At 36.3% G+C, this 144,179-nt stretch overlaps 6 protein-coding genes, 1 long non-coding RNA gene and 1 other non-coding gene across 10 annotated transcripts; 4 read left to right on the top strand and 4 right to left on the bottom strand.

The window, feature by feature from the left end:
- The first annotated feature begins 6,975 nt into the window (after positions 1–6,975).
- Positions 6,976–7,082, top strand: LOC133820771 (small nucleolar RNA R71). Its single transcript, XR_009887170.1, has one exon. It is a non-coding gene; the product is annotated as a small nucleolar RNA R71 (small nucleolar RNA).
- Positions 7,083–12,164: 5,082 nt separating this feature from the next.
- Positions 12,165–20,736, top strand: LOC133819640 (uncharacterized). Its single transcript, XM_062252939.1, has 10 exons — positions 12,165–12,416; positions 13,884–15,851; positions 15,961–16,098; positions 17,294–17,365; positions 18,165–18,206; positions 18,342–18,431; positions 18,777–18,884; positions 18,984–19,076; positions 19,238–19,317; positions 19,403–20,736. The coding sequence occupies exons 2-10, from the start codon at positions 13,968–13,970 to the stop codon at positions 20,112–20,114; spliced, it is 3,219 nt and encodes a 1,072-aa protein (XP_062108923.1). The 5' UTR covers positions 12,165–12,416; positions 13,884–13,967; the 3' UTR covers positions 20,115–20,736.
- Positions 20,737–39,164: 18,428 nt separating this feature from the next.
- On the bottom strand, positions 39,165–42,359 carry LOC133815629 (uncharacterized). The gene is made up of 2 exons (XM_062248446.1): positions 42,051–42,359; positions 39,165–39,608 (listed from the first exon to the last, which is right to left on the bottom strand). Exons 1-2 carry the CDS (start codon positions 42,057–42,059, stop codon positions 39,165–39,167), a joined length of 453 nt encoding a protein of 150 aa, XP_062104430.1. The 5' UTR covers positions 42,060–42,359.
- A 53,023-nt stretch (positions 42,360–95,382) lies between these two features.
- Positions 95,383–96,385, bottom strand: LOC133816763 (uncharacterized). The gene is made up of 4 exons (XR_009885453.1): positions 96,251–96,385; positions 96,128–96,158; positions 95,994–96,041; positions 95,383–95,623 (listed from the first exon to the last, which is right to left on the bottom strand). It is a non-coding gene; the product is annotated as an uncharacterized LOC133816763 (long non-coding RNA).
- Positions 96,386–97,942: 1,557 nt separating this feature from the next.
- On the top strand, positions 97,943–100,117 carry LOC133819638 (large ribosomal subunit protein bL28c). Its single transcript, XM_062252938.1, has 2 exons — positions 97,943–98,269; positions 99,673–100,117. Exons 1-2 carry the CDS (start codon positions 98,038–98,040, stop codon positions 99,903–99,905), a joined length of 465 nt encoding a protein of 154 aa, XP_062108922.1. The 5' UTR covers positions 97,943–98,037; the 3' UTR covers positions 99,906–100,117.
- Positions 100,118–100,312: 195 nt separating this feature from the next.
- Positions 100,313–105,173, bottom strand: LOC133819637 (protein NPGR2-like). Of its 3 annotated transcripts, none has more exons than XM_062252937.1 (6): positions 104,836–105,173; positions 103,838–104,121; positions 103,089–103,341; positions 101,606–102,822; positions 101,202–101,355; positions 100,313–100,987 (listed from the first exon to the last, which is right to left on the bottom strand). In XM_062252937.1, the coding sequence occupies exons 2-6, from the start codon at positions 104,093–104,095 to the stop codon at positions 100,671–100,673; spliced, it is 2,199 nt and encodes a 732-aa protein (XP_062108921.1). In that variant the 5' UTR covers positions 104,096–104,121; positions 104,836–105,173; the 3' UTR covers positions 100,313–100,670. The 3 variants fall into 3 exon arrangements, with proteins under 3 accessions (XP_062108921.1, XP_062108919.1, XP_062108920.1); XM_062252935.1 differs by having other exon boundaries at positions 104,736–105,172; XM_062252936.1 differs by lacking the exon at positions 104,836–105,173 and adding an exon at positions 104,433–104,686.
- Positions 105,174–119,750: 14,577 nt separating this feature from the next.
- On the bottom strand, positions 119,751–121,811 carry LOC133819636 (glycine-rich cell wall structural protein). The gene has a single exon (XM_062252934.1). The coding sequence runs from the start codon at positions 121,619–121,621 to the stop codon at positions 120,005–120,007; it is 1,617 nt and encodes a 538-aa protein (XP_062108918.1). The 5' UTR covers positions 121,622–121,811; the 3' UTR covers positions 119,751–120,004.
- Positions 121,812–138,887: 17,076 nt separating this feature from the next.
- LOC133816762 (uncharacterized) lies at positions 138,888–140,274 on the top strand. Its single transcript, XM_062249084.1, has 3 exons — positions 138,888–139,069; positions 139,193–139,560; positions 139,642–140,274. Exons 2-3 carry the CDS (start codon positions 139,201–139,203, stop codon positions 140,104–140,106), a joined length of 825 nt encoding a protein of 274 aa, XP_062105068.1. The 5' UTR covers positions 138,888–139,069; positions 139,193–139,200; the 3' UTR covers positions 140,107–140,274.
- The last annotated feature ends 3,905 nt before the right edge of the window (positions 140,275–144,179 follow it).

The following is a 144,179-nucleotide window of genomic DNA, read 5'->3' as shown; positions in this document are numbered from 1 at the left end:
TCTCGTGCATCACATGCATCACACTTAATCACCCAGCATGCCTCAATAACAACCATATGCAAATGGGCAAGATTGCCAAGCATTCATTATGCTATCCATGTTTACATTTAAACATCCAACATGCATCAATCATATCCATGCATGTCACATATGGGGTGCAGTTTTCTCACCTTGGGTCCAAGCACAGGTTACCAACAAATGAGTCACAAGCACAATCCTGATCCAAGCCTCTAGTGTTAACCTAGTCACAACCACAAATGGTGATCCAATGAGTTCAAGTTCTAAAATCAACCCTTGAACTAAAACTTAGCCTCCAAGACATCAATCCTCACTAATCCGGATAGTAGGAATGATCCCGAGGTCCAAAACCACGTTCCCGGGGTCAAAACGAGCAAACGGGGTGAAAACAGGGCAAGGGCTGCGGCCCCCAGGGTTCTCTAAGGCAAGGGTCGCGGCGCCCTCCATCAAGGGCCGCGGCGCCCAGCAAGGCCAATTTCTTGACACTTGCTTCTTCGAACTAGGGCCGCGGCGCTCAAGAACAGGGCCGTGGCCCCCAACCCTGGGACATTCCTAAACGTGTCTTAAGCACTCCAAATCCTCCAAAAACATACCCAAACATTCCCCAATCATCAAATCAAAGTTCCCAAGCTTCCCAATACTCCAAAACCCTCAAAACCCAAGATTCAAACCAACCAAAAACTCAACAATTAACAAAGTCCAATTCTAAGCTTAGAAACTTTAAAAACTTAAAACTTCAAACTTAGATTACCTTTGATTGGGTTGTTTTCCGTCAAATTCTTCGGTTAAGAAGCTTCTAATTTTTCCTAGGATCGCTATGCCTCGACCCTCGCTTGATTCCGACTCCTAGAACTCAAGATTTTCTCAAAAATGCTCAAACGGTATAACGGACCGTTGAGAGAGAGAACGAGAGGTTTTCTAACGTACGCTCTTATCTGGGAAGCTACTTCAAGCTTAAGTAACCTCAAATAAAACCTAGTGCTTGGGGTCCCAAAAACACCCCCGGGGATACTATAGTCAAAACTTCCAGAATTTCACCCTGATCTCAAATATTCCCAATTTACCACCAAATATTAATTCCCATTACCCAGTAACCCGGTAATGCTCTAAATACCCCTTGACTTACTCCAAGTCAAGCTTAAATCCCGTTGTGACTTTCCCACTAGCTTACCTCCTAGGATCGTCTTGTGCTGGGTAACCCTAGCATAACCAAATAATAATAAAGCACCACGCCCATTTCACTTATATGCCAAAAATGCCTGAAATGGCCAAAATATGAAAATCACCCAATTAATCACAAATGGGTTCACATGCATATTTAATACACCTAACACATGCATATTATCATTAAATAGCATAATAAAGCAATTATGGCCCTCCCGGCCTCCTAATCAAGGTCCTAAACCTTATTAGGAAATTTGGGGCATTACACCTTTCTTGTCTTTGATCGTTATGTCAAATTCTTGCAGGAGAAGGATCCACCGTATTAATCGCGCCTTAGCATCCTTTTTGGAAAGGAGATACTTAAGGGCGGAGTGATCTGTGAAGATCGTAATAGGCGATCCAATCAAATAAGATCGGAATTTGTCAAGGGCAAAGACAACGGCAAACAACTCTTTTTCAGTAGTGGAATAATTTATTTGAGCACTATTGAGAGTTCGACTTGCATAATAGACAACAAAGGGTTTCCCCTCCCTTCGTTGTCCTAGCACAGCTCCCACAACAAAGTTGCTGGCGTCACACATGATCTCGAAAGGAAGACTCTAATCGGGTGACTGAATGATGGGAGCGGAAGTGAGCGAATTGACAAGCGCTCGGAATGATTCCTCACACTTAGGTGTCCACTCAAAGGTAACATCTTTGGCTAGGAGGTTGCTCAGCGGACGAGCAATCATTGAAAAATTTTGTATGAACCTCCTATAGAAACCAGCATGACCAAGAAATGACCTAACGTCTTTGACAGTCTTAGGAGTCAGTAGGTTGGAGATAAGGTAAACTTTGGATTGATCAACCTCAATTCCTTTTTCAGAAACAATGTGGCCTAAGACTATGCCAGAAGACACCATGAAGTGGCATTTCTCCCAATTGAGGACAAGTCCTTTCTCGATGCATCGTTTTAAAACAACTTCAAGATGAAGAAGACATGTCTCAAAGGAGTTTCCAAAAACGGTTAGGTCATCCATGAATACTTCCATTGATTTTTCGATCATGTCACTAAAGATGCTTATCATGCATCTTTGGAAAGTAGCTGGTGCATTACACAAGCCAAATGGCATACGCCGGAAAGCAAAAGTGCCAAAGGGACAAGTGAAAATGGTCTTATCTTGGTCCTCTAATGCAATCTCAATTTGATAATAGCCAGAGTAGCCATCAAGAAAGCAATAGAAAGGATGGCCAGCTACTCGTTCAAGAATTTGATCAATGAATGAGAATGGAAAATGATCTTTGCGGGAGGCGACATTTAATTTTCTATAATCGATGCACATGCGCCACCCCATCACCGTTTTTATGGGGACAAGGACCCCTTTTTTCGTTTTGGATAACGGTGACACCAGATTTCTTGGGCACGACTTGAGTATGACTGACCCATTTGCTATCTGTTACCGGGTAAATAATACCAGCGTCTAGCAATTTCAAAACTTTATTTTTTACAACTTCCTTCATCGTGGGATTCAGTCGCCGCTGAGGGTCTCTTCGAGGGATGGCTTCGTCCTCTAGATTGATTCGATGGGAGAAAATTAAAGGGCTAATACCTTTGATGTCAACAGGCGTCCAACCTATCACAGATTTATGCGTCCGCAGTAGCTCGAGTAACTGCAATTCTTGAGAATTTTGAAGGTTGGATGAGATGATAATTGGAAAGGTTTCACCGTCTCCCAAGAAGGCATGTTTCAAACCCTCGGGAAGTTGGGTCAATTGAACAGTTGGAACCTCTTCGGCTGAAGTTTTCGGCTGTGCCCTCTCGCGAGGTATAGCTATTCAAAGCGAGGTTGCCAAAACTGAGTCCTTCTATGGCGTGAGTCTATGCGATATGATATTGCAAGAGTAGACTCAATAGAACCGGGGCTTTCATTGTCTAACAGAAGGAGGAGTTCATCAAGATTATCAAAGTTGTTTCGCAATTGAACCTCCTCGGGAATTAAAGAGTCAATCATGAATGTTTGGTAGCATTCATCATCTTCTTGGGGTTGTTTCCCGATGTGGAAGATATTGACTTCAAGAGTCATGTTTTCAAACGATATCTTCATGAGACCATTCCGACAATTGATCAAAGCATTTGCAGTAGCAAGGAATGGTCTGCCGAGGATAATAGGAATTTTAGACTCCATGTTCACCACAGATTGGGTATCAAGAATTAGAAAATCCACGGGGTAATAGAATTTTTCCATTTGAACCAATACATCCTCAACGATACCCTTAGGCTTTTTGGTGGAACGATCAGCAAGCTGTAGTACAACAGATGTTGGCTTTATTTCTCCAAGACCGAGTTGCGAGTATACAGAATAGGGCATGGGATTTACACTCGCGCCAAGATCAAGTAAGGCTTGGCTGACTTCATGGGTCCCAATTTGGCAAGAAATGGTGGGACAACCAGGATCTTTGTATTTCGGCGGTGCCTTTTGTTCAATCACCGCACTCACTTGCTTGGTCAAGAAAGCAGTCTTCTTGATGTGGTGCTTCCTTTTTGCAGTACAAAGATCCTTGATGATTTTGGCATAAGCGGGCACTTGTTTAATGATGTGAAGCAAATGAAGATTAATTTTCACTTGTGTCAAGTGCTCAAGGAGTTCAGCTCGGTTATCAGGAAGTTTCCCAGCAGGTTTCAAAGCCTCGGGAAATGGTATTTTTGGAGTGGCATTGAGGGGTGGATTTTCGGAAATGACTTTTGGAGTACTGGGAGTGTTGGATTTTACAGGTGGGTCTTGCAGAGTTTTATCGCTTCTCGTTGTAATGGCATTCACTTCCTTGACGTTTTGATCATTTGAAGTTGAAGATTGGGCCATGTGTTGGCCTTGAACATTGAATTTCGGTTGGGAAGGAGGTTTGCCTTTTTCAGGAATGGCCAAGGATTCAGTCAATTTTGAGAATTGACATTTCATTTCCTTGATTTCTTCCATCATTTGGCGATTCAGTTTGGATTGCTCCTCCATGAATGCATGAAGAGTGCTCTAGAGAGAATTTCGTTGTGGATGAGCATTGTATTGAGGTGCAGAATACGCCTTTGATGGTTGAACTTGCTGCTCATTTCTCCATTGGCCTCCAGACGATGGAGCTTGGTTGGTGTAACGACCCAAATTTGCTAATTGGGCTTAGGGCCTTGATTAGTGTGCCTGGAGGGCAATAAGTGATTTAATTTGCTTGTATGTGAATTTATGTGTATATATGATTATGATGCCTGCTTAATTGAGTTAAATGTGCTTGTGGGCCCCGTCTGGATATTGGGGGCATAAATGTGATAAATGAAGTATATGTTGTATACGTGTGATATGTCTATACAGCACGATCTGAGACAGTCCTGGGGAGCGGTTAGCCAGAGAGTCACAACAGGTTGAGATTCAGACGCGGGTACTAGTTGAGTTATGGGATTATCGGGACATGGAAATAAATATTTGGAGATATATTTGAGGATAGAATGCCTAGGTGGGAATATTTGGGGAATTTACCATTTTTGCCCTCGGGGACGTTTTGACACCCCGAGCCTTGAGGTAACCTTTAGACTTAAGTTATATAAAACAATACAAGAAGGGAATTGTTTAGAAACTTGTGAAACCGACCCATACTTTTCTTTGGACTGAAGTTAGCTTGAGCTTATCTCTTTCTCACTTTCTAAGGTAAAACTCAAGAGGAAACTCATAGGGAATTCTTGGTGCAAGCTAGCATAAGCAAGGGGATTCAGTTGTGTTAACTCAGAAGCTTAAAGCTTGTGGATTAAGGTTCAACATCAGGGGTTTGAATTCAGCAAGAGGTAAGTTTTCCATGGAAGTTATGTTCAAGTTTCAGCCAAGTTTTAAGCTTTGCATGTGGATAGAATTTGGGCTGTTTTTGGGTGTTCTAGTTGTGTTTTGGAGTAGAATTCTGTTGAGTTTTGGTGTTAATATTTAGCTGAAATGAAGGTATTATTATCTGGGATTATTGTCTTAGCTTTGGTGGGAATTGGCTTGAAGAAAGGATGAAAAACTGATGGGAAAATCTGGGTTCGCTGTATAGCGCCGCGGCCCTAGGAGGGGTGTGCCGCAGCCCGCATGCGTGCGCAGCCAAGGGAGGCTGAGAAAATTCAAGCGCGCCGCGGCCCGCGTAGGGGTCAGTGGAGAGCTAGCCTCTGTTTTGAGGCTAGCCGCGGCTCTAGAGGGTGGGGCCGCGACCCTTAGTGTCAGTGAGGATTTTAATGATATTTTTGACTTGGGAACTTAAAGGGTAAGGCTCGGGATGGATTTTATCATTCAAATTGATAGAATTCGAGGTTCCGGAAGTTAGGGTTATGGTTTGAGATTATTTGTTGGGTTAGAATTTGATGGTCGGATATTGTTATGTGTTGTGACTAGGATTTCGGTGAGGCTCACGTTAGCGGACTGTGCTCGGGGCATCGGTGCTCAGGAAGCTCGGAACTCAGATAAGAAAACCCCTGTTTCCATAGAGCTTGTGTGCAGGGGTGAGCCCAATGTGTTGAATGAAAATGATATGCAGGGCCGAGCCCTATATGCTAGAATTGCAGAGCATGGCTCTTTATCTATTTATGCCTGAATTATGTGCTTGTTGCCATATTGTGTTTGATATTATATGTGTGATCGGCAAGAGCCGGGAACGGTGTAGACCGAGAACGGCATCAAGCACGATGAGTGCAAGGCCGAGAACAGCTTGAGGCCGGTAACGGCGTTGAGCACGTAGGGTGCAAGTTGCCAGGGCGAGTCCCTAACAGGATACCTGGGATATCCTAACGGCATGGTCCGCGAACCCAGGGTTTGGTAAACGCCTGGGATGGCCAGGCCATACGTGTTTAGCCATTGGTGGCCTGCTTATATGTTTGAATCATGTATTGCCTATGTTATCTGTTATGGGTTTTCTTGGTAGGCTTCGGCTCACAGATGCTCTGTGGTGCAGGTAAGGGTAAAGAGAAGATCAACCAACCATGAGCACAGCTGGCGTGAGGCGGCGTGTACATGTCCGGCCAGCCTGGCTGTCACAGCTAGGGGATTTTGGGAGATGCTTGTAAATGAACTTAGATTTTGCCGCCTAGTCGACTCTGATCAATTTTGTGTTGTAAATATTTTCTAGACTATGTTTTGGGATCCCAAATGTAAATTTTTATAATTAATTGTGAAAAACTACTTTCTCTAATGTTTTCTTTTTAATTATGGCTTAGTGACACGTTTTGAGTTAAAACCTCGATTAGCGAGTTGATAGCACGATTTTAAACACACTTAGTAACGACTCTAAGGAGGTAGGGCGTTACAGTTGGAATCTCTCCAACTGAAATTTGGGTGGTTTCTCCAACCAGGGTTGTACGTATGGGAGAATGGCTTGTTATATGCCCCTAAGGCATTGCATTGTTCCTCATAAACCCCCCTCATTTCATTCAAAGCTAAGCAGTCCTTAGCTAAGTGCTTCGTCCTTCCACAAACAAAGCAAGGTTCTTGCGGTTTCGCTTGAGCAATCATGTGCGACTTTTGCCCATTTTTCGTCATTAAGACCTCAAACTGCTTTTTCAAAACTTCGAGTTGGGCCTTAATACTATCCTCTTCTCGAAGATGATAGATCCCAGATGGTTTGTGTCGGTTGGTGCTGTCAGTAGCACTTGGACCAGTCCAGGTGTGAGACTTTTTTGCGGTTTCTTCGAGATATTCAAGAGCATCGTCTGGCTCTTTTTCGAGGAATTCACCTTTGCATAGCATTTCTACAAACTGGCGCTCACGACTCGTGAGGCCTTCATAGAAGTAACTGACCAAACGCCAGTTCTCATAGCCATGGTGTGGGCACTGATTTAACAAATCTTTGAATCTTTCCCAGACTTGATAGAACGTTTCATTGTCCGTTTGGGAGAATGTGGAAATTTTTTGTTTTAGACTGTTGGTCTTATGGCTAGGGAAGTGTTTCAGAAAGAAAGATTTGGTCATCTCCTCCCATGTTCCAATCAACCTAGGTCTCAAAGAGTACAACCAGCTTTTGGCTTTTTCCTTCAAGGAGAAAGGGAAGAACTTCAGTCGCACAGCATCGACATTTTCGGCTCGGTTATAGAACGTGGCTACCACCTCCTCGAATTCTCTAATATGCACGTATGGGCTTTCGTTTTCCATTCCATGAAATGTAGGCAAGAGTTGAATCATGCCAGGTTTAAAGTCTAATGCGGGCATATTAGGAGGGAAGATAATGCATGAAGGCGTGGAAGTGCGAGTAGGATGGAGGTAGTCATTGAGAGTTCTTGGTTGGATTTCATCATTGCGAGCCATTGCGAATGAGTTATTATCAACGAAAGTTTGTGGAGAAGCAGGATTGGCGGAAGGAGTTCCGGTAGGAGTGGCAGATGAATTGGAAGAAGTGTCACTGGAAGTTTCGTGATGATTCATCCACTCTCAGAAATCAGAATTAGATGTATTTTATGTTTCTTTTTTTTTTTTTTTTGATTGATTTTTTTTTTAACTTGTTCCCAGGTAGATTTGGAGGTTTTCAGGTGATCTCCAACGTCTTACTAGAACTCCCTGAGGTTACTGAGTAAGTATGGTGGATCACAAGTCAACCTTTTCGACCAAACAACCTTTAAGCAAAGTGAAATTGCTTATGTTGACAAAACAAGCTTGATTTTCTTATAGTAATAAGTTCAACAATGTAATAGTGGAAATGTAGATGCTCGAAATGTTCCCAGGCCGATTGGGAAGGTTGCCAAGGTACCGCTTTAGACCCACACTTGCCTAGACAGAACTCCCCGAGGTTCCCAGGTAAGTGTGCAGGGTAACGCTATCACAAACCTTATTTAACAACCAATCTTTCTAGATAGAACAATATCAGTTTCTACCATTTGTAATATTACACAATTGTTCCCAATACTAAGTGTTTTATGATTGAAATTTTATGAACAATTTTATGCAATTTTATGTTTTTTTTTAAGTCTAAATTCTAAGGAAAACTAAGGCAAAAAGAAAAAAAAGAAAAGGAAAATCATAAACTAAGCAACAAAATAAACAATACAATAATAAAATCAAGAAAAGAAAATTAAAGTGAAGATAGAATATCAAGCTTAATCTAATTTTTTTTTTTTTTACAAAAAGAGAGGAAAATGGGAAAAAAATAAAAAATAAAGATAGAAATAAGAATATATATTTTTTTTGTTTTTTTTAGTTACTTTTATTTTATATATTTTTATATATGAATATTTATATATGTATATATATATTTTTTTGTTACCGAAAAAAAAGAGAAAAAAAAAATAAAAGAAGTAAAGAAATATATATATAAATAGAGAATTTTTTTTTGATATTTTTTTTTAGTTTTTTTTCTTTTTATTTTTGTTATAATAATAATAATCTAGTTAATTAAAAATTAGTAAATAAAAAAACTATACTACCACAATATTTATTCCAACAAAAACACAAATAAAGTTACTAATATTTTTGTAAAAATTTCACTAAACCTTTGAAAATTACCTCCCCGGCAACGGCGCCAAAAATTTGTTTAACCCCCAAAATGTGACAACCACTAAGTGGTGGTTGTAGTATAATCGGATGGTCGATCTACAAGGAGGTCACCTAAAATCAAAAGATTAGTAGCAAATAACACAAAAAGTTAGTAACAAGAAATAAATAAAATTGTAAATGGAAAGAGGTTTGAGATTTTGGTATTGTATTTTTTTGATGAAATGATAAAGTGAGATAAATGTAAGATGTAATCAAGAGTTTGAGAAATGGAAAGGTTTCAAGAATTATGCTTGCTTAGTTACTTAGTTACTTGATTTACAAAAATACACAAGTAAATAGTTCACATCCCAACATTTACTTGGAAAATCTAACATTAAAGTCCATATTCTTTTTTAACAAAAGTCTATTTGAGTTATAAAGTTCTTTACTTTAAAAGCACAAAGTTAATCTTATGAAAAATCTAAAAATGACAAAATACCCAAGGGCAATAATGCAATAGAAGATTAGACATAAAATTATGTATCAATATTACTTTTACTAATTAGAAGCACATAGAAAGAGCATGACTAATCCTATATACTATTAGCATAAGTAAATAAAGATAGAGATGAAAAAACATAAATAGCTCAAATATATTACATTAAGAACATAGTAAATCAAAGTAGCAAAATAACATCACTTGCATATGGAATCACCCCTAACCTTCCTAGGAAGATTAAGCCATTATGCTCATGATTCTCACAAAATTCTAAGAAGAAAATATGAGAAGAAAGTGAGTGGAAATTTTGCTATAGTTTCTCTACTCTAAAAATTACATACCAAATGTGAAGAAAGTGTCCCTATTTATAGATGGAGAAAATGACTAAAAAGAAATTAAACAACAAAATGGGGTTTACAAAATAAATCTGAAATATTAATAATAAAATATGATTTTGAAAAATCAAATCTTATTATTAATAAAACCCTAGCTATTTTTGTGTATAGTCATAATGCTCTTTTTCAAAAACACAAAAAAAAAAAAGATAAGTTTTAAGCTCAAAATAGGAGGTCCAAGGCCCAAAGAGCACACAAAATGGGCTGGTGGCAGCTGGTCCATTGACCCAGCCGCAACCAATAAGAGGCGGACACCTGACGTGGCTAGCTGGGCATGTGGACAAAACTGGCAGCTGGTCCATTGACGACGTGGCGGGGTGTGGTTGGCTGGCAGGCGGTGGCTCAGCAGCTCAGCTCGCGTGGCTCAGCGGCTCGGCTCGCGTGGCTTGAGCTAGCTGCAGTGGCTGAAGAGGACAACGGGCCTGGGCCAAATTCTGGGCCTAATTCCTCAAAATTGCCACTTTCTTCATTTTCTTTTTCAGTTTTAACCATTCTTTGTCCTCTCTTTTTATTAATGTCCAAATGCAATTTATTTCTTGAAAATTAAACACAAATTAAATTTAAAATTAATATTTTCAATTGTAAAATATATTACAATAAATTTATGAAAATATTAATTAAAACTTAATTTATTTTACACTTTAAAACCAATGAATTTGCATTTTTGAGCACTAATCAGTGGGCTCCTCAAATTTCATTTCGGGAGCGAAAGAAGTCAATTATATGAGAAAAACAAATTTGAGTCGCGACGCCTATTAATAGAGTCGCAACCCAGCTAAAGTCAGGAAGCCCAGAATTTCGGAGTCCTAGGAGTCGCGATGCTGGTGTGTGCGCCACGACGCTGTAGAAGTTCCACCATTTTGAAGACGCTACCCTTGAAGTCAGAGTCGCGACGCGGTCGAAGTCAGAAGCTACAACATTTGGGGCATATCGCAGAGGCGCCGTAGCTCTTGTTTCTGAGCCACAACGCTTACGTTCGTACGAAAATTGTAAGTTGGCATTTAAACGGGGGTAAAATGGTCTTTTCATCACAAATCGCAAGGGCTTCTATTTAAACACCATTTATTATGATTTTATGGAGGAGAGACCGTGTTAAACTCGTAAAAGCGATTGGAGATTGGAGGAGACGACATTTGGAGATCCTATATAGTTTTTCTTCCTCTTTCTTTTACTTTGTGAATTTTAATGCTTTCAATTAGTTTAATGAGTATTATTATTCTTTCAATTATGAACTAATTTCACTTTCTGGGGTTTGTAATGGAGTCTTTTAAAACTCTTTAATGATTTAATGCAATTCCTATGAATTATTCCTCTATATTTATGATTTTAATTCAAAATCTGAGAAGTGAGAGTTAAATATGCTATAGTTGAATAAACATGAATTTCGATATTGGACGAGAGCACCTATATGGTTTGTGTAGCTTTAGGATTATTTTGCTTAATGCCTATTATATGTTTAATTTATCACAAAGATATATAAAGTTTGCATATAATTGAGATCTATATGCCCTAGCAAGAATATAGATTACCCTTGTTCATCCGCTATCAGAATAGGAAGATGAATAGTAAAAATTGTGTTGATAAGATATAAAATGGATAAATGATGAAATTACATATCTTAGTTTTCATCCATTATTTAAATTCTTCAATATTTGTTCTTTTAATTCAATTGTTTTTATTTTTTTTAATTGCATTATTTTCCAATCAAAGTTTTATTGACCAAATAGAACTAAAAAAATAATTCATTGGTAATTAATATTTAATCTTTGTGGGAACGATACTTTACGTTCCATTTTATTACTTGTAAATGATACGTATACTTGCGTCATCAAATTTTCACAATAGGTATTCGCGGTACGGGCGGTGCGGTTTGAGCAATTTTCCAAACCGCAACCTGCACTGCATAGACCTCAAACCGCACCACAAAAATGTGGTGCGGTGCAATGCGATGTAGGCAATTTATACCTATCGCCAAATAATTTAACAATTAAACAATATTATAATTAATAAAGACTCATAATAAATCTCATAACTAAAGATTGTTTAACAAAACAATAAAATTACAACAAACTAATAAACTTTTAGTAAAACAATAAAAATACGAAAAATTAATAACAAAGAAAAAATGTGATATAAAAGTAAATATTTTAATTAAGGAGGAATATTTTTAGGATGAAGGTGAATATGTATTAGTATTCTATTAAACATAATATTTTTTTCTAAATATTGTGTAAATTCTATATAAATATATATGTTTTAAGTTTAAACATAGTAAAATAAAAAATATATAAAAAATTAATATAAATAATGATGCAGCGTAGTGCGATGCGGTTTGAATTACATTTATAAAATTTAAAATAGCAATCACACTGTACAGTTTGACAAAAATGTAAACTACAATCGCGTCGTAAAATGTTCTAAACCACAAATTACGGTGCAGTAAGATACGGTGTGGGTGATGTATGTAGTGTAGATGGTTTGATGAACATCCACTTTCACCGTAAAAAAAAAAGTTTTGGTATTGAAGTGTAAAATTTCTCTCTTTTTATTTTAATAAAAATTTCTTAAATAGGGAAAAAAATCCCTATTTTTTATTTTGGCAATAAATAACATGCTAGTTGGTGTGGTATTTTTTCTCGATATAAAAATGTTTGGAAAAAATCCAACTCTCTTTAACAATTTCCCATAAGAAAAAGTGAGGGAAATCACAATGAAGAGGTTTTAGTATTACTGAATATTGTCTTTCTAGGTTACACCCATTTCCCATTTCCCATTTCCCAATTCCCCTAATTTTCTTTTTCCATTTCCAAGTTTCAAGCCTCATCGTCTTCTTCCTTCGGTTTTGGCCTCTTCCTATCAGCTTGCTTCGCCGCCACATGACCATGTCTTTCCTCGCAGGTACGGCCCTCTTGTGGCTCTATGGTCTTTCTCTTATCCAGCTCATAAAAGAATGAACAACAAATCTTAAAATATTATACAACTTGCTAGTTTTTGCTAAAATGGCTTTTCTTTTTGGATATTGGTTTTGGGTCTATCTGGGTTTTTTCTTTTTTGCTTCATTTGGCTTCTGGGGACAATAGAGAAATAGGATAATTGAAGTAAACAAAGATTTTGTTTGTTATACATTTATGTTACAGGTTTGTTTTTATGTTTCAGAAGAATTAAGCTCAATTGGTTATATCATGGTCAGTAGAGGAGCTTTGGGTCCCAGATTAAGATTCAACTTGTTTGATGCAAATTGAGAATTTTTTTTTATTTAAAAGAGTGAACGTGAATGTAGGAATGGATGATATGTTGTACTTTCTCCGCATTGGAGTGAATTTCTTGAAGTGCATTCGATCAACTTGTCTATTGGGGTACTTGAATTGTTGTAGATTTAGTGTTGTACCATGCTTAGGTATGTAAAGTGAAGTTTTTTGGAAGACAATGAAATTTAGGCTTACTCGAGGACAGTTGAGTGTTTTGTTTCTTATTCTCTTCTACTTTCTGTATGTATGGATTATCATGAGCAAGAGATTGGGTTTACCAAAAACCCATTAAGACTAAGAGTTAATTTTTCAATTAGAAACTTGCCTTTTCTTAAACATTTTTTTTAAGAATCCATGATTATCCTAATTGAGAGTCTTTCACAGTAAAGAAAGGCTCTAATTTGTCCAAAACTTCCTATGTGTTAGCTAACAGTCTTATCTTGGTTCTATTTGGTCTTTCATAAACAATTGTAGTGCCTAAATCTAAGATGAAGTAAAGGAAAATGGAGTGTCTTTTGATTTTTATCCTTCTTGATCAAAAGTCTCATATCTCTATCAGTTTATTCATTGTCTTATTTTGAAAAGTTTGTAAACTTACAACAGCAAATTTTATTACTAAATGTTTTGAAGTCAAAAGGACTGATATGGTATATAATTCAAAGGTGGTTTTTCATCAACTAAATTGGTTATGGAATTAAGTTTGTAGACATGGTAGGTCCATATAGCTGTTATAGTTTCTTATTATTCTTCATGTATTTAATTGCATAATATTTAAGAGGATCCATGATCCTGTTATGAAAAAACAAACATTACTGACTTAGAAAATATTTGCATAGCCGATGTAGGACAGGTAGAGAAAAGGAGAAAGGAGGGGAAGCGAGAGAAATATATTAGCAAATATGATATCTGAATAGCTATAATAGCTATGCTAAATAAAGTTAACACTGATTTAGGTTCAACAGAAGTCCAATATCTTCTTCTTCTTCTTTTTTTTAATGTGTGGACATTCTATTAATTTATTTCTCTTTACAGTTTATATTGATCAGTATGGATTAGAGTATTAACATCTAATACTTTTGGTTTTTGATACTCATATCGTATTATCTTCCTTGTGCAGACATGTGGTGATATCTTCTTAGTTGGTCTCTCTGTTAAGTTTCTACATCATATATAGAACACCAACTAAGTTAAGATTAGCAAGATGAGCACATCACATCAACTAAAAGAAAACTATGACAAAAGCGATAAGCTCTCATTGCATAATGGAGATGAAGGAAGTGCTGCTCGAACAAGGCCTTTGAGCTTTGAAGATATTATGCTTAGGAGGAAGAAGAAGAGCTTATCTGAAGAAGTCAAAGAGGGAGTTGTTGAAGTAGAAATTATTTCAAAGGAAGATATTGTTAAGGATGCATCTCATAGTTTTGAATCTGAAGGGGGTTACAGATTTCACAAAGGCTCTTCGCCCATTGCCGAAATTCATGTTGCAGAGGAAACAACGAGGATAAGTTCCAGAAAGAAAGAGAAGTTGGCTTCTGTCAATACTAAAACTGAAGACTACCATTTGAAAGGGAAAGATAGAGGAGGCTGTGAATTGGAAAACAAATTGAATGCAAAGCCAAGTAATCATACGGGCAAGGAAACTAAAGGAAGCAGAAATGACAAACAAATACATGGAAGGAGAGAACATGACAAGCAAGGACGCAGAAATGACAAAGAAAGACATGAAAGGAGAGATCATGATAATCAAGGAGGCAGAAATGACAAAGAAATACATGAAAGGAGAGATCATGACAAGCAAGGAGGCAGAAATGACAAAGAAATACATGAGAGGAGAGATCATGACAAACAAGGAGGCAGAAATGACAAAGAAACACGTGAAAGGAGAGATCATGACAAGCAAGGAGGCCGAAATGACAAAGAAATACATGAAAGGAGAGATCATGACAAGCAAGGAGGCAGAAAGGACAAAGAAATACATGAAAGGAGAGAACATGACAAGCTAGGAGGCAGAAATGACAAAGAAATACATGAAAGGAGAGAATATGATAAGCAAGGAGGCAGAAATGACAAACAAATACATAATAGGAAGGAACATGACAGGCATGGAGGAAGAAATGACCAACAAATGCATGGTAGGAGAGAACAGGACAAGCGTTTGACTGATAGCACACAAAAGGAAGCTGGAAAGAAGCATTTGAGGGACTCAACAGGGAAGGAGAGCCATTCTGACCCGAAAAGAGGGAAATCCGAAAGAGAAAGCAAGAGAAAATATCAAAATGGAGATGATGAGAAAGCTAAAGACAGGATTGGTGCAAAGAAACTTGATACAGGAAAGCATTATGACACAGAAATTTCAGGGAGAAACAAGGGAAAAGAGTCATCAAAATCACATTATGAAGATCCAAAGCTGAGAAGGGGAAGGTCTAGAAGCAGAGATCGCGAGGATAGAAATAAAAGGTCCAAATCTCCCTCTCTGGGGGCTCACAAACATGCTTCTTATAATAGGGTGGCTAATAAAGAGGATACTTCCCATCATCCTAAGGATAGGTCTGAAAAACAACTTTATGTTGACAAGAGTAGATTATCAAGTAATGGCTCGAGTAGTCACCATCGACGACATGATGACTCCACAAGTGGGCTTGGTGGTTATTCACCGAGGAAGAGGTTAAGTGAGACTGCTGATAAGACTCCTCCACCTATTCATCCATCTGAGAAGAAAAGTGCCAAGTGGGATCTACCACCTGCAGGAGCTGAGAACATGTTTTCTGGTTTAGTTCCTTCTAATTTTCAGTCATCAAACAGTACTGTGTCCACAAGTGTGCAAGAGTTGGCTAGTGCTGCTGCTATTGCTTCAATTCCTAGAGAGTTGCCTTATGGAATTTTTGCTACTTCTTTATCCAATAAAAGATTTGCCACCATTGACTCCATCCAATTAACGCAAGCTACACGTCCTATGAGGAGGCTTTATGTAGAAAATATACCTTCTTCAACGTCTGAGAAAGCTTTGGTGGATTGGCTTAATGATCTTTTGCTATCGTCAGCTGTTAATCATATCCAAGGGACCCAACCGTGTATTAGCTGTATTGTAAGTGTGTAATGTTCATGTGCACTAGTGCTGTCCCTCAACATTTGCATGAATACAGTATTATGAGGATTTTATTCATGCGCATTTGCATTGCCTTTCTTGACTGTAGATTAACCAAGACAAGGGCCAAGCTCTTGTGGAATTTCTTACACCTGAAGATGCTTCAGCTGCTCTTGCTTTTGATGGAAGGTCCATTTCTGGTTCTATTTTGAAAATTAGACGCCCTAAGGACTTTGTTGACGTGGCAGTAAGAATAATAATCCTAGTCTTTTGTTTCTTATTCTTATCATTTTCTATAACAACTTTTATTGCTTTTTTGATATTATCTTGTTGATGTGTGATCCAATATTTGAATTTATGTTATTTTGGAGGTCAACTTGCTTTCCTGTTTCTATGCTAAGTTTTATGTAATATTGTTACAACTACCGAGTTTTTATGAATTTGTTTAATTAGCTAAAAATATATGTGTTTGGATTATATAGCTGCAATGGCTTCACATTCTTACTTATGCTAGTCAAAGACATGCTAGAAATTGTATACATAAAGTCAGTAATTTCAAAGGTGAAGCCATTTCAACTGTTAAGTTGGTCCTCACTGAGTAAAGCATGGACCCTAAGTGGTAGAATATGGGGAGTCCACAGAGCCTTAAAATGTGAAATGTGAATGTGAAAACTAACTAAACTTTAGGTTGAGATTAAATTTATTAGGACTAGGACTTGACCTTTGGTAGAAGCTCGAGGAGGGGTAGTTAATTGCATTTGAATATTAAAAACAATCCTATTGGAAACTGGACTTGATGCAAGTGATCCATAAACTTAAATATCGATTTAGACAGAATGATAATTTGTAAGATTACGGATTAGAATACTGAAGAATTAGGATGGTTCATGTGTCGTAAATTAAAAGATTAATAATAATATAGTTTTGAACTTTCACATGTGCTCAAATATGCATATTTATTTATAATGACTCGAGGATAGCTCAAGTGGTTGGTTGAGTGTATTTAAGTGATTTGAGTTTCAAGTCCTGTAGATGTGTCTTAAGAAGGAAAATGTAAAAGTTGTATATCTATTTATCTCACTTGAGCAAGCATCAATTGATTGGGTAGATAAATGTGTTAGTGGTTGGATTTTAAATTTGTTGTGTCTTATCAAAAGAAAAGGAAGCATATTCATCTGTGAAACTACTTGACTATGGAAGTTTTATGCATGCAAGGTCTATACGAGTATTGTATATTACATTGAGAAACTGGTGAAGCGCCAAAAGCTTATTGTTATTAAAATGTTAGTTTGATTTTAAAATGCGATTCTCTTTTTATATGCTGTTAACAAAAGTTATTTTTGGATGCACTAGTACTTTATACGCCTGCTTGCAGTTTTCTGAGGTATGTTGTGGTTACCATTTATGTAGCAGGTTTTCAGACAGTTGCTATTTTCATGCAGACTGGCGATCAGGAGAAGTCAACAGCAGCAGTTGATACAATTACTGATGTTGTGAAGGATTCACCAAACAAGGTATGCAATTTCACCACCGCTACTATTATCTTAAATGTTATCTTAACTTACCAACCCAATGTTGTGTGTGTAAGTGCAAGCTTTGTTCCTCAGTTGCATTGCTTTTACTAGAATTAGGAGGTTATTAGTTCCTACATCCTTTCTTTTTTTGGGAAGGCACCCAATGTTTGTTATTTTGTTTTCTGGGAACCCATGAATAAAAGGATTGCATATTAAATATCCAATCATTTAAAACAATTCGTCTATAATATTTTGGTGCTATTGTGAGAATTATTTGTTTCCAGTACATAAAGTTCATCAAGTGCTTATGTAATATTGTAAATTCAAAAGACACATAAAAGACAAATTGGTTTGGGATGATACAACATGACACATCAGTGGAACATCTTTATCAACTATAAGATTCAATAACATCGTCCCACCTCTGTAGGTGTGTGCACACACACAAACACTTTCTTAAGTCACTTTCTACTTTGTTACATAGCTTTTTCTTTTGGTCAAAGTCTTCTCTAAGCTCCTTAGGAAGGACTTTTTTTATTTGCGTCCCTAATTAAGGTATTTCATTGTCATTAATTATTGTACGTAGTTATATATTTAGCATTGGGTAAGATAATGGGCTTTTCCTGTTAGTTGTGATTTTGAACTTTATATATGTCTTAGCAACATTCAGATATCTTTTATTTTTTTATTTTCTCTGTTTGACTTGCTATTTGATACTATATGTTGCTTGCTTTGGTTGATATGTTGATTTTTTTCTTCTTTCTCTCTTTCTTTCTTCTATATGCTTGTCTTCTTGCAGATCTTCATTGGTGGAATTTCAAAGGTTCTTACGTCAAAAATGGTAAGTATGATTAAATTGGAGAACATTCCCTTGTTCTCTTACATTCCCCACCCCCCACCACAGGACTCTCTCCTCTTTGGATTTTGTTACTTGGTTTATCTGTTCATGTTGTGATCCTTTATGCTTCTTTTGTAGCTCATGGAGATCGTTAGTGTGTTTGGATCTTTAAAGGCATACCATTTTGAGGTCAATGACAATCTGGACGAATCATGTGCATTTTTGGAGGTATGTTATAAAGCATGCTTGTATCCCTCACATTTGTTTCTAGTAAAAATTTTCCATGCACTATAATCATGATTTAGTGAAACTATTTTCATAATGTTTTGGGATCCCTGAAAGAGTTTCAATGGTAAATGGCGTCTTTAGACTAATTAGCAATGTAATAATATGCTTTGTGTAAATCTAATGTCATCTCATCTTGTTGGATGTGTGGGTAGAGTCTTTACTTGTATTTCATACAAGTTTAAATTGTTTACTCGTCTTTCATCAAACCCAACTTACAGTGTTATCTTATTTTCATGCTTTTACAACATAAGCTTTGATACTTTCTGAGCTTTATACTCTTATCAGTATGTAGATCAATCAGTTACTTTAAAAGCCTGTGCTGGCCTGAATGGTATGAAATTGGGAGGGAAAGTATTGACTGTTGTTCAGGCACTTCACAGTGGAGCATCCTTGGTATTACTCTCTTGTTGCTCCCAGTAAATTTTAGGGTGATACTTCTTGACAATTGTTATGCGTATTGATTTTTACCTTACGAAAATCAATATTTCCCAGGAATATACTGGTAGTTCGTCGTTGTATGAGATTCCAGAACTTGCAAAGCCACTTTTGAAACAACCTACACAAGTCCTAAAGCTTAAAAGTGTGGTATGGTCACTGTACTTTAGTTTTATATAATGTCGTAGTGTCTGTATTTACCGACCTCTCAATTAATATATTTTTCTGAAAAAAAGGAGGAGAAAAAAATGATGTCACTGACACATGTATGTGTTCTTTCTTTCTTTATGTTTCCATTGAATGTGAATCAGTTCAACGTAGAGGATTTCTCCACACTCTCAGAACCATTAGTTGAAGAAGTGATTGAAGATGTTCGATTGGAGTGCGCAAGGTACCAGAATTTTTCTGTTTTTTTTTTAATTTATTTTCTCTTCTATTGAACTCAAAATATATTTTAACTCTATCTTATTTTGTAGGTTTGGCAGTGTCAAATCTGTTAATGCTATCAGGCAAGGCAGTAGTCAGACCATCAGAACAGAAACATCTGAACTTCATAGCAATGCACAAGCTGCAGGAGTTGAAGAAAATTCAGAGTGTGAGGATAAAAGAACAGAAGCAGAAAATTTGGTGGAGCATGTGGATGATAAGCTCAGTGGAAATGATGCAGTAGAGTTTGAAAGTGATACCAAAGAACACAAGGAAGATGGAGTTACAAAAGATAGCAGCGATGATAACAAGGATATTGGTAGTGATGATAATAGACCAGATAACATTTTACATGAAGAACCACCTCAAACAAGTCAGCTTCAGAGTGATACGCCAGTGGAACATCACGATGACAAGATTGTTAGCACTGTTCCGATGGATGCTGAAGACTCAGAAAACAAATTGAATCCCGAGGATGGCTCAAGTATGGGAGATGCTGATAGTAGGAAACTAGGAAATTCTGCTGAATTGGATGGTAGTATGAAAGCAGAATCAGATGCCTCAGAGAAGGAGGATGTTGTCAAGGAACAAGATTTTGATCTTGGAAGCATATTTGAGGTGGGTAGTGTAATTGTCGAATTCGGAAGAACAGAGGCTGCTTGCATGGTGGCACACTGTTTGCATGGGCGGATGTTTGATGACCGTATTGTATCGGTGGAGTATGTTTCTATTGATCATTACAAGGCAAGGTTTCAAAAGTAAGCACCGTTGGTGATTGCTACGACTCATTATTCACATACTGAAAATGAAGTTGGACAAATTGGAGCCAGGAAAAATGCATTCTTAGTTGCGAGGGTGACTCATATTTGATCTAGTTCTTGCAGTTGCTGACATACAGGGCTCCATGATGTGTAACATAAAGTTGAACATTTTGGAGCCAAGAAAATGCATTTTTATCCAGAGAGCTGCTGTAAGAGATGCATGGAAATCTGGTTCCGGTATGGACTGCAGTTATACTTTGGAGTTAAAAGTCTTCTATTGCATAGCTTGGCTCTGAAGATGATTTGGGATAATGAGGGATGTGAGGCTGATATGGCTAACAATGATTCAATTTTTAGTTTTACATGTATAAGCTTTACTTCTTTTAGCAAATTTTCTGGCCCTTGTTATCTTGATATAGTAAGTAGAAAATGTGTAATCAAACTTGTTCCTTGGGTTTGAATGCATGCTAAAATGACAAAAAAAGTAAAATGCATGTTCTTGGAGCCACATTCATGCATAGGCAGGCAGTCTCATATTGTATTGTTGAATGTTTATTTGGGATGTTGAGAAAGTCTTGGTATCAATTTTTTTTATAAAAATATTTAATTAATTTGTTGGTTCATATTTCCTGACTTGCCAAAATCTTGTTTTAGTGGCTGAACGTTATTACTAAAAGAAAAATCCTTAAACACAATAACTAGTTTTTCAGTTTGCTAGTTTACATTCTCTTGTTATTCTTTTATAAAAAAAATGGCAAGAATATGAAATAATGTGAATAGTAATCTAATATGAGATTTCCATTTTTGAAGCACTAGGGGAATTTTTTTTTCTCTCGTATTTCTCGTCTTCCATTCTCTTCTTTGTCTCATAAGATTATTCTTGTTTGATGAGGTTCTAATAATCACTGATTGAGTTCCTTTACATGTGAAAATGATAAGACTAGTGTGTACCTTTAACCCCAAACCTCAAAGGTTTACTCTGTAAAGTACTAATGGGCACCATGATTTTTTTTTATTAAAGATTGAATGGATGTGGGTATGTTTGTTTATCTAAAATACTTTCTGTGATTCTTATAAGAAAAATATTTAACATGTACTGTAAAAAGAACAAATACAAGAAAATAGTACTTCAAACAAGAATAATATATTGCATATATTTAATAGTAATAGGCAGACAATGACAACGGAATAAAACGAAATGAAAAAAAAACCAAATAAAGCTATAACTAATAATATATAAAAGTACCCCTTTTTCACAGTTATACTAGGGTATTGTTATGTTTCGTTTGATTCTCTCATTATGGCATAATAAACATCAAGTAGCTAGTTATAACGATCAGATTGGAGAGAGCATTGAGTTGTGTTAATCGAGTGGAACAGGCAGAGACCACTATGCTGAGGTTGGAGTAGTCAAGTTGAGAAGCATAACAACTTCGTTAGCCATAAACTTTTTAGTAACTCCTTACAAAGATCTTTTCCACAGTATAATTTGATCATCAAAGCCATAGGCCAATAAACTCATTAAACTTGATTTCACCCTGGAATGAGTGTTCCTCCGAATGAATCGATTATACGACAAGTGTTAAGGTCTAATTTCATCACCAAGAAATAATCAAGTCATTTGTTACATGCTTTTCCACATATCGTCTAAGAGAAATGATCATTTAAAGGCTCAAACTTGGATCTCAACCCAAAAAGCACAACAGTAGATTTTTCTGTGCGTATAGAGAGTGGCCTGATGCCTGGTTCCACCAGAGTCTCTATATCAAAATGATTGTTGAAAAACTTGTTTCCATAAGAGGTTTCTTGCAAAGTGTCCACTACGAGGGAGCAACATGGACTTTGAGCATTGCTTCTCTATCGTAGTTGTAGGTGATTATTCCACTACGTAAACTTTGGTTCTAATCATTATAGACCAAGGAATAATTAGTGAATAAGTTATATGTATGTAGGTAGCTTGGGGCATTACTTTTGCTCCTACCGTTGGTATGTTTTCTATTTTCACCATTTGGAGAAATTATAAATCATTTTTTTATATGGTGACATACATTATAGTTATACTAGACATTTTGTCAATTTTTAGGAAATTTCGAACAATTTACATTGCCGAAATCAGAGTTCAAACAGTCTGTTTTCCAAGCATATAAAAAAATCAGGCACACGTGCAACTGACTGTTTGAACTAGTGATGCACATGGGGCAGGGAATTGGCAGGGAGTGCTCTCCCATCCCCGTCCCCATTTATAATTTTAATACCCGTCCCTACCCCATCCCTGTTTATTCCCTGTCGGGATGAGGTGGGGAATATCCTATTGGGGCGGGGAATCCCCATGGGGAATCAATTTATTTTAAAAAATAATTTTATATTAAAATTTTAAAATAAAAATAGTAAATTATATATAAATTAAAATATTGCATAATATTTATGATTTACAATACTAAACATTATCCTAAATAAAATTTAAAATATTAAAAAAGTTACTAATATACTACAATAACACGTATAGAAAGATATAACTATATATAAAATATTATAAAAATATATAATAATTTAAATGGGCCTCGTCAGGGAAGGGAGTGCCATCCCCGCCCCCGCCCCGTTCCCCATTTAGACGGAGATTCCTCGGCCTATTAGGGGCGCCCCCCCCGGGGCCTCGTCCCCTTGGGAAAATGTGCATCCCTAGTTCGAACTCTAATTTCGGCACTATAAATTATTTGGAATTTCTCGAAAATTGACGGGATGTCTCATATAACTATATTGTACGTCATCATACAAAAAAATTGGTTATGATTTCTCTAAGTATCGAAATTTGAAAACACCCCTATAGTAGGGGCAAAAATGATGCTCCTACATAAGAATTTCCCTATACATTGGTGACTTGCTATACCAAGTCACTATTGCCACATCATCATAATTGTTAGTAACCATTCTCTTCCATACATATATTAAAAATTATTTATTAATAACAAAATAATATATATAGAAGGATTTTAGAATAAATGCTCTTTGATTTTATTGTTGTTTGGCAACAAGAAACAATGAGAAACAAATGAGTTTAAAATAAAGTAGTAATTAAGTCTTTTTCAAATATCAACTAAAAAAGACTTAATTACTACTTTATAAAAAGAGTTGATATTTGAAAAAAATTCTAAGTTTTTTATATAGGGAAATTTGATATAATATGTTAAAAAATTAAACAAAGTAAAAAATTAAACCCAAAAAATAAACATAGGAAAGTTATCCTACTTTTTCAACTTCTTCCCCAAATTACCCCTCACTTTTCAACTTCCCTCATTTTCTCTAACTCCCTTCTCTCTCCTCCTTCTCGCCATCTCTCTGTTCTACTCTTAGTTATAGTTGTGCATGGAACCCAGCCACCGAGCCGAACCCAGCCACCCAATCGAACCCAGCCACAGAGCCGAACCCATCCACCCAGTCGAACCCAGCCACCCCGCAACGCCACACCGAACCCAGCCACCCCCACGAACCCACACGAACACACCGAACCCAGCGACAAACCCAGACGAACCCAGTGACCCACGCGGACCAAGGAACCCAGTGACCTACACCGAACCCAGTGACCCACGCGGACCAAGGAACCCAGTGACCCACACCGAACCCAGTGATCCACGCGGACCAAGGAACCCAGTGACCCACACCGAACCCAGCGACGAACCCACACGAACCCAGTGACCCACACCGAACCCAGTGACGAACCCACACGAACCCAGTGACCCACGCGGACCAAGGAACGAAAGGCCGGACCTCCGAGAACCGCACCAGTCTCCGATCACCGCCGCCACCGCCATTTGAACCCACGGGAACCAGGGTTTGTTTTTTATATTTTTCTTTTAATTTATCTTTTTAATTCGAACCAAATTGGTGTATTTGAGGTTAGTTTGTTGTTTTAGAACTGAATTCTATGATTAATGTTTAGATTTATACTATTTTGTGTTTGGGGAAGAATCTGGGTATCGGGACATTGCTTTTTCTTTGGTTTCTTATTAATTTGTGATGTTGTGCGACTTATCATGACAAGTATGGTTGCTTGGCGTTGTTTGTGTTTGCTTTGCGATTTTTGAATGACATTTGGGCGATATTGTGCAATTATTTAGGGAAAATAATGATAGTTTATGGCATTTGTGTTGTTTTGCGATATTGAGCGATATTGAGCTATTTGAGCGACAGTCAAGATACTCATAGTTTTAATGATGTTTGTGTGATTATATTGGATAGGTTTTGCGATTTTAATTTAAAAACCTTATACATTTTTTCTGCGATTCATTGCGATGTTTGTGCGATTCATAATTGTAGTTTTGCGAGTTTTTGCGACATTTGTGCGATTAATAATAATTCCTATTTTTAAAAATGCAGATGGCTCCAGAGCTCGTTCTCCCATTGTCCGAGCATTTTCCAGGGCGTATCAGCCACAGAGGGAACGAGTACTTCACTGCTATAAAGGATAAGTTCGAAGCCTTTAAGTTGACTGATAAGGTGAAGGAAAGTCCCTTCGGATCTTTTTGGAATGCCAGTGTTCTTCAATTCTCCGGGGTGATTGTGCATCAACTATTATTGAGGAAAAAGAAAGTCAGTGAAGTTAAAAACGATGAAGTGTGGTTTTACGTGGGTAAAACGGAAACCAGATTTGGGAGGTCTGAGTTCGGTTTGATCACAGGCCTAAAGATGAGCGGTGGCCCCTCGACAGCAAAATTGAATACACAATGTGATTCTGATCGGATACTGCGGGACTATTTCAACAATGCGAAAAGGGTGGCCTTCAAAATCCTTTGGCTAGCTTTTGAGGCGTGTGATGTTGAAGATGATGTTTACAAGCTGGGTTTATGTCCTTTTGTTGAAGGCGTTCTGTTGGCACGGTCCGAGGGTGTGTATATTTTGACTAATATGTTGATGTTAGTTGAAAATGTAGATAACTTCTTCGAGTATCCTTGGGGCCTCCTTTCTTATCAAAAGCTGTTGTCTTCCACAGCTAAAAATATGCAGCAGCTACGACAAACTACCTGGATAAGTTGTCGAGCAAGAAAGATAAGAAGAAGAAGAAATCAAAGAAGGAGAAAAAAGTTACTCAACTAGAAGCGAAGTACAATGTGTACGGATATGCACCGGCCCTGCAATATTGGGTGTTTGAGGTCATGCAAGATGTGGGGAAGAAGTATGGGCAGTGCAAAGGGAGCAGATTCCCTAGAATGTTGAACTGGAGCACCCCCGTTACTGTTACGAAACACGATGTGAAGCAAACTGATGTGGCACTGCTGTTTGAGAAAAGGGTATGTAAATATTTCTCTATTTCTCATTTTTGTTCTGATATATTTTGCTTTCAGTATTATTTGCGATATATGTGCGAGTTTTATGCGACATTTGTGCGATAACATTTTTCTTTATACGATTTACATTATCTGTTTTGCGACATATTGCGACATTATGCGATTTTTTTATTTTGTGATTTATATTTGATTTTGCGACATTGTGCTATGTTTATTCGATTATGTGCGATATGTTCTCGATTTCTTTTAAAAAAATTAGCGACATAATTGTGATTTCTTGCGACATAAATGCGATTTTTATTACTTTGTTTATATTATAATTTTGCGATGTTTCTTCGAGTTTCTGCGATATTGATTGTTTTCTAATTTTTTGGTTATGCAGATGGTTGTTCTTCAAATCTTGTACCCTCGGAATTGGGAGGTTGAATACTGGAAGTCCAATTGTGAGGGTGAAGTCCCCACGGTGGATATAGGCTCAGATGAGATGGAAGAAACAGAAGCTGGAACACAAGATTCCACTCAATTCGAGACCCAAGCAAAACGAGTGGCAGAATATGTTCAAACTGCGAAAATCATTCCACCATCACCACCGAAAGAACAAACAGTGCCGTCCACATCAGGCACTGTGCCTCTAACCTCAACTCCTGCAGCCAATTACGCCGACTACCTTGGGTTGGCGAAGAGATTGGAGAAGGTCGAAGCCCAACAAATAGCAATTCTGGCTGCACAGAATGAGATGAAAACTACGTTTGAGAGTAGTCAGGCTGAGATGAAGAAGCTTATCATGGATCAACTTGCGACCGTGATAAGTTTGTTACAGAAGCAACCATCACAGCCAGCAGAGGATGAACGTCGTCAGTATAATTATGGTTCTGAAGACGACGTGTACCCTGAAGATTGGGAACCCACCGTAGATAAGGTTCCTTCTACTCCAACGGATGCCATTATTATGGCCATCAGAGATACGCAGTCTCAGGATGTGCAACAGTTGGATACACAGTCTCAGGATGTGCAATAGTTGGATGGGCCACCAGCTGGAGTGGAATTTGTGAGGAGGGCAAAACGGAAGCCAGTGTATTTGAAGGACTACACAGCGGGGAAGAAGAAACAACGAACTGGTCCAGTTGAGGTTGATACTTTGAGGCCAGCAGACCCACGACTCTACAAATTTTTCAAAAGGTGGATTACTTACTCGAGGGACCACCACCGTCCTAGAGAAGTGCACACTGGCATTGCCGATCGGAGTTGGTTCGTGAAGTTGATGGTGGAGCACGAATGGATCGACGATGCTGTAAGTACTTGTTTCTTAACTGTTTAATTTAACTGTTTTCTCATTTTGAACAATACATCATTTTATTTGTGATATTTAGCGATGTATAAGTTGATTGTTTGTTTAAATCGCAATTAAATCGCTTTAAGTCGCTAAGAAAATCGCGAAAATGGTACATTGGGATATGCGCGACGTTTTGCGATGTCTGTGCGACATAAAGCGATTTAATTGCAGAAATTGTGTTTTATGCGACCTATATGCGACATTTGTGCGACATGTTTGCGATACTAGCCTAGAAAATTTGTGTTTTGCGACTTATTTGCGACATTTGTGCGACTCTTTTCCGATACGATTCTAACCATTTTTATTTCAAATGCAGCAAATTGATGCCATATTCCACTTGTTGAGAAGAAGGAGGAAGCTCTTCCCTGAGGTGTACACTACGAATTGTGTGGTTCTGGACACATCTGCTCCACAAATATTTTCAATGTACTGGAATTGTCATGATGGTGACAGAAGCACATTTATCTGGGATGAGTCAGTTATTCATTATGTGAGGGGGATGGAGCATTGGTACTTGCCTTGTTGGGAGAACCAGGAGTACATCTACTTCACATTGAACCTTCCTGCTGAGAAGCATTGGGTGGCTATTGAGGTAGATATTGAGAATTGGCAGATTGTTGTATATGACTGTGATATCGGCGCCACGACTGAGGACAATATGAAGTCATATTTGAAGCCTTATACTGAGATATTTGCATCCTTATTGCGGGCTTTTGGTTATTTTAAGACCAACAGTTATGTATTTCCAGTTGAAACAGGTGATCTCAGCCAGCTCCCACCAATGCATTATAAACAAGCTACTCCGGAAGTTGTACCGCAAGCGGAAAGCAGATAAATGTCTCTTTTTGTATTTATTTTATTTTGTACTCCATTATGAATTACTTTACTAAATTGTTACTAATAATTACCAATATCTTTTTATTTGCAGTGGCGATTGTGGAATGTATGCCATTGAATACGTGGAGCACCGAATGTTGGATCGGTCGTTTGAGAAAGTTAACGATGATAACATGCTCACCTTTAGACATAGGTGGTGTGTTGACTTATTTTACCAGAATTTATAATATTTACGACACTATTATATTTTGTCAGATTAGTAAAATATGTTAGAAATCGTCTTTAATCGCTAATTTCGCTTTGAAAATCGCACATTGTCGCACATTTACATCGTCTGAAATCGCATTTATCGCACAAAAATCACATACAAATCGCATAATTAATCTCCATAGTTTCTGGTGTAAATTAAAAAAATCGCAAATATATCGCATAATTAATCTTCATAGATTCCTGGCGTGCATTAACTGAGCATCGCAAATATATCGCACAAAATCGCATACTAATCGCGTAATTAAACTTCATAGATTTCTAGTGTACATTAACTAAGCATCGCGAAAATATCGCTAATAATTGCAAATCATCGCTTTAAACGAAACACGGATCTTGTAAATATTTATGTTTTAAATTGCCCAAAAATCGCGAACAAATCGCAAGAACTCTCACAAACATATCGCAGAAATATCGTTTGCTATCGCAAATAATCGCCAGATATCGCAAAATTGGAAAAAAAAAAATCTACTTTGACCCTGTTAAAAATTCTACATGGTTCACACATTCCTGTATAAAAAAAAAGGTTAAAAAACTGTAACAGCAACCAGGAATACAACACAAAAATCCAGTCCAAAAATAAGTGCATTACAACTAATATAGATAAGTATACTAATAGAGAAAAACTTCAAACTCGAGCTTTGCATGTAGCTCTGTTGTGCCCCAAACCACCGCAGTAAGTACAATGGCGAGGTTCCACAACCACTTGACCATTAGACGGGCGACGCTTCGTCGGTCTTCTACCTGCATTGCTCTTCCTAGGCCGACCCACCATTTTTTTATCCACTGGTACCCTGACTCTCATGTTCTTGATGTGTTCCGGTAGTACCTAATCATCCTCCTCGCCGACAACATTAATTGTTGCATCGTAGGTCTTCTTCCACGTGTCATTTGTGTAGTACGGGGAGCTAAGTGCGAACAGGCTAGCATTCTGACTAATTGCTGCGGCACATGCATGAGGACAAGGGATTTTTAGAAATTGGAACATTCCGCATGTGCATGTTCTCTCGACTAAGTCCACATCACCACCTCTCTGACCTTCATGACCCGTACCAGCGTTAAATAATTGCGCACCATTACGATAGACACTCCTAAACTTACCATCTTCATGTTGTGCTTTTAAATCCTTCTCAAAAGTAGTTGCCAAAGGGGTAGTGCACTTACTTGCATTTTCGAGACGATCAGCAAACCAATTTTGCAGTGTGAACCTGGTGAATTCAACCAAAGTAGTTATTGGATATTTCCTGAATTCTTCTGTCACGTTGTTGAAGCTTTCAGCGACGTTGCTTGTCATTATGTTGTACCGATCGCCTGGACAATAAGGACGAGCCCACTTTTCAAGCCCTATTTGCTCGACGTATGTAGCAATGAGAGGATCCATCCGTTTGAGCACCTCAAAATGTCTATCACATTCAGTCTTCGACCATGCATAGGCTGCCAGCCATATTTGCGTGTTACATACATCAGTCTTGAACTTGTGCGTGACATTCATAGTAATATGTTTAAAGCAAAAACAATGGCATGCTACGGGGAAAACGACCTCGACAGCATGTTCAATGCTCTGATGCCTATCTGATACGAACACAAGGTTTTCAACCTCCCCAATGGTTTCCCTTAACTTCTGCAAGAAATACTTCCAAGAGTCGTGGTTTTCACTGTCGACAATTGCAAAGGCCATCGGAAACAATTGGTTGTTTGCATCGTATGCAACAGCAAGTAACATTGTGCCCCCATACTTTGTATTCAAGAATGTTCCGTCAATACTAATCACAGGACGACAAAACTTAAATCCCCTCCTACAAGCATCCAGTGACCAAAAACAGTACTTGAACCGGTCGTCCTCTCTCACAATGTCAGTAATAGTACCCGGATTCTTCTGTTCCAGCATGTACAAGTAACCATATAACTTTGTATAAGATTCTATTGGCGTACCCCTCACATACGTAAGTGTTTTCTCTTTGCACCTCCAAGCCTTCTCATAACTAATCTTGATGCCATATTCCTTAAACATATCCCTCTGTATGTCTTTTACCATGTACTTAGTTCCATCTGATGTGTACTTTTCCTTAATAATGTGGCCAATAACCCACGGTGCTGCTTGAAGGTGATCAGAATTTCTAGAATCCAAGTTACATGTGTGTTCGTTGTGTAACACAGTAACCTCGAACATGTCACAACGTGCCTTCTTCCTCCCCCTTAATCTCCATTTACAATTTTGATCCTTGCAAGTAACGTACAACACATCAGTGCCAGACTTACTCACCATCCACTCAAAATTCTTTTTCAGTGCATACCTTCCCACTACAATCTTAAATTCTTCCTTGTTTGTGTACAACTTGCCAAGATGTATCTCCCTTGAAGGCGTACCACTAAGAGATGTCGTATAGACATGATTTTCCTCTATGTCTTCCCTAGTCCACATAAGAGGTTTGAATTTGGTACAAACTTCAAATTCAGAAGCAGGAGTACTAATGGAAGGACCTGGCCGACTGCTACTAGTTCCTGGTGTTTGGTGATTCTCACTACGGGGGGGGGGGGGGTCTTTTTGTCGCTCTGCTTGGTTGCTTGGAGTTAGTTCCAACCTCAAGGGAGGTACCTGTACAGCTCCATCAACTTCCAACTCCACATCATCATCTTCATCCAAATCTACCACAGGATCATCGTTGTAATAGGGACCATCGAACTCATCTAAATGATCAAATGCGATATCGGCTCTGTGGTCATCTATATTATTAGGTAGTTGCTCTTTCAAACCAACCCCCTGATCAGTTTCTGGGACAAAGGTCCTTACCACACTTCGAGGGGTTACAGTTGGGGGAGTAGACTCCAAATTCACATTCATCTTCACCTTAGTCACAAATAGTGGCAGCAAGTTTTCCACACTCATCTTTGCCTTCATGCTCAAAAACACTCGTAGTTGACTATCTTTCACTAAAACCTCCGGCGGAAACTTGGTGCCTTTCATGTACATGTAACAGACTTCTAATTTAAGTTCATACACCAAAGGATCCACATCCAACTCTTCATACAAAACTTCATGCAACTTTTCAAGAGTAGTGTCAATGTCAAACATCAACGTCTTACTTGTTGGGGAATTGAATACCCAGTTGAAACCTTCGACGGCCAAAACACCATCATACAATACAGGCACAAATACAGTTGAATCTGTCACAAACAAAAAAATTTTAAATCAGAAAAAAATACAAATAAAGTCGTACAAATTTAAAATCGCACACATATCGTTCAATATCGCAAAAACATCGCACAAAGTCGCACAACTATCGCAAGAAATTTTGGACAAAATTAAAACAGACAAAATCGCAATGATATCGCACAAGCATCGCATAAGTATCGTACACAGATAAAGTCGCCCACAAATCGCCCAAAAATTGCCCTAAAATCGCCCAAAAATACTTAGTTTTTGTCACACATATAACATCGCACAAAATCGCAATGACATCGTTCAAATGTCGCATAGTTTCATCCCTAACCTCGGACTTTGGTAGAAATCGCACAAAATCGCAATTTATCGTTCAAAAATCGCAAAAAAACGAAAAACCTAGAAAAAAACGCAGAAAACGGAGCATAGCCTACTTTCATTTCAGAACACAAAATAGACAAAATACAACGAACAATGTACAGATCCATACAGCTTACACTAAATATAACAAAAGCCAACAATATTTTGCATAAAAAACACTTACCCATTGCTTTTGGGTGAGAAAAATGAATGTGGAGGTCGGTTGAGTGTGTGGGAGGTCCGGCTGAGGTCTGGCTGAGGTCGTGGTGGGTGGAGGTCCGGCTGACTGCAAGTCGTGGTGGTTTTTTTTTGTCTGAGAGAGAGAGAGATAGAGAGAGAGAGCTAGAGATGGCGAGAAGGAGGAGAGAGAAGGGAGTTAGAGAAAATGAGGGGAAGTTGAAAAGTGAGGGGTAATTTGGGGAAGAAATTGAAAAAGTAGGATAACTTTCCTATGTTTATTTTTTGGGTTTAATTTTTTACCTTGTTTAATTTTTTAGCATATGATATCAAATTTCCCTTTATAAATAATGTTGATATTATTCTAAGTATTATCCACCTCCTAAATATTTAAACACTCCATATTGTATTAGAAAAAAAAAACATGTAAAAACTAAGAATTTAGTAAAAAAAATTAATAATGACTTAATTGCTACATACTGTTTTAAGTATTGTCAATTTTTTTTCTTCTCAATTACTGAATTACCAAAGGGAAATTTGATTAATCATGCTTATATTAGCTTAATAATTAAAATTTGAACCAAAGTTAACCACCATATGAAACCAATGCTCATCTTTCATTTAATACCAAAAATACCCCTCTCATAACACATTTCCTCTCTATTCTCCCTCTTCCTCTCTACCTCTCTTCACCATACATTCTCTCTCACTCTCTCTTCACCATACGTTATACACATAAGATTTCCATACTAAAATCTTGCAAGAAAGATACACATTCGGACATTGTGGATTGTTTGAGGAGAAACACTAAGCTTTGTGTTATTTTTGCTCATTGTGAAGAGATTAAATGGGTAAGTGATTTTCTTTTATTCTTGTTGTTGTTGGTTTTTTTTATGGTTTAGAATGCTGTTTAGATGTTGGATTTGTAGTTTGTTGGTATTTTTTGCTGTTTTTTGGGTGAAAATCGTGTTCTGTGAAAATCTACGTTTTTTTTTGGGTTCCTTGAGTTTTTTCTAAATGCCCGATAGTGTCCGATATAGGCCCGATTCGGGCACGATAGTTGTTGAGTTTCAAGGTTAGGGATGAAGGTCCGATGGCAACCCGATGGTTACCTGATAAGTTTTGTTACCCGATGGTCATTCAGGTCCGATGGCTACCCGATTATTATTTTGAATCTATACACCCTTTTAAGTACGATAATGGATCAATAGTAGTCTGATATATGCCCGATTGTAGTTATTAAGTTACCGCAGACCTAATAGTATGATGGTACACGATAGTACCCGATACGTGCCCGATATTAGTGTTTTAAGTGATCAAAAACATAAATAAAACTTTGCCCGATACCGCCCGATATGGCCCGATACTTGTACGATGATAAAAAATGCCGAACTAAATTTCGACATTTTGTTGCCATTAACTGATTTTTTTTCTTTGTACATGATAGGGTCAACTTTGTTCGCGTACTTGATGTATAATGGTGTTTGAGAGCGTGAAGGTAGAGATTGGGTTTTTAATGGAGCCGAAAATTTAACGTTCGAGTTGGAGAAGGACATAACTTACTCACAACTTGTTGAACTTTTGTACTCAGAGCTGGAGGTTGACAGAGTGCAGTATGACCTGAAATTATAAGTGAATTATAAGTACATGAAAGGGTTAATGTATCGGCCTGAACTTATAAGGAATGACAAGGGTGTAAGCTTATATTTGTCAATGCTTTTGAAGAAGCCAGATGAATTTGTTCCCCTTTTTGTGACTTTGGTGGAGAAGAATATCATTGTTGATCGTAATCCTCCACCAAGTATTGTTAAGGATACTCGTAGTGAGGTTGGGACTTATGTTCCAAAAACAAATCCGGAGGTGCTGGTAGCCACTGCTGTACCTGAATCAAACCCTTTCATATCGACAGTTGATCATGTAGCACAGATACCATTTCATGATGATTTTCCTGATTGTCCTGAACCTGAAGATAATTTTGAGGGCAATGACGATTTTCCTGATTATCTTGAACCTGATGTTGATTTTGATTGCAATGATGATGTAAGAGACAACCAAGAAACAGAGGTCCGTTCTCAAGCTTTGAGCCTGCTTCCATTGTCGTACCAAATACCGAGGCAAACAACATGTAGAAGTAGACCCCGTAGAGAAGATCGCCAAACACCTGGTACTAGTAGTAGTCGTCCAGACGGAACAAATGATGCTAGAGAATTTAGTGATCCACTCTCTTCTTCGACATATTATAGTAAATTCAAAGCTTAGATGTTTACAAGAGAAAACATTGAGGATAATAGTCACTATATATCTATGGGTGGCACATCGGGCGGGGAGATTCATTTAGGAAAGTTTTTCAGAGACAAGGAACATTTAAAGAAGGTTGCTGGCTTGCTTGCAATGAAGAAGGGATTCGACTTTATAGTTAAGAAGTCTGGTACTGATGTTTGGTACATTACATGCAAGGATCCTGATTGTGGGTGGAGGTTAAGAGGGAAGAAGAAGCAACTTTCTAACATGTTCAAGGTGACAGCATTTGAAAATGTACACCCATGTTCCCTCGATGTTCGAAAAAAAGATAACCGTCAAGCATCACCTTTTGCAGTTGCCGAACTGATCAAGGATAAATTCTCAATTAACGGTTCAGATTATTTAGCCTCCAAAATAAGAGAAGATATGAAGAATTCTTTCGGGATCGAAATGAGTTATGAGAAGGCTTGGAGATGCAGAGAGAAGGCACTCCACCTAGTTAGGAGTACGCCTGAAGCTTCATATTCGAAGTTACCTGGGTACTTGCACATGCTGCAGTTGAACAATCCCGATTCCATTATTGATTTCAAGGTAGACGAGGGTCGCTTCAAGTATTGCTTTTTTTCTCTTGGTGCTTGTAGGCGGGGATTCAAGTTTTGTCGACCTGTTATATGTATTGATGGGTCCTTCTTGAAAACTAGGTATGGTGGCCAAATGTTGTGTGCCGTGGCATTGGATTCAGACAGCCACATATTTCCGATTGCTTTCGCAATAGTTGACAGTGAGAACCACGACTCTTGGACCTATTTCATGAGGAAGTTGAAACAATCGATTGGTGATGTTGAGAACTTAGCATTCGTATCGGATAGGCATCAAAGCATTGTTCATGCTTTGGAACTTGTCTTCCCTGATGCACCCCACGGCGCATGCTACCACCACATTATTATGAACGTGGCTAGCAAGTTCAAGACTGATTGCTTCACGGATCATATTTACAGTTGTGCATACTCGTATAAGAAGACAGATTTTGAAAGAGAATTTGAGAAGATAAAAGCAATGGATGTTCCAGTTGCACTATATCTTGAGGGCATTGGATTTGAAAGATGGGTTCGTGCGTACTTTCCAGGGGACCGTTACAATGTAATGACAAGTAATTGGACTGAAAGTTTCAACAGCAAAACTAAGGACGCAATAGCCTTCCCGATCACTGCTTTTGTTGAATTCATCAGGTTTACTATTCAAACATGGTTTGCTACTCGAAAGGAAAATACTGAAAAGTGTAGCACGTCTCTATCACCAGTTATGGAGGGGGACTTGTCATGTCAATTTGAGAAATCTCAGTTCTTAAGCGTCGACAGAGCTGGACCTTATACATTTAATGTCCACCCCGGAGGAACAGTTCAGAGCGGTGGTATAGTTGATTTGGAGGCACGAACATGCAGTTGCGGCCTATTCCAAATCATGAAGATTCCTTGTCCACATGCATGTGCTGCTGCTCAAGAACGAAATATTAGCATGTACGCATTGTGCTCTCAATATTACACAAGAGAGTGTTGGAAGAGCACATATGAGGGGACAATTATGCTAGTTGGTGATGAGGATGATTGGGAATTTCCTGAAGACATTAAGAACATCCAAGTTGGAGTACCGGTTGAGAAGAAACCTGTAGCCCGACCGAAGAAGCAAAAGGTCGGACGAATTAGGAAAAATCGATATCCTTCTAATGGAGACAAGGTTGTGATACAACGATGTTGTAGCAAGAGTGGTGGTAAAGGGCACAACAAAGCGTCTTGCAAGTACCGAGGTTAAATTGTTTTGTTTGTATTCTAGTTGACCTATTATGTTTTATTTCTGCTTGAACTAGTAATATTTGTTATGTGCTGGATTTTGCAGGTTTTTTTATATTTTTTTCTCCATTATGAAACTCTTAAATATGTAATAATCCAGTGTTGGTCCGATAGTGCACGATGTCGGTACGACAATGCACGATATCATTTGTTGTATGATTATTTAAATGTATCTTACAATATGGTACGACGTTGCTCGATGTAGTATGATAGTTAATGTACGACATTAGGGTACGATAATGTACGATATTGGTTCGATAGTGGTACGATGATATGGTTTCAGTCCAATTTCGTGAAATTTGTGAGACATGTGAGGGTACGATAGAGTACGATAATGATCGATGATAGTACGATTGCAAAGATTGAACACATTAAAATGTAGTAATTACAAAAAGTGCAATAAAAAAAATTATACAATTCAAAAAAATTAAGACCGTTCAACATAAGTTTTGGTAGAATAAGTCTACACACCACCTTTGCCTAAAAAATTTCATATTATTGTCAGTTACATTATCAAATGGTAGTTGTAGAAGCTTATGTTCGATATGCTCAATTACGTAACATCCGCAATCGCCATTGCATTAGAAAATAAACAATAATTTAATAAAGTTTTGTAATTAAGAAATAATAATTAATATGTGATATTTAATAAAGTTCACCTGGATTTTGTTTGCGGTACGAATTCACGTGGAGTGAGTTTCCAATCGAAGGGTCTGACCTGGTTCTCTGATGCTATCAACTGAGGCGCGAGTATAAGGTCATGGTTCTCAAATAAACCGGACTGTTGCAAGACCGACGGGAAAATGGTACACCAGTCAACCATCAAACTGATCAAATCGTTTTCAGAAATTGATCCAATACTGGAGTCAAAGATGTTGGACATCCACCCATTCAGGTCTGCCTCTACAGCTACCCAATGCAATTGGTCTTTCAAGAAGAGGGCAAAATAAATGAACTCCTTGTTCTGCCAACTCGGTAAGAACTGGACTGCATCACCCCTAACCAGGTCCAATATACTGTCATCCCAACTAAAGCTAGAGTAGTCAGAACCTGGAAAAGCGTCCCACCAAGCCTTCAATGATTCGGGAAAAATTGTAGGCATAACAACACAGTTCTGAGGGTACACGTAAGGATAAACTTCTAGACGCCTCCTCATGAGATGGAATGCTGCATCTAAATGCTACATTAAAGGAAAATTAAGTCAGTAACCACATTATCGTACCAAAATAAATAAACAAAAAACTATCAGCCGTGAATATAGTAAATATCGTACCCCAATCGTACCATCATCGTACCCCAATCGTACATGAATATAGTAACTAAATAACAACAATAAAACATTCTATCGTACCCCTATCATGCTAATATCGTACCATCATCGTACCTTTATGGTAAAAACTACAGTATTATACACCATCGTACCCACTAGCGTCCCACTGTCGTACCATCATCGTACCATTGACAAAGTAAGTTAACAATTTGAAACTAACTATTATCGTACTGCCATCGTACCTATATCGTCCCACTACAAATTCTAAAATTACGATGTTAATAGTAACTACTTAACAAATTATATCGTACCCATATCGTGCTAATGTCGTACCACCATCGTACCATGGACAATAAAAACAGTTTATAATTTGACACTTATAATAATCGTACTACCATCGTACCTATATCGTACCACTACATATAGAAACATTTAAATAAATTTTCAACATTCTTTAATTATGAAGTTATAGAAAACTTACAGAGTCAGAAAGCCATGTCCTCGGAGTATGCAGTTTCAGGAACCAAGCAACATCGTGTGTCCCTGAGAAGCATTCCCTCGGATATTTATTCCAAATGGTGCCAAGAAACCACTTGTGAAAGTTCATAAGTAATTTACCATCAACAACCCTCAATGGATCCACATTCACTGCTGTCTTCGATTTCTTATTCCTTTTCTTCATTGCAGTGTACTCATCGAACCACCTAGGCCTCTTTCTTTCTCTCCTCTTCTCCGGTGCTGGTGGAGCTACGTCTAAGAATTGTACTTCAGAATCATCAGTATCTTCGATTACAGTAATTTGCCTATCCTCTGGTGTACGAAAAATGTGATCATCTACATCATCAGGTCTGTAATCATTAGGGAGAATGTCTTCATCTATAGGAGACTGAGGGCCTTCTTCAGTGGACTGAGGGTGTGGATCTGGAGCTGGCCTACTAAGATCTTCCATCATTGTCATCAGCTTCTGCAATTGACCCAAGATCTCGGACTGATCTTTAATAAGGGCACTTTGTTGCCCTTCAACCTTTTCCAACCTGGCCAAAATCATAGAGTAGCCTGGTTGCTCAGCTTGGGAGGAGGTGCTGGCATGATGTGTTGATGGGGGAACCTCAGGTGCTGGAGGTGGTGAAACCTCCTTAAAAATATTTGCTGCTTCTGCTTGCTCAGCTAACTTTTCAGCAAGCTTTTCAGCCTGGCTCTGTAAGGCTTCCTGTGTAGGCTGTCCATCGGCACCCACCTCTAGTTCCTCTAACCCCATGTCCACATACAATGGGGCTTCATTGTCTGTAAGGGTCCTCACATACTGTTCTTCAGCAGGTCGGGCACACAGGTAGGGGTATACTGTCAACTGCCACAAAAAACAATGAATATTTAGATTGGAAAGTAAAACAATATAAAAAATAAGTAATTGTCATCGATGAACAATGGTAAACTATCGTACCCCAATCGTACCATATCGTACCCACATCATGCAATTATCGTACCTCAATCGTACCATATCATACCCATATCATGCAATTATCGTACCCATATCGTACCCATAACATAACAATATCGTACCCGTAAGTGAGAATTACTTGCTAACTATCGTACCATCATCATACAACATCGTACCAATATCGTACCTCTACAACTACATTAATAAAGAATACATATCGTACCCCAATCGGACCATCATCGTACCAAATCGTACCCCTTAGCCAGTTTTCAAACAGTTGACAAAAAAACCACAAAATAACCCCACAATCGTACTCAAATCGTACCCTATCGTATTCCTATCGTGCAGTACCCATAGAATTGCATATCTAGAAAAAAATATAGAACATTCAAAATATTTAAAAAGTAAAGTAAAAGCTCACCTTTTTGGCAAACAATTTAATAAGTTGCTCTTTGTGTATCTCTACTTTCTCCTTGCTCTACCAGTTGATCATTCTTGGAATGCCTTGGCCCAATCTCACAGCATAATCCTGACCCAACTCAATGATGGACTCAAAAGCCCAATACTGCAATGCTGCAGCATACCCATAAATAGAGTACTTGGCCTCCTTCTGAGTCTTTCCTTTCTCAATCTTCTTCTGTAAATGCTTCTTCATTTCTACAAAGTCTTTTTGACAAGTTTGTAACAACTTCTGGTATGATATCTTCCCCCACGGGTACTGGAAAAAGAAGTCAACGTCATCTACCGTTTTCAGCATGTCAGTCCAAACCATCAACTTCTCCTCACGACCTTTCAAAACACCCTCTACTAATAAACACAAACCCATCTTGTACACATCATCAACTTTGACAAGTCTCAAAAGTTCTGCGCAGTTGCCCTATGCTCATTGGGGAATGACCATTGAAGTACTCAAGAATCAACCGATCCGAAGGGGTCTTCGCTTTAATCTCAGCTTCAGACGGTCCGCCCTCGAAATTTAAACCAGTAACTAAAACGAACTCCAATTGGCTAAATCTACATCGTTTTTTCCCAATATAAAACTGGACTTCGTCAGTCTTCTCCCCTCTGAATTTGTGCAACAATAGCTGATGGACTAAGGCACCAGAAAAATTTAATGGTTCCGCCATGAAGAACTGTTTGAAAGGGGATTCCTTCACCCTATCCAATAAACCACACTGTATAAATTTTTCTTTAATCTTTGGAAAGTACCAACTGCCGCGCCAAGTGATACGTCCCGTAAAATGTTCCTCTACTGGAACTATCAGTTGTGGAGGTCTTAAGTTCTGCATAAAACAAATAAATATCCAATTAAATAGAATAACAAAAAAAACATCAAATTTTATATTCTGCAATCTATTATCGAGCAACTATCGGACACTATCGCACCATATCGGACACTAATGAAAAAAAATTAAAAACTGGAACTATAACATTATCGTGCACCATCGTACCTCACATTGTACACCATCGGAATATAACAACACAACAATTTGTTCCCAATATCGGGCACACATCGTACCCAATATCGTACCTTATCGTACCTTCACCCTCAACCTCAAGTTATCAGAAAACACAAACTATCGTACTAACGTCGAACCACTATCGTACCCCTATTGTACAGTCATCTTCAACCTGAAGTTATGAGAAAACACAAACACTATCGTAACCCTATCGACCCACTATCGTACTGTAGAGTCCAAGAACTTTACTTAGCTAATTGTTTAGTAGTATTATAGTATGTTTAGTGTTATCATTGTTACTTTGGATTTTTGATTCAGACCGGGAGTTATTTGGACACTCATAGTAGTACTTATAGATTTTCTAAGTTTAACCTATAGTTTAAGAATATTAAGTATAACCTAAGGTTTGATTAATGTGTCTGATATTAAGGATTATATTATTATATTATAAGGTTTAGACATCAACCAATAGGATTTTAAGCACATGTTTTGAATGGTAATTAAGGATTAAGTATTTTTGAGGATTAAATTAAATAAGGGTAAAAGTTTGAATGTATAGGGTCAGTCAGCAGCTTTGAGCACGTTGAGGGCTTAGTCAAGGCTGTTTACTCCATTCAAACTCAGCTAAAAATGTGTAAATTCGTGTTTAAATATTCAGCGTATGCCGATATATCGCAGCTATAGGGGGCGATATGTCGCAGCACGTAGATACGGAAAACACGAATCGATGCACGGTCGCCTCGGGAACAAAGGTCCAGGCGATATATCGCCTCCACCAGCATGAATTCAAATACATTTGAATTCTTTTCCCTTCAGCCATTCAAACTCCTTCAACAGTCCAGCATCTTCTGAACGACTCTTCAGCCTCTGCTGAACGATTATTCAAATGATTTTCACTTAAAAAGCCATTATTTTTATTCAAGTAAAATCAAGATATTTTCATTCCCAAACTCTATAAATAGGACCTAGTACCCAGCCATTATTCACCATTTGCTCTAAGTTCAGAGGCTGCTAGTGTTAAGTGAGTGTGAGAGTGTAAACACTTGGTTTGGGGAAAAAAAAACTATAAGCTTAAACATCATAAGCTTATTAAACACTTTGGGAAGTGAGTGCTATAGTATTTCGGTGGATGTTAGATTGATCTTGCAATCCTTGAGGTAAACCCAAAACTCTAGTTCTTTTCTGTATTTTTATGTTATTTCCTTTCTCAAAACCTTCTACTCAGTCCCCTAACCTTATTCTTATTTTGGTTAGGGAATCCAAGCTTTTAAGCATATAAGTCGGTAAGTATGTTTTCTATGGTTTAGTCTTTCCATCTCTTTCATTTCATCTCCTTTCTTTAGACTTACTCTTTCTTATGGTTTTAGGAGTGTTCCAACAATCCCAACTCAGTCCATATTCTCGGTAACTTTGGTAAGGAAATAGGCTAGAATCAACATGTTATGTGATTATGTTATCTATATGTTTTATGTTATTAAAAGTGTTATGATATATGTGTATGTTTGTAGGCTTGGGCATATGACCCATATGACTAACAAGACCCCAAATGGGTTATGGGCATATGACCTACTTAGCTAGTAGGACCCCACTAATCCCATGGGCATATGCTTGTTTAGTCTATGGGACCCCAAGTAATAATGGCCATTATAATAAGTGTATGTTATATGTATTATGTTAAGTCTTTATGTTTTCTTATGAAATTATGTATGTGACTTTGTGTTAGATTTTCCTTACTGGGCATTAGGCTCACTCCTTTCTGTTTATGTGCAGGAAAATAAGTTTATAGGCGGAAAGATTCGTGACGCTTGGAGAATGTGTATCGATGATGAATGGAGTCAAGGGGCCGAGCGTTATTCGATTCGAGGATATAGTCTCCTTTTATGTTTTTATGGTTTTTATGTGTATTTTTCCGCATTTTTATGTAATGTCTTTTATTTTAAATCTTGTTTTGTTTTAAAGACAATGGGATCCCAAAATCCTTCTTAGTATTCTGTTTATTTGTAAATAACTCTTATTTTCAAGTTACTCAATAAATTATGGTATTTTCGTAAAAATGTAAGTTTTATGTATAGTTTCGATAATGGTCCAATTAGTCTAGATTAGTGGGTCACTACACGTACCCTATCGTACCTCTAAAAAAACCCAACAAAAAATTCAAAATTTTATTGTTTATCAGATTTCACACAGTCAGATTTCACACAGTTAAATTCAACAATACATACTATAACATTTTCCAATGGAAAAGAAATTGAAAAAAACACATACCCTAGACATTTTTGCGTAATGGGGTGTCGGTTTTTCTTCGGGGTTTGAGTTTTCCTTCGTCTCCGGTGGGGGTTGGGGTTTGGGTGAGGCTTGGTCTCCGGTGGACTGGGTTTTCCTTCGTCGGGTGGTGGGGGTTTTTCTGACCGTCGGGTGAGGGTGGGTGAGGGAGAGAGATGCGTCGGGTGAGGGTAGTTATGGGTTGCTCGATGGTTTTGTGGGAGTGAAGAGTTTTGGCAGAGAGAGGGAACGGGAAATGAGCAGGGGAAAAGTTACAGTTTTTATTTATGTTTTTTTTATCACTATCGTGTACCATCGTACTTTAGTTCGACATTTTTATCATCGTACCAGTATCGGGCCATATCGGTTGGTATCGGGCAAAGTTTTATTTATGTTTTTGATCACTTAAAACACTAATATCGAGCACGTATCGGGTACCATCGTGTACAATCGTACTATTAGGTCCGCAGTAACTTAATAACAACAATCGGGCATATATCGGACTACTATCGATCCATTATCGTACTTAAAAGGGTGTATAGATTTAAAATAATAATCGGGCAACCATCGGGTAGCCATCGAACCTGAATGACCATCGGGTAACCAAACCTATCGGGCAACCATCGGGTTGCCATCGGACCTTCATCACTAACCTTGAAACTCAACAACTATCGTGCCCGAATCTGGCCTCTATCGGACACTATCGGGCATTTACTCAAGGAACAAAAAAAAAATGCAGATTTTCACAGAACACGATTTTCACCCAAAAAATAGCAAAAAATACCAAAAAACTACAGATCCAACATCTAAACAGCATTCTAAATCATAAAAACAACCAACAACAACAAGAATCAAAGAAAATCACTTACCCATGTGTATCTTTCTTGCAAGATTTTAGAGAGGAAAGGTATGAGATTTTGTTATGAAAGGGGTATTTTTGGTATTAAATGAAAGATGAGCATTGGTTTCATATGGTGGTTAACTTTAATTCAAATTTTAATTATTAAGCTAATGTAAGCATGATTTATCAAATTTCCCTTACCAAAATAGCAAAAAATTCAAAGAGCATTTATACTCATTATTGTATGTGAAATAATACTCTTACATCAGCTCTAGACAGAGAAGATTTTACTTACCAAGAAGGTATGTAGAGAGGTTGACTTTTCCAACCCCATCATTTTAGTGTTTTTGTTTTGTGGTGTTGTTATTTGTTCTTTGCGATGAATTAGCTATATGCATGAGTGTTTATGTTTTTCCCAGTAATATGTATATGTCACTACAAGAAATGCGTTTTATGCCAGCGGGATTGTCGCAGGCAAAAGAAATATTACTATTGTCGGCACGTTTTTGCATCGGTAAAGTAGACTGCCTTAAAGCGGCCTCTATTGCAATCTTTTGTCGGCGAAATTACTTTGTCATCGGCAAAAGGATTATTACTGGCGAAAAAAAGACGCCGGTAAAACGTCATCACGTTGGCAAAAGATTATTCTGCGATACCGCGAGACAATATTTTGCCGGCGCAATATTAGCTTTTCATGTCTAAGACGGAGATGCTAGGAAAATATGATTTTCGCCAGCGCAAAAAGTCATCGGCAAAAGTTTGTTGCATTTTTTTAGAACCTTTTACATACATCTGGTTTGTATTGAGGATGATATTATTATGCAATGATATTATCTGGGAGTTTATTTGGTTTGTATTGAGGATGATATTATTATGCAATGATATTATTTGGGAGTTTACCTGGTTTGTATTGAGTTTGGCACGTTCTTACTCTCAATGAAAGCACCAATTGTTACAAGGGAAGGATAGACGCACTCTTCGAGTCAGTGCCAAACTCCCAAAAAAGACTTAATTCTTCATTTTGTATATTAATAGCATCCTCAATACAAACCCGATTTTATATATCCAGTAACAGAGCACCAAACAAAAGAAAAGACAATAACAGAAATTAGTTGGAATTCCTTCTTCTCTATTCCTGCAATTGTTAGATGAAATGAATGTAGGCATATGAACAATCCTATATACATGTAGGCGGAATTAATATATAGAATGAACATATACAAAAGAGGATCGAATATTGTATACCTCCAGCCATTGCAGTTGATAACCTCGATCTAGCTTTAGATCTACAAAAGAAAAGGAAAATAATTAGAATGAGTACACGGGCTTCCAAGCTCTCACTAACTCTTTTAGATGGAGTTACTGAAAGTCAGAATGAGCCGTGAGCTTAGGGACCGATACTCTATATTTATAGAGTGAGACCTACCATCAGAGTCTCTGCCACAGATTGAGATATTTTCTCAATCAGTTGGGATATGAAAAATCGGGTAACAACAAAATCAGGTAACAAATAATGTTGACCATTAATCAGAATATTTTGTCAATAAATTAAATATTGACTTTAATATATTAAATCAATTAGTTGTAACAAATTGATTTTATATACCAAATAAATAAATATTCTAACATTCTTCCACTTGGTCAGCATTTAAATTAATGTATTACTTAAGTCCGACGATCATCCCTGTTAGATAATAAACACATGAATCAGGGCGATAGGTCCTCTTTTTATGACGAGTATTATCTTCCATGTATTACGATATATTTATTACATAACAATGTAATTTATGTGGCTATGTACTTAAACGAATAAACATGTCCTATGAAAATTTTCTCAAATAAAATTAAGATGCGCATAAATATGAGAAAACATCAAAATAAGAGTTTCATTGATAATAACTTCAGTTTGTACAATAAATTTACATAAGGGATGTTAGAGATTACTGATGGACCCTAAACGGGTATGTTTAAAAATTTATATATCGCAAGCGCACGAATCGTCCATATAGAATAGTGATCGTAAGCAAGGATGTCGAACCCAAAGGAGTTGTCTAAAATCGAAAATGAAACTATTTTAAATCAAAAGTAATAAATTCTAACCTAGTTCCAAAGATTGATAAGTTTTAATAGTATGAACATAAAATGAAATATTGAAAAATAAAGCTTTTTAAGATAATGAAAATAAACCAATAATGAGTTGAAAATAAGTATTAAAAGAAAAGATTATTAAGATACTAGAATCCACAAAATGTAAGTTTAATAATATTTATTAGTATATTGATTCCCAAGTTTTAGTGATAGTTAAAATAATTTAAACTATCATTTTCCAAAAATATTTATAATTTTAAGCACAATTTTCTTATAAAAAGATAGGATTTTTCTTCACTTTTCAAAATTATAATTTCAAAGCATTTAGTGTAAATCAATCTAATGAAATAACAAATAAATCAATGAACATTATTTATAAGGCAAAACATAATATTTTTGTTCTAAGCATGAATGTGTACAATTTAATGACACATCTTACACAAAGAATATTATGTTTATGCACTAATGAAGAACAAAGTGTAAAAATGTTCTAACAATCTAAAATACAAGATATTTAAGATGAAAGAAATATATGAAGAAGAAAAATCCATAGACTTTGTTGCATTACAAGGGAAATCAACATACAACATAAATATTACCTAGTTACAAGTTGCTTCATCATGATCTTAATAATCTTATGAAAAAGATTAGAAGCACATAACTAGAATAGAAATTACAAAATAAATGACATACATACTTGCAAAATGCTCTTGAAAAACCCAAATGGAAGAGAGAATGGTAGAGAGAAAATGAGAGAAAAAGATGGTAACCAAAAAATTAAGCACGCCAAAAATGGTCTTGAAAGTCCATATTTATAGCCAAAGTGAGTTTATTAAAATAATCAATTTAAATTAATTAAATTGATTAGATTAATTAAATAAAATAAATATGGTATGTAGAGGTAAATTATAGGGTGTAATGATGATGTTGTGGTGAAAATGTGTAGGAAAAAGGGTAAAAAGTTGGCATTTTTGTCATAGGGGACAAAGGGACAAATTGCATTTTTGTTGGGCTCAATAAGGGAAATGGCAGCAATGTGGTGGTTGGGTGTTGGAGGGGGGGCCACGGGTTGGGCCTAGAGTGGGCCTCACGTGGTTGGGCTTTTGGAGAAATACCATTTTTCTTGTTACTTTCTTTCAAAATTACCATCTTTCCTTTGATTTTCTTGCTTTTCAAGGGCAATAATTTTCCTACACAATAAATTATAAACTAAATTAAAATTAAATATTTTCATTAATAAAATATATCATATAACTCCCATGAAAACATTAATTAAAATTTAATTTACATAACATTTAATTTCAATAAAATCATATTTTTAGCATTCAAACTAACAATACTAATTTTAAATAATTAAACTACAACATATTATAATAACATATCTATAAAAACATATAAAAATCTAGAAAACTACAATAAGACTAATAAATTAAAAATTACATAAAAACTTAATAAGTTAATTAAAAACTCATGAACTAAGCAACAATTAGCATGTAAAACATGGTAAAATAACTCTATTTTGTAGAGTTATCAATTACACATAGATTAGTTTTGTTAGTTGTTATTTCTGGTTTTTCAGTTTTGGTTAGTTCTTGTATCTCAGGGGCTTTCTTGTCTTTTTGTATTCTGCTCATCTTCTATAAATAACAACTTCAGCTCTGATCTTTTTCATTACGTGATCAAGAGCACTTTCTAAAACTTGTCTCAATTCTGTTCACATTTACATGGTATCAGGTCTCATCTTCTCACTTTCTTGTCATCTTTCTTGAACTTTCATGGCGAACGATCCACCGACTGAAGAACATGCAAGACCCAATCAGAACATCCAGTCCGTTCCGACCGCTTCCGCAAATATCTCAGCCCTCGCTCCTCACCAACAACAATTTCTTGCTCTGTCTCAAGCTCTGAATCACACCCTAGCTATGAAATTAGATCGAAGCAACTTTCTTCTATGGTAGACTCAAATGGAAAATGTTATATATGCAAATGGCATTGAAGACTATCTGGAGGGAACGATTGTGGCTCCACCTCAGACGATTGAAGGTCAAGATGGCATCAATCCAGATTTTCAACAATGGCGTCGAAAGGACAGATTGATTCTCAGCTGGCTCTTCTCTTCGCTCACCCCATAATTGATGTCTCACCTCGTCAGTCATCGCACTAGTGCTGCTGCTTGGGTTGCGCTCAATCAACTCTACTCTTCCACTTCAAATGCTCGAATCATGCAACTGCGATTGCAACTTCAGACAATCAAGAAAGGTGCGTTGTTCATGATGGATTACATCTTGAAGATAAAAATTTTAACTAATCAACTAGCTGCCATCTCTGAAAAAGTTTCTGAACGTGTCCAAGTTTTGTAGTTACTTGCTGGCCTTAGTGCCGATTACAATTCCTTTGTGGTGTCCATCACTTCTAAATCAAAGGGGGTCACCTTCGAACATGTCTCTAGTCTACTTCTGGCTCATGAATCCAGAGTTGAGCAACAACTCTCGGTAGACGAAACTGCCCCAGTTGTGAACATGGCCTATCGATAGAGCCAGCCATCAAGATCTCAACCTTGGCATCGCTCCTCACAAGGTCGTAGCCAGTCTCAGGCACCACACGGCTCCAACCACAACCGCAACAATCCCAATCTCGGCTCCAGACCCCCCAGTGGTCCCAAGATTGTTTGTCAATTATGCCAGCGTCCTGGTCATCAAGCTTACCATTGTTACAGGCGCTTTGATCCTCAGTTACCCCCTCCACAGACTGCATCTCACGCCAACAACTCTCAGTCTCACTCTGCACCAATCAATGCCATGGTTGCTAATGCAAATTCTGTTGCGGATGACACTTGGTTGCTCGATTCTGGTGCCTCTCACCATTTAACTCCTCACTCATCAAATATTGAGTCTTCTTCTGCTTATACTGGTTCTGATGCAGTCACCATTGGTAATGGTAACTCTATTTCCATTAAATCTCTTGGTCATTCTTCTATTCAAACATCTCATAATTCCTTTGCTCTTCACAATGTCTTCCATGTTCCGAAACTGTCCAATAATCTTCTTTCTGTATCTAAATTTTGTTCTGAAAATAACGTGTTTCTTGAATTCTTTGCAAATTCTTACAATATTAAGGATCTCCAATCGAAGAAAATTTTACACAAGGGTTCCCTTGACAAAGGTCTCTACACCCTCCAAGCCAAGAATGCTTTACAATCTGACTTGAAGATCAAATCTGCCTATGTCTCAACAGTTCGATCTTCTAATCTCCCTGCCTCTACTATCAATCATTTCCAGTCTCATTCGACCACTCCAGCTGCTATTTGGCATTCTAGATTAGGACATGTTCACTCTGACATTGTCAATCATGTTTTACTTCAATGTAATCAAGACTTCAAATATAATAAAAATTTGATTTGTTCTTCCTGTCAACTTGCAAAGAATCACAAATTACCTTTCCCTATATCTCAATCTCGAGCTACTGCTCCTCTAGACCTTGTTCATACTGATCTTTGGGGACCTTCCCCCATTCCATCCATTGATGGTTCTCGATATTTCATTCTATTTTTGGATGACCATTCTAGATTTTCTTGGCTATATCCTTTACATTCCAAAGATCAAGCTTTATCTGTCTTTAAACAATTTAAACTTCTTGTTGAGAATCAATTTAGTGCCACTATCAAAGAATTACAATCTGACAATGGAGGTGAGTATCGTTCCTTTGTACACTTTCTGAATGCTTCTGGAATTCATCATCGTTTATCATGTCCCTACACCTCTGCTCAAAATGGCAGAGTTGAGAGAAAACATAGACATGTGGTAGAAACCGGCTTAGCTATGTTAGCGCATGCCTCCCTTCCTTTGCATTACTGGCTATATGCTTTTAATACTGCTATTTACATCATCAATAGACTACCTACTAAACTTCTCAATCTCAAATCTCCCTATCAAATTTTGTACAACAAAACCCCTGATTATTCTCTTTTTAGATCATTTGGGTGCTTATGTTTTCCATGTTTAAGACCATACAATGATAACAAGCTTCAGTACAGATCTAAAGCTTGCATATTTTTGGGATACAGTACCAAACACAAAGGTTATGTCTGCCTTGACCCTCAATCTCACAGGATATACACCACATGACATGTGGTCTTTGATGAGAAAACTTATCCCTATCACCTTCCACCTCCTTCAAAAATTCCCTCTTCTTCCTCTACTTCTTCTCATACTCGTACTATTCTTCCCACCTCTTTCACTCCCTCTCCCCCATCCTCTTCTACCTCATTTCCACCTTCTGCCCCTTCTTCCTCTCCCTTACCTGTTCTTCCTCCTTCTCCCCCTCCCATTGAGCAATCACCTATCATCTCTACAGAATTTGTTAATACTAGCAATACTAACCCTGTTGTGCAGGATCAAGTCATTTCACCTGTGCAGGTACCTTCGGCTGAGACAATTATGGCACCCATCTCAGCACCCTTGCCTCCTTCCAATGCGCATCCAATGATGACTTGTTCCAAGTGTGGCATTCACAAACCGAGGGCTTATGTTGCACAACAGCTGCCATCTTCTCTTGTACCTCCTCGGACATACAAGACTGCTCTTCAATCTGCTCCCTGGCGTGATGCTATGGAAGCTGAGATTGCTGCCTTACACAAAAATGGTACCTGGACTCTAGTTGCTCCTCCTGCTCATGCCAATATCATCGATTGTAAGTGGCTATTCAAGCTAAAATACAACCCCAATGGATCTATTGATAGACACAAAGCAAGGTTAGTGGCACGGGGATTCACTCAAACTCAGGGAGTCGATTATTTTGACACTTTCTCTCCAGTTGTAAAGCCAGCTACTGTTAGAGTTCTTCTCACTTTGGCCCTGTCAAAAGGTTGGAAACTCAGACAAGTAGACATCCATAATGCTTTTCTAAATGGAGAATTAACTGAACATGTCTATATGTCTCAGCCTCCGGGCTTTATCAATCAAGAAACTCCCTCCTATGTGTGTAAACTACGGAAAGCCCTCTATGGCCTAAAGCAGGCACCGTGGGCCTGGTTCTCAAAGCTTAGTTCTGCTCTTCTCTCATGGGGATTCTCCAACTCCAAGTCAGATTCCTCTCTGTTTACTCTGCACACCTCGGCTGTTCACATGTTTCTCATTGTCTATGTCGATGATATTATCATAACAGGTAGCTCCTCCCTCCATATTGATCAATTGGTTGCCAAATTACACCAAGCTTTCGCTATTCGGGACCTTGGTCAACTGCACTACTTCCTCGGCATAGAAGTAACTCATACACCAAACCAGATCCACTTGTGTCAGCAGAAGTACATCACTGATATCTTAAATTCCACTGAGATGCTGGACTCCAAAACTGCTCCTACACCTGGTTCAGTAGGCAAACCCCTCTCCAAAAATGATGGCAAACCTCTTGAAGATCCCATTGAGTATAGACGCATCATTGGCTCTCTTCAGTATGTCACTATGACTCGGCCATACATAGCCTTTCCTGTCAACCGAGTCTGTCAATTTATGCAACACCCTACAAATTCTCACATGTTGGCTGTCAAAAGGATCCTTAGATATCTAAATGGCACCAAGTCTCATGGCATTACACTTACTGCTGCTTCTTCTCTTCCCCTTGCAGCGTTTAGTGATGTTGACTGGGCCTCCAATCCGGATGATAGGCGCAACACTAGTGGATATTGTGTTTTCTTGGGTGACAGTCTTGTCTCCTGGTCATCTTCTAAACAGAAAGTAGTCTCCCAAAGTAGCACAGAGTCCGAATACCGTGCTCTTGCAAATGCTGCAGCTGAACTCACCTGGTTCCAACAGTTATTTTCTGAACTTCAGCGTACAGTACCTTCTACTCCAATACTATGGTGTGATAACATGTCTGCTGCTCACCTAGCTTCAAACCCAGTTTTTCATGCCCGAACGAAGCACATAGAGATAGACTTCCATTTTATTAGGGACATGGTCACTCGCAAACTCCTCATCATTCACTATGTTTCTTCTTCAGATCAGATTGCAGATATACTAACAAAACATCTGCTTGTAACTCAATTTTCTATTCTTTGTACCAAGTTAACGGTTCTTCACAGACCCATTAACTTGAGGGGGGCTGTTAGAGATTACACATAGATTAGTTTTGTTAGTTGTTATTTCTCGTTTTTCAGTTTTGGTTAGTTCTTGTATCTCAGGGGCTTTCTTGTCTTTTTGTATTCTGCTCATCTTCTATAAATAACAACTTCAGCTCTGATCTTTTTCATTACGTGATCAAGAGCACTTTCTAAAACTTGTCTCAATTCTGTTCACATTTACAAGGGAAACAAGTCCCATGTTCACTACATGATCCTTGAATTTATGAGGTGGCAAGCCTTTCGTCATAGGATCAGCAATCATCAATTCAGTGCTAATGTGTTGAATGACCACTTTATTTTCTTTAACACGTTCTCTCACGGCTAAGTACTTGATGTCGATGTGCTTGCTTCGACTACCACTCTTGTTGTTCTTAGCCATGAATACAACAGTTGAATTGTCGCATAACATTCTCAATGACCCAGATATAGAATCTACAACTCTAAGGCCTGAAATGAAACTCTGTAGCCATACACCATGCGATGTAGCCTCAAAACAGGAAATGAACTCGGCTTCCATGGTAGAAGTAGCAGTCAAGGTCTGTTTGTTACTCCTCCATGATATGGATCCACCGGAAAACATAAACACGTAACCAGAGGTTGATTTACGTGAATCAATACAACCAGCAAAGTCTGAATCTAAGTAGCCAACTACTTCTAGGTTGTCGGTTCGTCTGAACATGAGTTTGTAATCCTTAGTACCCTGAAGATACCTCATAACTTTCTTTGCAGCTTTCCAATGGTCTAATCTCGGGTTACTCTGAAATCTTCCTAGCATTCCAACAGCAAAGGCAATGTCGGGTCGTGTGCACACCTGAGCATACATCAAGCTTCCAACAGCAGAGGTATATGGGATGTTCTTCATTTCTTCCTTTTCAAAATCATTCTTTGGACACTGGCTCAAATTTAATTTATCACCCTTAACGATAGGAGCAACACTTGGTGAACAATCTTTCATCCGAAATTCCTCTAAAACTTTGCTAATGTAGGTTTCTTGAGATAGACCTAAGATACATTTGAATCTATCTCGATGGATCTTAATGCTAATGACATAAGATGCATCACCCATATCCTTCATCTCAAAGTTCTTTGAGAGAAATTGCTTCACCTCATGTAGCATACCCTTATCATTGGTTGCAAGAAGAATATCGTCCTCATATAAAACAAGAAAACAAATCTTACTCCCACTGACCTTCTGGTATATACATTGATCCATGACATTCTCTTCAAATCCAAAAGAAGAGATGACATCATGGAATTTTAAATACCATTGGCGGGACGCTTGTTTTAAACCATAGATGGACTTCTTCAGCTTGCACACCAAATGCTCACCATTACTAGAGGAGAATTCTTCTGGTTGTTTCATGTATACCTCCTCCTCTAGGTCACCATTTAGGAAGGCAGTTTTCACATCCATCTGCTGCAGCTCTAAATCGAAATGAGCAACTAATGCCAGGATAACTCTGAGGGAATCTTTCTTAGATACCGGAGAAAAGGTTTCTTTGTAGTCAATTCCTTCTTTTTGAGTGAACCCCTTAGCAACGAGCCTCGCTTTGTGTCTCTCAATGTTGCCTAATGAGTCTTTCTTTGTTTTGAAGACCCATTTACACCCAATAGCCCTCGCCCCATTAGGCAACTCAACAAGATCCCAGACTCCGTTGCTCTTCATAGAATTCATTTCTTCATTCATGGCATTGTACCACAATTCTGATTCTTTGCTATTCATAGCTTGTGAAAATGTTTCTGGATCATTTTCGGCTCCAATATTGTAGTCAGATTCTTGCAAATACACAATGTAGTCACTAGGTATTGCCGATTTTGTTGTCCTAGTGAATTTTCTTAAGGCTACACCAGCAGGCTCTTGAGGAGCGGGTGGTTCAGCTTGTTGTTCAACAATTATAGGCAACTCCTGAACAACTTGATCCATTTGAACTTCAACATTGACTTGTGGATCTTCAACAATTGGCTGTGGTGGTTCAACATCCATTTGGACTGCAGGGGTGTTATCAACCACAATCAATTTTGCTCTTGAGGTGGAGGGTTCTGAAGGATCTTTCTCAGAACCTAAGTCCTTGGATTGATCACTCCCACTAATCAAGGCATTTTCAAGAAATTTTGCATTCCTTGATTCCACAATCCTAGTGCTATTAGATGGACAATAAAACTTATAACATTTAGACCTTTCAGCGTAACCAATAAAGTATCCACTTATGGTCCTTGGGTCCAGTTTCTTTTCTTGTGGATTGTATACCCTAACTTCAGATGGGCATCCCCAAATGCGTACATGTTGCAAACTCGGTTTCCAACCTTTCCATAATTCAAAAGGAGTTTTGGAGACTGCCTTGGTTGGAACTCGATTTAATATGTACACGGATGTCTTTAGAGCTTCAGTCCACAAGGATTTAGGAAGTTTAGGGTTGCTGCTGAGAATACTTCGCACCATGTCCATCAATGTTCAGTTTCTCCTTTCTGCAACACCATTTTGCTCGGGTGTACCGGGCATGGTATATTGGGCAACAATCCCATTTTCTTGAAGAAACTTTGCAAAAGGGCCAGGTGCTTGTCCATCTTCAGTGTATCTACCATAATATTCTCCACCTCTATCCGATCTCACTATCTTAATTTACTTATTGCATTGTTTCTCTACTTCAGCTTTAAATATCTTAAAGACATCTAACGCTTTACTTTTGTTATGAAGTAAGTAGATATACATGTAGCATGAGTAATCATCTATGAAAGAGATGAAGTATTTCTGACCATATGAGTCCATGTCTGGACTACATATATCAGTATGTATGATTTCTAATAAGTCGGAACTCCTATGGACACCACTTTTCTTAGACTTGGAGGTATGCTTTCCCTTAATGCAATCCACAGAAGTATCAAAATCAATAAAATCTAAGGTATTGAGTACCCCATCTTTTACTAACCTTCTAATTCTATCAATGGAGATATGTCCCAATCTCCGGTGCCATAATGTAGAGTAATTCTCATTCATAACACATCTTTTATTGCCAGCGTGAACGTGCACAGTATTATAAGCGATATTGTTTTGTAAATTAAGGCAGTAAAGACCATCAGACAAAATACCATTTCCAACACATTCAGATTTATTATATAAATTAAAAGATTTGTCTGAAAATGTAAAGGAAAAACCAAAAGGTACAAGTCTTGAAACGAAAATCAAGTTTCTAGAGAAACTTGGTACATAAAATGTCTTTTCTAACTTTAAAACAAAACTGCTACTTAAAACTAAATGGCACGTTCCAATAGCCTCCACATGTGAGCCCATCTTGTTTCCGGATAAGATGCTTTGCTCACTTCCCACTGACTTCCTTAGGTTTTGTAAACCCTGGAAGGAATTTGAAATGTGAATTGTTGATCCAGAATCAATCCACCATGTGTTAATATTGACATTAGCCATATTAGATTCATAACATACGAATGAAATTGGATTACCTTTGTCATCCATCCATTTCTTGAACTTGGCACATTCCTTTTTCGTATGTCCCTTCTTTTTGCAGAAGAAGCACTTGATGGAATCCTTCTTTATATCGCCTTGGGGAGGCACTTTATTTTTCCCCTTGTCCTTCTTGGATGGTTTGCGTTTCTTGCCTTGGGTGGCCATGTGAGCACTTTCACCTTGTTCCTGCAGGAGCCTTGCTTCTTCTTGAGCACACATGGTTATCAATTCATTGATACTCCATTTGTCCTTATGTGTGTTGTAGGAAATTTTGAAAGGCCCGTATTGAGGTGGAAGATGGTTAAGGATGTAGTGGACCAGGAAGGTTTCAGGAATGACTACATCGAGCTTCTTCAGTTGAGCAGAAATGTCCCTCATTTTTTAAATATGTTCTCTAACTCCTTTGGCACCAGTGAGTTTTGTGGATGAGGTTGTTGTAAAGTGGTTTGTCCGAAGTGTCGAACTGCTCATTGATCAGTTTGATCAAGTCTTTGACTTTCTCAGGTTGCTCCACCGATTCACGCATTCCCAGAGGGATTTTGGACATGATGCTGAGGCGATTGGACCACTCCCATTTTTCATATAGTGCGATCTGAGCAGCAGTGCTAGTCGTAGTGATTGTAGCTGATTCGTCCTTCCTTATTGCGTAGTCCATGTCGGCGCAGCCTAAATGAAGAAGAACTCGTTCTTTTCAGATTTTGAAATTATCACCCCTAAGCTCAGGAATTTCGGTAAGGATTTCAGCGAAACTAGAGGATGATGAAGAAGCTGCATGAATAGGATTACAAACTTAGATTTTGAAGATTGATGCTTAATGAAGTCATGTTTTACCAATGTATAACATGCTGAAGAATGAAATTTTATTAAACAAAAATTGCCTGTGGGATAAATTTTTAATTTAATAAAATTGGATGTAAAGGATGATAGATTATTCAAACGAATTATTTAGGCTAAATTAAGGTTTGATACTTCTATCTTTATTAAACTTTATGATAAAACTATTAAACTAATTTTCATAACTCCTGTGGGTAAATTAAAAAAATTAATTTAATATATTATCCTAATTAATTATATAAATATAATAAAATCCCTGTAGGGTAAAATTATTATATCTATATAATTAATCACAATTTATGTCCATTATGTTATCCTTTCAAATTAATATATAATTTTATATAATTAAAGATGCTATGACTACTCCCTAATTATGTAAAATTATATGGTTCACTAGACATTATGTTTCAGGCTCTAAGGAAACCTAAGAACAATTTCGTTATAACATAATAGGCAATCACAGAGAGTAGTGCTCCTAGTGTGGTCGTCCGAAGATCATTAAAAACCGTTCTAGGTTGAGCATTTGTCTCAGTTTCATGCGTTCTTATGTCAACCACAAAATTGTTTATGAATTATTCATAATTGTATTCACCATAAATGTTTTATGAATATTTTATGAATAAATTATGAAGATTAATGTGCTAAATATTATTCAACATATCTTAATGTTTGAATATAATCTAAATATATCTAGCACAATAATGGAATATATATAATGTATTTAAAATTATAAATCCATACATCTAAAATTAAAGATAATTATACTTAGAATAAATTTGCATGAATAATAACAAAATAATCATACAATTAGCATAATTAACTATATGTACGAAAATAAATACAAAAATTCCATATATATGCTTGGCAGAAATATTCATGCTAAATAAGACAATAAAATCATTTATTGATTTGGTGAATTAATAAAATAATTGTACAGACTTAATTGTAAAACAAAAAGTAATTACATTATTAAAATAGCACAATTATTTAATATTGCATGAATAAAAGAAATATACCATGCAATATAAATACACCAAAATCAAGTAATTGCATATTTTAATTAATTTCTATATATATAATATACCAAGATTATATGTTTTAATTAAATTGGCAAAAGAATTAAAAAAGAAATTTAGTGTCTAAATAAGCATTAAAATCAAGAAAATAATAAAATCCAAAAAATAATTAAAAAATGTAATTTTTTGGAATTTTCTTCAATTTTTCTTAATTTTTTTTTTAAAATCTGCATGTCATTTTTCCCTTAGAGTTGTCGTAGGACCCGTCAAACGACGGGTCGTTTTTGGCGCTGCATGGTGGAAAACGACATGTCGTTTTTCCACCTTCTTCAACATCTACCCGGGTCAATTTGACCCGGTTGCAGAAAAATGGGTCCTATATACATGTAGGTAGAATTAATATATAGAATGAACATATACAAAAGAGGATCGAATATTGTATACCTCCAGCCATTGCAATTGATAACATCGATCTAACTTTAGATCTACAAAAGAAAAGGAAAATAATTAGAATGAGTACACGGGCTTCCAAGCTCTCACTAACTCTTTTAGATGGAGTTACTGAAAGTCAGAATGAGCCATGAGCTTGGGGACCGGTATTCTATATTTATAGAGTGAGACCTACCATCAGAGTCTCTGCCACAGATTGAGATATTTTCTCAATCAGTTGGGATATGAAAAATCGGGTAACAACAAAATCAGATAACAAATAATGTTGACCATTAATTAGAATATTTTGTCAATAAATTAAATATTGACTTTAATATATTAAATCAATTAGTTGTAACAAATTGATTTTATATACCAAATAAATAAATATTCTAACAGCAATGACATAGCGCTTCATCCATTTTGGCTCCACGCACTTACAGATTCCACGCTCGTTCTTGTACTCTTTCTCACGTTCTTCAGCATCAATGGAAGCTTCTGTGGCTTCTAGAATAGTTTCAGGAGACTGTGAGATAGATATAACCTTTTGGGTCACTTCAGCTTGGGCCTTGGCCTCAGTCCAATAGTCTACATGCTGTCGGGCCAAATGAATGTCCACTAATATGTGGGTCTGTCTATCAGGGTTGATCTATTGTAATTCTTTTCTGTGAAGAATATTTGAGTGATGATCTGTCATGACTAGGCTCCACGTGGGTATCTGATTCACCTTCTTCTTCAACAGTGAGATTAGAGAAAAAACTAAGGAGATGATTGGTTGGAGATAATGGAATGGAAAATAAAAAAAATTTCATTTCATTCCTTTGTTTGATTACATTTTAAAATATTTTTCCACTATTTTAGTGAAAAATTAAACCCAAAACACATTATAATGTTTTCAGTAAATATTTTTTTTCACTTAAAAAATGAGTTTTTAAGTTAAGATGAAAAATAACATTAACCCAAAAACTAGTTTTAATTAGAGTAATATGTACGGGAAACACAAAAAAAAAGTTTAATTAATTAGTTGAAACAGCAAGTTACATAAATCTAATACTTTTTCGAGCACAATTTCAATAACATATATATATATATAAAAGGGAAGTACAGCATGCATTGAGAATAATAAACTATAATAGAAGATTTAGAACTAAAATATATCTTGATGCTCTTAAATACTGTCGTCCTTGATAGAAACCTTAGTTCGTGAAACCGCCATGAATTCAACTTCCACAATTAGAGTATCCTTCAAAATGTAACCATTAGAAGATTTGTGTAGATCTTCTAGAAATATAAATTTGGATGTACCCCAACCATAGTCACGTACCAATTTTGGTTAACTGCACAACATGAAAAGTAAAACTGTATATCATATCTAGTGATTAAAAGTCATTTGCTAAAGTAAAGGGCTATTTCTAACATTATTTTTTATTAGTTATTCTACTAGAAAAATGATCCATCACCTGAAAATTTTTTGTGTTTAGAATTGACTTGGTCAAGTACTCGTAAACAGCAGTCAGCATAAATTGTTGAGGTATTTGGACCGCTACCATCTAAGAGTAAATAAATTGCTAAATATTTACCCACATTCTCTTTGTCACCTTTCGGATGAATCCTTAAATACCTAGAACGAACAATAAATTAAAAAAAAATGTTCAAACAGTTTAGAATAAAAAAGTAAACTTAACATCGACAAATTAATAAACATACCATGTTGTTCCTCCAGCAGCAAACACTTGAGACTCGTATGAATATTTGTGCATCTTAGAAAATTCCTTAATTTCCCAACTGAACCTAGGGTTACTTATCAAACCACGGCCATATACAGAAAGAGATTCCCAGTTAAGAGTGTGACTTGTGACAAAAACCTCAGCCCCAAATACGCATGAGTCATTGAGGAGATATCCATTAGATATATCCTTGAAAGTTTCAAGTGAAACTAATCGTTCGAAACCCCATTCCCTCTTCATCCCATGAAAACGCCTCACATCAATGTCTAAGCAAATTAATATACAATTATTAATATACTATAATCTGCAAATATAAACTAGTACACTAATTAATGAGATTAATATATACTTACCTTGGACGGTTAAGTATTTATCCTTCAGTTGATTGTACACAAACAGTTTGAAGCTAACATTAACTTCCCAACCATTAGGAAGAGTATTCAGATCAGATATTGCCAAGTAGAGAGAAATATGGTCATTTTCAGTGTCGTCCCTTTGGTCTCCATTTGGGAAAAACGACAATCTCCTGTAGTAAAACGCTAAGAATTAAACAATGCTTAATTACTCATTTAAACAGTACGTAACCAATGAGAGCTCAGTTACCATTTGTAGCCCCCAGCTTCAAAATAAGAGCTATCATAATTTGTTTTTGCCTTTGATAGCAAGCTGTATGACTCAACTTTCATCAAATAGTGAGCTGGTGGAATGTTTCTAATAGATCTTGAAATATTGTCTATCACACAATAACAAAGGCAAACATTACACAATTATATAGGGCAATAATATATTTAATTTTAAAGAAAACCGATATGTTGTAGTAAAGTACATACCAGTATTGTCCATGGTTGACTGAGGAGAAAGTAGATAATGTATTCAAGAAGAAGAGATTTTACAAAAAGTAGATGGAAAGTACTATGTGAGCACAAGGAGTTGATGAAGGGAATAGTCTGATTCTTTTATAGATGGATTAATCACTTCCCTTAGCTTAAAGAAGTTTAAGTGTCGTACTCAAGGATCAAGAAAAATTATCTCAAAGCTGCTGTATTAATCATCATATTCTTACTCAGTAATATTAAGTATTGGGTGGCTACAACTGACTATTTATTCCTTCAGAATTAGAATAGTCACAATTCCAATCCAATTATTTTAATTGAATTTTAAAGTTCACAAAAATAATAAATGTAAAAACGTTGACACAATTTTCAAAGTTCTCTCTTTATTATTTATTTTTTTATGAACTAATTTTTTTTAATAAATATTTGTGACTGTTTATATTAACCATGCGATATAATCATGATTTAGTGAAACTATATTTTCATAGTGCTTTGGGATCCCTGGAAGAGTTTCAAGGGTAAATCTAAATAGGAACGGGAAACGTCTATCCCAAACTATCTTTAATTTTCTTTCATTTCCTTTTATTTCACTTCAAGATTAAAGGATATTAGCGGCAGGAAGGTCCGCTACTAATAAGGTCCGTGTCTGCCGATAATTGAAATTAGTGGCGACGTTTCGCCGCTACTACCTCCCCGCTAATTAATAATGACCGCTAATAAGTATTTTTAGCGGCGAATGCTGCATCGATCCTCCTTGAAAGTTGGTAAAGTTAAAATCTAGTGAAGGAGACTGAGAAGAGCGTTCAAACATGTACTGATTTTGATACTGCGAAAGTTGTTGCGACGACATATTTGGTGGATACTGTGGAGGAGGCTGCATCTGTTGCTGTTGCAGTGTATGAAGGTCAAGATGAGCGGTGTTACTCTGAGAAGGCGTACCACTTTCAGATTGTGATGGCAAGTACCTTTGCAGAAAGCTGTCAAACAGTGGGTTATACAAATTATTAGGTTGCTGAGGTGTCACCATCTGAATCGTCTCACGTATTGCCTACATCATCAGAGTCATAGTAGTCATATCTTTATTAGGCACAGGAGCAGGATGTGCTTGGGACTGAATTTGATTTGTAGAGCTAGAGATTGACTTTCTCACTTTCTCTTTCATCCTATAACTCACTCCTCTTTGGTAGTCAGATCTCTCCCCAAGTACTTTACTTAGTATCTCATATTGATCGACCGGGGACGAATCAACGCTAGATTCATTACCAGACCCCTCACTTTGATGTTGAGACTGCCTATCAAGCTGTGACCTCTGAAGCTCCGCATCCATTTTTTCTTGTATAAAGAAAACATTAGAAACAAAAAACTAAGATAATTTTTCGAGTATGAAAACACAATAACATTCACTTACATAATCTTGTTGAGTTGCCTCGTTGACAAAAGTTTTTGTCGATTTTTTCATATGAACATCCCTCCAAGTATCAACAACATGCACATTTGGATGCTTCTATACAAATGTAAGCAAAGTGTTTTAGAATGTGTTATTTTATAAAATTAAATTAACATCTTCACTTACATATTCGTGACACTTAACTGCCAATGATTTTGTGCATTGTGTTGTTACATACTTCATTTGTTTTCTGTTTGCTTGGTTTTTAGCGGAGCGAGCCAAAATCTCACTAAAAAACAACTCACAAATATCCTTCCATGTCTCCTTAGTGCAATGGTCACGTGGCTTAGAGAGGAAATTCTCCCAATCTTTTGGTCCTGCGTAATGATTTTCGAAGTGTCTATGTCTGATGGTATTTTTCTCACGATTTCTTTCGCCCATCTTCTTATAGACAGTTGCCAAAACTGGCTCACGTTGTGGATGGCCATCTATATTATAGTAATATTACATTAAGAAAAAACATTTTAGATGACTTTGTAAATAATGCCAATAAATAATGTAGAGCATAAGATTTGTAATTTTTTACCCTCATACGATCAAGCACTTAATCCTTAAATTGTTGAAGTAAATCAGCGAAATCTAAGTAATGTCTCAGACACAACATTGTAACTTAAGTGCCCAACATACGAATAAACGCTTGGTCCTCCATCCTAACCACTTTGTTCGTCACAGGATCAAGCTCTAGATCTAATAGTTTACTGGCTTTTTTCCTTCGTTCTTCAAGAACATTATTACTATCAAGGCCACGACCCTTTCTTCTCGTCGGCGGGGCTTTAAAATTTATTAACAATGACCAATATTAGTATTGTTGTTATTTCTCTAACAATATATTTTCCAAAAATAATTTTGAGATAAAATATTTAACATGACTCGCAGGATGACGGTACCCTAGAAGGATTTGGCGGGTCTCGACCACCACCATCTCGTGATAGGTTGCTATATTAGTTGACATTATACTTCAATTTAAAAATTATTAGTTAGTAATTAGTATCAAATTAAATTAGAGGTATAATAGTTAATACCACATTCAATTTGTAGACATAATAATTACAAAAAAAAATTATTATATTTCAATATATAGTTATGTTACACAAATAGAAAAACTAAACAGAGTAATCACTAGCATTTCCATCAATAATCGGAGACACATTTTCATCTTCACAAAGCTCAACTAGCAATTCATCATCTACATCTGCGAATTCCTCATGTTCGGGCACATCACCTTCATCGTCACCTTCTTCGTCAGCCCCAACATATGCAGCATGTTGATCAGATTGCATAATCAACTCTTTGAGGTCCACAGTCAACACAAAATTTGATGAGCTTGTTTCCTACACAACATAAATAGCATCATTAACCTCATCAGAATTATCCTTAATGTCCCAAATTTGTCGATGATTCACATCTTCTACAACTTTTCAATCATGACCTCTAAGTAGATCATCGAGATAGAAAACTTGCTTAGCTTGGCTAGCAAGTATTTACGGCTCATCTTTGTACCATTCACCACTGACATTTATACTGGTGATATTATTTTCAATGATTATTTTCTTCCTTCTTGGATTTGTATTAAACCATTTGCACTGAAATAATGCCACTAAATATGCACCAATGAAAGATAGTGTCACTACTTCTTCAAGTGTGTCGTAATAATTAAAACATTCTGTTCCGGCAACAGACACTCCACTATTCTGTGTGGTGCATTTTTTTATCTCAGTCGTATGCAATAAATTGAACACCATTGACTATACAACCTTGGTAGTAAGTTGCCAGATGATATGATCCAGGTGCTAAAGCTAGCAATTCATCACCATTTTCCAAAGACCCAAGCTTGTGCAAGTCATATATCTAACTACATAAAATTGTATTAAATTCACACAAAATATCATTAATAAAATGAAATTTCAAAGTTCAAAACTACCTTCTTATGAAACCACGAACGAAAATTTTTCCTATGCAAATGATCATGATCACCATCCGGGTATTTTTGTCTAATCCCTTGTAGGTGTTCGCTATTAATTAGAATAGTGTTACGATTCTTGATAACAAAAAACATATAATAAACACACATGTTCTAATTTAAAAGGGAATAAACTTACTCTAAATAATCTTCAATTTCAGGAGAATTCTTAAGTATGAACCACTGAGTTATTTCACGAGTGTTATGCTTGAGGGGCTTCAAAGTTCCCTTTGTGAGTGGACGACATTGAGATTGGAAGATTGTAAGGTTTCGTGGGATATAAGTTGTATCTTCATTTTGATCAAGATGGTTAAATATTGTTTCAATGTCTTTGAAATACATTGAACAAAAGGTCAAAGCCTCATCTGCAACATACCCTTCGGCGATCGACCCTTTAGGGCGGGCTTTATTTCCCACGTAATTCTTCAATTTTTTCATGTACCTTTAAAAAGGATACATCCACCTCATAAATATTGGGCCACCCAATATAACTTCTTCTGGCAAATGTAAGACCAAATGAATCAGTATGTCAAAAAAAGTTGGAGGAAAAATCAACTCCATCTTGCACAGTATCTAAATAAGGTCATTTTTTGCTTCCTCCATATCTTTAGCATTTAAAGTCCTCGAACATATTTTCCTAAAGAAATTGCACAATTCTATAATGGTGGTTGATATATATTTTGGGAGAAAATTGCGAACACCGAGAGAAAGTAATCGTTGAATTATCACATGAAAATCATGTAACTTCAACCGAAGAGTATTTGTATCATTCTCGGACACTTTCTTCTTCAAATTTGAACAATATCCATCTGGAAGTCTAACTCCTTTTATAAACTGACAAAATTGTTAACTCTGCGCCAGAGTTAACACATAAGGAACGTGCGGCTTCATCAACTTCCCATTCTCATCTTCATAAATCCACAATGATTCCCTCACACCCATCTTTTTCAAATCAAGTCTTGCATTAGTGGTATCCTTAGATTTATCATTGTCTAAGATGGTGCCAAGGAGACTATCACACACATTCTTCTCAACATGCAGGACATCTATTTTGTGTTTTAATTTGTTTGTACACCAATACTCAAGCTTGTAGAAGATGTTTTTCTTCCTCCAATTACCTTCATCTACACCTCTTTTATGTTTCACACCCCCAAACTGAACGTGTTTTCCTGGAACTTGCATTGCAAGAACATTAACTTGTTCTAGTATATCCTCACATATAAACCGTCTTGGAGGACATCTTGTCTCAACTTCTACATCGAACTCAGTGTCTCTTCTCATTCGATGAGTACTTGGCAAGAATCTTCTGTGACTAACATAAGATGTCTCACCGATCACTTGGATGGAAGTTGTGTCTTCATTACACGTAGGACAAGTTTTGTATCCCTAACCACTTTATCCAGATAAACTCCTGCGAGCTGGAAAATCATTCACTGTCCACAAAAGGGTTGCCCGCATCTTGAACATTGTGTTGGTCGAACTATCTCTTGTAACAACTCTGTTAACCCACAGTTCCTTCAACTTATCCACCAATGGTCTTAGAAATACATACATGTCCTTACCCAGTGATTTTGGCCTGGGAATAAGGAAGGTCAACATGAAATAATTATCTTTCATACACAACCAAGGTGGCAGATTATAGTTTGCCAACACCACAGGCCATATGCTGTATACGAGGTTCATGTTGCCAAATGGATTAAATCCATCGACAGCTAAGCCCAAACGAACATTTCTGGGATCACTTGAAAAATTAGGATGCTTGACATCAAAGTCTTTCCGCGTAGAGCCATCCACCGGGTGTCGCATCACCCCATCATCTTTCGATTTCCTGGTGTGATGTCATATCATGTGTTTCACTGTAATCATTGAATTGTATAATCTTTTCAAGTGAGATGTCAGCAGAAAGTAATACATCACCTTGTGTGGTACTTTTTTTCCTTTTGTCATTTCGGAAGTAATCCATCTACTACTTCCACATACTAGGCATGTCTCTTTAGATACATGCTCATTGTAAAATAAGTAGCAATTGTATGCCAACCCTAATTTTTTCAAACTCCTTTTCGCCTCGTAGTATGATGATGGAATTTTGTTTTCCTTAAGAAAGACAAGTTTTAACAACTTCAGCAATTCATCAAATATGTTGTTAGGCACCTTCCCTCTAACTTTTAGATGCAATAACTTTGCTAAAAAGTTTAGGGATGAAATCCAATCACAGCCAGGATACAACTCCGCTTCAATCTCCTCAAATAACTCGTCATAATACTGACTCCCACCGGGATCCCTTTCTACTTCCTCAGTTGTCGGTAAAAGGAAGTCTTCCACAACATGAATCATCTCATCGTCTTCATTCTCATCAACCAACTCATCGATAATAATTTCTTTCACCTCACCATGAAAAATCCACTTATCATAATCTTGATGAAAACCCCTATCAAATATGTGTGCTCGCACAATATCCAAAGATTCCAACCTATTATTATTGTTGTTATGAATAGTGCTCTTAAAGCAATTGTAGTTGACAAATGTTTCAAATGAAATAAATAATTGAATTGAATTATTATATATATATAGATTACTATGTCCGATATTATATTGATAATATTAAGTAAATATTAGAAAATTCTAAAGTTTATCTATGTGGTCTTAATCTCATATTGGTATGAGAGGATCGAGATTAAGATAATAAACTTAAAACAGTTCGCAATAAAATATAGTTATGGAATCTTTAGATTAATTATTGCTAGTACGGTCCACTAGTATTATAAATACATGTGACCTAGATCCGGGTTATTAGTGTAGTAGGACACTTTAGTGGAGGTACTTTGCATGCTGAGAGTATGAAGAACTGAACCAGATGTGATTTGTTAATACTTGTTTAAACATCGTTTCATAGTATTAATCAAACACAACAAACGATTATCATATACACGATGATCTTAATCACGAGGTTGCTATGAACTCCTATATATGTCATCTGATCCTTTGATTAATGCATTAATGTTTGTCAGAATGATCAAGGTAAGAACAATTGTTTTGGGGACTAAATGATATATATGGCTGAGGACGTAGTTTTTAACAGATATGGAATCTATACTTTCTTATAGATTGAATATTGGTCCCCTATTGGGTTGACTTTTGGAACTGAAAAAGTTATGAGTGTTCACGTCGCAAACTTGTTGTGACACAACCTTCACTAGTAAAGTCAATGATACTCTAGGAACAAGATATAACTAAAAGGGTAAAACGATAATTTTATTCCCTTTTAATTATGAACCATTAATAGTGGATTAACGCTTTATGTAACGATTATATCAATGGACATTTTATTCTTAAATAAAGTACTCAGTAAATATATGTATATATTTATCAAGAGTTCAATCTCATATTTATAGTGGAGTAATCATGAGATTAATAAATATGATTATTTAATCAAAGAGTTTTGATTAATAATGTAATATTTATTGGAGCTTGATATTATAGGTCCATAGGTCCCAGAGTGGCTCTATCAACACCATATTAAGTAAGAGTTGATACAAAGGTATAACTGTAATTTGAGAATTTGAGAAGAATTTTATTCTTCGGGTCAAGTATGCAATTATATGATAATTGAGGTTGAATAATTAATTTAGAATTAATTATTAATTTTTGAAAAATATATTTATTAATTTAACTATGTAAATTTCAAATTTCATATATATATATATATATAAATGAATAAATTAATTTTTGAAATGAATTATTTTATTTGAGTGAGAGAAAATAAAATTGGTAAGTCAAAAAATAGTTTTTGATTTATTTAATTTTAAAAGATGATGATAATGATGATTGTTATCCCCGTTTCTTCCCAAATGTACGGATCCACGCTCCAAGTTTATGGGCCGCCTTCCAGGGAGTTAAAGCCCAGATCGGGCCTCGTAGCCGAAGAGAAAACGACTATTGGCAGTCCATGTCTCGAAAAGGCCCATGAGGGCATCCGGGAGAACAAGCCAGAACCATCACCGAGACATGTTACATAAACCCGGGACCACGAGTCGAGATGTCTCCCGGGATGCAGTAAAGAGGTCGCGACTCCCAAGTCTGAGATTGGGCCGGGATCGCTGTGGATGAACCCAGGTCCCGGTAAACGAACTAGGACCCTGGTAAACGAAGAGGGATGTTGGTAAACGGACTTGGATCGGTTGGTCGAGTTTGGCTTGCTAAAGTACCCCTAACACTGACATCATCCCAAGAAGCGTGGAGTTGTGTCCCCACAAGAAACCTGCAGAGGAGGCTACCTCGGGAATGTACGCTGTTGGTTCAGAACTTCGCCGCCACTCCACTGGCAGATCTTGTCCCTGAATCTCCCTCATAGCCCGTAACACCCAGACTAAAGCACCTGTTTGTCGCGAGTCTTATAATGTGTCTATGTTTGGGCTGGCCCAATGGGCCTTGGTTAATATATGTTTTATATTTCAATCCTTTGTATTGAGCCTCCATCAGAGAGAAAATGATATTTACACCCTTATTAGGCCCGGATTAGCTCGGCCCAAGCCCAGTGCACTCACTTGCCTATAAATATGAATAGTGGTGCATTGAGGAGGGGATTCAGACATTCTCTTGTAAGCAATTACTCTACTAAAACTTGGAGAGAACACCATTGTCAAAAGCTCTCTAAGCTCTAATACAACTGACTCGTGGACTAAGGCTCATTAACACCCCAATCACGTAAAAACATTGCTTGCAACTTCTAAATCCCTTCTTCTTAAGCTCTTTTATCTTTCATAACTCTAGTTTCCGAAAAACTCGGTAAACATTTTGGTGCTTTCATTGAGAGCAAGAAGAAAGCTCGAGTTGATCTTGAACATCTGCAACAATGGTGAACACAAGACACATTACTTTCGACCCTACTAACCAAGAACAAGGCGATGGAGAGCCACTGCCTAGCCAACCTCTTCCTCAGAACCAAACTGAGAATGCACCTCATCAGATGCCCCAGCTTGACGAGTCGCAAAACTATGAAGGTGGAGCAGATTATGAGGAAGATTACTACAAAGAAGAGGAGGGAAATGAGGGGGAATACCATGACCTCGAAGCTGAGGATCCAGCGACCCCAGAAGAAGCAGATGCTGAGCAGGAGGACCCGGAGGTGACAAAACCAAGACAACGAGTCCTAGACCAAGAGGCCAGGATTTCTAAACAAAAAGAAGCCACTCGACGGACGCAAGAATCCCTCCTGGCCCTACAATCTTTCATCACCACCCAAGGGCTGGCGCCAGTCCCCCATTTGTTCAGTCTCCAGGAACACAACCGCCTGCCCCGCAGGCTAGGAATAAAGTGTCTGAGAATGCAAGGCCGATTCCTCCCCCGGGACAAGCTCCCGAACAGGGCCCGACTAACCCGGCCCAAGAGAAATTGAAGGCCAAAGCGGCCAACCCCGAGGGAAAAACTCCTCCCGCTCAGAGAACTGGGGCCAACCCTCGGCCGCTCCCTAGGAGAGAGAAGTTGTGTCCCGTCCCAGGACAGGATCACCCAATCGATCCGCAAGGGACGCGCCCGCAAGGTACCAGACCCCAGACTGCCCCCAGGAGGACTGGACGGGAACGGTTTTTCTGCCCAAGCGCCTCCGTGAATAATGATCACCGAGGACGCCAGCATGATGACGAGCCAAACGACCTCAGCTCGGGGGATGACACGTCCTGAGTAGACCTGCACGATGGAAAGGAACGGGCCCGGAAGCAAAAGATTTGCCCCCGATGAGGCGATTTGAGAAATAATCTCAACGATAGAAGGAACGAGGGAGTTCCCCTAGATGACGGTACGGCCAGACAGTTCATGGAACAGTTGGCCGCCTTAAAAAAGGTCACAGACCACCTGGTCCGCAAGCAGGAGGGAGGAGACTCTGACTCCAAAGAAGAGGAAAAGTAGCCCTGCGCCAAGCACATCATGGATGTGGTGCTCCCCAAAAGGTTCAAAATGTCGAATCTACCCGCCTACACGGGGAACACCAACCCCAAACCCAGAGACCACCTATCGCGCTATAATCAGTTAATGACCGTAGCCCACGTCTGCGACAACGGAAAGTGCCTCTGCTTTTCAATTACTCTAGACGGACCTGTAGAAGAGTGGGGGAAGAGGCTCAAGCTAGGATCCATCCAGTTCTGGTCCGGGTTACAGTCGGCGTTCCGCAAACAATTTTTGGCCACCATGAAAATGGACATGTAGATCAGTGCCCTCTCCAACATCAAGTAGCTCCCCACGGAGACTCTGAGGGCCTACATCTAGCGTTTCATGGAGGAAAACTCGAAAACCAAGGTGGACGATGGGCAGCACCTGGTGGCCCTACAATCCGAAATTCGGGTCGGGTCTCCCCTCTAGGACGACATTCAACGCATTAAGGCGGCCACCCTCAAAGAATTCATAAGGAGGGAATAAGGCTTTATCAACTGGGAGGAGGCTCGAATATAGGCATTCAGATGGCAGCCGGCCCCTCAGCTAAATGCCCAAACCTTTCCGGGATACTGGGTGCAGTATTCGGCCCAGCAGTACCTAACTCCCCCAATAGCGCCAGGATCGGTAGTTGTTCCTGGAATGACCTTTGTCGCACCTGCGATCTATGGCCCTGCATCTTCGGGATATGCTCGGCCCAGTCTACCCCTTTACCTGGGTACGGAATCACACCAGTCGGGTACAATGCTGCTCCCGGCGATGTAACGCCCCACGTCACTATTGCTGCTTCCTGGAATGACGACTTGCCCTAAAAACCAACACGAATCTTTCCAGCGTTCTTTGTCCTCACTCGCACGCTTCCTAGGAAAACTTCCCAGTAGGTCACCCATCATGAGACTACTCCAGGTCAAGCACGCTTAACTTTGGAGTTCTCAAGTGATGGGCTACCGAAAAGAAGATGCATCTTGTTGATATAGGTAGTACCCATCAATCCATTTGAGCTCTATTCAACTGTGTAGTCCCATACCTAAACTGTCTTAGAATCATCACACTTTACCTTTCCCAGGCGATGTGGGATTACACAGCTTTTACCCGGTCTTTCCCCCTACGGATCACGAGATTCTGACTGTCACAGGCGGGGCCCAGCTGTCCCAGATAGGGGGGACTGAGGCAAGTGTGAATCCTTCCCGGGGAAAGAGATTCAGGAAGGGACAAAATCGGTCCGAACCCTCTAAGAAGGGAAAGAGGGGCTACGAGCCCCAGTATTCAGAGTACACCAACCTAGTGGATACCAGGGAAAACATATACCTGGCCACAGAAAGGACGGTTCATTACCGAAAACCAGCCCCCATGTTCAAAGGGGTGAAGAGTCCAAGGGATACCAGTAAAAGGTGTGCATACCATAAGAAGGTGGGCCACACAACCGAAGGACGAAATCAAAAATTTGATCAAGCTGGGACATCTCCACCAGTGGGTCAGGATGCCCGTGGGTGTTCCCGGACTTCCAGTAGTCCCCGGACAGCCCACGATCCCGGGCGCACCTGGAACGTACCCACCTCCCCAGGGAGGATACGCGAAGGGCCTGGGAGCACAAGCCCCTCATGGGGCCCCCGCTGTGCAGGCGCCCGGACCTGGAATGCCCTACCCCGCCGGGACCGTGCCCCCGCGAGTAGATGGTCACGTAGCCACCATCTCAGGCAGGCCCCATTTAGGAGGACCGTCCCGGAATGATCAAAAGCGCTACCTCAGCAAACTTGATCACGCCAAGAGGTATGCACTTTGGTCCAAGCACCGGCTCAGCACCTGAAGTTAATGAACTTTCCCATCACCTTCATGGAAGATGACGCCCGCAACGTCCATTTCCCGCATCATAATCCTCTGGTCATTGATGCCCATATAGCTAACAAGATGGTGTCCTAAGTATTGGTGGATGACGGGAGCTCCGTCAACATCTTGTTCAAGCCAGCCTTCGTCGCAATTGGCTTGACCGAGGCAGATCTGGCCTCATTCCCAACCCAGATCTACGGTTTCAATGAAGATTCGATACACCTGATGGGAAAAATCCAGTTGCCCGTAACACTGGGGAACAAGGTTCAGGGCTCGTTCAAATTTTGTACATTTGTAGTGGTGGACTTCCCCACCGCGTACAACATCATCTTCGGTCGGCCCGCACTGGTCAACTTTGGGGCTATCACCTCCATCCGCCACCTCTGCATGAAGTTCACCTGCGGCAATGGAGGGGTAGGAACAGTCTGGGGAGGAAAACGCTGATCTAGTTCCGCCTCCTCCCCCGGCAAGACGGATGGTCCGGGAAGAAGACGAGCTGGATCCGCAGATAGGGGAGGACCGCGTACTGGAGCCCATGGAGGAAATTGAAGAGGTGTGCATCAGCGACACCGACCCGACCAAGATAATCCAAGTCGGGAATAACCGAAGTGCAGAGGTTCGGGCTGCCATAGTCGCCCGGGTAAAAGAGAATCAGGATATCCTGGCCTGGTCTCATTCGAATATGACCGGGATTGACCGCAATATCATCTGCCACGCCTTAAATATCGACAAGGACGCGACTCCGGTCCGGAAGAAACAGAGACCCCTAGGAGCAGAAAGAGCGGAAGCTCTCAAGTTGGAAGTTGAAAAGTTGTACTCGATCAACTTCATCCGAGAAGTTTTATATCCCGTGTGGCTAGCCAATCCAGTGCTGGTGCCTAAGCTGAACGGGACTTGGAGAACATGCATCGACTTCACTGGTCTCAATAAAGCTTGCCCTAAAGATTCCTTCCCGCTCCCTCAGATCGATCAGATGGTGGACGCAACATCCGGCTATGAAATCTAGAGCTTTATGGATGCCTATTCAGGCTACAATGAGATCTCTATGCATGTAGCGGACCAGGAACATGCCAGCTGCCAAACCGACAAGGGGAAGTACTACTACGTCGTCATGCCCTTTGGACTCAAAACGCCGAAGCCATAAATCAGCGGCTCGTCAATAGAATGTTCCGAGCCCAGCTAGGAAGGAACATGGAGGTCTACATCGACGATATGCTGGTCAAGTTCAAGACCTCCGAAGCACACGCTGATGATCTGGTCAAGGCCTTCGCAATCATCCGAAGGTATGGGATGAAGTTGAATCCCAAAAAATGCACCTTTGGTGTGGCATCCAGGAAGTTCCTGGGATTCATAGTAAGCTACCGGGGAATAGAGGCCAATCCGGACAAAATCAAAGCACTGATTGACATGCCCTCGCCACGGAAGCACAAAGATGTCCAGAGCCTGACAGGGCGGATAGCTGATTTGTCTCAAAGGCCACAGACAAGTGTATCCCATTCTTCAACCTCCTTCGGGGGAAGCCAAAGGTTCAAATGGTCGGCTGAATGCGAAGAGGCTTTCCAAAGACTAAAAGAACATCTAGCCCGATCACCGATTCTAGCGAAACCGGTGGAGGGAGAACCGTTGTACCTCTATTTGCTTGAACATGCCATCAGTGCCACACTAGTACGGGAAGATGGGAAGGCCCAGCTCCCGGTCTATTACGTAAGCAAAAGGCTATTAGGTGCAGAATCACTGTGCCCACTTATTGAAAAGTTGACGTTTTGCCTACTAATCGCATCCCGGAAGCTTAGGCCTTATTTTCAGGCCCATGCCATAAGAGTTATGACCAACCATCCTTTGCGACAAGTGTTGCAAAAACCTGAATCATCGGGAAGGCTCTTGAAGTGGGCCATAGAACTGAGTCAGTTCGACATTGCGTATGTCCCTCGAACATCAATCAAGTGGCAGGCCTTGGCCGACTTCATCGCGGAATGCTCCGGGATCACTGAAGAAGACGTTCCCACTGATGCCACGACACCCTTGTGGAAAGTTTTCATAGACGGAGCCTCGAACGAAAATGGAGCAAGAGCCGAAGTCATCCTAGTGTCACCACAGGGACACCAGTTACAAAACACCTTGTGTTTCAAGTTCAAGGCATCGAACAATGAGGCCGAGCATGAGGCCATATTGGCCGGACTGCTCCTGGCCCGAGAAGTAGGGGCCGCAAGCCTGGAAATCTATAGCGACTCCTAGTTGGTTGTCAGACAAATCTCAGGAGAATACCAAACAAAAGGGGAAAGGATGGCAGCTTATGTGATGCAGACAAAGGAGATACTTCAATCTTTCAAGAAGCACTCCATCCACCAGATCCCAAGGGAATGCAACGTGTTTGCAGACACATTGGCAAAGCTGGCCACAGATGCTGAGGCAGAACTTTTTAGGTTGGTCCTGATCAACCATCTCCCCGCACCAAGTATCCAAGCCCCCACGATCAACGTTATAGAGTACTCCACGTCCTGGATGGGACCCATCATTCAATACCTAACGACCGGGGGACTGCCCACGGACAGGGCAGCAGCCAGGAAGCTTCAGTACCAGGTCCCTAGATACGTCATGATGGAAGGAAAAATCTATCGCAGAGGGCTATCCATGCCATACCTCCGATGCGTGTCTGGGACCAAAATAAGTGCAATCATGCATGAGGCGCACGAAGGCTTCTGCGGAGATCATACAGCTGGACTCAGCTTGTCCAAGAAAATCTTGCGCCAAGGATATTTCTGGCCAACCATAAAGAAAGACTGTGTTGATTACGTCCGCAAGTGCGAACAATTCCAAAGGTACGCGAAGATCCCGCAAGCCCCTCCAATGGAAATAACTCTGATGACGAGTCCCTGACCTTTCGCGGTATGGCGAATCGACCTAGTAGGATCGCTCCCGACCGGGAAAGGTGGTGTGAAGTATACCATCGTGTTCGTCGACTACTATACCAAGTGGGTCAAAGCGGAACCCATGAACACCATCACCTCAAAGAAGGCCCTGGACTTCGTCATTAACAACATCGTGTGCCGGTACAGGCTCCCCTACAAGATCGTGTCCGACAACGGGAAGCAATTTGATAGCGTCCACTTCATGGACTTCTGTGAAAGACATGGCATCATCAAAATCTTCTCCACGATCGCCAGACCTCAAGCAAATGGGAAAACAGAGGCCGTCAACAAAATCTTGAAGGGGACGTTAAAGAAAAATATTCAAGCCTGCAAGAGTAAATGGCCAGAAGAGTTGCCCCACGTACTATGGGCGTACCGGACCACCGAACGAACACCTACCAGACACACTCCTTACTCCATGGTATACGGGTGTGAAGCCGTCATCTCGGTGGAAATAGCTGTCCCATCCCACAGGAGGGACACGTATGATCCCGCTCAGAACCACGCCTTACTCCAGGAATCCTTAGATCTTATCGAAGAGATTTGGGAAGAATCTCAAGTTCAGTTGAAGATGTATCAAGGCAAGATCGCTCTACATTTTAACTCGAAAGTAAAGAGCCAAAGGTTTGAAACCGGCGACCTAGTCCTAAGGAGAGTCTTCCCTGCAACCCAAGATCTAGGAGTGGGGGTTCTGGGCCCAAACTGGGAAGGACCATACGAAATCCAACATGAAGTATGTCCGGGAACGTACCGCCTAAGGCGACTCGACGGGACCGAAGTCCCAAGGGCCTGGAACATCTCCGCAAGTACTATCAGTAGTCAGGAGAGCATGTTTCGGTTTTTAATTTTCCTTGTAAACAATGTACGCCCCAGGGCGATTTCATGAATAATAAAAATGATGTGTTCAAAACATCATATATGAAAAGATACATTGTGAAACATTGAAAGTTCTTGTCTGTCTCCATAAACAAGTGAACCATGACCAATCCTCACTCACTTGGGGGGGGGGGGGTGGGGATATATCCATTACGAGCAAGTCCGAGAACAAAAATAAAACATTAAGCTAAATGCTCTTGGTTCGAACCATACACACGAATAGTAATGGAAGCCCAACTCCTAACAAAAGGACGCAAGGCTAACGCCTAGTCCCAACCCGGATCGACAAGGTCCAGGGGGTGCAAGTCCCAAAAGGACACAAGGCTAACGCCTAGTCCCAGCCTGGATCCCTAGGGTCCGGGGGGTACAAAGCAAGTGGGACGCAAGGCTCAGGCCTAATCCCAACCCGTACATACATGGTCCGGGAGTACAAACTCAATAGGACTTAAGGCTCAGGCCTAATACTAGCCCAGACATGCATGGCCCAGAGGTATAGTATCCAGTAGGACATGTGGGCTAGCCCTAATCCTAACCCGGACATGCATGGTCCGGGGATATAAAATACCTAAAAATCGGTGGACCAAGCATGGTCCCAAATAAACAAATACCCATCCACGTCTTCTCTGCAATAGCACAGGACCATTGGAGAACAAGTCACGGGCATAAGTTGTCTAAAACTAGTCTCATAAATGGCCCAGGAACATAACCCATGTTTCAAAATAAGCTAATCAACTAATCCCTGACGGTCCAGACCATCGAAACTTAACATTAGAATTGGGACAAATAAATTTAGTGATAATTATCAACTCCCTAATGGCCCAGGCCATTGGAACCTAAATAACAGGGTTAAAGCGAGTTAACAAATTGAAACCTAAAAAGAGATCTCTGATGGTCCGGTCCATTGGAGCCCATATCGTAAAAATCGGGATAATCCACTCCAGGCCGTAGAGGCCCCGAACACGGGTCACCAGAAGAGAAACGTTGTCTACTTGTCCCCAATGGTCCCAGCCGTTGGAACCGGGACCAAACATTCGATTCATTCATGCATGGTGGTAAAACACTTAGTGAAAGCTCAACGAATGGAAACAGGAAAACATTGTGCAAGAAACAAATAAATACGAATATACAAATTGTCTCAGACGCACCCGCATCCGTAAAAGTGTTACAACAAAAAAAAGAAGGAAGAAAGAAAAAATAAAAGACCCGAGCCTAGGCTTTGTCGTGCCCTGATGCCTCTGGGTTAGCTCCATCTGCCTTTTCCCTGTCCAAGGGCTCCGCGTCAGCTTTCTCCTTGCCCTCAAACTCGGTTCTTTTCGCGGAAGGATCGGGGTAAAGTAGGAGGTTCATATTTTTTTCTTGGAGCCAGGCAATGTAGATGGCCTCGTCGAAGGTAGCCTCCAGCAAGGCATCCGCTTGTTCTTTCTCCCGACGGGTCTCCCCATGCGCTTTCACCTCCGCTTGAAGCAGATCGCCAAATGCCTGGATCCGAGACTCAAGACTGGTGATCCTCTCCCAATCCTGGGTAGATTGGGCTTCGGTCGCCTCCAGCTGAGCCCTGACTCGGAGAAGCACTGCCTCCAAATCATCCACCAGCTTTCTATTCTCGGCTTCTCTCCGGGACAGAGTCTCTTTGAGTTGAAAACGAGTCCGGGCAGCCTCTTCGCGGTCCGCCTTGGCCTGAGCCACCTCCTTGGCCAGGGCTTCCTTAGCGACTTCCCGCTGGTGCACGACTGCCTCTAGCTCCAATTGGCCCGTCTCCATTTTCATTGCCATCTCGGCCACTAAGTCGATGTTCCGATGGGCCAGTAAAGCGTCTTGGAACGAATTAAAGTTAGAAAAATCTGAAGAACTAAAAATACGGAAAGAAAAATGAGGTGTAAACGGAGAACTTACATCGGTGGCCTAATGGCGGATCACCTGGGAGATGAATAGCGTGTCCTGGTTGGCTATGGTGGCGTATCGCTTCAGCTGCAGGTTGGACATTGTAGCCCCAACCTACTCCAACAAGTCTGCGACGAACGGTGCAGTGTCCTGCCCCAGTTTGGGACGAAACCCAGTCTCAGCAACAAGTCGGTCCACGATTGGCTGGGAAGCACTAAAGGCTGCCGAACCCTCTGAGAACTCAACCTTACGAAGAATCGTCAAGGCCTGATAAATCTCCTCCCTTTTCTCCCGACCACTCTCCCACGTCTGGGACATCATTTTGGACCGCTCCTCCTGCAAGATCGCTTCTCCCTCTTCGGGCAAAGCCGAATGGATGGGGAGCACGGGCGCTTCCAGAAGTTCCTGGGCGGTGAGTTGACTTTCCCCAGAGGACTCCTCGGCCAAGCAAGCATCTTTGGTCTTGGCCCTCTTCTCTCCTTTCGCGGACTCACCCGCACCCAAGTCTGCGGTCCTCTTTTTGGATCCCCAACTCACTAGCGGTTCCCGCTCCAGGTTGATTATCAGAGGCAGAGCAGGGAGGGGCGGGACAATTTCAGCGCAAACCATTGTGATAGGGACCGCGGCTGAGGCCTTTTCGACAGAGTTCGGCTCCGGCACCGGACCCCTAGGGATCGCATCCATCGCCTTTGGTTTGGGCGCGCCTTTAGCAGTTTTCTTTGCCGAAGCCCTGACTTTGGCAGCCCGGGCCTCAAGGGCCTGCTTCATCTTCTCCACTCGGTTGGACATGTCGGAGTCTTTTGAAATGGATAAATAGAAAGGGAGTTAGCAGAATGAACGAGTCAAGATAAGTTAGTAAAAAAAAGCTAAAAGTACCCCGGGACAAACCCCTGCCTAGAACTCGGACTCGACTCAATTCTCCTAAGGCCAAGGAATGGACTCGATCTCCCATGTCGTCCAAGTCTAGGAAGTTCCCATATTGAAGGAACCTGGACGAGTACATGAGAGTTTCCGGATCTACAGTGACGGGAGATGAAGGTCTCGTTTCTCCATCAGCCCCGAACAGGGGCCTCGATAAACTAGTATATCCCTAACTAAGTCCCCAACACGGGGAGCATAAGTCAAAAGCAAAGGTGAATTACCTCACCCTGATACACTAGCACCGAGAGTCCCCGTGTTCGGTTGGGCCTCGTCGAAAAGGGCTTCCAGATCCTCGAAGGTGGAAATCTCCTTTTGTTGAGCCTGGTCCCTCTTCCTTTTTGCCGCATCCGCCAGGGCCGCGACCTCCACGACCTTGATGTGCTCAAGGGTCAGCTCCTCCTTCGAGGCTGGATCTTTCTCGCATTGTATCCCCCGGAGACTAGGGGCCCTGATCGTCTAGTTGGCCGCCAGCATCCCGACCACCCGAAGGTTCTCGGTGTTAACGTAGCCCCCTACATCCAGGTCCTCCGTGCTTAGCGTGGAATAGAACTTTTTTCAATCCAGGATTGCCTGGGTGAGGGGGGTCTGGGCATAAGGTCCTGTCATTCAGGGCAACAAGTTGAAAATGGGAAATAAAAAATGAAACAAAGTAAAATTGGAAAACGGGAAGCTACTTACCCACTCGCTGGAAGTCCAACGTCAGCACGGGGTTCTTATCTAAAAGAAATTTGGATGTCATGAACCAGTAGTGTCTGACATCCGGGGGGTGCTTCCAGTAGTGTCTGACATGAACCTGGATGTCATGAACCAGTAGTGTCTGCGAGGCTTCAATCGGCAGAAGCCGTCCAGGGTCTTGTCCTTGACATTAAGCTACGGCTCCAGCTTATAAAAGTACAGCACCTCAGCGGGGGTCGGCTCCGGGATTTCCTTCGCCATGCAGAATATGCGCCATCCCACAAGCAGTCGATAAGCCTGAGGCAAGAGCTGGAACGGCGTAATCCCCACGAACTTGAGGAATTACATGAAGTAATCATGAAGCGAGGGAGTGGCTCCTGCATAGATGTGGCCTACGCTCCAGGCCCCGAATTCGCCCACGGCGGTGTGGGCTTTTTCTTCTTTTCTAGCCAGGCGGTTGTAAAACAATCCGGGAGTCGACTCCACTCCCAAATGCTTCTCTAGGGCGTACAACATTCGATAGTTCTGAAATAAGTTCTTCACCCCATCCATCTCCCATCTGTGGCCACTGGGAGCCTTATGTCCTAACAGCGTGAAAGGGGTCGTTTGAACATGTTCCTCTGAATGGATGGTGACGCCGGAGGTCATAGTTGGTGATCCGAGAATAAAAGGAAGCAAAACAAACCAAGCAGTCAGCACCAAAACCCAAAAAGGTCAGTTAAGGTACGCGGGCTCTCCTACGAACTGCTTGGAAGAGTCCCCTCCGGATTGGATCCGAGATCACCAAGGATCCGCAAGATCCTGATCGGGAACAAACATAAAGGTTTCTAGCTAAATTTTTCCTAAGCCGGCCTATTGTCGTTTGTCCCGGGACAGCCCGAACCTAAGAAAGATCCGGGATGGCCCAGACAATTGTTTCCTCGCCTAATCTAACGCACCCAAAGCCACCCTAAACAGAGGCGGTGGCTCTAACAACCTTATGGCTATAAAAACAGTAGGACGATATGATAAACGCGAGAAAATAAAAGCAAAAGTTAGGAGAACTTACTAGAAAGGACTGGTCGTGAAAAATGACGTGTGTCCAGCGACAGTGACAGCAGAATCACCGTTTTAAATAGGCGGAGGCGACACAACAATTTGTCTATTGGAAAAGCCGAGGTCGTCCATTCAGGCAAAGGTGCGGAGATCAGGCACGTTGGAAATAGGTGACGGCGAAGGCGGAGTAGGTGATGGTGAATGTCGTCGGCGAGCTCGAACATAAAAGGTCTCTTATGCGATTTCGTGTTGAGAGTGTAAAGATTTTAAATGAGAACCTAAGGTTATTTATAAGAACCGAAAGGATGGTTTTTGATCCAACGGTTCGGCGTGATCCCACCCATCGGACGACCCTGGATCATGCAGGGACATTAAATGGCCTACTCGAGTACTAGATCATGGTTACCCAAAGGTGCGATTCGCGCAGCCTTGATCCAACGGCCCAGAGAAAGAGCATCTCAAAGGTCATCCCATCCAACGGTCCCCTTTAACGCAGAGGTAATAAAAGGATCGTCCGTGCGGATGGGACGCTTCGGAAGTCGCGCTGACACATGACTGCCAACACGACAACCAATAGAATGTTTTCTGACCCTTAAAATTCAAGTACCATCGAGGCGCCAGTCGCAAGAGGACACGTGCGCACACCACGATGAAGCAAAGTGAACAGGAGGCCCCCGACGGCCCTGAAGTAAATGAACCAGGGTTCTGGTAAACGAACTCGGATTCCAGTAAACGGACCGAGCTTTTTGGATTTGGTCTGGGACATTGAAACAGGCGTTCACTCCATGATCATTCAGCAAGCGGTGCCCCCCATCAGCGGACCGGTCGCCCTGAAAATGAACCGGGATGTACTGAGCTTGTCTGGGAAGGCATCAAGCCTCCACCACGCAGGTACGGATGAAGGCTTCGCGGGGAAATTTTTATCCCCGTTTCTTCCCAAATGTACGAATCCACGCTCCAAGTTTATGGGCCGCCTTCTAGGGAGTTAAAGCCTAGATCGGGCCTCGTAGCTGAAGAGAAAATGACTATTGGCAGTCCAATTCTCAGAAAGGCACATAAGGGGATCCGGGAGAACAAGCCAAGACCATTGCCGAGACATGTTGCATAAACCCGGGACCGCGTGTCGGGATGTCTCCTGGGATGCAGTAAAGAGGTCGCGGCTCCCAAGTCTGAGATTGGGTCGGGATCGCTGTGGATGAACCCGAGTCCCGGTAAACGAATTGGGACCCTGGTAAACAAATAGGGATGTTGGTAAACAGGCCTGGATCGGTTGGCCGAGTTTGGCATGCTAAAGTACCCCCAACAGTGACATCATCCCAAGAAGCGTGGAGCTGTGTCCCCACAAGTAACCTACAGAGGAGGCTACCTCGGGAATGTACGCCGTTGGTTCAAAACTGCGCCGCCACTCCACTGGCAGATCTTGTCCCCCGAATCTTCCTCGTAGCCCGTAACACCCAGACTGAAGCGCCTGTTTGTCACGAGTCTTATAATGTGATCAAGTTTGGGCTGGCCCAATGGGCCTTGGTTAATATATGTTTTATATTTCAATTTTTTGTATTGAGCCTCTATCAGAGAGCAAATAATATTTACACCCTTATTGGGCCCGGATTAGCCCGACCTAAGCCCAGTGCACTCACTTGCCTATAAATATGAATAGTGGTGCATTGAGGAGGGGATCCAGACTTTCTCTTGTAAGAAATTACTCTGCTAAAACTTGGAGAGAACACCATTGTCAAAAGCTCTCTAATCTCTAATACAACTGACTCGTGGACTAAGGCTCATTAACGCCCCAACCACGTAAAAACATTGCTTGCAACTTCTAAATCCCTTCTTCTTAAGCTCTTTTATCTTTCATAACTCTAGTTTCCGAAAAACTCGGTAAACAATGATCATCAATTTGAATTTTGAATTTAAAATTTAAATTTTGAAACATGGTTGTCATCTTTTTCCTTAAAAATATTAATACATAATTTTGTGGGAGATTAGTTTTAATTAAATAAAAGAAAAATAAAAAATTCCTAAAAAAGGAATAGTGGGTCATGCATGACACAATCCAGAGACTGTGCCATGCGTGTACCACATATACTGATATTGTATCAGTGTGGTTTTTATTTTATTTATTTAATTATTTAATCATTTGAAAATAGTTTTTCAAATTTGGTAAGTTAGATATTTACCTAAATCAAATCTTATCATCATTATGATATTTTATAATATTACTATTATTATTAGGAATAATAAGTTAATAGAAATATCTTTATATATATGATATAGAATAAAGAGAAAAGATAAGATATACAATAACAATATACTACGCATATCAGATGCAATTCTGAAAAGTTCTTAGAATTTTTGTTAGACAAAAACCCATTCTTTATTCTTCTTTATTCTAGTCATTCTCAGTCCACAATCCAAGTTCTCATGTGTTGAGAAATACTTGTGATTCCAAAAAATACAAACACATGTTTTCTATGTGTCCACACACATCTTGAGGTGTAGAGAACACTTCGGAAGATCGTGGTTTGAGTGCTTAAAGCTTTGGATAGGAAGATCGAAAAATATACAAAAAGACTCAAGAACACTTGATAGGCTTCAAGAGGTAATTGTATATGTTCTTGAATTTTTTGTGTTTATATGTTATATATAAATATATTGTATATTTATATATTTGTTGCATGATTAATAATATTGTATATTAATGTTTTTGGATTGTTTTCTTGGTCATATAAATTGTTTATATGATTAATGAATTTTTTTTTATTGTTATCGTTCTTAAACCAATGGACCTACCACACCAATTTCATTGCGTGCTCTGAATGTTTTTTCCAACAATTGCATCTCACACACGAGCACCTAATTCTTCCATCAGAATCTTTATGTTCCGACGCCATCCTTAAAAAAGCTTGTAGATCATTTCAATATTCTTGACAACCACGATTTCTCAATGTTATCCAAGATTTATCAATCGTCGTCTACAATGATATAAGAGAGTATAAGAAAGGGAAGAAAATTTTAAAAAAATTTATTATTTTAAATGTTTTATGATGTCTTATGAGAAGTTTTATTCATGGACAAACTTGAGTTTTATGATCTCTTATTACTTAACTATAGTTAACAAGAACTATTTTTTTTATTCATAGTAAAATTTATTTAAATTATTTTTTCGCAAATTATTTATGATAATAAATATATTTTATAATTATTCTAAAATTAAATTATTTTTCTATTTATAATTACCAAATTAATAAATATAATTTAATTATTGTAAAATAAATTAAATCTATTTATAATAATTACATTTATATTAAACAACGATAATTTATTTATTTGTAATAATTTTAATAAATACTAACATTTTTTTAATATTATTATAGTAAAGCACTCTATTACATGTTATGGTAACTAGTTTTGGTGGTTATCATTTAAAAATAAAGAAGCGGTGGTTAGAACATTTAATATTATTTAACCGAAACGAAACTATGTCGTGTGCATTGGAGGAACCTTGACATAACAAATGAAATTCTTTCAAAATGATTTTAATTAAAACAAATAAACTTTGCAAATCTAAGAAATGATACAAAACTCATACTTAGCATCAAGTGAGCAAGAGTGTGTGTATTAATATATTTTGCGAATGGAAACAAAATTATTATGCTAACTAACATTAAATAAAATATTTTCACAAAGTGTAAATTATTATGCTGACTAACAATAAATTAATATATTTTAAATAAAATTATTATACTAAAAATATGTTAGTATTCATCATTGCTCAAAATAAATTAAGGTTATTAACATAAACACATGCTAAGTCCAACAAAATGACTCATTTTTTCTTATCTTCTTCTATTTTTTGTGAAATTATTACTAGTACATGCCCCATCCATTAATCCCACAAAGAATAATTAGGCATATATATATATATGGGTGCACTCTTAATGGTTACTACCCATGGATGGTTACTTTAATATTAACCACTAGATTAAGATCAATGATCTATATGTATTGTTGTTAATTAATATTTCTAAAAATAAATTTGGATTTTTTCAAATTTTTGGAAGAGTTACCTGATGAAAAATATGTATTTATTATGAAAATATAATATTGTAAATTTTTCATTTTTCAAATGCATGTCAATTTTTAAATATAGTTAGTGTCTCTCATTGGTTGGAAACAACATTAATTATGACAACAAAAAAATAACTAAATTCGAAATTAATGTAGAAAAAAAATATTTACCTATTGGTGACTTGTTATACCAAGTCGCTATGTTGCCACATCATCATAATTGTTAGTACATATCTATAGGTAATAACCATTGAGAAGTGTTCCATATATATTTATGCTTAACTCTGACTTGTATATTGATATAAAGTTAGTCAACAAGTTTCTCTTTTAAGACAAATTAATAGTCAGCCAACAATTATATTAAGTAGAATCATTGTCACCAAAAAAAAACTATACTAAGTGGTGTCTAACTTGCCCAAATTACAATTCAAGATAATAATATGGACCAAAGATACTAATTAAAAGACTCGACACTCAAATAATGTGCATTCAACAAATACAAAATAAATTTTTCAAAAAAAAAAACATGCCCTGATAAAGAAAAAATTAAATAAAAAAAAGATTGTAATGAAGACTTCAAATAATCCAAACCTGTCGATGGTGTGCCGTGGTCGTGGGTGTGCCGCTGTCCTAATAAAGAAAAAATTAAAGACTAAAAAAGATTGTAATGAAGGCCAAAAGATACAAAAGCTACACACACAAAAATTCAAACCAAAATAATAGAAACCTAACCAAAATGAGAAGTGTGGTCGTTGCCTTGCACCTGAGAGAAGAGAAGATGCCATGCCTGAGGATAAAAGAAGAAAAGAGAACACGACTGAGGGGAAACGAAGAGAAGAGTGTGAGAATAGAACACGCAGACCAGGGTTGAGAATATTTTAAATTGTAAAAGTATTAGCAGCGGGGCCGGCTGCTAATAAAAGCGATTACCCGCCGCTAATATTATTAGCGGCAGATAGTCCGCCTTTAATAAAAATGATTATCTGCCGCTAATAAATTTGTAAAAAAAAACCATCTCTTTCGCAGACATTTCATTTGATATATTAGTAGTGGACTACCCACTGCTAATAATGGTAAGCCCGCCGCTAATAGATATTATTATATTTTTTAAAAATAATCACACATCTAATAACATGTACAATACAAGCGAACTAGGTTCGCTGCTAATAGTTACGCTGCAAATGACATTAATTGTTATAGTGTTTATTAACCAAACAATGCTTATTAATATTATAAAAGTGAATAAACAAGTGTCATTAGAGCCATGGAGGGACAGAGAGTGTGACAGGAAATTGGGTATCATCCTTGGGTAATCCTAATGTCATCTTGTTCGATAAACCCAATTAATATTTAGTAGAGTATGTACTTATATTTAGTATAACTTTGAACTGTTTACTCTGTCATTCAATAAACCCAATTATACAGTGTTAACTTTGAACTGTTCAGTCTTATTTCATTACGAAAAAGTGATCATGCCAGCCACATTAAAATTCTTAGCTATGTTAAATCTTGTAATGCCCCTCACCTATCATCGAAGGAGAAATGGAGGTCATTAAGCTCTTTTACTTTCTAATGTGTAAGTTTTTTGTATTGTTAAAAGTGAATGATGTATAGTAATATAAATATCTTATATATATATATGGAAGGCTTCTTAATGGTTACTACTCATAGATGGGTACTAACAATTATGATGATTTGATAACATAGTGACTTGGTATAGCAAGTCACTAACACGTAAATATTTTTTTTCTGAATTAATTTCGAATTTAATTATTTTTCTTTTGTCATAATAAATGTTGTGTTCAACCAATGAGAGACACTACCTATATTTAAAAATTGACATGTATTTGAAAAATGAAATGTTTACAATATTATATTTTCATAATAAATATATTTTTTTCATCAGGTAAACCTTCCAAAAATTTGAAAAATCAAAATTTATTTTTAGAAATATTAATTAACAACTATAAATATGGATCATTGATCTTAATCAAATGGTTAATATTGAACTAACTATCAATGGGTAGTAACCATTAAGAGTGCACCCATATATATATATAAGAAAATAGTCATGTCATAGCTATTTAAATATTAAGAAATTCTATGGTGCACTCGTTCACGTGTAAAATGGTCTGTTTGAATTATGTTTTAAATATGTAGAATATTCTAAATAACTACAATGTACACCATCATTAAAATAATGAGCTTATAACTATCCACGTGGCTAAACAGAAGAGAGTACACTAATACACTCTTTTTGGGGTATACTATAAATTACCCTATATTTTACTCTTTTGATACAAAAATTAAAACAATTTATAAATAAAAATTTTTGTTAATACATTTTTGGACCATGTGTTTTTCTCCATTATTTGTTTGGACCCTGTGTTTTGACAAATTACTTTTTGGACCCTATGTTTTGTAAAATGGTTAAAATAGAACCCTAAACTCAATTTTGATGAAGAAAAAATTGAATATAACAACACAGATTTTAAGCATAATGGTTTTATTTTTGTTCTGAATTGTTAGTTTGGTAAATTATTTGTGATTTTAGTTGAGAAAACATTAACCAAAATCAGGTTTATGGTTCTATTTTAACCATTTTACAAAACATAAGGTCCAAAAAATAATTTGTCAAAACACAGGTTCCAAACAGGTAATGGAAAAAAACACAGGGTCCAAAAAGGTATAAACCCTAAAATTTTAGTGCAGTTTAATAACCAAAAGATACAGAGGTCATTTATTCACGTGAAATTAAAATAAATGGACATATGTAGTGAAGAGAGAAATACAATTTTATTAACCCTTGAGGAGAAGGTTGTTGATGCAGTTTTTCGTCAATTGAGAATTATGAATAAAAGAGAGAGTCTAGACTTGATATCAACTGTATATAATTAAAAGAAATAAAAACACACTTAGGGCCCGTTTGGTAAAATTTTTGTTTTTGAATTTTTTAAACATAAAAATAGACATATAATTTTATTTTTGTTTCTTTATTTTTAAAAAATAAAAATATGTTTGGTAACCATTTTTGTTTTTTGTTTTTAAAAACAAAAAATAATAAACGCATTTGATAACTTTTATTTTTATTTTTTGTTTAACAATATAAGGTGTTGATTTGAAGAAGAGAAGAAAAAAAAAGGAAAAATTTAAAACTGTTTAAAAAAAATTTGAAAGTGAAAAAATTCTATTTTCAAAATTTAATAAATTTTAATTAAAATTTAAAACATAATAAATAAAAATAGAGTTACCAAACACATTTTATGTATAATTTTCAAAATTTTAATTAATTAAATAAAAAACTATTTTTTTAAGTGTTACCAAATAACACATTAACTTTTACGTGATTCAGTAGTTAAATCCACCTATTACATGAATCAATATTATTTCTGTATTTTCTTGTCATTTTTCCTATTTATTCACTCTTTATTTATATATAGGAAAAATAAATAATTTTAGGTAACTTACAAAAATGAGTAACTACTCTTTGTTGCATAAATTCTATTAATTGCGTAATTGATTATATTTGTTGTGCAAAATAGTAATAATCATTCTATAAATATAAACCTGAATATTCAAAATTCGTATAAGCTTCTCTAGAAAATAATAATAATCCGAACAACAACCTTCATTGTCAAAGTGGACTTTTAGCCTTGCTTTTCTGTCTTGACTAAATATTTAAAGTGGAGTTTTAACATTGTTTCTCTATTTTGGTCAATTGTTATTTGAAACTAAATTACATTTGATTTTCTCTTAAACAACTATCAAAATAATTATAATAATTTCAAAATTAAAATTAATGAATAACAAACAAATATATTAATATTGTTTATAAGAGAAAAAAAAAGTATAATGCGCCACACATTTTTCATTTGGGATACTCTAGGCTTGATACTACATTTAAAAATTAAGTGTAAGTTTACAACCGAGAAGAGAAGGCTCCATTGTTATTTTCTTGGTTCTTTTACTTTTATTTTTCGTTTGATATCTAGTGTATTTTTTTAAAGAGTTTTGAGATCTTTGAGTTGTTTTCAGATTTTTCTATTTATTTTTAGTTCAGTTTCTAAAGTTGTTTTTCAAAAATTAAAACCAAAACACCAAATGCCATTCTCGGAAAATATTTGTTTGACTTTATTTTTAAAAAAAAAAAAGTTATGATGACAATAACACTCTCTTAGTAACATTATTCACTAGGTTACAAACTTATAAAATGTTGGTTGGTTAATAACTCCTTATAATTAACCATCTTACTCAACTCAATTATACTTTTATATTAAGGAGATGTGTTTAATAATAAAGTAATTATTAATGTGTCCCACATGACAAATGTGTGCACACATTCAACAATATAGAACCATAAATAATACTAGACTCATGGAGCTTGAGAATATAACCTTGCTTGCACCCTTGGAAGAGCCTTCCTCCAAATGAATCGAAAATATACTTTAACCACAGTCGGTCATTCCAGCTTTGACCACGGTTAATTGGCTTGTTTGATCAAATGAAGCAAACAAAATTTGAACACTTTTTCTTGACTCAATAATTCCAACCACTCAAATAGCTAGTTTTGGCTCCAAGAATTATATATATCTTACCTATTATATAATAAATGGCTATTAAACAGTATTTTGGTATGATTTAAAAGATTTTTGTACTATTTAACAGTTGGTCATTAACACTTTAACAAAATCTGTAATTTAGTCAAACAATGCAACTGTTGAGAAATATACAACCATTACCATAGGACACACCCAATGGCATTTACAGTCATGATAAAAATCATTATCTCATCAAACCTCCTTTCTCATCATTATAAACTCTCAAATAATTAAAAATAACTTCTGAAACATACTCTCATATCAATTACACCTACAAAAAGTGTTGAATTAATACACTGGAATTTCAACTCTAGAATGATTTCATCCTGCTGAAACAAAAAAATCTGAGATTTATTTCACTTGCAGAAATTGTTGAAGTAATATAGTTTGATTTCATCCATGAAACTTTTACAGAAACATTAAAAAGGTTAGTGAGATTTATTTTCATATAATAATAGCATAGTAAAATTAGATGACCACATATGTAAGTTTCAAATTAGTAATCCTGCAAAAACTGAAAAAAAAAAAAAAAAAAACTACATTAGTTTAAACAAACCGAGAGAAGAAAACTAATTCGTATATTTACATAAACATAGAAAACTAAATTGAAAGGTAAGAGTTAACAAGAGAAATGTTCCAATAACCAGACCCAGTTAAAATCAACTATAAAAAATACGTACCAAGTTTCTAATTTACTGACTCCATAAAACTTCAAGGGTCAATGTGTCAGTTTAGCTTTTAGTCATTTTTTCATGCATATTTAAAATAGTAAGGTGCATATTTGACTCCTGGGATATATCATATATAATTGCACGAAAAGACATAACAGAGCCTCACTTGTAAGCCAAGCCCAAATTCGGTTTCTGTTTTAGCCTTCCCATACTTATACTCTACTCCATGAAAATACATGTAATGTAAGTACAGTTCCTTCCCAACATTACTCTGTTTCCCCTTTTCATTATTTTTAAGTTCTCTCAACTGAAGCAATTCAGTACCACCAACTGATTTTGAATATGTTAATGTGAGATGTTTCACAAGAAGGCTTGTTTGTGTATCTATCATTGGATCATAACACTGAAATCTCATACCAAAAAGAAAGAATATTTAACCAAATAATTCTGCCACATGTGAAGAATGTGGCACCCATATATCTACTCTCCATAACACAGCGGTCAACAAATTTAAGATGGCACTAAGTATTAAAAACTTGGTCAAAAACCAAGTATTTAGACGATTCAAAGGAATGGATCTTACCAAGGCTTAGAAGCAAAAGCAAAACAGAATTCACCCAAAAAGAAAACGAACACCATCAGAGGAGATCGGAGACGCCGGCGGAGGCAAGGGCGAGATGCAGAGAGAGACGAAAATGAGATGTTATCCTGTGTAAGGTTCTGGAATTAAGTTTCTTGCAAAGTTTCAATTCGATCGAAGCCTTGCCACAGTAAGATCTTCATCCCTCAATCTCTAATTTTACTTGTTGAACCATGCCTAAGCCAATGCATTTGAAAGGAGAACCAGATCCCCTCGGCTTTGCAGCAAACCTCTCAACCTTTTTTGGTGAAGAAGTCAGAGCATGAAGAAAGCTTCCTGCGTGTGAAAGGGGATTAGAGTGTCGATATATATACAAGTATATACATACGCAACCATTTTAAAGCTAGATCACCACACCTCTTAAACAGATCACCACAAAAAATACAACAAATTACATGGTAGAAAGAAAGGTGGGTGAAGTGAGGGAAACGATTTTGGTGAAGTAGAAGAAGCGGCTGTGGAGAGATGAGTCATTTTGGTCTACAGAAGGAATTAGGTTTGGAAGATTTACACTCACATACCTTATAATATAAATAATTACTAATTTGACATTGATATTTTAATATACCCATATTATAATATTTATTAACCTAAATAACAAACAACCAAATTTTATTAACTTATTTATTATACCTATTTATATTTTAACATACACCATAATTACATTTAACATATACTAACATTCAATATATTTCCTTATATAATTGTTTTGCTTTTTAAAACTCATCAATCATATCTCTTAGTCTCGTTTTTTACTTCTACAACTGATTTGGTATATTAAAAACATAAAATATATTTCCTTATTTAATTGATTTTCTCTTTAACACTAATCATTATAACTACTTGTAGAAAATCCAAAATAAATGCAAATGGGATACTATTTGGTATCCTTCTCTATTTGTTATAATATATATTATTTTGGATACAACTAAGTAGTTTATTTTTATTTAGAACTATTTAACCATGTTATTTACTTCAATCTCCAAAATTATTTATTTGGATACTATTTGGTATCCTATTTTTTATGTTGTTACTATTTATTATTTTTTGGTGTTGGATTATGCATTGTTGTAAGTTGAATCTACACATATTTCAAGATGATCATCACTAGATTTTAATTAGATGTAGATAATGTAGTTTCAATATAGTTTGAATATGAAATTATATCTCCAATTTATATGATCTAAATTCAATTTCCAAAACATCAATTGTGCTGTTAAAAAAATCAAATGAGCTACTAAATGGTATCAAAATACACTACTCACTTCATAATTATTATAGTTGATAGTCTATGTGCTTAACTATTCTTGAGAACATAATGACATAATTAATAAAATGATACTATATAATATTCTATATAGTTTGATACTTGTTGGGATCCTATAAAACTTATTACTATATAATATATTATCTAATAATATATTTGTTGCAAAATTTAAGCTACGCAAGTATACGTAATTGTAATTTGTAATAATGTATCTAATAATATATACTTATTTATTATACCTACTTATTTTTTAATATAGACTATTTCCTTATTTAATTGATTTGCTTTACAAGACTAAATCATTTTTCTCCTTATTTTCTTTGCATTTCACGATTGACTTGGTATATTGAAAGAGACAGTGTTCAATTCCTAATTTTTGGAGTTTGGTATCGTATATAGTCTTACATTATTTTAAAATATTTATATAGTTTAATACTAAATGGTACCTATTCTACATATTTACCAACTAAATGGTATTCTATCTACACATTTTGATACTACATGATGTTCTACATATATTTATCTACTAAATGATATCCAACACATTTTTTAACACCAAATAACTTTTAGATACTTATGTGTATCCATAAAGTGAAAGTGAATGTTTGAACATTTTATATCTTAATAAATTTTCATGCATGTAATTATATACTTAGTGGTTTGGTAAATATATTTATTTAAGGAAAGATTTTATGAATGTGAGTAATATAGGGGATTTCAATTATTTTATTACATTAGATTAAATCCATTAGCAACAATAAATTTATATTTATATACTCAGTAATATATATTACATAAAAAAAACTACCTATTAGTATCCACATTTAAACATTATAAACTACCATTTGTTATTATACTTACAAAAGCTATTGTTTAGTATCCAACAGAGTCTCAAATACTACTTTTTTGTATCAAAAGATAATAATAGTAGAAACATATTCTTAATAAAAATGAGACCAAATAAGTTGTATGTTATATCCATTATAACAAATATAGGATATGCTTAGAATAAACAATAAACAGTTACCAAACAGTATCCAAATAAGTTCTTCACCTCCTTGGATTATGCAGTCAATGACTACTTGTTTTTTAATTTTCCACTAACGTTGGAGTATAACCATGGTGTTTCTTTATTAATAATAAAACCAAATAAAGTAAATAATTAGTTATATGAATTAATAATAAGTTGGTTAATTATGTTATTTTAAGAAAGTTAGTATGTTAGTGAGTATTTAAGAAAAAGTGTACAAATCAAATGGGTTATATATAAAAATAATTAATACGTTTTGGGTATATATTTTTATCTCTAACAAAACAGTAATTATTTAGTTCAATATGTATAGATATGTAAAGTCCCCATTAGGTTTCCTTAGAGTTGTCTCTTGGGCTCTTGGGCTTGTGCTGTGGACTATATTTAAAAAAATAAAATTGAAAGCAATGTGGCCTCTTGTTAGGTAATTAAAGAGAGAGAAAAATAATAAGAAAGATAGACAGAATATTTTTAGGAATTTAAGAAAAGTTTAGAAAAAAATTTAAATTACATAAATTAAAATCTCCATTGGTTGGTCAAACTTTTTAATATTATTAAAATTTACTTTATTTTTTTAATAATTAAAATTGTATTACTTAATAAAATTATATTTAGTCAAAATTAGATATTCATAAAATTTAACTGAGCTCAATTAAAAAGTACAAACAGTCTCAATTCTACAGTGACTTTTTGGTCTGAGTAGTGAATTAGGAGTAAGAATTTTAAACCAGTTAAGAAAAAATTTCAATGCTGGTAAAGAATATGATGTGGCTAGACATTCATATAGTATTAGAGGGGACCACTCTTTATTTTTACCAAAATCGAAAATAAAATCAGCAATGAATAACCCATAGGTTCAGCATACGACTTATAACATAAATTAAAATCTCTGTAGGTTTGTCAAATTTTTAATATTATAACAATTATTACTTTATTTTTTTAATAATTAAAGTTCTATTACTTAATTAAAAATATGATGCAAACTCGGTCAACCCCAATTTTTTTAGTTATTCTTTTATAATTTTGTTCATAATATATATGTAAGAAAATAACATATATATACATTAATTTAAAATTCATTCAAAAATAAATTCTAATGTGCATTATCATCTTTATAGTGAATGTTAGTTTCAAAAAAACATACTATTAAAAAAATATTTAATTGTATTAAAAAATTTAATAATAAAAAATATAAATAAATAGAGTAAAAGTATATTAAAAGAACATAAATATTTGAATTATTTCTATTATCCTTATTAAATATGCATTAATAAATTATTTCTAAAATGATTCATTTATATCTATATTTTAATCATGTTATTTCTTAATTATAACTTACTTGTATAATAAAGAAAAAATCAAAATATGAATACTATAAATTTAAATTTTTGTGAAAATATAATATACTTACTACAGTTTATAGTTTAGTATAAATTTTCATGTTTTTTATTATTATAACTATTCTAAAAATATATATTTCTAATTTTATATAAATTTAACAATTTATAATCTTATACATATAATATTTATGTATTTCATAAAAGTTGAAGAAATAAACAGCATGATGCACATATCAATAAAGGATATTGATCCAACTACAAAAAACTGGACAATCAAGATGATAATTTCTGAAAAGTCAGTTGTACGAACAAGCCCACAAAAACAATTAAAATATCAAAATCTGACGCTTATTGATAAAGAGGTAAAATAATTATTTTCTTCACTAATTTTAAATAATATATTTATCATTTTAATTATTCATTTAGAAATAAAAAAACAGATTATACATTAATAATCTCAATGTATTCTTTTGACACAGGGAAATAAAGTACAAGCTACAATTTTTGAGTCTGATATCCATACTTTGGAGGATTCTTTAAATGCTTACCAATCATATTACATCACCAATGCACGTGTTATACAAGCAAATCCACGTTACAAAATTGGAGACCATCCATATCAATGGACAATTAACTCAAAGACCAAAATAGAAGAATTATCAGAAAATGATGACCATGTACAACAACCAAAATATGACATAGTCAATTTCAAAGATTTGGAGCCTTACAAAATGACACCTAAAAACATAGGTAATTTAATTCAAGTATTGTTATAACAATTTAACTCATTTTTATTGCAGATTCGTTATCGAATCCTTAATATTTGAAATCCGAAAATACAGATCTATTAGCAGTTGTAATAAAAATGAGCCCAGCTAAAGATGTAACGACAATGCATGGAATAAAAAGAATCCAAGAAATATATCTCATCGATAAGAGGTAAGAAGACAGCCTAAAATAATTCAATTTTTTAAATACATAAGAAATATATATATTTTTATTTAAATATTAATTATTTCAAATTTTCTTAAACTTTAGTTTCAATCCAATTTGTTTAACCATGTGGGGTCGATTTGTCAAATATGATGGCCAAAAGATATCTGAAATTGTCGATGAAAAACCAATCATATTAGCAACAAACATATCTGTCAAATCATACAGAGGTAAGTATTATAAGTCACAATCTTATAAATTATATAAATATATATATATACTTTTTCATTAACATTATTTCATTTTGAAAAAGGTTTAACTTTGTCAACAGCTTCATCAAGTAACTTTACCATAAATCCTGCACTTCCACAAGCAACAACAATGCGAAAATGATAATTCTTAAATACATATCGATTAGCTTTTAATTAATTAAACCTAATTACATAATAAGATTTTCTGACATTTATCTTTATTTTATTATTATTCAGGGCAGATAAAAATAAATTAAAAATAAGAAGTATCATTGCAAGATCTTGTACATATCCATCTGTCTCCCTATCGTCTGTTGGGATTCGTGAAATTGTTAAGGTTGGAAATATTGCAGATTTGATGAAAAGTTTACAACCAATGTAGGTAAAGTGATTTTTATTACTTTCCAGTAAATTATATTTATACCGAACATTTTTACTGACTATTCCAAATAAATTGATGTAGATAGCAAAATTCTGGATTCAAGGAAAAATAATTCTAACAAACTTAGTACAAATATTCTACTACATGTCATGTCCTGCATGTAACTCGGGAACTACAAAAACATACAATGAAAACTTTTTGTGTAAATGTGGAAGTAGATCAATTGCAACACCACTGTGTATTAAATAATTTAAACGTTCTAAAAAATGTATCTTCTTAAAATAAACTAATGCTCAAATGAAAATCATATCAATTTCAGTGCCAGGGTATATGCGGAAATCAATGAGAACACTGGAAGTATATCTGTAATTATGTTCGGCCATGTAGCAGAAGAGATGTTGGGTTGCTCTGCAGTACAATTAATGGAACATTCTGAAGAGGTTTGTTGTGTTTTAAAAAAATCAACCAGAAAAAAATCGTATATACTAAACAAATTTCAGTAATATCATTTTTCAACGCTAACTTAAACCTATAAAAAAAATTTCTCAGGAGAAGAAAGAATATATTGAAAGACTAAGCAAAAAATTGTCAACAAAGAGCTGGACAATACAAATTTATGCTGATCCAGAAAAGTTAAAGCAACAAAAATATAAGAATTTTAATGTCTACTCTATTCAAGAATTGCAACCAGAGGAAGTAGTTGAATCTTCGTCTTAGTTTATAAATTACCTAACTAAATCTTTTAAATATTAACACAACATTTTTCTTTTAATACCATGTAATATATTTTCATTATTTCACATATTTAATATTTATTATGAAAATCATATAATTTTTAAATATTTCTTTTTTAAATTCAAACATATGTAGTGCAAAACTTAACGTACATTCTAACTAGAAAATAATATAACATTAATCTGATTAGATATGATATGATATGTATGTAACTATATATGGAAGAACATTTTACTTACCATAAAAGTTTGATGATTTTTCCATTATTATTTCGTGAGGAAAATAGAAGAATAATTAAGATGTTTTTTTTTTTTCTAAACCACACTCTTATTTATAGGATCCAATAAAAGTATGTTTTCTTTGATGAGATATTTACGAACGAGATAAGTCAATTTACTCAAATAATATTTATTATTTAAATTTAAAAGTATATTGTTATTTTTTTATCATTTAGTTTTTTCTCCTATCTTATTTTTAAATGACTTTTAAATATTATATTAATTTATCTTTTTCTCTTAACATTATTGTAATGACCCACTAATCTAGACAATTTGGTCCATTAACAAATCTATACATAAAACTTACATTTTTGTGGAAATACCATACTTTATTAGAAACTTGTAGAAACAAAGGTTACTTTCATAAAATAAATAGGATATGGGTACCCATTGTCTTTAAAACAAAAATAACTTAAAGTAAAAAGAGTTACATAGAAAATGTGGAAAATACATTTAAAACCATAAAAACATAAACAAGACTACATCCTCGAATCGAATAACGCTCGGCTCCTTGACTCCATCCATCATCGATACACATCCTCTAAACGTCACGAATCTTACCGCCTCTAAAGCTTATTTTCCTACACATAAACAGAAAGGAATGAGCCTAATGCCCAGCAAGGAAAATCTAACACATAGTCATAACACATAGTCATAAACATAAATTTCGTAATAAACATAAAGACATATCATAACACATAATACACTTATTATAATGGCCATTATTACTTGGGGTCCCATAGACTAAACAAGCTTATGCCCATGAGATTAGTGGGGTCCTACCAGCTAAATAGGCTTATGCTCAAAATCTTTTTGGGGTCTTGTTAGTCAAATAGGGCATAAGCCCAAGCCTACAAACATACACAATCATAACATATTCATAACATATCATAACATAACACATAAGATAACATAAACATAAACATATTGATTCTAGCCTATTTTCCTTACCAAAGTTACCGGGATATGTGGACTGAGTTGGGACTTTTTGGAACACTCCTAATAACCATTAGAAAGAGTGAGTCTAAAGAAGAAAAGAGATGAAAAGGAAAATGGGAAGACTAAACCATTGAAAGTACACTTACCAAAACTTATGTGCTCAAGAGCTTAGATTTCCTAACCAAAATGAAGATTAAGGTTAGAGATTGAGTAGAAGACTATGAGAAAGAGAATAACATAATACAGAAATGAACTAGAGTTTTTGTTACCTCAAAGACTTGAAAGACTAATCTAACCACAACCGAGATACTAACGAACCTCACTTCCCAAAGTGTTTGATAAGCTTATGATGATCAAGCTTATAATCCCCAACCCAAGTGTTTACACTCTCACAATAACCTAGCAACTTGCAACCTCTGAACTTAGCTTGATGAATGAAAAATGATTGGTGCTAGGTGCTATTTATAGAGTTCTAGGAATAAAAATCTTCTTTTTGGCTTTGAATAAAATAAATAAATTTAATTGAAAATATTTGAATATCCTTCAGCCAAAGGCTTAGGAATTTTTCAAAATTTTCAGAGAGATTTAAGGATTCAAAGCTTGATTTTAAAATAATAAAAACAAATAGAATCCTAACTTCTAACCCCTAAATCTCGTAACTCTAAACTCCCCTTCAGTAAAATCAACATATCTGGAGTTGTAGAACTCCGATTTGGACTCTCTTTATACCGTTAGAAATCTCATTAAATTATCTACAACTTTTAAGAAATACTATTTTTCGAAATTCCTAATATAACTGGGTAAAAAACAGATCGGAAGTTACAGTACCCTAAAGTTACGAAAAATCTATTTAATTATCTAAATATCAACCTAATCCACAAATAAATAAAATTGTGATAAATGTCATGCTCCTATCAGATTTTGGTGAAGACTAAGTCTTATATTTCTCTTATTAAAATAATAATTTCTTAATAATCATACATATGATAAGTGTTATTATCTTATTGGGTCTATCTAAACCTTATAATATAATAAATATAATCCTTAATATCAGTCATATTAATCAATCTTAGGTTAAACTTAATATTCTTAAACTATAGGTTATACTTAGAAAATCTATAAGTACTACTATGAGTGTCCAAATAATTCCCGGTCTGAACCAAAAATCCACAGTTACAAAGATAATGCTATAAATACTATCATACTACTATCTATCTTAGCTAAGTAAAATTCTTGGACTCTACAATTATATTACTCTCCATCTTAGTATCAATTTCAATATTTTTAAATTATTTGATTTGTCTCATAAATATATATAATCCCCTATTAAATATGCACATTTATTCAAAAGTTTCATTACATTAATTAAACTATTTTAACCAAATCCTTCATACAATTTTAACATCGATTTAGTCGAAAGCACCAATATAAATCATAAATATAAAATGTATATTTCTATTACGAAATGACAACTACTTATTGTCTATGGTTTTAAATTTAAAAATATATATATAATATTGTATATGCTTATATTGCACGTGTATCACTTCAAGCAAAATATAAAAAAATTAAATATAAATATATAAATAATTTGTTTTATAATTTCTTTCTAACCTAAACATATGCATTTAATTTGCATATCAAAAATTAAATATAAATATAAACTAATTTGTTTTAATTTTAAACTTTTAACGAAAATGTAAATCCCTCTACTATATTTTAATTTTTTTATATAATAAAAAATAAAGTTATTATTTTATACATTTGAATTTTTTGATGTATTAATTATTATATTTTTGTTATGATAAGGTTATTTTAGTCAAGTTCTTTATTTTTAAAAAAATGGTATATATCAATATTTTTACAAAAATAAAGGTAATTAGAAGTGGGCCATAGAATTTGAGTGATCAGATAGCCCATATTGGTTTGAGGCTTACACTTCTTCTTCTTCTTCTTCTTCTTCTTATCCACACTCCATAGATACTTCAATTCAAACCAGAGAGATAACAAACAAGAACCGGTCTCAGACTCAGACCACTGACAAAGCTACCAAACCATGGCGGCTTCGATCACTCTTGGAGTGTTTTCTGGAAACACTTCCACTCGAATTGGTCTCCCAAAAGTGGACTCATCCAATAGACTTTCTCTAAAGACCAACGCTTCCGCTCTTTCCGACCTTGGCTTCGTCACTTCGCAGCTCACTGGCCTCAAAATCTCTAATGTTGTGTCGTTTCAACCTGCCCGACCCATCTTCACCAAATTCTCTCCTGCTCTTCAACCTGTTGCCCGTACGGTTTTCTCCTTTCTTTCTTTGTTTCACTTTCGTGTTCTTCTGCTCTCGTTTTAGCCAAAATCATTTCTGGGTTATGTTTGTTTCTTCGAAAGAAGAATTTTGAGCATAAATTCGGGTGCTCTTTGTATGCCCAAAAATTTATTGCCATTTTTTCTCTTTTTGTTTTTCTTTTCCCGGGAACCAAACAGAAAGTTCATGTTTGAATGCTGTATAAATTTTGTGCATTTTATTTATTCATTAGTTTTTCAAAGATAAAATGTGGATATCTCGTGTTGTTTACCCTGCTAATTAATTACTTTGATATCAATTAGCTTATTATAGCTAGAATCAATGTAATGTAGCTCTTTTTCACTACCAATATTTGAAATTTGTTGAATAAATTTCATGATCATTTTTATCCACAAAATATAGCCCGTATATAGATATATAATTTGAATTGAAAGGTCTTATATCCAAGGATGTGTTTATCAACTCTACTTTCTCTTGTTGCATTTGGTATGGTTTGAGAAACTTTGTAGAGAATAAATTTGTGGTTATTTTTTTGCAAGTGTTGTGGAAAGAACAGACTCATATTAGTTTTACGTGGCGACTTCTTGTAACTTCAGAAAGTTTGGTTCTGATTTTTTGAAAGCTGCAGGGTGAAATTAAGAGCACGTATTCTAGAATTTACAGCCCAGTATGTTAAAATGGTTGAGAATTGTTTGTTCATTTGTATTAGGCAGTAGGATAGGAGTACAAATTGATTTTCATACGTATGTGTTTTCTTGTCCTGGTGTGGTTTTGGTGGCTGAACATAAAATGGTGGAGAAGTGCTATCAATGTGTTCCTTAGGTTGTTTTGTATGTTTATTAGAATTAGTACAAATTTTCATATGCATTATGTGTTTTCTGTGTCATCTTGTAGTGTCAATAGACCTGTTGTTACTTAAAACAAGGGAAATGAGCTAGTGTGTAACTTATCTTACAGTACATGTATTTCTCTGATTTACTGGTTGAACTTGGTTGAACTGGAATATATTTTCCCAGTTCCATTTTCTGCCTAACAGCTCATATGTTTTTGTTTCTGTTAGCTTGGATTAAGTTTGGTTTTTCCTTTTCTTTTGAAGTTATTAAACTAGCTTGAATTTAGTAGAGTTGATTTGTTTGACACTCTATCCTCTTTCCGAAATTTCGTGTAGAACATCATTCTCTTACCTTACTCTCTCACCATGTCCTTGTTTTGCTACTTCTGTTTTCTTTATTTTCATATACAGTCTCTAAAGAGTCTTAAAGTCAATAATCTAACATCATTACTTGGAATCTCATTGCTTCCCCTCCATTTTTCAGTTGCTGTTCCTGTTGCCGCAAACAATTGTAAATATGGATGATTCATTTAGCTCACAATTTGCTATATTTTCAGGTAGAATTTGTCCCTTCACTGGGAAAAAGGCAAACAGAGCAAATAAGGTCTCTTTCTCGAACCACAAGACAAAGAAGTTGCAGTTTGTCAACTTACAGTACAAAAGGGTTTGGTGGGAGGCCGGGAAGCGTTTTGTGAAGCTTCGTCTATCAACCAAAGCATTGAAGACCATAGAGAAGAATGGTCTGGATGCTGTTGCCAAGAAAGCTGGGATTGATCTTCGAAAACTATGATGTTGCCTTGACTGTTTTACCATGTTTATTCTGTTGGCAAGGCATGCCTGATCATTGTTTTTTTTCTAATCAGTAACTTTATGCTTTCTTCTTTTCCCCATCTATTTTGTAGAATCTTTTTAATCTGTAATATTACAGCCTGAACATTGTGTATATTGATTGCATACAATGCAATTATGATCAAGAGAGTCATGCTTTTTATTTCTTTTGAAGCCCCATGAAAAACCCTTGTTACTTCCATGCTCTTGTTTCTTTTCCCTCACTAATAAATCTTGGGTACTTTTTTGTGATGAAAGTAGTAATGGCTTTGCTTTTTTAAGTAAGCAAAGCCAATGCAAGTAATATACTTCAATAGTCAGTAAAATCTAAAGGGAAGGAAATGCTGAAGTAAAAAACCACAACCCGAATGGATAACAATTTTTTTTTATGAAGCAGATTAAACATTAAATGGTACCAAGATTTGATCTTTAAGGATGGAGTACTTTGGTTTACTAATTAATATTACAGAGATGTCATGGGATTACTTGGACTACAAAGATCAAACAAGATTATAGAGCTCGATTTGACAAGTAATAATAGTTAACAAATTGGAATTCTTTTATCAACAGATTTTTTCTTCCAATTGAAAACATTTTGATGATTCATTTACCTGCTTTGATATTCTTCCTTCTTGTATAATCAAAAACATCATTATCAAAAGAGTCTACACTAAAGCATATTTATAATACACTATCGTACAGGTTTAAAGATTTGAAGTAAAGTTGGTCATCTAAAGGGTTCAATTGGTGCAGATTCTTCAAGCAGTGCTGCAGCCTCGAAGCATTCAGCAGCTTCTAGTGCCGATGCCCCGAGATCAGCTTTATAAAGCAGCCCAAGATTGTACCAGGCAGAAGGGTTTGCTCTGTCGATTCGAAGGGCATCCATGAGAAAGCTTTTAACAACGGGCAATGGATGGCCACCGAGCTGTCTGAGGATACAGGCAGTGGAGATTAAGCTTGGTACATGTGTGGGATCAACATCCAATGCTTTCCTGAATGAATTCAGTGCTTCTTGATGGAGACCCCTAGCTTCATTTAGTAAGCCTAGCAAAATCATCAAATTTTAGGCTACATAACAAAAAGATCTGGATCCCATGCGATTGTTATTGTTGTAAAAGTTGAGTTGAGGGTGTTGTAAAGACAACAAAATGCAAGTCAAAACCTTCCTTACACTCTAACAAAGTTAGTTTTAGGTAAACAAGAAATGAACTTTTCTGCCTCACTCACTGAGTTTACAGGGAAGGGGTATAGAGTTTACCTGTGCAGTGCCATCTAGATGCAGAATGGGGATTGATAGCCTCAGATTTTGAAAGGCAGACCTCAGCATCACGCCACTGCGACAAGCTCATGTACAGTTTAGCCAAATCATGCCAAGTTTCCATTTCCAAGCCTCTATCATGTTTTCTTCTACTCTGTAAGGAATCATATACGAATAGAAATTAACACAAGTGTGTTGTGAGAATAAATAATAGACGCAAACCTCAATCTAAGCTCTCATTTCACTTGCAAAATGCTTTGTGGAACCAATATTTCTCAGTATTTAAACCATGACATTCATGATTAGTTTAGATGAACATTTTCGATCCTTGAAGCAACTATGAGAAGAACTGCAAGCATAAATTCAAATATGTTTTCAAATAACTAAGTTTTATTGCACCATACCTTCAGAATCCTCCTCTCAACACTAGCACTTTTAGCTCGAACTTGAAGAAGTGCAAGAAGATGAGTATATGTCTCGATAGCATCCTTTAACTGGCCCTGCTCAATTTGGAGCTTAGCTTTAGTTCTTAAGAGTTCTCCAAGGTCCCATTTCCCAGTTTGTTCCATAGCAGCATTGATAACAGTTTCAGCATCACCAAAACGTTTTTGGGCTGATAATATTCGAGCCAAAAGAGTATAGCCTTTAATATTAGACCCTGCCTCAAGTTTTAGTAGCTGCTTTGCGTAATAAAGTGCACAATCTAACTTTCTTTGCTCCGCATTTTCAAGACAAAGATGAAATACAACATAAGGATTACTTTCACTCATTGTTCTATCAGCAGTTTCCAATGCCTGAAGTGCTTTGGATTGCAACAAAGCCCTGTCAGTATCAGAAACAAATGAACGAGATTTAGCTGACACTAGAACACCAAGTAAGCAATTTGATATGCTTACAACCTCGCTACATTTTCCTTCCAAAATCGAAAGTGCTTTGCAAGCATAATTGATCCCTTCCTCGACGAAAATGGAATTCTCGCCACAAATCTTGGAAGCCATTAATAATTCAAGTAGGCAGTCTTTGTTTTCACGATCATTCAATATGTTCTTCAGAAGATTGAAAGCAACCAGGTCCTTACCTTCCCCATAGTAACATAAAGCTAGAATACGACATCTTTCTGTTCTTTCCATGGTTGTTGGCAGCAGCTCTTCAACCTGATAAGCTAGTGCCTTTAGTTCACCTGAAACCGCTAGAGCATAAGTCAGGTGATCGATGATTGACGGGTCCCACATAATCCTTCCAAGGATTAATTTTCTTAGTAGAACCAGCAGCAGTAGAATGGCCTCTTCTAAATTGTTTCTTGGGACAAAGTAGCCTTCCATCTGTGACCGGAGATTTGGAGGGCTTGCATCACAACCACTATACAAAAGAAAAACTGCAAACTCCTTGTGAATTTTTGCAGTAGTTTCTATGTCAAGATTCCATTTATAGAGAAGGGCCCTTCGGTACGATAAAATAGCTTCATGTGGAGACCCAGCAAGTTTCCACAACTCTGGTAGTGATTCAACAGCCCTAGATAGAGTATCTTGTAATTTACAATCTGAAGTGAAGCTTTCAGGCAAGCCATCTGGCAGAGCAGATTCTACAGTGTCCAAAATAACTTTGCACGATTGAGCAGCTTCTGCAAGAAGTACAGGAAGGAAGATTGGCAGTTTGTGGATCATAAAAGTTTGCTATTTTAGTAATCTTAAACTTTTTAGATATCTAAGAAATGAAAATCAACAAGTAATAATCCAATCATCTTTTGTATCATTTTACTAAATACAATAAAAATATCAGGAAAAGAAAAACTACTTTGACTAGTACTAGACAGCAGCAGCAATAATGTGAAACAGAATTCCAAAGCTATGAACTAAGAATGAAATTACAGTTAGGTAAAGGATATACCTTCATATCGTCCAAGGCCTTGCAATGATTTTGCTTTGAGAAGAACAGCTTCAAGGAGCAGACTCACAGCATGCATGGACATAGGTGGGACAGAATCACTCTGTGAACGGCGTCTATTTTGTTCACATCTTCTAGAAATGGATACTTTCATCCTAGGAGTCACTGCAGCAATGTCTATTCCTTCAAATACATGAAGTGCAGCTTCTATGTTACCCTTTTGATACTCAAGTCTTCCTAGTAGAGCTCTTGCTTCCTATAAACCATGAAACCAAAATAAATCATCATCCAAACTGCAATTGGGTGGTCAAATATTGCCACAATTTGCAGAACAATATGCTTTTCTAATGCATTCTTATGGCTTTGCAAGATTACGATGAGAATTACTGTAGAAAAATAAAAATTATTCACTTGATTTCCTAGCATTGGAGCCCTTCCTGAGGTTAGAGCCAATAGTCAAGCACATTCTATAACATGTAAGCTTAGAAAGAATTCCAAAATTAGAATACTTTTGAGTTAAGTCTCTATAAACTATGACCGCAGCAATTTCAGCTCCACAGTAAACCATTTAGAATTTAGATAATATATGTCTCAATTCATGGAAGATTTATGTCAACAAAAAAGCCTTCTTGACTACTCAAATAGAAAGTGACACACTAGAGCAACAAAGTTGAGAGATGTGCAACTTAAACTAGTGAACCACAAGAATATGCAAGTACAGAATATACGAAAAAAATTAAGAAAAAACGGACCTCATAGTTTAGATAACCACTTTCACGAAGAGAAGACTCAGCCTCTTCAATATTGCTATTATCAACCTTTGGATCTGCTTCTCCTGGACGAGACGAATACCCACTTGCTGAATAGTCCCTAGTGGCCAGAGAGTCTGATGAATGATCAATTTCATCCATGTTCACTTGCTCCCCTGAACGCATGCACTTCAACATCTTTCTTACCCTATTTGGAATACCAAAGAATTTTCTTTTGTTCATGAAATTCTTGGTTCTCATACCGGACTGTACCACTTCAAAATGTTCTGTACATCAACCACATACACAGAAATTGAAAACCAAAATAATTGAAACAACCTAAATTGCAGACATAACATGAGCATTAAAGCTAAGTTAATAATAGACCATTGACATTTTGAACCTTTACATTTAAGACACTTGAAACGTAAGAAGAGAAAGAAAGAGATACAAATCTGCTATGTTATCCAGCTGTGTCCAAAAACTTAAGATATATAACTAACCACTGCATTCAAAATTCCAAAACAACTATGTTTTTCTCTTTAAATCAATATGTCATACACTTTGAGTTCTATTTCACTCCTGGTGAAAAACCCACCAATTATTCTGATGGCTGAACTCCAAAACTCCCAGCAAATCACCAATCACAAACTCAAAACGTTGAGCTTTCACATGATATGATGAAAAAAGACGTTTCAGGACAAAAAATCCAGCAAACCCCATATGAATTTAGTTCAGTTTAATTTCAATTCCAAGCCAATACAATACAAACCAGATCAAAGTCCAAGGGAATAAAAAAAACAGTAATAATTTTGAAACTTTTACGCTGAAGAACAAAAAATCCATCACAGAAAATAGGAGAAAGAAGAAGTGATAGCTAAACAAAGTTGAAAGAAAGCACCTTTTGATTGACAGAAAGCATTGATCGAGCCCACAAGGCATCAAGTCCACAGTTCATCTCCAATTCATCAAAAACAAGACTTTTGGTTTGATAGTTTTACCTTGTTAGCCAAGAATCCAAGGCTCCATTCCAATAAAAGCTTGTCTTTTTCTTCTTCCCTGGCAACCTTTTGTGCAAGATTTTTACTTTTCATAGTGGTTGAATTCTTTTCTGAAAGGTGAAGCGTTTTTTTGGGAACCCAAGAGAGAGCTTTGTGCATTAAATTATGAAATCTAACACTCTGACACTCTTTTCAAAGGTGTGAACACAAAGAAGAAGTCACTCATTCGATCACATATGTTTTAATTACACACAAAATCCCAAAAATATATATACTTGGAATAATTTTTACAATATTCAAATCGATAACTCAACTGAGAAGGAATGTGCTAGAGGCCCCACTTTGAAAAATTACCTCTTCACTTTAGTCAACTTTTGTCCCCATGATATAATGAAGAGAAAGAGAATGGGTCTCTCTCTCTCTCTCTCTCTCTCTCTCTCTCTGGAGAGCATATAAGAGCTTGTCTGTTGGAGGGTAGGAGTCTATTATGATGACTCTGATAAGAAAGACTCTCTCTCCCAACACATTAAGAATAGACTCTGCTTAAATGCATGTTTCTTGGACTGAGTGCAATGATGAATCCAATTGATGTGTTTTCTTTTTGGTCTCTTCTTTTTAAATGTCCTCCAAGTGTTTCTATGGAGTTGGGCCCCATTTCCTCACCTTTCTCTTATCATTATCATTATTTACATTTATAGTATAGTGAATAAGGACACTAGTTACAATTAATTAACCCAAAAATTTATCTATTCCTTGGGTAAATATAATATCCTATTTTGGGTCCATCCTTCTAGCATTCTACCATTTTTAATTGGTGTCTATTTTTATTTTTTATTTTATGTTATTCTAACATTTAATACTTATTAATAATCTATATATAAATAATAATTTTATTTATTTCTAATAACAAGTCAATATTAAGAATAATTAACATTATTTTCTAAATATGCTCTTACCCAATTTCATATCATTGATTTTCAAACATTCTAATTTATTATATCTCTTCTATATAATTATGACAGAAACTTTAATAAAAAGTCTTAGGTGTTGATGATATTGAATTCGTCTAAAAATAAATAAATTCAAATTCTAACATAAGTTCAAGATAATCAAGGCATAAGATAAGACAAGAAAAAAAAATGAAATTTTTATACTCTATATGGTTACTCATATTAATTATAGAAGAATAAAAAAATATTAAGAATCAAATTTGGTACGATTTTATTATTTAATTATTATTAAGCAAAACATAAAAAATTTATATATATATAATTAAAAAAAATTCTAAAGACCAGCAAGAACTAATTTATTAGTTTACATATAATTTTGCTACATTTGTTAATTATAGACTTGTAGTATATTGTTATTATTTTCCTCTTGAAGAGAAATTTGTTCGTCCACACTTTTTATGTTAGTTCATTGATATGTCTGAGAGATTGGTATTACATTATTGAAGTTTTATAATGTACTTAAGATCATTTTTGCCATATTTAAATACTACTCCTTGTGCATCTTTAAAAACATATATATGTCTGATTAGTTACCTTGCATGGGAATAAAATAACATATAACCATATTCTTGCACCTGATGAATTGCCACTCTAAATAATGAGGAAATTACATTTTATATGGTATTTTTAATAGATTGTGCAAAAATATGGCTTTTTAAAAAAAAAATTCATCTATGTCTTTTTTTAAGAATTTTTACTTTTTATGAGTTTATTTTCCTATATTTTTGTATAAAAGTTGGTTTATGTCATAGTTTTACTCTTAATCAAGTTTTATTAATTTAGAAGGGTATGTGTTGCAATTTGATTATCATTTTTTTCGCTTATTTGATTTTTTTATATTATTTTTATATAAATAATTTTATATTAAATTTTTCTTTGGTAGTTTTGCAAAAAAAAAAATTCCTTTTTTTTTTTGTAATATGAATGGTGTTTATTATTATTTTTTATTTATTATAAACATTTTTTCTTTTTTTTAGATTGTACGTTTCTTTTTTCAAATTCTGAGTAAGGTAACTAGTTACCTTGAGAGGAGTAATCTTCTGTCATAAGAGTGGTAACTAGTTACCATAAGAGGGGTGACGAGTTACTCATATTAACTATGAAAAGAAACATCAAATTTGAAGGGAAAAAAATACTTCATTAAAAAAGAAGAAGAAGTAACTATATTTTAGTAACATAGGTAACCAGTTACCATAAAGAACCCATAAATATACACACACATCATAACATGAATGTAATCAATTACTCCTAGAAATATACACACAAAGAACGAGAAGGTAACCAGTAACCCCTAAAAATATACACACAAAGAACAGGAAGGTAACCAGTTACCCCAAAACTATACAGACACAAAACGGGAAGGTAACCAGTTACCACAGACCTGAAGATAGAAAAAAAATCAGATCCACCCCCTTTCTCTCTCTCCCATCTTCTTCGCTTCCTTCATCGACAACCCTAGCCGTCGCCTGCCTTTCCGCCGACTGGGTTCGTGTCTAGGCCACCTCCCTGCATCATCTCCGACCACGAACCACCTTCCTCCCTCGCCTCCGACCACCATTAGAACCCCTTATACCCTGCCCGCAAGCCCCGTCGTTTTGAAATTGGATGTGCATCGACACCACGAGCGAAGATAGAGGTGGTTCGTCGTGGAGATAGTGGTGTTGCGCCTGGGCCCGCACTCAAGTGGGGCTCTCGAATGGAGCTAGGGTCTTGGACGGGTGGGGCTCAGGCAGAGATGGGGTCTCGAATGGGTGGGGTCTCGAACTGTTGGAGTTGGGCTAGGTTTCATGGAGGTATGCGCCTAAGGTGAATCGCAGGTGGTGAGGGTGGGTGGGTGGGTGGAGATGGTGAGACAGGCAAGTGGAAGACAAGGGAGGTGGCGGCTAGGGCAAAAAGAAAGAGAAGAGAAATGGGAGAGAGAGAACCGTGCGGCTGGGTTTGGAGAGAGAAAGGGTTTGTGTGGCTGGGGTTTCAGAGAGAGAATAGTGGAATGCTAATTTACAGTAGTACCCCTGTTTGATTGGTGTGCTTTGATTTTAAATTTAGCTTCCATATTTTAGTTAGCTAGTAATTGTGTTTCTCATACTTAATTTTTTCTTTAATAATTCTTCCCGTACAAATTAAAAAAAGTATAATTCTCATATATTTTGCACATTAATGACATAAAAGTCATATTTTTTTAAAAATTCCCCTAAATAATATATATGTGATGAAAATAGCTATTTTATTTACAAGTTTTTTCTTCAAAATTACTCATATCAAATTAAAATAGAATAGACACTCTCCAAACCTCTTTCTTTTTTTTTTCTTTAATGAGACTATATTATATTTATGAGTAATTAGAGGAGATAATCCATCATTAAGTATAAATTTTAGGACTGGATTTTGACTCATTTTTATAAAAAAAAAAAAATAGAACACTACACATGGTTTTTTTCCCACTTAACTTTTTTTTATATAGAAATGCATTTGTTATTGTTTCTATGGTTTTTTTTTTTTTTAATTTTATGAAGTTTTATATATGGTTTCATGAGAAAATTTGAAATTTAATGGATAAAAATAATGACTTTTTAAAAATTAAATTTAGAAAAGTATGAAATATGATTAGGCCACAATTTTATATATTAATTATTAAAAATTTATATTCTTAAAATGTTCCAAAAAATAGAATGCATCTTGTTATGTACGACATACTTTGTTTTATATGTTTAGAGCATCTCCAATGGAGTGCCGAAAAATTGGTGAAATTACATTTTTAGTACATCTTACAAAAAGTATGACTCCACTGATGTTTCAAAAAGTGTGTTATATTTGGCATAATAAAAGTTGTGTCAAATTTGGTAGAAAATACAGTATGGACCAAATTTTGCACATCAATAAATGCTATTTTTTTATTTATCATATTGCCACTAATTACTATAATTTAGTAGTTGACAATTAATGATCAGCCATATATCAGTTTTTATTTATTTTTTTATTGACAACTTTTTTGGAGTACATAATTTGGATAATAAAAAAATTAATTATTGTATGTTCTCAATAAATATTAAATGAATTATTGACTTTTTTGTGTTAATTTGCATCTTGTGCATTAGAGTACAATTGTAAATATGGGGTCAAATACAACATTAACTCATTTTTTGTGCTAAATTTGAGACAAAATTTACATATTGCATTGGAGATAGTCTTAGGTTACGATTTAATATGTTTTGGATTTAATTTGAAATACTTAGACTATTAATAATTAACAATTATTTAATTCATATCCGACGATTTATAAAATAAACATAATGCATGATCAGACTAGACAAATTCCATAACATAAAATTCAGATATAATTTTATGTGTCTATTACTGATAATATACATCATGAACTTATTTTTTCAGTGAACTATATTGGTCCAATTCAATATGCAACCAAACAATTGAATAAATATTATTGGGTAGTTCGCTGATACTCCCCAAAAAGGGGACCGCTACTAGTGTACCCCGTCATATTTTTAGTACTTAGATAGTTATTGTTGTCCATATTTTCTACCTACGACATGTGGCACAACCAAACGGATACATGGACCCTTAGAGGAGGTTCTGGCCCAACCTGGGCCCAATGAACAATGAATAAGGAGACCTTGATGACCCAGATCATATCAAACCCGACGACGGGCAAGTAGCGCAAGCATAGTAAAAGGGGCCAAAGCTAAGGTGCAGGCCTGCATCATTTTCCTAACCACTCTGTCTATATCCTCCGGGATGAAAATTATGATGACGGATAATCCATTCCGGGAGACAAATCCAGGAGAAGACACTGTCATCAAGATGTCCGCCTTGGTAAATGAACCCGGGTCCTGGTAAACAAACTAGGACTTAGGTAAATGAAACTGGGTCTCCTAGCCGGATAGAACAAGCCCAGTCCTTCCTATGGCTAGCGTGTCCTTGAGAAATTCGGCAGTTGGTCTTCCTAACTAACCTGCAGAATGGGGTACACACGGAACATACACTGTTCCTTGGAAATGGTATTGCCACTACTCTGATAAATGATGTCACCAGGATCTTCTCGATAGCCCACATGGATTAGTCAGTGCTAATGTACAAAGGACAGTTGTAACGCTTCACAACGCCTAAAGCCAGCCTAATGGACCCATATTAATAGCTCTTAGTTATATAACATTTCTTGTATTATGGTTCCATTAGCAAGCAATTGTATTTATATTTTTATTGGGCTCGGATCAGTGTGGCCCAAGTAACATGATTGCCTTTAAATAGGCTCAGTTGTACATTTTTCTTTTGTAAGCAAAATGTTGCTGAACTTGCAGAAAACCTCTATTGCCAAAATTCTTTAAAGCCTAATACTAGTGATTCATGGACTAAGGCTTAATAACGCCTCAATCACGTAAAAATTGTGATCTTATTTATTTCTTAGCCTTTCTGTCTAGCTCTTATCTGTTAATATATTTATAGTTTTTAAAAAATTCGGTAAACAAATATAATTATAATTTTTTTTACATATGTATATTTTGTAGCTATAACAAACATCTGACCAATATTTAGAAAATTTTGAATAATACACAGCGTCGAAATTAAGGTTCAAACATTATGTGTACGCATGCTTATAAAAAAATAGATACACGTATAACAAAATATTTGAATCATGTTTACAAGAATATACGTTATTCATAATTTCTCAAAAACTGGTAGGATGTCTATTATAATTAAAATATACAAAAGTTAGAATGATTAATACTATTTTATTTCTCATTACTATTACCCATAAATTAAAAATGTAAAAACAAAAAGCGATCAAATGTCTACCCTCGCTAACATTTTCGTTCCAAACAAAAAACAAGAAAATGTAAAAACAAAAAGCTGTCTAATCTAATTAATTAATCTTATAAAAGTGGCGAACGTTACTTTGACTAATTATGGCTAAATAGAGGCTTTAAAGACTAATTTATGATTACATTTGTCAATTTGCAGCACTAACGTGATCCCAACTAAAATATTAATTAGTCACTTCTCTCTCTCTCTCTCCATTTTGACTGGTCAAGGTTACAATTTTAATAAATATATTTAAGCTTTGGATTTAGCCACATTCATTAATGTTAATGTCCTTTATTGCCCAATTTTAGAAAATGGTATTTTTGTTATGTCTTTTTTCATTTGTTTTTTCTTTATATATGATTGAATGTTTCAGGTTTTATATGAGTAGATTGTTTTATGTATTAGATATGTCAACTGATAGATGTCAAATAATACATGTTTAACATTATCGTTTAGTTTATTTTTGTTAGAAGTTTAGTTGTGAGATTATTTTTTCTTTCTACTTCTTATTTTTTAAAATAATTATAGTTATTGTATTTTATTTTAGGATAGGTAACTATTTGGTACTTGTGTTTTTGTAAAATATTATTGTGGTACTATGTGTTTATAATAATATTCTTTTGGTACCCAGTATTTTGAAATTGTACATATTTAGTGTCTTGTATTTTAAAATCATACATATTTGGTATCCTAAACTCAAATTTAATTAATAAAATTTTATCAATTTAATCAATTATATAAGGTCCAAATTTAAATTTAATTACATATAATTAATGACAGTTTGATAATACTGACAAAATTTTATTTATCAAATCTGAGTCTAGGGTATCAAATATGTATAATTTTAAAATATAGGATATCATAGGAGCATTATTAAAAATAGATAATACCAAAATAATACTTTGCAAAAATATAAGATATCAAATGAGTAAATTCCTTCGTTCCATTATAAATATATATATATATATATAGAACTGTTAAATGTCTAATACATTTTAATTCTAAATCAAATATTTTTTTAAAGAGAAATTTATATAGTACGGTGTTTTATAAAAATAGTAAGAATAATAAATTTGTTTATGATATTTTAATATTTTTATTGATTTGGTACATATAGGTATATGTGAGTGAGGTAGAGATGTTTGATGTTAGTGTATGTTGAGTATATGTTCAATATGAAATTAATAATGCATTTTTTTAATAAAAATAATTATATTAAAAAAAAAACTTTCAGAGACCATAAAACAATTTAAATATATATATATTTTTGTAAGGTGTAAAAAAATTATTTTAGAAAAATCTCATTTATAAAAATATCATTAAGAAATTACACCATATATGAGATTTATTCTTAAACTTTAAAAAATATGACAATTTTTTTTAAAGTTTTTTATGGCATATTTTTTTTGTTTACATTTTTATGGGAATTTTTTCCCATATATTTATAAAATTTTATTTATATACCATATTTGATCTTTTTATACATTTTTAGTAGTTAGTTTTGATATGTTTTGAGATTATTTTTATAATTTTAATCTATTTGTATTATTTTTTATCATTCATATTTTATAAAATATATTTTTTACATAATTCTTTGAAAAAAAAAATCCGAGACCTTCGTCATTATATATTTTATTCTCATTTCTTCAACTTTCTTTTCATTTTTTATTTTCCTCAATTAACATTTTATCTGCAATAACTGGTTACAACTATCAAAATAATTTTGATTTTTTTTTTGTGATAGTAATCCTGTGCCACTGCCAATTTTTTTAGTAATGTGTGGTAGTTCGTTATAACAATAAAAATCAGTTTTATTTTTAAGTGGTGTTGTAGTAACTAGTTACAACTATAAAAATAATTTTGATTTTTTTAGTAATGTACCATTATTAAGATATCAACTGAATTGTAACTGGTTACTTAGTGAGATTTGAAAAAAATAAACCGATATGTAAAAAATAAACTAAATTGATTGTAAAGGTAACTGGTTCCAGCTAAGTTTAAAAAACAAAATAGATATGAAAAAAAGAACCAGTTGCGATGATAATCAGTTACTTAACCAGACTCGGAAACAAATAGGATCACAAACAAAAAAAAGTTAAACTTGTCATAATCGTAACTGGTTACAAATTCATATCTAAAAAGAAAAAGAATCAATCGTCATGGTACCTAGTTACTTAGTCAGGTGTGAAAACAAAATCAGATCTAAACAAACAAATCTAAATTAATTATTATTGTAATTGGTTACAACTAGATCTAAGAAAAAATAAGATAAAAAGAATTAGACGCAATTGTACCCGGTTACTTAAACAGATATTGAAAAAGAAAATCCAGAAATCAGAATAGATGTGACTGTAACCTGTTACAGTTACAGTTAGGTTTAGATGTAAAAAAATTAAATATGAAGTGCAAAATCATATTTGAAATGACAAAACCAGATGTGAAAAGAAGAACAAGAACAAAGAGAATAAAAATAAAACTAGATCTGAAGAAGAAGAAGAACTAGAGGGGCAGAGGTACGTCGCAATCAGGGGAGGGGGTGGTGCGTCGTCGTCGTCGGGGGCGGAGGTAGTATTACTAGCGAAGGACTGAGATGAGAAAAACAAATGGGAGAGGAGAGAGGAAGAAAATAGAAAAGAGAGAGAGAGATGTCGTGAGGGAGAGAAATGAGAAAGTGTGAGAGAGGTTTGTGTATTTATGATTATGGTAATTTATTTTTTATATTTTATGGAATTACATATTTTAAAAAAAAAATTCAAAACTTCTCATATTTTATATAATTATTTTTTTTCCATAAATATAGAAATTATGTTTATTTTTCCTTGTAAATTTCTCAAATATCATTTTGCTATCCCCTCTCTCTTTTAGCTCAAGTAAGCAACCATTTGGACTTAATGAAATCCAGCGTAGACCAGTAGCTAAATAAACAAATGAATGACATTTTTTACTTACATACAATAAAATAAACAATTTACTACAATATTATCACATATACAATTTACAAAATTATATTCAATATATACAATTTTATTAAACATAATTATATATACACAATCTCACCAAGTTACTTTCCTCATTTATTATATATATAAATAACTTTCCCTATTTAATGTATTAGAAATTCAATTAATAAATCCAACTGTAATTATATAATATACAAATTAATTATTATTTCAATTGAGTGAGACATCACAACCAAATAGATTCCATGAGATCTTCAGATTAAAAAAAATATATATCTATATAAAATTATTTAATATGATAATTTGATATATTAAAAAAATAAACAACAAATATATTTATATAATTATAACATGTTATTCTAATGTATTCTTTTATTTTTATTAATAAAGGTTAAAAAAAAGACAACTATGTATAATTATAATATACTCGTCTAACTTAAATATTTTTGTTTATTTTACTATACCGTGATAAAAATAAATGAAAATGATGTTTGATAATAACATTATTGTCTAATACCGTTTATTTTATTAAAACATGATACACAAATATGACAATTGTGTAAATTTACTACAATGATATCTGAGAAGATCGTAGTACTTATAAAGATTTTAAGGTATCTGTATCAACGACATTTAAGAACCACATTTACCAATTTAAAGTAAAAATTAACAATTAAAAAATAAACATATTTGTTTAAAGTACAATATATTCACTCATCATTGACAAAATAAAATTGTTTTCCGAAAAATAAACATAAACATAACTGTACATTCATAGCAATAAATATTCATAAAAATAAATATAAACATAATTATATATTCATAAAAAGGAAAAAGAAATTAACATGCAAAACAATCCATAAAATCAAAAATGAAATTTGAGTATAAACATAAAAGGAGGCACTATTAATGGTTACTACTCATGGATGATTACTTTAATATTAACTATTAGATCAAGAGCAATATTCCATATTTATAATTGTTAATTAATATTTCTAAAAATAAATTTTGATTTTTTTAAATTTTTGGAAGACTACCATTACATGACGGTCACATATTTATTAAATTTAAGAATTAAAAAAAATCTTATTTAAGCATTATATATGAAAATTCAAAATTAATGTAGAAAAAAAAATATCTACTTGTTGGTGACTTGCTATACTAAGTCACTATGTTGTCACTTCATCATAATTGTTAGTACTCATCTATGGGTAGTAACCATTGAGAAGTTTTCCAAACATAAAAATAAACAAAATTGTTACTAACAATAACAAAGACATTAAATTTAAAATAAAAAATATTATTCAGTTTAGAAAAATAAACAAACAATAATGTTGTTTTTTTGAAAGAGATGGAAGAGAGAGGGTCAAGATTTGAATTTTTTTTTTTTTGGCAGATATAATTTAGTTTTCTAAAAAGAAGGATAGTGTGAAAATGGGAAGTTATGCTTGTGAATGCAAATCCTACATTTCACCTTTAATAATAAATAGTATTTAAAAACAATACAAAATAAAATCATAAATAAAAAAAAAATCTAATTAATTAAAATCTAAAAATTGTTAGGATTTGAATATAAAAATAATATTAGTATTATCAATATAAATATAGTAATATAAAATAATATTGTAACGAGTTGTGTAAAAATTTCACAAATAGGCTTTTTTTTATTAGGGTACAAATTTTTAATATGATATACCTAAACAATACTACCTATACTTATAATAATAATAATAATACAAAACATATACAAAAACATAAAATAATTATAATTGTATTGATGACAGCTATATACAAGTTTCCTTTTATATTTGACAGCTCTACAAAAAAAAACATTAAGAAGCATAAATTGTGGAAAAATAAACACTCAAAAAAATAAATAATGACCTACATGTATTATGAACCATATGAGTCCGCCCAAAATTCAAATTTTGAATGTTTTTGCAGCAAAATATCACTAGAAAATTGAAGAACACAGTGGCTTTTTTCCGATTAGGCGTTACTAGACAAAAATTTATTTTTTAATTCAAATCTATTTTCAATGTATTGAAAATAAAAAAAAAATAGTGTAATGGGATGTTAGTATTGGTGAATAAATTATTTTTCACGACAAAGGATGGTCCCATATCACTAATATATATATTTTTTGACAATCTTGTCGTTTGTCTAATTCGTAATATCTATGTTCTTCATGAGAATTAAATTTGTAAAGCTGTGTTTATATTTTTAGAATCTTGAGGCATGTAAAAATCTTTTGAAATAGATATTTGAATTGTTACGCTCACAAACAAAATATATTAAAAATATTTTTTGTATCAAAATAAATATAAACGTTTATTTTTCAGCTGCAGCATGATTAAATTGCACAATTAATTTAAATGACGATACAACTTAAACTAAAAAAATAATTTATTTAGTAGTTTAAATGATCAAATAATAAAAGAATAAAATTATAATAAACAAATTAGTTTCGATTAATATATAACTGATAATTTTGAGGGACTTATGAAAATATCAAAATAAACCAGAGTGACTAAATTTAACTTGTTTGTATATTTTTATTATATAAACTATTAAAAATACTATTAAAGTTTAACTGCGATATTATACATGATAAAATAAACACAATTTGAGAAGTAATGAATTTGGTTCATTATATTAAGTTAAGCATGTTAAATATACGTATTGTTCAAATTTCAAAACATTATAATTAGATTTGCAGTATAATAAACAAATCTTTTTTTAACGTATATGGTTCAAGATTCAATAGTAGAGAAATATACATATAAAACTCATTTGAAAAGGCATAGAAATAAACAAAAATACTTGTTTTGTGATATATATATATATAAATCATACATACAGTATCTCAATTTAGTTTAAATTTTAAAATTTTTTTAATGAACTAAAGAATTAAATTTTATACTATCATTTACATGTTATATACTATAATGCGTGTTTATTTTCATTCAACAACATTCACACAATGGCTGGTAAAAATCATTTACAGGTTCGGTTGTTTAACCTCTTTCACAAACACATGGTGCAGGATAGTTGTGACTAGTAAACGAAAGAATTGATGTCGATAAGGTATTCAACAGTCGATTCCCTCAACATAGCAAGTTGTTCTTTGGATAGATTCGCCTTGATCATTTTTATAGGATCATAATATGATGTGTACACATTCTTCCCATCAATCCTATCCTCTGGTTTGAAATATAAATCTCACACCGGTTTATATTTATAATAAAATATCAATAAATATAGGGAATATATTCATTTGGTACATTCTGTTTTTGCAAAATATCATTTTGGTACCCTCTGTTTTCAATAATGTTCATATGGTACCTGTATTTTAAAATCGTATATATTTGGTACCCTAAATTCAGATTTGATAGATAAAATTTTGTCAATATGATCAAGCTGTCATCAGTTATATGTAATTATGTAATTAAATTTAAATTTGTAACTTACATAATTGACAGCAGTTTGATTAAATTGACAAAATTTTATTAATCAAATCTGAGTTTAGGGTACCAAATATGTACGATTTTAAAATACAGAGTACCATATGAGTATTATTGAAAACAGAGGATACCAAAATGATATTTTACAAAAATATAAGGTACCAAATAAGTATATTCCCATAAATATATATAAAAAAAACTCAAAAGAAACCACAATATTTATCAACTCCAAAAATATAAAAATATAACGCATATATAAAGCATAACATAAAACTTTATTAATTAAAATTTATTATAAACATTAATGAAAAAACTAATTAGTTTATTAGACAAACCGGTAGAAAATAAACTAAAACTACTAAACTAACACCAATTTTTTTGAAAAAAAAAAACATGTGATTTAAAATAAATAGAATCATTTATAACCATCATTTAAATCAAATAAACATCATATTAAAAACACGAAATAGTTACAACTGCATAATAAACTAAATTGAATTTTTTTAGACAATTTAAAAACAAAAGTACAATATATAGCATAATAACAAATGAACAACACAGAAAAAATATAAGCAGAAAATATAAACCTAATGAAATAAGCATGAACGATTATTAAAAACATAAATAACAACCAATGAAAAATAGGTGTACAAAAAAAAATCAGTCATAACATCGAAAAAAAAATATAAAGTAAACTATTCAATTCTTAACATACAACTAGAAAAATTATCTATACCTAATAAATTACCAAAAAAGCAACGACCCAAATAATAAACCATAATAATTATAATAGCAACTAACTCTAATGACAAATATACAATTCGAAAAATAAACCACAATGTTTATTAATCAAAGACAATCATCAAATAACATAATAAAGCAGCACATTTATTCACACACACAAACAAAAAAAACAATCAAACTAAACCAATCTATCAAAAATAAACCAAAATAGTTTTATTGGTTATCAAAAATAAACAATCAACACAATAATAAACAACCCGAATCTATACATCAAATTAAATCAATCCATTCAACAACATGTACAATTAAAATAAACATTAATAATTACAATAGCAATTAACTCTAATGACAAATGCAATCCAAAAAATAAACCACATATCTCATTATCAAAGAAATATCATCAAACAACGTAATAAACCAGCACATATATTCACAAAAAAAAAAACAATCAAAATAAACCAAATAGTTTTATTGGTTATCAAAATAAATAACCCGAATCTATACATCAAATTAAACAAATCCATTCAACTATATGTTCAATTAAAATAAACCAAACTGTTTAAATGCAGTTGGCAATGGTGGAGAAGAAAATGTATCTGGTGAGAACAGGTGAGAGGAAGGGGAATGAGTTTTGGAGAGAGAAAGAATAATGTTGGTAATTTTTTTTTTTGAAAAAAGAAAGTGTATTGAAAACACTCAATACCGAAACTCAAGGGGGAATAGTGAAAATTGACTTTTCAAATCAATCCAATCAAAGTTAAATTGGGAAACACACCAAATATTAAAATGCTTACCAAGTATGGAGGCTGTTGACTAGAGGTTTTCTCGAGGACACTTAGTCAAAATTATAATATAAAATAAAATTTGAACTAGAAAATAACAAACACATATTTACAGTGGTTTGGTTTGGTCACGCTGATTGGTAATGATCTATTTTAAATTCGTATTTATATAAATTTTTAGAACCTGTGATTAGATGAGAATAGTCAACTAAGTTTCACAAGAGAGAGGATAAAAAACGTGGATAATAACACTAGATTTTTTTAATTACAGCGTAAAAACAAATGAATTATTGCGTTCTTTATTTATAGACTCAGATCATAAATCTTGCGTAACTTAAGTGCGATGAGTAAACATAAAACAATAAGTAAATAATACATGTTATATTTGAAATAATAGATATCTCACAAATATCTATATATTAAACTAACTTTGAGCTTTAACTGCATTTAACCGAGCAATTCTGGTGACATGTCTTTTGTCAACCCATTTTCTTGCTTCTCCGCATAAATTCCGAATTTACTTGATCGCATGTTTTCTTCTATTGGCTAGTCTTGAATCGATCAATCATCTATAAATGTCTCATCATGTGTCTTTCACGTACTTTATGTTTGTGCCACATTATCATGCTAAATTTGTAAGAAACATAAACATACAAAATAAAACTAAATATACTAATATTTATTAAAATAGGGTATAAAAATTGTGTGATAATGTAAATAGTATACACCCTATTATTATTGTAAATCTTATAGTTTTCTGTTATGCAAAATATAATTTTCCCTATTATGTAGCATACAAAAAATAAGTTTAGAATGAAAAACAAGAGTTATCTTTTTGGTAGATTAAGTAATTTGAGACAAAATGTTGTACTGAATATCATGTGTTTCATACATTAATCATTTTAATTTTATCTAAAGAAATTTAGGCTGGAAGTAATTTTTTTTTTAAAAAAAAGTTTGGAAAGTCCAAGCTTTCATATTTACTCAAATCCTCACCTTTCTTTTTCTCCATGAATATTCATATTCAATAAGTAGATAGGAACAATATTTTGTGAACTGAAAAAAAAATGCATCCATAATATGGAATTTAATTTGATTAGAAAATTCTATTTGTTTAGAGATATTTGCAAAAGTGTATGGTCAAAGTCGTAAACAAATCATTCATTCATTAAAATATCAACTTGTACATATTTTTGTCATCACTTTGAGATTACCTTTGTAAATACATTAATAAGAGAAATACATGAACGTAAGTTGAAGTTGATTATTACTAAATGCAAATCCATCATAAAATTATAAATGGCAATAAACATGTACGTATTATGGAACTCTTAAATTTTGTGCTCGATTTCTTTCGCATGAAATGACTAATAACTACATGAGATGATAACTTAGTGGTGGCCACTACCGCCGCCACCTCCGCCACCAAACCCACCACCAAATCCTCCACCTCCACCTCCACCTGCCCCACCGCCGAATCCACTTCCTCCTCCAAAGCCACCACCACTTCCAAAGCCTCCACCTTTACCAAATCCACCTCCGCCTCCAAACCCTCCACCTTTACCGAACCCGCCGCCTCCTCCAAAGCCACCACCACCACCACCACCTTTCCCAATACCTCCGCCAAAACCACCACCTTTACCGATTCCACCACCAATTCCTCCACCTCCACCCTTACCAATTCCACCTCCAATTCCACCACCTCCACCTTTACCAATTCCACCTCCAACTCCACCACCCCCACCTTTTCCAATGCCTCCACCAAAACCACCGCCTTTACCGATACCACCGCCAACTCCACCACCTTTTCCAATGCCACCACCATTACCAATACCACCCCCAACTCCACCACCTTTACCGATTCCACCTCCAATTCCACCACCACCACCTTTTCCAATGCCTCCACCAAAACCACCACCTTTACCATGTCCTCCTCCAACACCACCACCAAGTCCACCACCTTTTCCATGTCCCCCTCCAACACCACCTCCAACTCCGCCACCTTTGCCAAATCCTCCTCCTTTTTCGTGCCCACCTCCAATTCCACCACCTTTCCCATGTCCCCCTCCTATGCCACCACCCTTGCCAATACCACCACCAATTCCCCCTCCAGCACCTCCACCTTTCCCAATACCACCACCAGATCCACCACCCTTTCCAATGCCTCCACCAATTCCACCCCCAGCTCCTCCTCCAACACCACCACCAGCTCCTCCCCCGGCACCACCACCACCACCTTTTCCAAAACCACCTCCACCTCCTACTCCACCACCTTTGCCAATACCGCCACCAGCTCCACCACCAGCACCTCCACCACCACCAGCTCCACCACCCTTTCCAATGCCTCCACCAATTCCACCCCCAGCTCCTCCTCCAACACCACCACCAGCTCCTCCCCCGGCACCACCACCACCACCTTTTCCAAAACCACCTCCACCTCCTACTCCACCACCTTTGCCAATGCCGCCACCAGCTCCACCACCAGCACCTCCACCACCACCAACTCCACCACCTTTTCCAAAACCACCTCCAGCTCCAACTCCACCACCTTTGCCAATGCCGCCACCAGCACCACCACCGGCACCACCACCAGCTCCTCCACCACCACCAATTCCACCACCTTTTCCAAAACCACCTCCAGCTCCAACTCCACCACCTTTGCCAAAGCCGCCACCAGCTCCACCACCGGCACCACCACCACCACCAACACCTCCACCTCCACCGGCACCACCACCGGCACCTCCACCAGCCCCTCCTCCAAAACCGCCACCGCCACCAGCACCACCTCCAAATCCTCCACCGCTGCCACCACCAGCTCCACCTCCAAAACCACCACCAGAACCGCCACCAAATCCAGCACCAAAGCCTCCTCCCTTCCCGAGACCTATGAACTTCTCTTCCTCATCTTTCCTAAGAGAAACCACATTCCTTCCGGCCACACTCACTAGAAAAACGTTAAAGCAAATCAAAGATAACAATGCAATGTTTCCCCAATCCCCACGAGCCATTTTCTTGGACCAGGTCGATCGATGAAGAGAGTCGAAAAAAGCACTTGTGTATTTATACTAGTAAAAAGCAATACCATAAGTTTATGGGTTTGTCATTAAGTAGGAGTTCAACCACTACCCGTCGCCACATTCATTACATAAATGGACACCCCACAATAATCAGCTGATCATGCATTTGCCGAAGCTAGCTGTCTTTACACTTCTTACTACGACTATTTGTACTATATATAAAGCTTTAAATATTAAAGATCGAAAAAAAGAAACCTAAACTTGAGAATTATGATCATTGTTGGTTTAGGGGTAGTTTTCACAACTATTACCCAATCACGTGCATGGGTTCTTCTTCTTTTTACACTCGAATTTAGGCTTAATTCAACTGTATTCCATTTAATGCACGCGGCTTTGATTTTCTCTTTATTTTAGTTACCTTGCAATTTAAAATGTTTCAAACTCTGGTTTTAACTAAAACTAGAATATATAAATTCGAAAAAAAACAAAAGTAAAGCATCTTTGGTCTCTTATGGTACTCGTGAATTTGAGTGGTCGTGGTAATACATGTGGTGTTAAATATTTTCTAAAAGATAACCAGAAAACGAAGTTAATTTATATATATATATATTTTTTCTCAAGTTGATAATTATAATTAATTGTTCGATCAGATGAAAAAGTTGGAAACATTGAGGACCACCATGATATTAGAGTAAAACAAATAATTACTCTTTAATTAATTAGTGATTATTATAGCGCAGTATGAAAACAACTATATCATCTATTAATTAAGTTTAAAGCTATAGAGTCCATTATTTTTGGAAATTAAGAATGTTATTATTATACGATTAATAATTCAAGTCTAGGATTTGTTTAATTTGTCTAAATTTAGTAGTAGTGTAGTGACCACTTATATATTTATCCTCAGTATAAGTGGGATTTGTTTTGTTAATATTGTTTTTGAAGCAGATTAATTTTCCCAACATTTTTTTTAATATAAAAAATGATAAAACGAGTGGTCAATACTTTTGCTGAGAATATCTCTGATCTGCTAATTAAAAAATATAAACAAATAAAAATGTTACCATGCAGACCAAAAACGTCTTATTTTCATAATTTGCTGAAATATATTTACAATTTAAAGATGGGTTAAACGTAATTAAATATATAATCTTTAAGTAAACCAATCTTGAAATGGTGATTAAATTGATCTGGCCTTGTAATTCTAATCATCTTAAAAGTGTAATGTTTTCCTAAATTTTAAAAAATATATTTAACTCAAGTACATTCAAACAATATTATATAAAGGTTGTTAAATTCTCAGTTTATGTCGTATTTTTTTAAAAAAAAAAAAAGAAAAACCTTGTTATTGTATTAAAATAATGATTGCACTCCATCTATTTTTTTTTTTAAATACCCAGATATCTTCAACCAAACCCAACTAGTTTAACTAAAAAAATAATTTTTGCATTGATTTACTATAATCCAAATGAATATAGTTGTGTTCTAATTTATTTAATAAACAGAAAAAAGCTAGGTCAAAAAAAACTATAAAACAAAATATTTATAAGTAAGATTTTGTTTATCCGTGAATCTGACAAGGATGCTCTAAAAAATTAATGGATTAGAATTATTGCGATCATGAAAAAGAGTGTGGAGTGAGCTTAATTATATGTATATGTATATGACTTAAATAGAAGCATATAATTATTTGGGGTCCAATAATAAAAATAAATAATCCAAATGAAGAAAAAATAAAAAGACGTGACACAGAGTGCCAGCAGATCTAATAAGTACTCGAAAGTATAATTATTAGTAAGATCATATTCTTTTCCTTATACCATGTGCAAGGTAGATGAAGAATTTATTGTATTGTTATACTTTTTCTTCTATGGCATTTAAAGGTCATCAAACAAAACCATGCCAGTGCCACCCATGGCCCCAATGCTTCAAAATATATATAGCTTCTTAGGTATAGGGGTAATATTTTTGCCCCTATTGCAAGGCCCATTCTAATTTTTTTTTCCAGTATGATAGTTTACATAATAGTTATAGTAGGTATCCCGTCAATTTTCAATTTTCAAGAAACTCTGATAAATCAATTTACAGTACTGAAATCAAAGTTCAAATAACATGTTTTCCACGCATATAAAAAAAATTAGGTATGCATGCAGTTAATTGTTTGATCTCTGATTTTAATACTGTAAATTATTTGAAATTTCTTAAAACTTGACAAAATGCTTATTATAATCATAATATATGTCATTATGCAAAAATAAATTAGAATAATATAATTTCTCCAAATATTAAAAATAGAAAATACTAGCACGTAAAAAGGCCTAAGAATTTTTTTATATATATATATATATTATTGCATATATCTTCTTCTATAGGGTATGTGTGTATACATTTATGTATATGTATAGCTACATTATCGACATAAATTTTAATTACGTAAAAGTATTGGTATTGGATTGAGATTGATAACGCGGAAATTAACGTTATTGTACGTTCTGATCAATGCCATTAGAGAGCGGCTATGTGTACAGTAATCTTGATATGATATGGCCATCAGTATTTAAAGGTTTCCAATCGAAGATAACAGCTGGTACTAATGAACAGTCACAACGTCGTCTTTGCCCCTATCGTTTTTGGTGTTCGGTGTCTCAGTCTATCTTTGTGTGAGACAGCTTTGATTTTCAGTTATTTGCTCTATCATCCGTGTTCAGGTCATCTCTATTCTCAGATTTGTACAACTCTTTGAGTAATTGTTTTGATCGGTAAGATTTTTGTTATTTTTATACGATTTTCTTTTTAGAATGTGATATGAGAGGGGGTAAACTACTACAAAAACAACTTTTTATGACACTTTTTTAGGGCACTTACCTAGATGCGAACTTTAAAAATAGCTTCTAGACTTTTTAAGACACCCACTGAGAATTCTTAAAAAATTTCTTTTAGGACAACATGTGTGAGCCCTAAAAACTGATGTGTGTCCTAAAAGTTTGAATTTTTTTTTACAAAAGTTCCTAGACTTTTTAGGACACTCATTGAGAATACTTAAAGAATTTCTTTTAGGACAACCAGTGCGAGCCCTAAAAACTTATATATGTCCTAAAAGTTTGAATTTTTTTTTAACAAAAGTTTTATTATATATTAAATTAAATCATAAAATAATAATAGAAAAAACACTCATTCTATTCTCTCTCTTCCTCAATTTCTCTTTCTCTCTCTCGTTGCTAGCCACGAACGACGACCCTCCGGCCACCCCCCGCCTACACGCGCCGCCCAGGCATCTTTCCCGACCCCTAAAACCTCCAGCCTCGCGAGCCCCTAGGCGCACGCGCCCCCAAGCCCTCTCGACGGAGCCTTCAAAGTTCGACGACTATGTGGGTTTCTAAAACTTTTTGGACATTTTCCGACCACCCCAAGCCAAATGATCACCACCACTGCATTCCTTTTGCTTTGGGCTTCAAAACCCACTAAATGATCGGACTCAATGGTCATCGGAATTGGAATCGATGCTCACCGGAACCCATGGAGATTCAAGAATTCATGGCTTTAATCCAGCCATTCTAGGCATTTCCAAGAGAAACCACCACCACCATGATGTTCCTCAAGTTTTGGGCTTCGAAGCCCAGTCATCGTTCTCCCGAACCACCACCGTGGGGTGGTGGCGCCGTCGTCATCGTCGGAGCTCTGCCGAGAGCTTTGGCTATCAATTAATTTTTTTAAAATTAAAAAAAAAACTTTTTAGGAGTCGCATAAAAAACATTATTTTAAAGCTCGCAACGCGAGTCCTAAAAAATCTTACTTTTTAAGACTATTAAATAGTGGACCCGGGCCCTGCAAGTCCTAAAATCATTTTTGGGGCTCGCTTTGTAGTAGTGTTATTTTTAATTATTTGTGTATATGTATCTGTGGTGTTGATTTTTCTTTTTCTAATTTATTTTAGTATTTTGTTTATCTTTCAAACGTGAAATTCTCCATATTAAGTGAAATATTGAATTTTTCCTATATAATGCTTATTAATTTAATCAAATCAACTATCATATTCTAAAGATTAACGAGTAATAGGGCCGTTTAATTGGTTGAACGAATGGAATGAAAAATATTTCTATTTATTTATTATTTTATTAAAACACTTATTTCTTCCAAAATAAAAAATATTTTTTATATATATTAAATTTTATTAATTTATTATGCTCAATCTCACATTTTTTCAATTTTTTTATTGTTCTCAACCAAACAAGATCTAATCAAGATTTGGATTGGATTTTTTTTTCTTTTCGATTTGGCAGTTTTGGAACATCTTAGAGAAACTCCAAGATTAGTTATATTTTATTTTTTAGTTGAAATAATTGTAATTTAGCTATTTATATCTTGGTTGTTGATCTACTTCGTAATTAACAATTAACCATTATTTTGATGTGTTACTTACTAAGTAAAATTTTAAGACAAATAGATTCCTCTTTTTCGTTGTTATAAATTATAATGAGTTTTTATAAACTTTTATAATTTTATAATATGTTTTTAACAAGCAACATGTAGTTATTATTATCACAAGACTTATTTTTCCATGGCCTTTTTATTTTTTAAAATAAATAGTAATACATAGATAACAGTCACTTTCTTAACTCATGAATCTTGGTCTAGATTAATTTATCTCAACTCTTTGAATTTTCAAAACATTATCATTTCTACTAGCTGACAAATGTATTCACGGTTTGTTTAAATTGACCAATTTATAAGTAACTAATAGCATATAATCAAAATCATAAGTTTTTTTTTAGGAACCAAAACCTTGAGTTTATGAATAGCAATTATAATAGTTTTAGTGAGAGCTCGAGGAGTGAGAAAGCGCTAAAGTGTGCTCGCTTTGCTACAAGCAAATCTCTTTATTATTTAGTAAGCTCCCAAAACCAGAACAAACCAAATAAAATTAATCTTCATTGAAGTTGGATAATTTTGAGTGTTGTTATTTGACACCTTAAGACATCTAATATCACATGAGGTGATTCTTCACGATTGGTTAGCAATACTCAATATTAATAATAAATTAAATCGTGTGATATTAGATTGCACCAATAATAATATGCTATTTTTATATGATGTTGGTCACCACTGGTGCATTGGTGATCGTTAACATTTCTCGACAACTTTTTCCAGATATTATGAATGATGTAAAAGCTTAGTTGGTCAACTGTACTAATTTACAAAACTAATTAGATATATTAAAGTATCTTACATTGAACAGATGTGACGACATCAACCTACTTATAAGATCGTAGACATATGTTTCTTTAAGGGAAGTGCGTAAAAAAACATGTTATTTCCATTATTATTGTTGTACTACATCTAATATGTCATTAGCTAGTCTTAGTATCAACAAAAACAATACTATTTATTCATTGGTTTAACTTCCAAGTTCCAACAAAGTGAACGATAGTTCTCCTGCGCCGAGAAGCTCCAAGAAGAAGACTTAAAGAAGTACCGAACCACTTTCCTTGTTGCCATCACCGATGTTGAGGACTCCCCGAAGAATCTCAGGTCTGCTTACATAAATATTTCTAGGGACAATTTTGTAACGACCCAAATTTACTAATAAGGCTTAAGGGTCTCGATTAGTGTGCCGGGAGGGCATAACTAGAATATATATGATTTAATGATTTAAAGCATGTTATATGACTATTTGAATACTTGAGATGCATGACTATGTGTATTACTATGCATGTAGGCCCTGAATAGGTTTGAAGGGCATAATCGTAATTTTGGCCCGTTGCGAGCATAACTGTATATATGTGATAACTGTTGATACCACATTATTATGTGGACATATTTATAATATGTGAGTCAAGACGATCCTAGTGAGCGAGTTAGCAAAATTTGCGAAAAAGTCACGGTGGGGATTTATACCCGGCTCGGGGGAAGCCTGGGGGTATAAATGGGAATTTAGTGAATATATTGGCAATTATTTGGTATTGAGGAATATAATTGGAGACTAGTTAGGTATCGGGAATTAAGCGGAAAATATTAGAGACATTCGAGGAATTAGCGGGAATTGGGGTGAAATGACCAAAATGCCCTAGATGCACTTAAAGGTTTAAAATTAAAAGGGAGGGCATTATGGTCATCTGGCTTGCAAGAGATAAGTATGTTGAGGCTTTATACTTAGTGGGAATTGTAGAAAAAGGTAGAAGGGAGAGGAAAGAAAGAAAAGAAGGAAAAGAAAGAAAAAGAAAAGGAAGGAAAGCAAAGCAGTTTTCTTAGGGTCGGTTGGTGATTCTCTCACCCTTTCTCTTCAATTTTCTTGGAGCAAAACTCAGAAGGGAGCTAGGTTAGGCTGAGCAACAAGAGTATTGAGCTAAACTTGAGAGGTTGGCAAGGGATTAGCAAGAACACATCAATATCTGAGGTAAGCCTTTAGAGTTTTCAATTTCTGGTTTGGTTAGTTTAAACTATGGTGTCTAAGTTGAGTTGATGGGAACTTTAGGGGAATTCAAGCCAAGGAATTGGGGAAGAACAAGCTAAGGAGGTCAAGAAGTTAACTTGAAATCAAATTTCCATCAAAGGTATAAATTCTGAACTTTAAACTCTGAAGTTTTGACTGTGTTTTGCTGAATTCTGAAGTCTAGGAGTGACTATGGTGAATTTTGGGATTAGAGGTGCATGTGGTTAGATTTTATGTGGTTATGACACTTGGGATGAGTTAGACATGTTAGTGAGCTTGATTTTGAGTTTGGTTAAGTTTGGCTCGGGGAAATCGCAGGAAGGGAAAATGTGGTGTTGGCAGTCTGTGACTAGCGCTAGCCTTTGGGCGTTGTAGCGCTAGGCCAAGCTTGCTGAGGGCATTTTGGTTCTGTTTGTAGCGCTGTAGCTCCCTCCAATGAGCGCTGTAGCTCTACCCTGTCTTCAGAAAGGGATTTTAGGGTTATTTACAAGGGTTTTGACCAAGGGTTCGGGGTTCGATTCCACCACCCTGTTTGGTGGAATTAGGACTTCCCAAGGGCTCGGGATTGGTCCCGAGGCTAGGTTATGGACTTGAGGGTTGGTGATGACTTTGGCCTTTGATTGTGACTAGGTTCGCGCTAGGGCTCGGGAAGGATTGTGCTTGAGGATCACAGTGAACGAAGCCAGCAAATCCAAAGGTAAGAAAACTGCACCCGGTTATATGTTTGTGATGGGACTAAGAGCTCCCGATATCTGTATAATGTCAATGATGGTATTATGCCATGGGACATGTGATAGAGGCCTAAGGGTGCCGTACACAATATTTGCGCACAGGGCGTGGCTTGGCCACTGGTAGCCGAGGACAGCTTAACATTCACTGAGCTCTGTTTAAGCGGATCGGAGTCAGTGGGATAACGGAGGGTGCGGCCTGAGGGCGCTAACCCTAGTTATCATTTGTGATTTGGTGTATGATATGAGTTGATATGCTGAATACTTGGTTAATCTGATCATTTTTGGGATCTCGTGTAGACAAAGAATATTTATTTACAAAAAGAAATGCGACTTTTAAGACCAAAATATTTTAACCCTAGTTCCATTATAGTTTCAGTAACATGTTTTTAACTAAATGACTTGATTAGCAAGTCTAGCACCTTTATAAACACACAGTGTAACGGTCTTGGCTATCCAGGGCGTTACAAATTTTTTTGGAAAAATTTAAAAAGCCATTGCATGAAGCACAAGGAGTATGTACTTGTACAAGAGTTTTTGGCACCTAATCCTAAGGATGTAATATCCCAAATTGCTAATCAGGCTTAGTACCTTGATTAGTGTGCCGAGAGGATATAAATTGATATTATGTGCATTTTATGATTTTATGGATGATTATATGAATTATGTGAGTTATATTATGATATGACTAGTGAGCATATTTAGGTGTATTAAGTATGCATGTGGGTCCGTTTCTTATTAGAATGGTATTTTCGTAATTTTGAATTGTTGAGGGTGTATTTGTAAATATATATGTGTTTTGTGATTTAGACCACATTATTATGTATATATATTTGAGTTATTTGACATGAGACGAACTTAGTGAGCAAATTAACGGTTTAGTCACAACAGGGACTAATACCCAGCTCAGGTTGAGCCAAAAGGTATTTTGGTAATTTAGTACATAACCGAAATTGATCGAGTAATGGGAATTATTTGGTGATTAATTAGGAAATATGGTGTTAATTGAGGATTAGTGAGAAATGGTGGAAAAATACCATTTTGCGCATTAAAGAGCTAAGGTTTGGGCAAGGGGCATTTTGGTCATTTCATGCCCATGAATTAGCTTAGTCAAACCAAACTTCACAATGAGGAAAATCAGATAACACTTCATTCTCTCCCCCTTTCTCTCTCCCGTTATTTCTCTCTCTATCTCTCTCTTTATGTTTGATTTGAAATTCCTTGAATTTTGAGGAGAGCTTCTTGTATTGGAAGCTTGTATAGCTAGGAATTGGGTTAAGGTGTAGCTTAGGGTTGGATTTTTCTCAATGGTGGTAAATTAGTGGCTTGGTTTTTTTGGTGTTCTTGATTTTTGAACTCAAGGTTGGGGATTTCGAGTTGTGGTGAGGTTTTAGCTTAGTTCTTTATGTTTATATGCTGGTTATAATGTGTTGTTATGAGTTTCAGACTCAATTCTAAGTTTGGTTGAAGTTTGGGGACATATTTTAAGAGGTTTTGGTTCGGAGAAAATAACTGGAAAATGCTGGAATTCTGTGTTCGCGAGGTTGTGTCGCGACGCTGTTCTTGGAGCGTTGTTGCCCGCATGAACTCAGAGGCGCTGGGGTTCTTCTGAACCGCCTTGGTGCCGCAGCGCGTGCCTTGTGCTTTTGTGGTTCGAGGCTCTCTGCCTCGAGGCGTGCCACAACCCTTCAAGGGCGGGCCACGACTCTAGTTGGAGAAAGTGGCCAAATGAGGTTTTGAGTTGCAGGGACTCAAACCTAAGGGCTCGGGAGGATTCTACTACTCGGTTTAGTAGAATTCGAGGTCTCGTAGACTAGGACTCGATCCGGAAGCCTTTATTCGCTCGTTATTAATGGTTATTCGTTATTATGGTTGTGACTAGGGTTCACCAATTGGCTCAGGAAGAAAAGCGTCGTGCTCACGGTTGTGATACGTGTCTCGTTAAGGACCTAATGTAAGAAAATTACACCTAATCTGTGGTTAGGGCTTGAGCCCAGTCATTGAACATGGTTATAACTATGATTGAGTTGTTTTGTTAAACATGTATGATTATATTGAGCATATCTGTGATAAATGATTTATGCTTGTTTGTATTATCTGATTGAAAGGCTTGACTTATGAGTCAAGGGCAGCAATAGCGCATTGAGTGTAAGCCGAAAGACTTGACTTATGAGTTAAGGGCAGCAGTAGTGCGATGAGCGCAGACCGAAAGACTTGAGTTATGAGTCAATGGTGGCAATAGCGCGCTGAGCACATGCCAATATAATTAGGTTTATCAAGGAGCGTAACATACGCTTGAACGACCTAATGGTTGCTTGGAAAACAAAGCACCAGGTACGCTTGTTTAGCCCCATGGCTAGTTATCAATAAATAGGGTTACGGGCTCGGTGTGACTCTATAGTCACTTAGCTGAGTTGTATGCATGTATAAGTAGGGTTATTACTGCTAGGCATGCCAAATAAGATTTTGAAATTTGTTATTAACTAGTTATGAACATGTCTATGTTTTCTTGTTGAGCCTTGGCTCACAGGTGCTATGTGGTGTATGTAAGGGAAATGAGAAGTTGGACTAGCTGTGAGTTAGAGAGCTTTGGTGGCGGCGTGTACATATGCAGCCTGCTTGACCGCCACGGGCGGGGATTCAAGGAGGAACTAGGGTTAAACCCTAATTTTGTTGCTTAGGCTATCACGTTTTGCATTAAATCTTTTGAGTTGTACATAACTTTTTAAATGTGTATTTTTGGGATCCCATGTTTTTAATGAAAGTAAATATTTCGTTGACCAAAACTTTTAACCTTAATCCGTTAATTACTTTTAGTTACATGTTTATGTCCAAATGACTTGATTAGCGAGTCCAGCACGATTTAAAATATACAGTATAAAGGCTTTGGCTATCTAGGGCATTCAAATGATATTTTTGGGAAGAAAGAAGGGGGAGAGAGTGTTATATTATTTTATATTATATAATGTTATAATAAATAATGTGACAAAATGTGATTTGCCACACCTTGTAACATAATATTGAGAGTTACAAAATTGGACATATGTGTGTGTCCAAATGTAATATATTTTGGAGTTACAAAATCAGTTACAAATTTGTAACTCCCAAATATTGTCCAATAATGTGTAGATTGAGAGTTACACATTTGAGATTGAATTTCACAAAGCCATGATGTGATGTGGTTGTTGAGGATGTGATTTTAGCTCTCATTATGTGTATGGATGTTACAAAATCAAGTGGGAAAGGGTTTGTGACTTTTTGAAAAAAACTGAAAAATTGGGAGGCTGAAACGGCCATTGGCCGCAGCCGTTAACATCCCAGGTTGTGGCCTGGGAGGCAGGGACTAACGGTCGCGGCCGCTAATATCCATGGTTGCGGCTTGGGGCACTGACAACCAAATCCTATTTTTCAATTTCAATTTTTGAACGTTTTTAACATCCCAAGTAACTAAAAAAATCTTCATTATAATTCCATAAACATCCAATTAAATATTGGTAACAGCCAAGGGAGTTTGTGGAATTTGAAATTCAAAGGATGTCTCTAAACTCTATAAATGTGAGCCTAATGCTCACTAGCAAGACATACAATTTCTATCTACTAGAGCACTTGGCTATAAATTCACCATATGCTTGTTTATTTCAGAGAGCTATTTCCATTTGTGAGGTCCCTTAGTGCTTGAGATGGGAGAAAATAAACTTTTGGACAAATGTTGTAAAGTTTGTTCAAGTTGGTGATCTATAGTGCTCTTCACTTTGGTTGTGTGAGTGAGAAGAATTTTTCTACCTTGTTCTTGTTCTTATCTTAATTCTTCTAGTACTTTTGTTTCATCTTTCTTCTTTTTCTTTATATATTTAGTTGTATCTTTTGTTATATAATTGTAATTCCTTCTACATCTTTTAGTCTATATTTTCTAGTTTATTTGTATCTATTGTTATAGAGTTGTTGTTTCTATTATTCTTTTCATCAATATCTTTCTCTATTTATTTGTATTTTGCAATAGATCGTTGTAACTTTATTTAATCAATCATATTGTCAATTGTATCTTTTTGTCTAAAGTTTTACTTGTCTTTCTTATTTCCATTGATGTAATAATATTATCTCTAACAGAGAGTTTGGATTTTAATTAGTTTTATTTTTATTAAAATATATGTTCAATTATTTTTAATTTTAAAATCAAGTCAAAAAAATTAATTGGATCCATTATAATATGACACGTGTTAGAATATTTTTACAAAAATATTCTAATTATTTATAACTAATGATAATTTAGTGAAAAATTTGTTTGGCAAAATCAAGTCCAAAAATATTTTTTTTAAAAAATGTTTTTAACATTTTAGGATAACACATAACTGATAATCTAAATCTGTATTATGCTTAAATTAAATAGTAGGTATCAAAAAATAAATAAAAATTCTAAACATTTGGCTCCATACATAGGTGTTGTGTCGTACATTATCCTACATTTCTAGCATTCTACTCCAAATATAATTATTTAGGAGGATCATTTCTTAAGATATTGTATCAATACATGAAACTAGGGGTAGTGCTATGTGAGTTAGTACAATACGAAGTGAAAATCAGATAAGTTTTAGTAATTAATTTGTGTATCAAGATTCATAAATTGGTTTGACTTTAGTTATATACTATTGTACAACTACTAGTACACTTGGGGGCCAATAGTGAATTTAGAGCAACAAATAGGGGTAGGAGACCCACTAGAGAGACTCGACTAGATTGAGAACAAGTGTTATTATTGATATTATTTTAGTAATAATAATAGCCGTTGTTATTAGTACAAGTATTTAATACGACTTATCCATTATTACCAAAATGCCATATTTCAGACCGACAAAATTTGTTCTATTTACAAAATCAACTCTCTTCTCTTTCTATAGCTTTTTTTCTTATAACTTTGAGTTTAGATAAATAACTATTGGACAATTTTTGTATATGGCTTCACTTCAAGTTTTATCAGTGAGATTCTCAGTGTTCTCGATTTTTGAATAATTTTCTGCTTGATTTTTTTTATGACTATATATATTGTAGTTATTTAGAACATCAATACAATTTTCAGAAAATTCCGAATAGTTTACAATACTGAAAATTAGGTTCAAACATTTTGTTGCACGTGTAGCTAATTTTTTTTATGCATGTAGAAAACAACATGTTTGAACCTAATTTTCGGTACTGTAAACTATTCGAAATTTTCTGAAAATTTGCAGGATGTTCTAAATAACTACAATATACACGATAATAAAAAAAATCGCATTGAAAACTGTTCGCGGATCGAGAACACTGAAAAGTCTCACCGGTAGAACTTAAAGTGAAGCCCCTATATGAGAAATCCCCCATAATTATATATATGAGAATATTTTTGGATTTTTATTCATGTTCAACACTTTCTTAATAAATTTTACGCCAATATCCTTACTCAACATGACTTTTTTCATTCAACCTTAGCTCCATATTCCCGTAAACAACACTCATACATAGTGAGTTGCTTGGACTATTTTTGCAAGGTTTATAAATAAGATTGTAATACATTATAAATTATAACTAATACATTATTTGTTAGTAAAGCCCAGGACATAGGTCAATAGAATTGGACTCAAGCTCAATCCAAGACAACATGAGAGGCTGGATGGACCACTCGACCTAGGGAGCAAAAGCAACATTAGCTCGTGAGGCAAGTGGCTACAACAAAAAAGAAGAAGGAGAAGTCTGTAACAAAGAAGAGAAGGAGAAAGCGCGTAGCAACAGGGTGCGCGTGAGGCCTCGTTGGTTCCAGGATTTCGTTATGCTCTTAGGACATTGAGGGAAGAGAGAATATCGTAACCAATTTCTGTTAGCCTTAAGTTTTTGTTTGCTAAATATAAATAGAACTCTGTAATCAAAATGGGATTCATGTTGAATGAAGAGTTAAATTGGCTGTGGGAGTTTGGCACTAACTCGAAAATATGTTCTTACTATCATTATTGCTGACATATTATAAACTCGTTTTGTCAGTTCTTACACTGAATAATGTGTCATAATTTTTTACTTATTTACTTTTTGTCATAATGAACACTTGGTGTGGAGTTTAATAATTAGCATCTCTCATAAATAAATTAATATTAATTTAAATGAGAAACTTCACCTTCTTACTGTCGGCCATGAAGAACTATAGCTAGTATTAAATGCTTTCCTACTTTTCAATGGAAATAATGGAAACCAAATACTAACTCTACACAAAATATTACAATAAGCATAATAAATGTTACAACTCAATTATAAAAAATACAAATAAATAAAAAAATGGTGGTGATTTAGACAAAGAAAGATACGAGTGAGATCATAAATAATACAATCAAATAAAAATAGAAGATGATATATAGAAAGAAAATACAATTCAAAACATAAACAATACAAATAGGTAAGTAGACTAGAACAAAGAAATACGAACAAAAGGAATAGAAGAACAAAGCATAAAACAAAAACACTTTACACTCACACCACCTTAAGTGTAGAGTAGTGGATATTACTAACTTGAACAAGGTTCAAGACCTTTGTCCGAAGCTTATTTCCCTTATTCTCTAACCACTAAGGGAACTCTCAAATTGGAAATATCTTTTTGGAATTATCAAGCCTTTGGTGAATTTCTAGCAAAGTGTTCTAGTGGATATAAATGTGTCTCTTACAAGTGAGCAATAGACTCATGTTTTGAGACACCCTTTGAATTTCAAATTCCACCAACTCCCTTGGTTGTTACCAATATTAAATTGAGTGTTTATGAAATTAATGAGAAGATTTTGGAGTTACTTGGGCTGTTTAAAACGTTCAAATTTGTTCAAAGTGCAAAATGAGATTTGACTGTTGTAGAGGTGATTTCCTACAATTGATTAGAGGGGCACCAGCAACCTGTCAATAACAAAAAGAAGAGAGACGGGAGTTCAATTGGGAGCACCGGTGTGGTGTCAGCCAAAGGGACTCCGACGCTCAAGTCAGTCGGGTTGTAACGAGAGCTAATAGAAAGTAATAAAATTAAGATATAAATAGTCGAAATGATGATGGATGGAGGAATCGTAAAATGGTCAGAGCGACGGTGGCGATGACGGAGGAGTCAAGCGACTAGGTCAGGTCCAATCAGACTGGCTAATTAGTCTTGCTTGACTGGATTGCTCAGAAATAGAGTAGCCTTCGTTTCAATTAGAGAGTAAAGAAAGTTCAGTGATTATTTTATGCCTTTTCTCAATCTCTGATGGTCTTATTTATTGTCCTCCTTCTCGTCCCGTCCTCCTCCGTCTTTCTCATTCGTTTGACTCGCTCCAAGTGGTTTTATTCCGAGATTCTTGGCGAACGTGATGGGAGTCTTGACTGTTTCAAGGTCCCTGGCTGACTGAGTATATCCGAATTCGGGTCCGGGTATGGTTTTGGGTAATTGGATGGTACTTTGTATATGCGAGCCTATTTTACATGGGCTTTGGGCCTTCTTGGCTAGTTAGATAGCTTATTGGGCTGACTGACTGCTTGTTGGACTATTATTTTTCAAGTATACGAATTTTGTCCACTATAGTTTGTCCCCCACTCTTTGGTATAGAATTCATTCTTTTATCAAAGAGTAAAAAAGAAATTAATTCCATCAGAATTTATCCATTTTCCCAATAGTTAGAGAAAATTGTTAGAATATGCATTGACTCAATTTACCTTTTTCAGAAATTATTCACGGGGGTCTCGCTTTTACTTGTGGCCGATTGATGAGTTCCTATGCATCCGGCCGAGTGATGGGCACCTACGCATCCGGCTGTCCGAGTGACCTGCGGATGCGCGCGGGCCTGGTTGGCCGATCGACTGTTTGGGCTGACTGGTTGCTTACTTGTGGCCGAGTGATGCGTTCCTATGCATCCGGCCGAGTGATGGCCACCTACGCATCCGGCTGTCCGAGTGACCTGTGGATGCGCGCGGGCCTGGTTGGCCGATCGGCTGTTTGGGCCGACTGGCTGCTTACTTGCGGCCGAGTGATGCGCACCTACGCATCCGGCCGAGTAATGAGCACATATGCATCCGGCTGTCCGAGTGAATTGCGGATGCGCGCGGGCCTGGTTGGCCGACCGGCTGCTTGGGCCGACTGGATGCTTGGGCCGAACGGCCTTCTGGCCGAGTGGTCCACGGGGTGGCCCTGAGGCATGGCCGAGTGGGTCACATGTTGGCCGACTGAATGGGCTGCACGAGCCGAGTGTTCCTCCGGGAAGGCCGAGTGTTTCGTTGGCATGGCCGAGTGCTCCTCCGAGTGCTTCACCGGGGTGGCCGAGTGCTTTGTCGGCATGGCCGAGTGCTTTGTCGGCATGGCCGAGTGCTCCTCCAGGGTGGCCGAGTGCTTCACCGAGGTGGCCGAGTGACTCGCGTGTTTGGGCCGAGTGTTTCGTTGGCATGGCCGAGTGCTCCTCCAAGTGCTTCACCAGGGTGGCCGAGTGCTTTGTCGGCATGGCCGAGTGCTTTGTCGGCATGGCCGAGTGCTCCTCCGGGGTGGCCGAGTGTTTCACCGGTGTGGCCGAGTGACTCGTGTGTTTGGGCCGAGTGGTCTGCCGAGGAGGTAGTGTGTCCGGGGGAGATGGCCGAGTGGGCCTAGTGCGCTCAATGTGAATTTTCATTTGTCTCTGAGACTTTTAGGAAGTTAAATCCTTTTTGGTAGGGCCACCTGATGGTTGACACTTGGCACTAATCTGGTGGATTTGTGTGCCTATATAAGGGTGGTTTGTTTTTACCATTGCATTCATTTGAGAAAGGCTTGGAGAGGAGGTGCAAGGTGTGGAGTAAAAGAGCTTCTCAAGAGGTAAGTTTTCTCTCATTTGTTTTCCTTTCAATGTCCTTATGCATGTTCTTTGTGTTCTTCGTGTTCTTCATGTTCTTCGTGCTAGGTTAGTTTATTCAACTGTTATTTTTGTATGATCCTGTAGATTTTCTGTTTGCGTTTGATATGATTGCAATGGTGGCATATGAATTTCTGATGTTTAGGCGTATGTCTAATTCATGTGTTTCTTTTCCTTGAGCCGAGTGGTATGTCTGACTGATTAGTAGAGACTCATAGGCTGACTGCTGTCTAACTGAATACTTTGTAATCTAATTTGATATAGTAGTCTGTTTTGCCTCGTTTTATCATATGTTTTTTATGTTTGGTCCGTTTGACTGATTGATTGATGAGTCGTCCAGCGCTTCTTGATTGTGTATCAAGCTAAATGTTCTTCATGTCTTTTTTGTGTTCCTTAAGGCTTAGCTGTTGTTTTGCTCAAGGTGATCAGCTCATTATGTCTACAAGTAGGTGTGATAGTCACGCTGATTCAGTCTGTCGACTGTCTTGTTCGTTTAGTGAAGAAGATTTTAGTTCTCTCTTTCAAAGTTCTGCTGAGATGGTTGATTGCAACCGAATTACAGTAGTAGAATTGGGGGGTCGTCCTTTAGGTGATGTTACTGGAAGGGGAATAGATTCTAACGAACCTATTGATGGTGGTATGCCGGGTTCTGGTAGTATGCTTAGTTCCAATCCTAGGTCTTCCATAAGTTTAGGTGAGTTGACCTATCTTCGTCGTCATTATGAGATCCCTGATACCATCAGTCTGCATGCTCCTACTAAGGCGGAGCGGCCTGACTGGCACTTACCTGGTTGGGTGTGTCTGTATGAACTTCCCTTCAAAGAAGGGCTTCGGTTTCCTATCCCCCGATTAGTCGTTGAGTTGTGTGAGTACCACGAGATTTCGCCCGGACAACTAATGCCAAATTCATGGCGGATTTTGATGTCTCTCGAAGTCCTTTGTGAAAGGCACAAGATAACACTTGGGGTGGCTGACTTGTTGAGAGCTTACTACTTGAAGGTACACCTTAATGACAAAGGTAGGTACCAGTTAACAACTAGGGGGAAGGGCCCTCCTTTAATTATTAGTTTAAGAGTGGAGATAAGAGGTGGAAGGACCGTTACTTCTTCGTCCCTTTCGTCTCGTTGGGGTTACCTGCTGATAGTAGGATACCTTGTTCATGGTCTCCTGCATGTGAGTCTTTTATGCTTGCCTACTAATCCGTTTCCTTGCATATACTTGTTGCTGTTGTTCTTATTTTATTTTGTGTGCTGATACTTCTATCATTTTGCAGGTAGGCTTCGAGTTGAGTACCTTTGGGATTCGAGGGAGTCTTCTGGTCGACTTAAGAGTATTATTGCTATTCCTGAGGCGGAGCGTGAGTGGAGTGATTTGTTGTCTGAATCGAGTCTCCGTCAGAGTTCTTTGTGGCGCTCTGTTGAAAAACTCCCTGAAGGTATTCCTCTTCTACAGAGTCCTGATAATCCTCGTGTTGTGTTTATCAAGAGAAGTTTAGAAGTCTTGGGATATACTCCCAATTTTTTGACTGAATTGACGACAAGTGAGCGGTTGTTTGCAGACGTAGCTATGTCCCGACCCTTTACACTTCCTCTAACCGGTTCCAATGCCTTGGAACATTTGCGTCAAGCAAAGAAATCGTCCGTTGGGAGCTCAGAAGCTGATAGAGAGGTTGTCGTGCCTCCGGCTGATCCCCCTGTTTTGACGCGGAGTCAGACGAAAAAAAAGAAGAAGGCTGTGCAGGATGATTCTTCCGACCCATTTAGCGACACTGTTGCCCTTTCGTTCCCTTCCAATGCTGCGGCCTATAGTGAGATTGGGCCTCACTTAGGAGAGATTGATAAGTTGTTGTGGCCCGAAGATGATCACAGAATGGAGCAGGTTGGTACGGATGGGTCAATTGATACCACTGTTTCCCATTTGTTCCAGGTACGAATATTTCATTTAGTTTTGTTTGTGCCGACTAGCTGATTTCTCTTGTTGTCTTACATTTTCTTTTTTATGTGTCAGGGTTTGCAAGGGATCATTTGGCTGAAGAAGAAAATCAAGTCCTTAATGGCAACTCTAAAGGACGTAAGGAGTCAGAGAAATGATCTTCGGGGTGAAGTTAGTCGGCTGAAAGATTCCAAGAAGGAGTCTGATCAACTCATAGCTGATTTGAAGGCTCAATTAGAATCCAAGGAAGCTGATGTCGAGAAGCTGAGAGTGACTCTTGGTCAAGTTGATGATTTGAAAGCCGAGGTTGCTTCGTTGGAGAATCGGATGTTGGTCATTGGGCTGGAGGCTGAGATCCAATACCGTGGCGTAATGGCCAGTGAGTTTCGGGATGGTAAGGCTGATAGCTGGGATGTTCCCAAATACATTGCTGATCTTGAGGAATTGGAGAAGATGAGGGCTGAAGAGATAACCCGGGCCGAAGAGTTAGCCACTTCTTTTGGCATCATGAATACTAATGATCTGGTTGTGGATGACTGATTCCTCTTCTACTCGTGTTCATTGTCATGGGATAACAGAGTTTGTCGGGCCTTTTCTAGTTGTTGTATGAACTTTTTCTTATGTAGTATTGTATCCTGATCTAACTGACCTAGTTTTGTTGTATTATGGCTTGTTGTAGCTTCTGTTAGTGTTTTTTAAGTTATTGTATCGAATGCTGATTGGCTGAATGACTTATGGAGTATTAGTGTCTTATTCCCCCAATCTAAGTATATAGTGACTTAGTCAATTTATATTTAGATTTGTTATTGAACTGTTCGTAGTATATATATAAAGAAAAAATGGTTGTGATAGGGGGCTGCGCTCCGTGGAGCTGCCTACATACCCTTTGCAGGGATCAAGCCCAAATGTAGTTCTGACACTTCCTGCATTATAAGTGTCAGTATGTTGCTCGAATGAAGATCTTGTGAGATTACTGATGAAAGAAAATGAAAGTAGACTGGGTTAAGTTAAGAGTGATACAGTCTCAAGTGGATAGCATTCCAGCTGTTGTTGATATCGCGTCCCTCCTTTGTTTGTAGCTTGTATGCTCCATGTCCGACTACCTTTGTGATGAGGTAGGGACCTTCCCATGTCGGGGCGAGCTTACCTGCTCCAGCTTCCTTAGTGTTTTGGAAGACTCTTCGTAGAACCCAATCTCCTACTTTGAATGTCCGAGTGCGGATGTTCTTGTTGTAATGTCTGGCTATGCTCTGTTGATCGGCCGAGACTCTTAAGAGTGCTTTGTCCCTTCTTTCGTCGATGGTGTCGAGTTCATGGCACATGTTTTCCCAATTTTCTTTGTCTGTAGTTAGCTCATATCTGGCTGTCGGAACTTCGCTCTCAGTAGGGATGACTGCCTCCATCCCGTAAGCTAATGAGAATGGTGTCTCCCCTGTCGCAATCCTGGTTGTGGTTCGATAGGACCACAGGACTCCCGGCAACTCGTCAGCCCATCTTCCCTTAGCTTTTTCGAGGCGCTTCTTGATGTTGTTCATGATGGTCTTGTTGGATGACTCTGCCTGTCCATTTGCTTGGGGATACCTTGGTGTCGAGAAGCTGAGCTTGATGTTCCAGAATTTGCAGAAGTCTTGGAAGTCGAAACTGATGAATTGAGAACCATTGTCTGTCACAATTTCTTTTGGTACTCCGTACCTACAGATCACATTCTTCCGAATTAAACCCTTTACTTCTTTATCTCGGACTTGGTGGAATGAGTCTGCTTCGATCCACTTGCTGAAGTAGTCGGTCACTGCAAGCATGTACATTTTATGTCCTGGTGCGGTTGGAAGCTTGCCTACTATATCCATCCCCCATTTCATGAATGGACAAGGGGATGTGATTGAGATGAGACGCTCCGGAGGTTGGTGGGATATTTGAGCGAACCGTTGGCATTTGTCGCATCGTCTTGCATAATCAGAGGAATCAGCCCGCATAGTTGGCCAGTAGTAGCCTTGTGTTAGGGCACGGTGCGCCAAGCTTCGTCCTCCAGAGTGGTTGCCGCACTCTCCTTCATGTAACTCAGCCAGTACGTATTTGGCCTCTGCAGGGTTAATGCATTTCAAATATGGACCAGAAAATGAACGTTTATAGAGTTTACCTTGTATAATAGTGAAGCGGGCTGACTGAGCCTTGACCCGACGTGCTTCGTTCTTATCTTCGGGGAGAATGTCCTGTTCCAAGTACTCGACTATTGGAGTCATCCATGTTCGGTTGTTGGAGATGTCATTAACTTGCTCTTCTTCATCTTTCCAGACAGCTGGCCATTGGAGATATATTACAGGTATTGTCTTGGGGTTGGTTGTCTGGATGGAGGATCCAAGGTTTGCTAATGCATCTGCATGACTGTTCTCCCCTCTTGGTACTTGGTTGATAGTGAACTCGTCGAAGATTGACTGCAACTCTTTAGTCTTGTTGAGGTAGGCTGTCATTTTGTTATCTCGGGCCTGATAGCTACCTTGCATTTGGTTGACTACCAATTGAGAATCACTGAAGACCACGATCTTTTTTACTCCCATGTCTTTGGCTAGTCCGAGTCCAGCTATCATTGCTTCGTATTCAGCTTCATTGTTGGTAGCTTTGAACCCGCATCGGACTGCTTGTTCGATTACGTCACCTTGGGGTGAAGTCAGGACGAGTCCGAGTCCACTTCCTCTGGTGTTACTTGAGCCGTCTACTTGCAACTTCCAGATTCCGACTGACTGTCCCTCGGTCAGACAACAAAATTCTTTTTCTGCCTACACATGCATATTAGGTGTAAAATCTGCAATGAAGTCAGCTAATACCTGAGATTTGAGGGAAGTTCGTGGCTTGTATGTTACGTCGTACTCGCTGAGCTCTACCGCCCACTTGGTCAGTCTGCCTGATAGTTCTGGTTTGTGGAGGATTGTTTTGAGTGGAAAGGTGGTCAAGACCGTTATTGGATGGCACTGGAAGTATGGACGTAGCTTCCTTGCTGCGTGGATGAGTGCTAGTGCAAGCTTCTCCAGCTGGCTATATCGGGTTTCTGCGTTAAGCAAAGCTTTGCTTACATAGTAGACTGGAGACTGCTTGCTTTCCTCTTCCCGGACTAGGACTGCGCTAACTGCCGTCTCGGATACTGCTAGATAGATGAATAATGTCTCATTGTCTTTTGGCTTTGAGAGGAGAGGCGGGCTGGTCAGGTACTGTTTTAGCTGGCCCAGTGCCTCTTCACATTCAGCTGTCCACTCGAAGGTTTTTGACTTCCTTAGTGTGTTGAAGAAGAGGTGACATCGTTCTGAAGACTTTGAGATGAATCGGCTGAGTGCTGCAATGCGTCCAGTTAGTTTCTGTACGTCTTTTACGCACTTTGGGGAAGGAATCCTTTGGATTGACTCTATCTGTGCTGGGTTTGCCTCAATTCCCCTTTGGGTTACTAGGTACCCAAGGAACTTTCCTGCAATCACACCAAAAGAACATTTAGTTGGATTCAGTTTCATATTATATTTCCTAAGAATGTCAAAAGATTGTTTTAAATGGCTGATATGGTCCTTTGCAATGAGGGATTTGACGAGCATGTCGTCAATGTAGACTTCCATCGTCTTCCCGAGCAAGCCGACAAACATCTTGTTGACTAGTCTCTGATATGTTGCTCCTGCGTTCTTCAATCCGAATGGCATGACCTTGTAGCAAAATATGCCTAAGTTGGTCATGAAGGCTGTCTTTTCCTGGTCGTCTGGATGCATCAGGATCTGGTTGTATCCTGAGTATGCGTCCATGATGCTTAGGAGTTCATGACCGGCTGTGGCGTCTACTAGCATGTCTATGTGCGGTAATGGGAATGAGTCTTTTGGACACGCCTTGTTGAGGTCTGTGAAGTCAATGCAAACTCGCCATTTGCCATTCTTTTTTTTTACGATGACTACGTTAGCCAACCAGTCGGGATAATGCACCTCCCTCACAAACCCATTATCAATAAGCTTTTGAACTTCTTCGTTAATGGCTTTGTTCCTTTCAGGGGCAAATTTTCTTCTTTTTTGTTTCCTTGGTGGGTAGTCTGGATCAACCTGCAATTTATGGACAATTATTTCGGGGTCAATTCCAGTCATGTCCGCATGGGACCAAGCAAAACAATCATAATGGGCAGATAAAAAGTTAATGAGTTCAGTTCTGATGTCAGGGTCCAATCGTGATCCGATTTGGACTTTGTGATCTGGATAGTCCGGATGTATCTGGACTTCGTCCAACTCCTCCATGTCTGGTTGGTTCATCTGGGAGTCAGTCAATCTGTCTTCCTGTAATTGCTATAACTGAGCGGGTTTGGCCTTCATAGTAGTCTGGTAACATGCTCTCGAATCTTTCTGTTGGCCTTTAATTTCTTTTACTCCCCACTTAGTTGGGAACCTTAGGACTTGGTGGTATGTTGAAGGGACTGCCTCCATTTCATGTATCCATGGTCGACCCAATATCACGTTGTAAGCAGACGGAGAGTCTACTACCAGGAATCTTGTGCATAGATTGACTCCTTCGGCATAGACAGGTAGCTCGATCTCTCCTAGTGTGTTCTTTTGTTCTCCACTGAAACCGATGAGGATTGTAGTTTTTTTTATAATCTT

This window comes from Humulus lupulus, chromosome 2 (assembly GCF_963169125.1).
Source record: "Humulus lupulus chromosome 2, drHumLupu1.1, whole genome shotgun sequence".
In the NCBI taxonomy this organism is placed as follows: Eukaryota; Viridiplantae; Streptophyta; class Magnoliopsida; order Rosales; family Cannabaceae; genus Humulus; species Humulus lupulus.
This window is presented reverse-complemented; position numbering and strand designations above follow the sequence as displayed.

Excerpts from the sequence above, each read along its gene's own strand:
- LOC133819636 (XM_062252934.1), bottom strand. The coding sequence starts at position 121,621 with ATGGCTCGTGGGGATTGGGGAAACATTGCATTGTTATCTTTGATTTGC.
- LOC133819638 (XM_062252938.1), top strand. The coding sequence starts at position 98,038 with ATGGCGGCTTCGATCACTCTTGGAGTGTTTTCTGGAAACACTTCCACT. Across the intron at positions 98,270-99,672 it reads TGCTCTTCAACCTGTTGCCC|GTAGAATTTGTCCCTTCACT; the intron begins GTACGGTTTTCT and ends CTATATTTTCAG.
- LOC133819640 (XM_062252939.1), top strand. The coding sequence starts at position 13,968 with ATGAGCACATCACATCAACTAAAAGAAAACTATGACAAAAGCGATAAG. Across the intron at positions 15,852-15,960 it reads AACCGTGTATTAGCTGTATT|ATTAACCAAGACAAGGGCCA; the intron begins GTAAGTGTGTAA and ends TCTTGACTGTAG. Across the intron at positions 16,099-17,293 it reads AGGACTTTGTTGACGTGGCA|ACTGGCGATCAGGAGAAGTC; the intron begins GTAAGAATAATA and ends ATTTTCATGCAG.
- LOC133816762 (XM_062249084.1), top strand. The coding sequence starts at position 139,201 with ATGTCCCGACCCTTTACACTTCCTCTAACCGGTTCCAATGCCTTGGAA. Across the intron at positions 139,561-139,641 it reads CTGTTTCCCATTTGTTCCAG|GGTTTGCAAGGGATCATTTG; the intron begins GTACGAATATTT and ends TTTATGTGTCAG.
- LOC133819637 (XM_062252937.1), bottom strand. The coding sequence starts at position 104,095 with ATGAGAACCAAGAATTTCATGAACAAAAGAAAATTCTTTGGTATTCCA. Across the intron at positions 102,823-103,088 it reads AGGCCTTGGACGATATGAAG|AAGCTGCTCAATCGTGCAAA; the intron begins GTATATCCTTTA and ends TACTTCTTGCAG. Across the intron at positions 100,988-101,201 it reads ATCTAGATGGCACTGCACAG|GCTTACTAAATGAAGCTAGG; the intron begins GTAAACTCTATA and ends TGATTTTGCTAG.